Raw genomic sequence first — 143,188 nt, forward strand, 5'->3', positions numbered from 1 at the left:
CAACCTTTGATCTTAAGCTGCTCGAAAGCCTTCATGATCTGTATTTACTCATAAACACGGCCCCGATGGTTCGCAACAAGTAAGACACAAATGCATTTTGCGGTACTTTGAGAAACGGCGGGTGATCTCTCCCGCTCCTCAAAACCGCTCCTTCCAGGAATCATGGTTTAATTAGGACGGTTGTGAGCATAAAAAAAATAATTACCCCGTGGCTTATTTCCTGTATGCACAAAGACCTGCTGATGAGGTATAGCTAAGCGCAGGACAGGGGTGTATGCGTTCGCTTCTTTTGACTCCGTCCCTTTGCCACACCACACGTGTCCCAAAATTTGCAAATTTCACCCCCCCTCCCCCACCACGAGGCAACTGACACCCTGCTCAGAAAGGAGGCAGACCCTCAGTGTGACACCAGGTCGGCAGACGATCATTTCACATTTTGAGAACAGTTGGTTACAGGTGCCCTTTGATTCTAGAACGATGCCTTAAAGACTTTTGTGAAACATCTTTCCGCTCAGGCGCAGAGTTTCCTAGAAGAAAACCGTTTCTGACACAGCGAAATGATGGAGTAAAGTTTATCGGGTGAAGCAAATTAGAAGACGGTGGTTCAATGCATCGAACCACTTCAGAGCCATGGTAGGATTTTTAAATGGTGAAGTCTTGAAGCAGAAACATAAAAGACAAAAATGAATGTAAGTTTATTTTTAAAAACACTGCTGGTGCTTTATAAAAGGATTTCTGTTTACCTCCTACATACAGGACATGTTCATGGAGTTTTCTTGCTATGCAGAAAAGGCAGGAAATGCTAAAGAAAACGTATGCACCATTTTTATCAGATCCCTTTAGCGACTTTTCTTCCACAAGGCGCAGTCCATTGACAATTTTCCATATTGCACATGCAATTTAACTAACTTTATTAGCACTACTTGTAGCAAACACGAGCCTAGGGAAATACAGGTCTGGGTGGACCAGAGGGATTTCGCCTTGTAATCAAACCTGACAGGGGTAGCCAGTCGCCTTGGGCACCTAAATCATCCACATGTCATTCTCAGAAAATATCTGGCTATATATAATTTTTTGCATTTAATGCCTATTCAATATACTCTGAAGGTGCTATTCTCGGTATCAGGAGTTCACAGAGGTTAGGAGGAAGTAAAAGCACACGCATGCTCATTCACTCCCTTGGTCTTGGCTTGCTGATTTTTGTACCGAAAAAAAAAAAAAAGGCTTAAATTAAAACTTTTCATGAGGCTCATGAATGACTTTTAAAGACATGAGAGTTGTCGATTCCTGGGGCTTAAATCATCACATCGTGCCTCAAGAATCTAAGAGCGCTCTGAATTCTGGAGCCTCCTCCTCCGGGTGGGCCACCGCCTGGCGTATCTGACTGGATCGGGTTGGGCTTTCGTCTTTACGGCGGAGGCTCCCCCGGAGCGGAAGCTCCTTCAGTCCCCAGCGGGATTGCTGCTGCGCATCGGGGACGAGGCGAGGCGCGCGGGCCTGGTGGCGAGGCGAGGAAACCAAGTCCGCCCCCGGAGACCGGGCAGGTGGAGGTCGCGCGGGGGACGCGGGGGACGCTCAGCTCTGCCCCCTTCGGGACCGGGCTCTTGGAGAACAAAGGTCTGGCGGGCCTTTCTCCCCCGCCGCGGGCGCGCCGCAGTCCTCTGCACCGGCGTTTGCGGGATCTGCGTAAAAATCTAGAAGCCGGCCGCGGAGTTCTATTAAAATAGTCGTCTCTGTATAAATTAATTTAAACCGTGCATATACAGCCCGCCCCTCGTAACTCGGCTGCACTCTGGACAACAGGAGCCCGGGGCCCGGCCTATGGCTTCTCCCTGCGGGCAGCCCTGCGCGAGGTCACCTGCCGTTGGTGATGATGACCGAAGCGCCCAGGTAGTGCGGCAGCGGCGCGCCGGGCGGCGAGGCGGCGGCGGGGCCCGGGAGCCGGGGCCGCAGCGCGCCGGCCGCCGCCTCGGGGCCGCCGGGGCCGCAGGCGAGGGCGGGCGCGCCGGGCGCGGCGCCCCCCAGCGGCCCGCGCCGCGCCAGCACGCGGTGGTAGTTGAGCAGCACGAAGGGCAGCTGCGCAGGCGCGCCCGGGGGCTCCGGGGCGGGCGGCGCGCAGCACTCGGGCGCCGCGCGGGCCAGCGCCAGCCGCGCCCCGTCCCTGGCGGCCTGGCGGGCGGCCTTGGCCGGGCCCAGCGCGGGCTCCTCGCGGTAGTGGCCGCAGCTCGGGAAGCTCGGCGGCGGCGGCGGCGGCGGTGGCGGCGCGGTGTCCTCGCCGAACCTGCGCGCGGCGGCGGCGGCGGGCGCTGCGGGGACAGGCGACACGTTAGACGCCCGCGCGGGGGGAGGAAGGGGACACGCCCAAAGCGGCACCAACCCGCCGGGCCCCGGGCGCCGCCACCACCCTCTGGGCCACCCGCAGCGCGCTCCGCCCCCGCAGCCGCCCGGCCCCTGCCCCTCCGCGCCCAGGCCCGCCCGCGCTGTCCGGTCGCAGGCTGCGCTCTGCGGCGGCGTTCGGGTGGTCGCATTAAAGAGCGAAGAGGAACAGGTGGAATTCATGTGAACAGCGCGCTCAATTTAATGCCACATGTCCGAAAGGTTATTTCAGTGTGGGATCAATAGTTTTAAATGATTGCGGTATCTGATTCTTCGTTCCTGCCTTCCAAGTGCAGGCCTCCCCAGCAGCACCTCTCATTCTCCCAGTAGCCGCATTTCAGGGCCCAAGAGCCACACGTGGCTGCTGGCTACCTTCTTGGACAGCGTTGGTTTACAGGCTTGCTTGCCTTTTTTTTTTTTTTTTTTCCCCTTAGCCCTCGGTGGGGAGAGTGGGGTGGTAATCACCCTGCTCCCTTTAGAGGGGTCATGACTAAAGTAATAACCACCCTAACTAGATGCCTGCAATCAATTAGCTCCCTATTTTTTTTTTTTTTTTTACCTTAAGACAACCTTTGTCTTCCTTTAATATCAAAAAAGACTAGGAAGTGGATCGCAAATTGCCCCAAATTAGCACCTTTGGTCCTTTTTTTTTTTACCAAGTGTGTGATAAACGAGGTGGTTATTAACCTCTTTCGCTTTCAAAATAGCAACTTTTAAAAAATGTAATACTGTGTGTTAGTTATATCATTGGCCAACTTCCACAGACCAAGAAAAATAATTCTTTCAGGTCAATCTCAAGTGGATAGTATCTTCAGCTGTTATCAAGATGCCTAGCTTTCTCTTTCTTTCATTGGCTGTCAGGGGAAATCCCTTCCTTGGTTATTCGAGGGACCCAATGCACTGATGGCTGTCTCTCCAAATCTGAGACACTGGCGGCTCCGAGGACCGGCCCAGGCCGAAGGCGGGACCATGCCGCCCTAGTGGCTGGTGTGTTCTTTTCTAAGCTCCCCACTTTTGAAAAACGTGTCCTAGTAATCTCCAAGACAGTTGGCTTTCTCCCACGGTCTATCCCTCGTCTCACATTAGGGACAAGACGGGTCTCAGCCTTGTAAAGACTGGGTCTGAACAAGAGATTCCCAAAGCCGCTGGGGAGGAACAGAGCCCTACCTGCCTCCAAAGAGAGGAAGAGGGGAAAGGAGGGGGCCCTGAGAGAGCGCTCCTCTTTAAGCAGGTGATTCGTTGCTGGGGGCATATAACGTTTACCCCGCATTTAGTGGCCACCGCAGGAAATTTGTACTCTCTTGGTCTACACCCCGAGCAGTAGTTAGGTCTGCGTGCAACGGGAACATACCTGTCACAGCCACCCCTCAATCCCCACCTACCCTCTGCCTGGGTTTGGCTCAGTGAGCAAACAGGAGACTGGGCCTGGGGAAGCCGGTGGCACATCCACAGAGGACGTTTGCTTGTCTGCCACCAGGGAGGCTGCTGGAGGGGCCATTCCCGTTGTTGAACCAGCAGTGCGGGCAGGCACCTCGCGTGGGCCCAGCCCTGGGGTAGGCATATCACCTGGCCTCCGATCCCATTTTACAGATGAAGAAACTGAGTCCTCGGAGTGCTTACATCATTTGCCCCGGGTTGGTGAGTGACATTTCTGTCTCTGAGCTCATGAATTTCCACCACTGTTTTTCTCACTTTGAAAACTGGCGTGGGAAGAAAGCCAACAGGATCCCAGATTCATTTGGGGGCGGGCTGGAAAGTAATCTTTTAAAATAAAATGTGGCTGGAGCATTCTCCGCACATGGGAGCCGGTCCTGAAAACCACTCTGTCTCCCTCTTGGGGAAGTGAATGAGGCCGGAGCTTTGGGGGGGGGGGGGGGTGGCTGAACGCCGGTTTCCTCCACCCTTTATGCCGTCACCAGTGCCACGTGTGGCACACGGGCGCGGTCGCCCAGCTTTCCAGCCTGTCACGAAGCGACTCCCGTTGCCAGCAGGAGAGCGTGGAATCCCTACTTCCGAGCAGAAAAAGGAGAAGTTTGCCCAAAGCGTGAGGATCCTTTTTCCGCTTGCCACCCACCGCCACCGTTCGCAGTCCTGCCCCCTCCCCTCGTGCAAACATGACCCACCTTCGTAGTTTGGCACGAGGCCGTGCCGAGCAGCGTTCACCGGCGGCTCAGAAAGGTTTTTAGCTGGAGACTGGCCGCTAGGCACTAGGGGGTTGGCATAATGCCACTGGCATTCGCCACCGGCTGGCAGTGTGCTCAGGAAAAAGCGTGCCACCTCGCACGGGGATCCTCGGGGCTGCCCGAACTTGGCCGGCAACATTGGCTTTTTGCTGCTGAAGACGTGAGAGTCCAGAGGGAAGTGTCCGTAATGGTAGGAGAAAGGCAGGCTGTAGGACGGGGCGTACAAAAGGTCGCTGCTTTCTGAATGGAGCTGCTGTTCTGGGGGCGCCGGGGCGTTCGCTGGGGGGCTGGCTCTCCAGTTTCCCAGCTGGCCGCATTCCAGTTTGTCCATTTGGAACGAGCTGTATTGCTGCACGGCAAAGGAGACGGACGACAGGGCCGGTGAGGAAGTCCCCTCCGGCCTCGCCGGATCCCGCCCTGGAGTCAGCCTGACCGCATCCCTGGGCTGGGCCCACCCCCGGCCACCGCGGTGAGGTCCCACTGGGGACAGGTGTGCAGCAAGCAGTGCCACAGAGACGCCTCCCCCACCCCCGCCCCCGCCCGGGGTGGGAGGCGGTCTCAGCTCAAGTGGAAAACATACCAGATACATGTAGCCACTTTCTGAGAGGTTACAAAGTATTAAAACAAAAAAAGGTTTTCGTTTTTAAAAATGCTATGGAAACACGCTGCCCACGAAGGCGGATTCCAGCAAGCTGATGTGCCTTCCCAATTTAGCCTTCTTTTTCCAGCCCTGCTGAGCCTTCCCAGATGTTAGCTCCGTGTGCCTCAGGCCGTGTCTCTACTGTGTGGGCAGGACATCCCCCCAGGGCCTCTGCTGCACTCCATGGGGAAACTTCCAGAGACCCGCTGTGCACTGAGACTCATTGTTCCTTAACAGGCTGGGTGTCCTGAGCCCCCAGCAGGGGGTGTGTGTTACCTGTGGCGGGTACGGGTTTGTTCTCAGCTTCGTCTTCATCTTTGTATTTTTGGGTTTCGCTAATTTCCTAGTTTCTTGTGAGGTAGACAAGGCGGTCCTCCAGGAGTCCTGGGACTTGGATGTGGACACCTGGTCCAGGGACAGCTGCAGTTCCTTGTATTCGATATCCCTGAGAAGCAAGAGCAGGACAAGTCATGTCCAGCGGGCCGCCAGGGGGGCAGAGCGGCTTCCCTGCCCCTCCCCCAACACCCCCCCCCCCCCCCCGCAAGTTCGTTCCCCAAGCTCCAGCGAATCGGTTCACTGAGGTTGCAAATCGGTCCACTGAGGTTGCAGGGCCCAGGACTTGAGCAAAGGGCCGCCCACCTTCATCGTCAAAGGCCCCCTGCAGCCCTGGGCAGTGCCGAGAGAGGTCAGCATTATCCAGCCAGCAGATTTGGAGGTAGCTGTCTCCAGTCCTGTAGGTCCCAAAGGTCCCCCGGGGACACCATGGGCCACCAGGAAGCGTGTCGGGGCCAAAGCAAGGGCAGGAGCAGTACTCATCGCCTTGAGTGTCTGTGGCCCAGCTGTTTCTCCATTTAGCACCCAGGGAGGCGCGAGTGGGGGACTTTCAAGGGTCCAGGAGCCTGGCTGCCAGCCTTGCCCATCTCCACATCAGGCGCCCATTTCGGCCTAAAGAGCCGGCTTGGCACAGTTGTGCTCATGGGAGGGGAAGTCGCCTAAAGTACCAGCCCACGCTTGTCTGCTCAGGAAGAGTCATTAGGGGGCTAAAATGCTCTCTTCCCTGCAGTTTTGCCAAAATCACACTCCTAAAAAAAATAATAAAACAAAACCCAAGAAACCAGGGACCCGGCATTCTATGAAAGGAGTGAGAGCCTAAATCCAGGAGTGAGTTCAAATCCTTGAACACACAGGAGGACCTTGTTCAAGGTGGGGCTGGGGTACAGCAAAGGTGTCAAGTTCAGGGACAGAGCTGGGTGCAGGTGACTTAACATACAGTAGCCACCGTGGGTCCACAGTAATGTATGGTCCCAGGGAGACTTATGTCCTGTTGTGTGTCTAATGGTCCTAAAAGAATTTGCAACTGAACTTGGCCTCCTGAGATTTTAAAGAGACCAAACATTCGTCATCATTTGCAACAGGCTATATAGAAATACGGGGGAAATGTGAGAGATCCCCATCCCAGATGGTGGGAGCACGCAAGACGGCCCTGATGTTTGTGGGCACAAGGAGCGTAAGTTCATATTCCTGGTCTGGACGCGTCTCCTGTCCCTCCTGTGCAAGATGGGGGGCATCTCCCACCTTCCCCCCACCCCGGCGCCCCTCGGCTGGTCTCTCGGATCTGATCTTCAGCTGTGCCTGGGGCAGGGCTCCCTTCGTGGTATTCCCACCGCAGCCCAGCACCTGGCCCTCGGTGCCGAGTTCAGAAATAGTTTGGACTTTCCCGAACCACCAGATTGTTCAAATAAAAACAAAACAGGAGACAAATGAACAGTTTCAGAGAGAGAGAGAGAGAGAGAGAAAGAGAGAGACAGGGCTTGCGGCTTGTGAGAGCGGGCTGATGAGGGGCAGGGGAGAGGAGAGAGCAAGGAAACAAATACGTCGGACTTACGTGAGGACATAATTGACACTCACGATGCAGTGCGGCCGGGACGAGCGGCTGTTGTGCACGACGGTGGCGTAACTCTGCACCCACACCCAGCCGCCCAGCTTGGACAGCAGCCGATAGTACTTGGTGGTGACCTGGCCCTTCACCAGCACTGCAAGCACAAGGTGACATGAATCCCGAGGGACAATTAGCAGGCTCTGCTTGGGGGGCTCTGCCCCCACCGATGACCTCAGCCCCAGTTCTGGACCTTTCTGGGGTCAAGGACACCTTTGGGAACTTGACAAAGAGATGGGCTTTCTCTACAGGAAGGTGCATGCTTGTGTGCGCACACGCACAAACACACGCACACACGCAAGATTTTTTGCCTATAATTTCAAGAGGTCCAAGGCGCGTTCTCTCCCCTCCCCTGTTGAGAACTCAAATTTAATAGTCATTGATTTCACTGGGAGAAACAATTAGTCCCCATAAAACATTTGCATCTGGCAGAGTGATAAAATTGGTTTGGCTTTTCGGTTTCCAAAATGCCACGATGATGTGATAATCCCTCAAACCCTTAATCCCCACACCCTCAATAGGTGGCGGCAGCAGGAGCGGGGAGTGATGTAGTTGTTTAAACAAAATAATAAGTACATTCAACCAAGCTTCAAATTGTTGCTAGTATTTACTACTCTCCAGAACATGTGTGTATTCACCTTGAGACTGTTTGCTACTCTGTTGCCATCTATATTTTCTTCCCATCAGCCCCACTTTTCATCAGGCCTATTAATTTCCTACTGTTGCTCATGTAGGAAGGACCTCTGCTTGGCTATTTAGTTTCTGAAAACTGGGCCTCTGGGCCCGTCTTCTACGCATGGGTGCAAACTCCAGACTGCTGAGCCATACTCACTTCCAAAGCCTCTGTGCTAATTTCCCTCAGGGCCTGGAGGGCACAGGCTGGAGAGAAAGGAAAGTGCCAGAAGCACTGGGTGGGCAGGAGAGAAGAGAAAGGCCCAGATATCCTTCTCCAAGGAGAGGAAGGCCAGCAAAAATCTAAAAGGCATCCCTTGGTGCCCAGGTCATGGCTACAGGGCATTCCTGTTTCTCAAATCAGGGCTGGCCCCAGGGCCCTACTAACAGCCACCTGAGCAGGGGTTTGGGGAGGTGGCCAAATTCTGTGACTGCACTAGCTGGCACTGAAGGAACCCCCTGGAGGCTTACAGACACAGAAATTCAGCCCCCATCTTATGCCACTAGGCAGAGCCCCCACGCCGTCTGCCCAAACCCTCCCGAGGCTCTCCATGGCCTTCTGTGACTTCTTTCCACATTAAGAGCGCCTCTTTATCATCCACTTTAACACCTGCAGCAAAATATTCTGGTGCAGAAGAAAAATTACTGCAAAAATGATAGTCGAGGAGTTGTTAGCCTTAATATGTAAAGAGTTCATACACATCAATAAAAACATTAAGACCTAGAAGTAATATGAGGAAAGGACTGGAACAAACAATTCACCAAAGATTAAATATAAATGATGATCAAATGTTCAATGTATTTGCTTAACTCAGAGCTAGATACCATCCATTAAATCAGCAGACAGTAAACAAGAAACAAATATTGTTGCATGGTTCCACTTATGTGAAATGTCCAGAATAGGCACATCCATAAAAACCAAAAGCAGATTAGTGGTTGACAGGAGCTGGGGGATGAGGGGAGCCAGGAGTGACCGCTGATGGGTACCAGGGTTCTTCTGGGGATGAAGAAAATGTTCTGGGACTCGGTAAAGGTAATAGTTGCATGACATTATAAATATACTAAGAACCTCTGAAAACTGTTAAGATGGTCAGTTTTATATTATATGAATTGTATCTCAAGGGAAATAAAATGACAACAATGATGTCAGCTGATCTATGGGGAGAGGCATTGTCACGTGCTGATGGAAGCATGGACTCGTACCGTCCTGGAAAGCAGTTTGACAGTTCACATCCACGGACACAGTGGCTTCACTTCCAATCACTGATCCTATTACAAGCAGTCCTGCTTATAATTCAGGGGGAAAAGGAAGGGGACACTGAATTGTCCATGAATTAGGGAAGATGAAATAAACTTTGGAATACTATGCCGCTATTGAAATAATGATTAATGAGAATTTGAAATATGATGGAGAACGTGTATGATATAATGTTAAATGAGAAAAAAGACAGGATTCAATATCACGGAAATACAGAGATAATAACAGACTACTATGAACAATCATAGTCTGTTAACTAACTAGAATTTAAATAAAAATTTGGAAATAATTGTAGCACACTTTAAGAAAAACAATTATATGCCAACAAATTGAGCAACTTACAAGAAAACAGATACTTTGCTAGAAATATACAACCTATGAAGACTGAGTGATGGAGAAATAGAAAATCTGAACAGACCAGTAACTGGTAAGGAGTCATCAAAAACCTCACAATAAACAGAAGTCCGGGACCAGATGGCTTCCTTCACCGGTGAATTCCACCACACATTTAAATAAGAATTAATACCAATCCTTTTCAAACTCTTTGGAAAATTAGAGGAGGAAAGAACACTTCCAAACACATGTATGAGGTCAGCATGACCTTGATACCAAAACCAGACAAGGACACTGCAAGAAAAGGAAAATTACAGGTTAATATCTCTGATGAGCGTAGATGTAAAAATCCTTAACAAAATAGTAACAGATTGAATTTAACAATACATTAAAGGGATCGTACGGCGTGATCAAATGGGATCTATTCCTGGGATGCAACGATGGTTCAACATCTGCAAATCAGTCAATAGGATACACCACATGAACAAAGTGAACAATGAAAATAGATAAAGAAAAATCATTCGACAAAATTCAATAGCCATCTATGATAAAAACTCTCAACAAAGAGTTTAGAAGGGAGATGTACTTCAACATAATAAAGGCCATCCATGACAAGTCCACAGCTAACGTACTCAACAGGAGAAAGCTGAAAGCTTTTCCTCTAAGGTCAGGAACAAGTCAAGGATGCCCACGTTTGCCACTTTTATGTGACACAGAATCAGAAGTCCTAGCCAGAACACTTAAGCAAGAAAAAGAAATAAAAGACAACCACATTGGAAAGGAAGAGGTAAAACTGTCGTTATTTTCAGATGGCATATTATAGATAGAAAACCCTAAAGACTCCATCAGAAGACTCTTAGAATAAGAGAATTCTGTAAGGGTCAAGAATACAAGATAAGTACACAAGAATCTGTTGAGTTTCTACACATTCATAATGAACTATCAGAAAGAGAAATTAGGAAAACAATCCCATTTACAATTGCATCAAAATAATGAAATAGCTAGGAATAAATTTAACCAAGGAGGTGAAAGACAAGACACTAAAAACTATAAGACATCAATGAAAGAAACTGAAGGAGACACATATTAATGCAAAGACAGACACTCCATGTTCATGGAGAGGAAGAATTAATATAAAGTGTCCATACTACCTAGAGGCATTTACAGATTTAATGCAATACCCATCAACATTCCAGTATCATCCTTCACAGAAATAGACCAAATGATCCTAAAAATTTGTATGGAACCACAAAGTAATCCTTAAAAGGTCGAAAGCAAAAATAACAAGTGGCATTACATCAAACTAAAAAGCTTCTGCACAGAAAAGGAAACCACCAACAACATGAAAAGACAACCTACCGAATGGGAGACAATACTTGCAAATTACGTACCTGATAAGGGGTTAACATCCAACATATACGAAGAACACATACAACTCAGTAGCAATAAGCAAACAACAAACAAATAAATAAAATAGTCCAACTAAAAAATGGGCAGAAGGTCTGAATCGACATTTTCCCAAAGAAGACATAACATACAGACGGCCAACAGGTACATGAAAAAGTTCACAGCATCACTTATCATCAGGGAAATGCAGATCAAAATCACATGAGGTTTCACCTCACACCTGTCAGAATAACTATTATCAAGAAGACAAGAAATAACAAGTGTTGGCAAGGATGTGGGGAAAAGGGAACCCATGTGTACTATGACTAGGAAGGTACATTGGTGCAGCCACCATGGAAACAGTGAGGAGGTTCCTCAAAAACTTTAAAATAGAACTACCATATGCTCCAGAAATACCACTTCTGGGTATTTCTCTGAAGGAAACAAAAACACTAACTCGGAAAGACCCCTGCGCCCCCATGTTCACTGCAGCATTATTTACAATAGCCAAGAAATGGAACCACTCTAAGTGTCCACCCATGGATGAATGGATAAAGAAATCGTGGTATACGTACGTACACACACTCACAAAGGAATATTGTTTGGCCATAAAAAAGAAGGAAATCTTGCCATCTGCTACGACACAGGTGGACCTCGAGGGTATTATGCTAAGTAAAGTAAGTCAGACGAAGACAAATACCCTGGCACCTCACTTACATGTGCAATCTAATAAAAAAAAATCATAGGTACAGAGAACTGATTGGTGGTTGCCAAAGGTGACAGAGGGCAGGTGGGAGAAACGGGTGAAGGAGATGGTCAAGAGGTACAAACTTCCAGCATCGGAGACTTCAGTTAATAACACCGTGTTGTGTATTGAAAGTTGCTAAAGGAATTAGCTCCTCAAAGCTCTCAAGGCAAGAAAAAAATGTATAACTATATATTGTAACTAGATTTATTGTGCTGATCATGGAGGAACATGTACAAATATCAAATCACTACGCTGTACATCTGAAACTAATATAGTGTTATATGTCAGTTAACTCATTAAAAAAAGAGACAAGAGGGGCGCCTGGGTGGCTCAGTCGGTTAAGCGTCCGACTTCGGCTCAGGTCATGATCTCACGGTCCGTGAGTTCGAGCCCCGCGTCGGGCTCTGTGCTGACAGCTCAGAGCCTGGAGCCTGTTTCAGATTCTGTGTCTCCCTCTCTCTCTGACCCTCCCCCATTCATGCTCTGTCTCTCTCTGTCTCAAAAATAAATAAACATTTAAAAAAATTAAAAAAAAGACAAAATTCAGAAGAGCATAGAGTACAGGTAAGAAAAAGTACATGCACACTCACATATACACCCCAACTAACTGCGATCTCGGACACGTTACAAAGCCCCGGTGACTCGGTTTCCCTGTTTGGAACAAGAGCATAATCACATTCCCTACCTCGCATGGTCACAGTGAGGATTAGATCATCTATGGGAAGCTTTAGACTAGTGGTGGCAGTCACACAGCAAAGACTCAATACATATCAACTCTCATTATCTGGTCAAATTACAGGTAATTTTCATTTTCTCCCGTTCCACTTTTCTTGATTTTCTACATTTCCAACACTAAGGAGGTATCAGCTTTATAATAAAAGTGAAAAAATTATTGGGGCGCCTGGGTGGCTCAGACAGTTGACCGTCCAACTTCTCAGGTCATGATCTTGTGGTTTGTGGGTTCGAGTCCCGCATCAGGCTCTGCACAGAGCCTGGAGCCTGCTTCGGATTCTGTGTCTCCCTCTCTCTCTCTGCCCCTCCCCCTACTCATGCTCTGTCTCTCTCTCAAAAATAAATAAAAACATCTAAACAAAAATTTTTTTTAATGAAAAAATTATTTTTTCCACAGGCAGGTAGTTCGTGTGGGGTCAGGGAAGTGGAAATACAACACGGATCAGGCCCCCCACCCCTTCGGTGCGTGACCGCCATCCCCCCCTCCACCCCTGGGATGAGGGGCGGGGCTCCCGGGAACAGTGTAGACACAGGCTCTCTTCTTCCCGGGTTTAGCGTGTGCACCTCCGTGGACGCACGGGGCAGGGGCCAGAGTCCGTGCTGGAGAGCACAGAGATAATAGGCAAGAGCTATCTTTACAATGTTTCTCCTCTTGGGGTTTGCTTTTTTAACAGCAAAATGCATGGTTTCAGGTGCCCGCTCATGTCCGAACCCCTCACTTCACACCCCCTACGGCCGTGGGAAGTAGGCCCCACCAGGAAGTGGGGCCAGCAAATCTTGAGGGCATAGCAGGGGCCCCCAGCCCGGGGGTTCTGACTCCCTTGTCTCAGAGTGATCCCTCTGGGAGGAAGGGGCACGAGTCTCCAGAAGGTTCTCTGTAGCTCAATGAGCAAGGAGAGGTACAAGGAAGGTTAGCGGCGACTCGGCCAATTTGCTTTTGGCCCCAAAAGACATGCTATAGGACGCACCTGGGGCCCCATATGTGGACTTCCCCAGAGGTCATTCCTTCAACAGAAGTACTTGCTCAGCCCCTCCACTCTGAAATCCGTCCCTCGCGGTACCCGTCACGCCCCTGGCAGCAAGATGGTGTATTTTTCCTTTTCCCTCTCTTGGATTTCATACTTTCCTTATTTCTTACAACATTCCTAAAACCTACCCATAATCATCTAAACTGGATACAATAAAGCCAGTTTATCCCAAATATTTTATATTAGGATGCCAAGGGCAGCAGTAGAAGAGATTTTATTATTTCTGATGCTCCCTGACTCTGCTCTGAGGCGGCTTAGATACAGAGACCAAACAAACACGGGCATAGAATTGTTTTTTGCTTCTCTATGACCCATGGTGATAGTCCACATTATCAATCCAAGCTGAAATCCTAGACGCTTAGTCACAACATGCCTTGCTTCGGTCTAGCTCCCCCTCCAATCTGTTGGTCTTAATTAGCTGCCTGAAATGATCCCGTGGAGGGTGGGGGGAGGAGGAGAGCGGGGGGGGGGGGGGGGAGGCTATAAAGTAAGGCTCTGCTTGGCGGTGGGGGACCAGGCAGGCTGGAGATGGCCCGTAAGCTGTAAGCTCCGGGAACAGAGGCCCTGCTCCTAGCACTTGGGGCCACAGCACCTCCGGCATCGGGGCCTCAGATGGTTCTGAGATCAGGGTGTCCCATGCTGAGACGGAAGCCAGCGGTCACGGTTTGCCGAGGCCGCTTTGGGGTGGAAATTCTAGTTCCGTGAATCTGCTACGCAGAAAAGTAGGTGGCCTGCCTGGTTCCTCTGGGAGGCAAGGGAACCTTGGCCTGGAGCATAATTTCTATTTCCGTTTTGAATTGTAAGAGCTGATGATGTCAGATGCCAAAAATCCCTACGGTGATTGAATGGGGTTCCCCCCAAACGATGTGTTCCACGTCCTGGCCCCTGAAACCGGTGAATGTGACCGTATTTGGGAAAAGGGATCTCTGCAGGTGTAATTAAATCAAGGATCTCAAGATAGACGAGATCGTCCTGGAACAGGGTGGGCCCTGCCTCCAACGACCCCCCCCCCCCCCATAAAAGACCAAAGAGGAGACACACACGCACAGGAGGGCAAGTGGAGGCACAGACTGGTGAGCTGGGACTGCAAGCCAAGGACTCCAGCAGAAGCTGGCAGAGGCAGGAAGGATCCTCCTGCAGAGCTTTCTGAGGAAGCTCGGCCCTGCTGACCCCTTCACTTCGGACTTCCGGTCTCCAGAACCCTGGGAGAGTACATTTCCGCTGTTTTAAGCCCCCCAGTTTGTGGTATTTCGTTAGAGCAGCGCCAGGAGACAAAACCACCCTCCACAGAAACACTGGTGAGGTTGATCCCCTCCTCCTGCTATGTCCCCTCTGCCAGCTCGGACCTGCAGTGGGTGACCCCGATGGAAAGCCGTGCGCTCCTCTAGGGAGTCTGCACGTCTGGCTGGCAGAACAACACGGAACGCACCGGGAAGAGAGAAGCACTTTAAGGAAGAACGCCCACAAGGGCCACCTTGTGGGATGTGTCCAAAGTGACCTTGACCACGGATGATGGGCAGAGCTTGACCCGTCTGGCAACACTGAGAAGGTCCAGCCCACACCTCTATGTCCACAACTGCTTCCAGGGTCAGGACAACGTGGCGATCACGAGGTGCTTTCTCCCATGATTTACCACTCCCTTGCTCCTGGCTCCCCCTCAAGGTGTAGGCTTCCCCACACGTCCACCTGCAAGCCAACACCTCCTCTGCCTCCAGACCCTGCTTGCAAGAGAGCATCTAAAGGGATCTGAGCTGTGCTCGCTTCGGCAGCACATATACTAAAGGGATCTGAGCATGAATTAAAAGCGATCACCCATTTCCAGTCCAGAGGCAAGGCCAGCAGCAGAGGCTGGCGCCCCCCTGACATGTAATTGCCACAGTGGATTGGAGACTTGCAAGTTTGTCTTCCGTTTTGAGACCTTTGTGCCCTGTTCCACAGCGATGCCACAGAGTGGTTGCGCACCAGTGTCCCATGGACCGCGTAAGCTCATGGGTGGGTTCTGTTGGTGGCTCAGTGCTGTTTTACTGGGAATGCCTCTGGATGGTCACGTGTTAGCCATTCCCTACTGCCCTACAGATGCCCATTCACACATTCATGCTACATGCCTGGCCCCATAAGCATTTGAGTTTGTGACTCTCGTGTGCCACTTCATTTAAGTTTATTTATTTTGAGAGACAGAGGCAGAGGGAACGAACGGGGGAGTTGCAGAGAAAGAGAGAGAGAGAGAATCCCAAGCAGGCTCTGCACTGTCAGCACAGAGCCTGATGCGGGGCTCGAACTCACGAACCGTGAGATCATGACCTGAGCCGGACCCAAGAGTCGGACGCTTAACTGACTGAGCCACCTAGGTGACCTTAAATTTTTTTTAAGTTTATTTACTTATTTTGAAGGAGAAAGCCAGAGAGAACGAACGGGGGGAGGGGCAGAGAGAGAGGGAGAGACAGAATCCCAAGCAGGCTCTGCACCGTCAGTGTGGAGCCAGATGCAGGGCTCGAACCCACGAACCTCGAGATCGTGACCTGAGCTGAGATCAAAAACCGGATGCTTAACCAACTGAGCCACCCAGGTGCCCCCTGTGCGCCATTTAGGGTGTGTTCTCTATGGGTGTCTACCAGATGTCCCGGAATTCAGTTATTCCTTGAACTCTGTAGACCACATATTCAGGCTTAGAAGCCTTTGCATGAGATTGAAAGCGTTATGACAGTTGGACTTGGCCTGCACTCTCTGTGATCTGGACTTGGCCCACTCTGTCCAGGTGGGGAGCTGGGTGCAATTCTCCACCATCTTGGACATGATGGTTCTTCCAAACTGCTGTGTCTTCCAGAAATCTGCCTGGTGTCCCTCAACAGATCTTCAAGTTCGGCGATATCAATCCCTTCCCAACTGTGCATCACCCCCTCCCCACCCCCAGGACCTGCAGGTCAAGAGAATACAGACCTCTACTGGCTTCCCTCCATGCAAGAAAAAGTCACCCAAACACCTGACAAAGACAGGAGGGAGACAGCAAGGGCAGACCCTAGCTCAGGGCCCCCATTTCTCTGAGGCCACATGAGTGTCATGCCTGCACCAGGGCCCACACTTAGCTGAGCTGTGGGGGCCTTCCCTCGGCCACCACAGGACAGTGGGCAGGGCACAGGGTTGGAGGGGGGCTCAAATATGCTCCCTAGAGGATCCGTGTTCATTTTCTCTACAGAAGCTTCCGGGGAAAGCCCTGGCACGGTCTGACTCGCATGGCTCATCTGGGAAGGCCCAGGCCCACAGTGACACGAGGTGTCCGGGCCATGCCAGCCCCTGTCCTGCTGACCCCTTGGAAGCCCATGCTCCCCAAAGACTGCCCTGCGCAGCCCTGCTTCTCCTCATGCAGCTGACTTTCTGGAAGGTGTTGAATTCTCTTTCTTTAGGGGCTATGCTTTCTTTGGACCCTGTGGATCCCTGCACTGGGTTAAGATAATATTTTGAACAATGTGTGAAAACCATTTGGCTGACTGTGGTCATCCAGAGCCACCACCGCCTGATGTCCAACTCTGCTGCTGGCAGAGCCCTTCGCCCCATCTCCAGGGAGTCCTGGGGTTGGGACGCTGGTGTGGAGAAAATCTGGCCTTGGAGAATCGGACAGTGACCTCCCTGGGTATTGGTAGATGTTTCTTGCGCTCAGTGACCTCATCAACTGCGAAGGAAGATGCGTCTGTATGTCTCCCTGTAAGAGGGGGCCAGCCGCCCGCCCCCCGACCCGTGGTCTTGGAATCCTGAGGGTCACCGTGGCCCTTGGCCCCCTCCAGCCATGTGCAGCTGTGGGGGATGGGGAGGAAGTGGGAGAGGCCACCCTGCATGCCTGTGCTCCTGGGACAGCCACTAGGCCAGCTCCAGCGGTGACTGAATTGAAGGACTTGAGCCCCCAGCTTGGCAGGGGCCACCGTGCGGATCTGGGATCCAGGTTGGGATCCCAGGCGGGAGGACGGGAAGCCGGGAGGCTTGGGCTAGGTTCCTGAGCCCTGCGTTACTGAAGCACCAGGAGACAGGACCGAAAAGCCACATTTCCAAATGACGCATCCTGCCTTCACAGACCTCCCACCTGCCCTCCCCAAGCCAGCCTGCCCAGCTGGGCCTATTACCTGGGTAAGGACACAGAGCTATTAAAGAAAGTCCCTGTCATGGGCTGACCTGTGTTCCACCCAGATTTGTATGTTGAAGCCCCGACCCTCAGGACCTCAGAATGTCCCTGCATTTGGAGATGGGGTCTTTAAAGAGGTAATTAAAAGAAAATGGAGTAAGAGGGGGACCCTAATCCAATATGGCTGGTGTCCCTGTCATAGAAAGAGATGAGAAGGCAGACACACACAGAGGGCCTCACGCATGTGAGGACACAGGAAGGAGATGCCCACCTACAGAGGCAGAGGCCTCAGGAGAAAGCGGTCCTGCTGATAACTTGACTTCAGATTTCAGCCTCCAGAGCTGTTAGGAAACAAGTTTCTGTAGTTTAGGCCCCTCAGCCTGTGTTATTTTGTTACAGTGGCCTGAGCAGATCAATATAGACCCCATAAGAATGTGAACAGCATGAGGTGAAAGCATTGTCCAGAAATAAGAACCTAGGGCCCTTGGGTTGGGCTGGAAGGAGCTGGACACACCCTCCTGGAAGAGATGTGGCAGCAGCTGACATCATGGCGGTAGTGAAAACAGAACTGGAAAGGGGGGCGGTGCTTAGCTTCCCCCCTGCTGCCCATGGGGCAGGAGTTTGGGGATAGAGGACACTCCAATGGACCAACAGGGACCCTGAGCAGTGAGGGCAACAGGGTCCCCCCAGAGGGGCGCCTGCTGGCTCAGTTGGTGGAGAGTGCAACTCTTGATCTCAGGGTGGTGAGTTCAAGTCCTACATTGGGTGTGGAGAGGACTTAAAAATAAACTCTTAAAAAAAAAGCCCCCCACCCCACAAGAGAAAGGTGACTAAGGTGTGCAAAGCAAGGACAAGATGACCGACTAGGCTGGGCTGGGGGGTGAGGAGCACCTTACAGAGGGATGGCTGGATGGAGAACTCTTCACAAAGCCTGGAGACCAATGAGGGGAGGAGGCTGAGGAGACACGGTAAAGAGGCGGACCTTCGCTCTGGCTGATGTCTCCTCACGTCCCTCCCCTCACCATGGAGTGCACCCAGGAACTTCTGATGGCCCCATCTCCCTCCTGAGGCCTTTCTTTGGCAGAGCTCACTCTAACAGACGAGGGGGGACAGGGAGATTAACACCCCTAAGAGCAGCCTTCAGCTCACGACAGGCAGGAGCAGGAGTCTAAATACCTCAGCTCACTCCCCTTGACTGAGTCCCAGTCAGACAAGCCCATCTTGTGGCTCCTTCCCTTCCCTCTCTCTCTCTCCCCAACCTGTGTTTCAGTCACTGTCCCAACAAACTACTGTACTTGAACCCCAGGCTCGAGGTCGGCTTCTGGATTTGGCCCCTCTGGCCCCAGTTCTGTGCCTGGAAAGGAGATGAAGCCCCAGGGACCACACAACAGAGAGATTTCAAAACTTCCCCAGCTCCGCACCAGTAAAGACTCTGCTTCCAAAAATCATGCTCTGTTTTGTTGAATATCGCCCCTTTCTTCATCTGAAAGACCCAGCTTTGGAGGGGAAAGTCATGTCCAGGTTAATGTCATGGCTTCCCTGAGAGGGACACCCAAGTGAGGTTCTAATCCTGGAGCCAAGGTGTGAGCTCTAGAAGACTAATTCCCACCCCCATCTGTGGGCAAGGGCCTCCACTACTTCTCCCTGTCAGCTCTCCTCTAGTTTACATCTGGAAAAGTTGACAGAAGTGAGTCAGGGACACATGCAAGGCTCATGGTGGATCCCAAGGCCACCCTCCCCCCCCATCACCTCCAGCCTGGCTGGGATATGCTCTCTGCCTCCTGCCCCTGGGGTGGTTTCTCCACCATAGTTAAGGTCGCTATTTTTAATTTTCTTTGATTTACTAATTCGAGCCCATTTGAAAAAACAAAAACACGTGCTTCCTCTGGTTTCTAAATGCTTCTGCCTTTTCTGTGTGTCTCCGGGAAGCCTGTGTATGCCTTCCCTTTCAGGGTTCTCTTGGATAATTGAAATGTCTGGAAATGCTAAATTCCAGGTGAGCTGAGGCAAATTTATCATGCAAATTGCAGTGGACCTCTCAGATAAACTCCCTCTGTAGGCCGGGTGAGCTCGGGGAAGATCAGGGCTCCTGATGAAGCGAAGACTGGCCGTGCCTCCAAGGCTCAGAGCCATCACATGGTGGGAACCGCTCAAGGCCTGAGAGCCGAACAGACCCGGGCTCTGGTCCTGTCTGACTCAGCTGCTGCCCGCCCACAGGTCTCCACCCGTGAGGGTCACCGCTCATCTGGGAAATGGACACAGGGCCAGCCCCGCGCCCCGAACTGGATACGTGAGGGGCACCTGGGTGGCTCAGTCCATTAAGTATCCAACTCTTGACTGGCTCAGGTCACGAACTCTCGGTTTGTGGGTTCGAGCCACACATAGGGCTCTGCGCTGACAGTGTGGAGCCTGCTTGGGATTCTCTCTCTCTCCCCCTCTCTCTCTCTTTCTGCCCCACCCCTGCTTGCTATCTCTCAAAATAAATACAAAATAAAGTTAAAAAAAAAACACAAAAAACAATGTATACGTGAAAAGCTTCCGTTCTGTGTTGGGGACACAGGAGCCCTGTGCTGGTCATCGCTGTGGCCTTCGTTACACTTCCCAAACACAAACTGTATTTATTTCTCCCAGGTGGTGGCAGGGCGGAAATCCCTGCTCCCCTGTTAGCCAGGTAGTTCGAGAGAGAGAGGAAATGGGGTTTAAAACGAAGACTTTCAATTCCATAAGTTTTCATTCTCTGTGCTTAGAGGCCTAATTCCTCCCAATGGAGCCCCACTTGGAAGAGGATCCCTTCCTGCAGGTAATTTGGGGGCTTGCTTCCAGCTCCCTTGCTGGATATCGGGGCTCCTGCCATGCTCCTGCCTCCACGGAAAGGGGCGGGGGACCCCCGGGGCTGGGGTTTTCGGAGCAATCACCTGCCCTCTCCACCCAGAGGGCCCTGCAGAGCTGGCTGCTCCGGCCATCTGCACCCCATTAGCAAGCACCCCTGAGTCCAGGCATGGAGGGCTGGACGTGAGGTATCCCGCCCCGTGTCAGTTATTTGCTGCCTTGATTTGGATTCTAGAAGAAAAGTGTCACTTCTTTGAACATTTCAGTGACTAGAGCCCCACCCCCCTCCCCGTCCAGATGTTCACCAAACCTTCTGCACTGGCCAATCGAATACTGATTGTTCATTCTTTCCATGCTGACTTCTCCCATCCTGGGAACCTGTGGTCTCCCCTGAGCCTCCCAGCCAGGTGGTGGACAGTGGTCGGGGGCCGGGTCCTGGCTGCTTTGGCTCCAGACTCTCCAGCCTCTCACTGTGTGACCTCAGGCAAGTGGCTTAACCTCTTTGAACCTCAGCATCCTCAGTAGGAATAGGAGGATCATGAACAGGAGACTCTCCTTCACTGGGTTAGTAACATCTTTAATCACCTAAGCCGGTGCCCCACAGGAGCAAGGGCTCTGTACGTGTTGGTGCTTCTGCTGTTGCGCTTTGTGTAAACGTGTCCAGATGTCCTAGAGAAATCTAGGTTCCAAATACACCCACCATCTCGAATCAGCAACTTGTGCACCATCCCACACCTGCCAGAGTTTCACTGGAAGGTAAGCCTGGATGCTTGAGAACTGACCAGTAGCTGTGCTAAACGGTGGGGTGGATGGGGTCAGTCTGAGGTTTAGAATTCACGTGTGCACAACGGAGGACTATTGTACCAAACAAGGGTGGCCTTCCCGCCCCGCTTCTGGCCACCCCCTCCCTGGCCAGCCCCGGCCCCCAGCCCCGCGCGGTGAGCGAGGTACTCACGGAGGTGGTGCGCGTAGCGGAGGTGGAACACGTCACAGCCGTGCACGTGATGGTAGAGGGTCTTCTCGATCAGGTCCTGCGGCTCATACCCGGTCAGCTCGGTCACCCTGGGGGGGGACAGTGGCTCCGTGTGTTACCCTGTTCTGTAGGTTGCCTTTCATTTAAACTAATATTGGTTTTGCCAACTAATCAAGTGCTAAAAGGCTCAGGGTGGGGGGTGATGTTGGTTTTGGAAACCGAGAATGATCTTTTTTTACAAGGAGAAAGGCTTTGAACGCTAGCCCAGTGCAGGATGTAGCACTATTCATGGGCAGGAATGTTCTTCTGAAACTGCTGGCTAGAAGAACGTTGGGGGTGGCCTCAAATGTTTTCCTTTTTCAGGGTGAAGCTTGTCTGGGGGCACTTAAGAGTGAACTCTGATGGGAGAAAGAACTACCTTCCAGTGGCTTCTGGGTGACAGTCCAGTGGGAACCTTTTTTAAAATTATTATCGTGGGGGTGCCTGGGTGGCTCAGTCGGTGGAGCGTCCGACTTCGGCTCAGGTCACGATCTCAGGGTTCGTGAGTTCGAGCCCCACGTCGGGCTCTGTGCTGACCGCTCAGAGCCTGGAGCCTGCTTCCGATTCTGTGTCTCCCTCTCTCTCTGCCCCTCCCCCACTCACACTTTGTCTGTCTCTCTCAAAAATAAACATTTAAAATTTTTAAAAAAATTATTATTGTGGAAAAATATGCATTACACAACCTTTGCCACTTTGACCATTTTTATGTCTACACGTAGTGGCAATAACTACAACCACGATGTTCTTCAGAACTCCCCATTGCCCCCCGCCCCCCCGCCCCCCGCAACAGGTAACCTCCCTCTCCCTCTGTCTCTAGGAATCTGTCGATTCTAGATATCTCGGATGAGTGGAACCACCTGGTAGATGTCCCTTTGTGTCTGGCTTCTCTCACTTGGCATCCTGATTTCAAGGGTCACCCACGTTGTGGTGTGGGACAGAATGCCATTCGTTTCTATGGCTCGACTATGTTCTATTTTATGTAGATACCACGTTTTGTTTGTCTGTCCGTCCGCCGGTGGACGCTTGGGCTGCTCCCACGTCCTGGCTATTGTGTGTGTGAGCCTTTTTATCTCCCACTGGCCCCTGCTGCCTGGCACAACGGTCTCACGAGGTTTTGGTCGGGCAGGAGCATCTGCAGAAGAACTGGAGACATGAACGCGTCCGATCAACGGAGGCTCGTGCGGCGTCCAAAAACTAGTACGACAACACCCGAAAATACTGTGGCTGCGGGGTAAATCATAACGTTCGCTGGCAGAAGGGCAACACGTGCCCGGTGCCCTCATGCCATTACCGCCTCTCTGTTCTCATCAGGCCCCCGGAACACTGACTTCCCACATCAGCTCTTTGAGGAAAAGCGGCTCCCAGCGTCCGAGACCGCATCATCCGTGGCGTCTGGATCACTCGGCCCGCAGGTGGAAATGGCACGTGGCAGTGGTGTCACTTCCCGGGGCCCCGGGCAACCGACCCGGCGACTATGCCCTGGGAAGAGGTGGCCGAAAAGCCTCGGTGACAGATATTGAAGAACAGATGAAAGGGAAGGACACGAAGCTTTTCCAGAGGAAGGGAGGTCCCGGTGAGAAGTCGGTCCCGAGGGGGCAGAGGTGGGGCCTGAGGACGGCCCGGACCGGGGGTCCTGCTGGCTTGTCTCTGAAATGTCAGTTGCGAACTCAACGGGGAAACTCGACCTCACTTTCGTTCCGTAACGCGCTCCCCTTTCTGTCGAGTTCTGCGCGGGCTCCGGGTCGTAAATCTCGGAGAGCCTCATATTTCCCTGGAACCACTCACTATTTGGTGTACACATTTCCATGGTGTTCCTCCAGGGCGGGAAGGAGATGGGGCTGGAGGTCGGTGGAAAGGGAACCTGTGCAGGCCTTTCCGGGCTCGGGGACTTATCTAAGGGCCATCTAGAACTTCAGGCCCCATCGGAGTCTAACAGTGTGGCAGGAAAACTGAGACCTGGCTTCCCCACCCCACCCCACCCCCCAAGAAAAAGAAAACCAGGCGTCTCTACGGTGTGGGGACGAAAGAGGCTTCCCAGACCCTTTGGAAGTAAAGTCACAGAACAACAGCCCCGAACGTGTAAATGAATCAGAAACACATGTATTAAGTTTCTCATCAAAGCGCACACTGGCTTTAAAAATTAAAGGGAAAGAGAAGGGTCTGGCAGCATGCCCTCCTGGTTTTTTCCAAACCTCCAGTGTCTGAAGACCTGTCAGAGGGATTTGCCAAACCCCAAACATGGCTGGGTTCACCCATCCTTAGCAAAAGCACCAGCTACAGTTTCAAAGTGAAATACCACAAAACCCCTCTGAACCAAATTTCAGGTTATGCTGAGTTCAGTTGTGTCTGGGATTACACTGGGTGGGGGGCCAAGTGGCCACCCCACCCCTGCAGGCCCCCCACCCAGGGCCCTGTGACTTCAGGGCTGCTGGGCTTCAGGCCAACCCGTCGCCGTGGCTTCTGGGCTTTGGATGGAGGAGCTGACATCTCCCACCCTGCTGGGCCATTCTGCTGCCCTCTGTCCCTGACCCCCAGCGGCCCCTCAGAGACCAAACTGCAACAGACTGGAGACCAGAGTGAGTTCGAGGAATCCTAGCTCGTCTCTGAGCCCTTGAAACATCTACACGACAGGAGTTCAGGAGATCTGTTAGAAGCTTCCTGGTACGTAGCTGGGAGAACAGCAGGGGACTTCTGTAGAAACAGTTTCCTGTTTCCTTCAGGAGCAGTCTGGCCTCTGAGCTACCTTCGAACACCCTCTTCTGCAAAGCCCTCCATTTGTCCTTTGTGTTTCAAAGCTGTGTGCTTCAAACAATTTGAGAAGATCTGAAATCTCTCCTCTGGGGAGACCTCTCTCTTTCCTCTTCTAGAGAATTCACCAGGCCTCAGAGGCTTTTCCTAGAATCGTCAAGGAAAAACTAGGAGACAGAGGTAACAAGGGGGAACCTGGTCGTATCCTCCCAAGTTTCTAAAGTAATGAGCTCGGACGGCCAAAATTCCTTTCCGTTCACTTTTAGAAGTGGCCCCTGAATCCAGAAAGAACTCCTTCTCATGCTGCCACCATGGGCCCAGACAGTCCACCCGCCCAGGGCCCCTCTGGTGGCAGGTGCCTCTGTCTTCGATGCAGTAGGGCAGCATTTGTCAGTCCGGCCAGCCCCAAGGTGCTGGCCTCCCTCCCGCAAAGAGTTTTGGGTACTCTTTGCTTGGAGTTTCTGGGAGCACGATGGCAAGCCTGTCAGGCCAACCCTTGTCATTTCTCTACCTCTGAAGGGTTCTGAGGTTCACTAATGATAAACTAGGCTACTTTGTGTCTCTGTCTCCCGCCCCTAACCAGGTATGTTTGGTTTTCTCCCATAACTGGTTAAAATGGTCAATTTTACGTCATGTATATTTTACCAGAATAAAAAGGTGGGAAAAATCAATAAATACTAGCAAAATTTTATACTTACATTTACACATATGTGTGTATATACGTATATACATGTACACCCACACATATATACCTCCTTTCTCCCAGACAGCTTGGCCACACACACCCAAAGGCAAAAGTGGGGTCTCTGAACATTTGTCCCTTCCTGTACAGCTGAGGACTCTAAAGGACTAGGTGCATCAGCTTTTTACTTTTGCTTGCTTGTTTGTTTGTTTTTTTAGTGTTTATTTATTTTTGAGAGAGAGTCAGTGCAAGCAGGGGAGGGGCAGAGAGAGAGGCAGACACAGAGTCTAAAGCAGGCTCCAGTCTCCGACCCATCAGCACAAAGCCTGACACGGGGCTCAAATTCACAAACTGTGAGATCATGACTTGAGACAAAGTCGGATGCTTAACCAACTGAGCCACCCAAGTGCTTCCAGGCTTTACTTTCACGAATGCTTCACATCTATTATCAAATTTCATCTTTCCTAACAGCCTGTGGGTAGCCGAGTGGGCAGGGTGAGGCTGACCTTTTTACGGATAAGAAAATGGTAGGCGGAAGGGGCGCCTGGGTGGCTCAGTCAGTTAAGCGCCCGACTTCTGCTCAGGTCGTGGTCTCACGTCTCGTGTGTTCAAGCCCCGCACTGGGCTCTGTGCTGACAGGTCAGAGCCTGGAGCCTGCTTCAGATTCTGTCTCCCTCTCTCTCTGTTCCTCCCTCGCTCATGCTCTGTCTCTCTCTCTCTCTCAAAAATAAATAAACATTAAAAACAATAAAAAAGAAATAAAAAAAGAAAATGGTAGGTGGAGGAAGTCCCAAGGGCCTGGGGCCACGTGAAGCCGGCAAGCCCTCCTGGGGGACAGGCCACGGCTTCTCCAGCACACACCTCCCCTGTGTGGCCAGCTTCGGCAGGCCAAGCGAAACAACAAATTAGTGCTTTTGCCTCATTCACTCTCCCTTCTCTCTCTGACAAGAGATCCTCAGATAGGTGGACATTCTCAGGGAGGAGGGGAAGGGCGGTTGGGACAGACAGTTCAGGGGCCACTGTACCTTCGCCCTCACTGCCGGCCAGAGGTGTCCTCCCAGCCCAGACAGGGCACCCACTGAGCTTGTAGTCACAGCTTTTCCCGGCAAAGGCCACCTGTCTGCTCTCAGCCTCAGCTCTGTGGCCATCAGAGCTCCGATGGCTTCCCACCAGCTCATTGCAAAATCTTTTCTTTGCCTTAAGGTCCCACCTACTTGACGGACACACAAGGCAGAATCCTGACATCGCAGGCCTTCAACAAAGGCTAACTTGTGTCCACAGCACGTATTTCCAGCTCCAACTCCAGTGAGATGATGAAAATATAAATAAATAATATACAACAGGTACCCAGCACCTGGAGAAGCTGGCTACTCTTTAAGTGCTAAAGCTGATATCAATTCTTTCAATTCCTGACTTGGTTCCACTAAATACCCTTCTAACTCACATTCTTTTTTTTTTTTTTATTATTAATTAATTTATTTATTTATTTTGGAGGGGAGGGGCAGAGAGAGGGAGAGAGAGAATCCCAAACTGGCTCTGGGCTTACGGCCCAGAGCGCAGGGCTCAGACTCACAGAACTATGAGATCATGACCTGAGCCCAAGTCAAGAGTCCGACGTTTAACCAACTAAGCCACCCAGGCGTCCCCTAACTCCCTTTCTTAGTACGGCTTATTTCCTCGTTACATTTTGGCTTAACAACACAGCATTCAGGCCAGTTTCCACCGTCAGTATCTTCTGGAATTCTGCAGCAGCAGCAGGTGCCAAACTCACCTGGAATCCAGGAAGATCAGCTTCAGGTCAAGGCTGGCCCTGAACATGAACATGTTACTGTGCAGCTTGATCTCTGTGATGGCACTGGGTGGCAGCGACTGGCCCACGGCCACCAGCCCCACGATCTGGTAGCACGAGTCGTACAGGGACACGTCCAGCATATACTGCCTGATCTTCAGGTAGCCGCTGCAGTGGATGACCTGGCAAAGCAGAGGGCAGGGTCAGCCCAGGGGTTAGACCGGTACCCACTCCTCCCGGCTCTGAGCCTGCTGGCTCTCTTGGGCACGCAGGACTCTCCCCGGCCCAGCCTCCACGGAGCTGGTGTGACCCCACAAAGGTCACACCAACATGCTGACGACACCCAACTCATTGCTCAGAAGACACGAAGTGAAGCTTCTTCCTTAGGAAACAGTAGTGCAATCAAATGTAAGGTCGTCTTATCCAATTGACTCTGCCCCAGTAACTCCCCGAGTTGAGACTCTAATATGTAATGGATTGATACCTAATTAACTCATCACCAAACCCACTATTAGGTAGCAAACAAAGGCACCATGGGAAGCTAACCTCTGGTTCCAAGACACTCACTTTACGTTCTTCGTCCCCCAATGGGACTAGATTTGACATCTGTCAACTTGACATTTATATCACTTGACAAGCTATACATTCCAGTACGTTAAGAATTTATTCAGTAGAGGGGCACCTGGGTGGCTCAGTCGGTTAGGCGTCTGGCTTCACAGCTCAGGTCACGATCTCACAGTCCGTGGGTTCGAGCCCCGCGTCGGGCTCTGTGCTGATAGCTCAGAGCCTGGAGCCTGCTTCCGATTCTGTGTCTCCCTCTCTCTCTGTCCCTCCCCCGTTCATGCTCTGTCTCTCTCTGTCCCAAAAATAAATAAACGTTAAAAAAAAAATTTAAAGAATTCATTCAGTAGGATCAAAAAAGCCTTCCTCTTAATGTGTTTTTATTTACTTTATTTATAGGTCAAGATTCTATTCCCTTATGATAAGCAAAAAGCCAGAGAGGCTATATAGAAACCTCTGGTTGTTATAGCCAAAAAAACACAAAAAAACACAAAAAACAAACCATGCAGGAGAGAGGGTATAGTGTTCCAAATGTCAAACAGGAACATTTGTGCAACCTTCAGCCCCCATATTGGAAGCATTTATATAAGTTAGGATCAGTAAAATCTCGAAAGGATCATGACAGCAGTGATGAACAGCTAAAATCTTCAGCTCTCTTCCTCCAGGACTGCTGAACGCATTCAGTCTTTGGGGCTGCAACAGATCTTGAAATCCTTCTCGTCTATTGTCCCATTTTACTGAAGAGGATATTGAGGACAAGACAGGCGATGTGTTTTGCTTACGATTAGATGGTTAATAAGTGGCAGAAACAATTCAAGACCCAAATCTGTTGGGTACAGGACAGCGCGGGGTGGGGGGCTCCCCACAACCCTGGTCGAAATAGGCCTCGAGTTTGGGTCAGCAAACAAAAAATGTATCCCCCAAACTATAAAAGAGAGTGGGGTAAAGTCAAAGGGAAGAAGAGCTCAGTGTGGAGTTCAAAGGAGAGGGCTGAGGAGATGCTGAAGGGGAAGCAGCCCCTGGGGTGGGGAGGAGCTCAGGAGGGGTGTTCCAGAAAGAGAATAAGCTTCAGAGGCACTAAGCTGTCCCCTTTCTCTCCCCCACCCTTTTCCAACATGCAAATGCTCCTGCACAAAGGCCCCCATCCCCTCTATCTCCGGAGCCATGGACTTAGCACCTCTCTCCTCTGAGGAGGGAGAAACAGTAACTTCAGACGCCAGGGAGGAATCAGAAGCTTGGAAGGGGACGCTCAGTGCACGCTTCCCCCTACCGGCCCTTCCGTCTGGGGGTGCTGATTCTGGGGCTGCCCATGGGCTCTTCGGGGGACCTGCTCCTGGATTCCAGAACTTGCCAGAGCAGGAGGCCACATCTGCCGGAGAAATGCAGCCTGAAGGGGCTCTGACCCCCGGCCTGCGGGCCTCTGCCTGTCTTCTCCCTTCCTTGCTTGTGTCCCTGAGGATCATAAAATGGGGCCAACAGTACTCCCCCAGAGGGCTGCTATGACTGTTAATTAAATTAAGTAGACGCGGGGCACCTTGGGGGCTCTGTTGGTTAAGCATCTGACTTTGGCTCAGGTCATGAGCTCACAGTTTGTGGGTTCGAGCCTCTCATCAGGCTCTGTGCTGACAGCTTGGAGCCTGGAGCCTGATTCGGGTTCCGTGTCTCCCTCTCTCTCTGCCCCTCCCACACTTACACTCTCTCTATCAAAAAACTGTTTTTTTTAGTTAAGTAGATGAGATGCTGCTGCTGAAGCCTCGCTGCTCCTCAGAACAGGTCTATCATTAGTCGAGCACATCACAGCCGTCAGCACTGGACTTGGCGAAACATTCCGAGGGGAGAGGCGACATGTCCGGGCTCTGAACGCTCACTGTCGCCCCCAGGGTGTGGATCCTCAGCGGCCTCTGGGGGCCGCCGACCCGTGTGAAACACCAAGTGCACGTGCCAGGGTGACATTCTACCCTTCGCCACGCTTATTCGTGGTCTCAGATGACGAAACCCAGTCCTCCTGGAGTTTCCTTGTACGACACCAGCTCCCCTACCTGCTGCATGAGCAGCGTCACTAGAAAGTTGTCCCATGTTTGGGTCCCTGTGCCTTCTGTCTGCAGATGTTCTTGAGTAGCAAGCAAAATACAAACCGGTGAAGACCCTCTGCTCCCTCCTTCAGACCCTCCTCTGCCCCCTCCTTCAGACCCTCTGCCCCCTCCTTCAGACCCTCCTCTGCCCTCTCCTTCAGACCCTCTGCCCCCTCCTTCAGACCCTCTGCTCCCTCCTTCAGACCCTCCTCTGCCCCCTCCTTCAGACCCTCCTCTGCTCCCTCCTTCAGACCCTCTTCTGCCCCCTCCTTCAGACCCTCTGCTCCCTATTCAGACCCTCCTCTGCCCCCTCCTTCAGACCCTCCTCTGTTCCCTCCTTAAGACCCTCCTCTGCCCCCTCTTTAAGACCTTCTGCCCCCTCCTTCAGACCCTCTGCCCCCTCCTTCAGACCCTCTGCCCCCTCCTTCAGACCCTCCTCTGCCCCCTCCTTAATACCCTCTGCCCCCTCCTTCAGACCCTCCTCTGCCCCCTCCTTCAGAACCTCCTCTGCCCTCTCCTTCAGACCCTCTGCCCCCTCCTTCAGACCCTCTGCTCCCTCCTTCAGACCCTCCTCTGCCCCCTCCTTCAGACCCTCCTCTGCCCCCTCCTTCAGACCCTCCTCTGCTCCCTCCTTCAGACCCTCTTCTGCCCCCTCCTTTAGACCCTCTGCCTCCTCCTTCAGACCCTCCTCTGCCCCCTCCTTCAGACCCTCCTCTGCCCTCTCCTTCAGACCCTCTGCCCCCTCCTTCAGACCCTCCTCTGACCCTTCCTTCAGACCCTCTGCCCCCTCCTTCAGACCCTCTTCTGCCCCCTCCTTCAGACCCTCCTCTGCTCCCTCCTTCAGACCCTCCTCTGCCCCCTCTTTAAGACCCTCTGCCCCCTCCTTAAGACCCTCTGCCCCCTCCTTAATACCCTCTGCCCCCTCCTTCAGACCCTCCTCCCCCTCCTTCAGACCCTCCTCTGCCCCTTCCTTCAGACCCTCTGCCCCCTCCTTCAGACCGTCCTCTGCCCCCTCCTTCAGACCCTCCTCTGCCCCTTCCTTCAGACCCTCTGCCCCCTCCTTCAGACCGTCCTCTGCCCCCTCCTTCAGACCCTCCTCTGCCCCCTCCTTCAGACCCTCCTCTGCCCCCTCCTCCTTCCCTCCCCCGACACGAGGCTCCTCGCACCTTGTATCCGCTGCACGTCAGGCCCGCGTTTCTTTTCGCCAAAACACACTTCATTCGCAGAAAGAAGGACCTCTCTATCTCGTACTCTGAAAGCAGGAGTGAGGTTAGATGGGCCAACTGTTCCACGATGCTTCCCCCGATTTTGTCCCAATAATATCAGTCGATGCTCAGGATCAGATGGGGCAGCCAGAAGCCTCATCCCAGAATGCCCCGACCCTGACCCAGGGGGCTTCTGCCTGGGGCGGGGACTTGGGTGGGGTGGGGAGACTGGCCCCAGACCTGCTCCAGAAGCAGGCAGCTGGAAACGTAGCCACAGCAAGAACTCAGGAAACAGCCACCTGGGGCCAAGGTGAGGACTGTAAGCGCAGTGGGCCCAGCCCCCCTCGGCATGCCCATGGCCCCCTCCTGGCAGGCACAGAGAGGCCTGGCACCGAAAGAATCCCCTTGGCTAGTCCTGGGGTGGATGCCTGGGTTGGCCGGGAAGGCCCAGAAGCATCTGGCTTCCCTCAGGGTAAAGGACACTGAGTAAGGGCTCACAGGTACAGCTCTTTCCCCAGCAGAGGGAGACAGCCACAGGGCCCTGACACTGCCCGGGACTGCCTTGGAATGCAGAACCCCCTCAGCCAGATCAAAGCCTTTGCCCTCATACGTAGCCCCCTCCTTTCTCAGGGCTCTTACCCTCCCCATTCGGTCTTTCTCTGGCAGGGCCAAAGGCCTCACCCACCAGTCTCTGACCTCACTAGTGCAAATGCAAGTGAGTCCCCAAAGGAAACTAAATCTGCTTTAGTGAGCAGATGCCAGTTCTCTGGAATGATGTGTCCATGCCCCCGGGTAAGGGTGAGGTCACTCCACGCTAAATAGAGTTATTTGGTGGCAGTTAATAGATTAATTTTTAAAGAAAGGTTACCATTAGGAGTAGAGGCAAGGCTCCCAGCCATCGCCTATGAGGCTCCTCCCTTCCCCCTGCTTGGAGGGGTGGCCATATTTACCCACAATTCCTCTGCAAGCAGGCTATGGTCTGTGAGACATAAGGCTTCCCTGTAACGTGTCTGCCTGTCTGCACCATATCCAGCCAAGCACTGAGGTCTAAAAAAACTTCACCCGGTAATTAACCATGGAGCTTTGGAGAAAGCCAACAATACAGTGACCATGACATGATGGGGCAAGTTCAGACGCACAAAAACAACTCTGTGGATAAGAAGCCAGGGAGGGGTCTGAGCGCCTGTGAACCTCAGGCCTGGCACACTTGGGTGGAAATGAATCTGGGGGCAACCCCATCTCTCTTAGACCTCTGTGCTTCTCTTGTGTTGTTGCTGTGCCTGAGACATGAACCCCACAGAGACTGGGACCGAAAGGGTCTCATGATATTCCCAAGACTCATGCGCTGTCATTTAACAAACACCCTTTTAAGGCTGTGACACAGAAGGATGATGGGAAACCAGAGCTAGTGAGAAAGCGCCCGGGCCCATGTAATTAACATGCTGTGGAACTTTCTAGAACAATAACAACCCAATATTCTTAGGGAGTTCTCCAAGACTCCCACCGCCTCTTCCAGCTTTAAACAGCCCCACAGTGAAAGAATGAGATTCAGGTACATTCCCCCCCCAGCCCTCATTTTGTTAGAAATTACTTCTTCGGGGTCTTATTTGTGTGCATTTATGCAGCCAGACCATTTGCAAGGAGTTAAGAGTCACAGACCATGGCTAAAAGCAAGCTGCCAGCTCAGAAACCAGGACGGCAATCTCTCTCCCTCATAAGGAAAAGTGAGGCTTACAGCGACTAGTTCTGGGGCTAGGATGTGCCGGCGGGGGGTGGGGGGTGCACAGAGTTGAATCTGCAGGTGGTTTTACAATTGAGTGGGCTCTGGGGCATCAGCTAAGCTTCCGACTTCAGCTCAGGTCACGATCTCGCAGTTTGTGAGTTCGAGCCCCGCATTGGGCTCTGTGCTGACAGCTCAGAGCCTGGAGCCTGCTTCCAATTCTGTGTCTCCCTCTCTCTCTGCCCCTCCCCCGTTCATGCTCTGTCTCTCTGTCTCTCTCTCTTTCTCAAAAATAAATAACACATTTATAAAAATGTTTTAAATGAAATAAAACTGAGTGGGCTCTTCCAGGGTCTCTCTTTCTAGCCTAGAACAGCCTCCCCAGGAGGAAGCAGTAAGAGTGGAACTCGAGCTTTTCCCTGGCTGGCGACCCCATTCTCACCCTGCCTCACGTTTCTCCTTTCGCATTTTGTTCTACTGGGGAAGTCTGGCCAAGTTGGGATACTATAGTCCAGAGCAGACAAGAGACCTATCGATCAACATGCTGGTTGGTCTCATTGGACTGTCAGGCGGAGTTACAAGCCCAGGGCCCCCCGAAGAAGTTCTTCTCTGTCTTCCCAGCATGCACTGCAATTATAACCTAGGAAGTCATTTGTGTAACGATGTGCTCCTCACCCTTCACCGAATAGTCAAGCCACATCATGTCCTAACACGGTGCTTATGACCATAGAACCCAGTCAATATGTGTTAAATGATGGGACTGTCAGGTGGAGGGTCCTGCCCCCACACGGAGACAGGCTGGGGAGGTGCACCTGCCTCCGTCTAGACAAGGGCTTCTTAACTGATGCGTGCCATGGCATCTCTACCCAGAATAATGTTTTTAAGTGCCGAAGATAAAATATATGAGATCACAAATGGAACCAGCTGTGTTGAAAACAGTTACCAAAATATTAAAACAAGTGGTGATATGGTTATAAATGTGCTGGTTTATTAACGCGTGAGATAACAAGACCCAGTAGCAGGCTCATAACTCTTGACATTTTGAAGTAGCAATGAGCCCCAGTGATATGTTTAAGTACCTACAAGAACACTGCAAAGTGAAACGAACACATGTGATTCTCGTTGTGGGCAAAGCCGTGGGTTCTAGTGAGAGTAAGGGGACAGACAGCCTACAGTCGATATGCAAAGGAAAAGCGGAATTCAGCCAGACAGAATAAAGATGTAATTCTTCCCATGCAGTTTCACAGAGTCCCTGAGTTCCATCTGGGGGCCCTCTGGTGAAGAAGCCCAGGTCTAGATTGTGTCCCTGGAACTCTAAACCAAGAGCACTTTAGGGGAGAAGCCTCTGACCATGTTTCTTTACCTCCTGCAGCACCTCACGTGGTGTCTGGCATGAGAAATGAGATCCATAGTGTTGCTTCAAAGGACAGAGGCATAAAAGCAAATGCCCCGTGCTGTGTGTTTTCTGGAGAGGCCCTGCTGGGCGGCCCCAGTCATGCTTTCCCCACCCCTTGGCAACACAGGAAGCAAAACCCTCAGGTCACATTGAGAGAGAGAGCGAGAGAGAGAGAGAGAGAGAGCGAGAGAGAGAGAGAGAGAGCGCTTTGTCTGGTTTTCATTCTGGTTTCTTCTCATCTGGAGGAAATACCTTGTAGCAGGTGATGGTGGAGGGGCTGGTGGGCCGCGAGGACAGCTGTCATCTCGTCGTGGTCGGAAGGATGGATGTACTCGTAAATACTGTTGCCCGTGAGCTCCACCTGCCACAGAGGGAAGGGAAGGGTCAGAAATCCCCTCCGGGTTGCCTGGGTGGAGGAAGGGGAAGGTGCACCGTAGGTAGGCACCACCAGGGACAGGGGTCCCACCTCTCCTTGCAACCTTGTCCCCATGCAGAAACGTGTGGCTTTCATCAAGCAGCGCTCTGAACCGCCTCCCACATGGGGATTGGGGTCAAAGCCAAGACAGTTCTGAGCAGGAGGAACTGGGGTGTCCAGGACCAAAAGGTGTCATGGAGGTGGGTGACCCCCATGGCCCAGGCAGTGTCCTTTATACAGGAGACAGCTTAAAACAGACTGGAGCTAGGGCCTTGCCCTTCCCCCCGCACTCCCATGCTGCCTGAGGGGACTGGCCAGCTGGGACACCAGCTGCTAAGTCCAGACTATCGTCCCTGCGAGAGCCAAGTCTGCCCTCTCAGAGGCTGAGCAAGTGGGAGCCACAGGGGCTCCAGTTCATTTCTCCATCAGCTCTGAGCTGTGCCCCTCAGGCACCGCCGGGCCTCTTTCACGTGGCTGGAAACGCGTCCCTGGCCTTCCAAGTCTGGGATGACTGTGTTGCCCGATGGCTCCCGCCCACGGGCGTGGCGGGGAGGCTGCGGGACCTGCGGGAAGGTTTGGGCCCGCTCCAGACAGCCATGTGACAGGCTGGTTATGTCCCCCAGGGGTGCGACCCCAGCACTTGGGCCCCACCTACTTCCAGGCACACCCTGCAGAGGACAAGACGGCAGGCCTAGAGGCCATGTGGATGTTGGCCAGGACCCTGCCTTGCAGGGATGGGGGTCTCTAGGAAATAGCATCATTATGACCTATCCACAGAGGTCCCTGGTGATTCGATGCCTAAACGAGAACTTTTCCACTGTTCCCCCCAAGCATAAGTGCCATGATAGGGGATATTAGAGTCTCAAGGCCTGGACCCCCTTCCCCCATCCTAAGATGGGCAGTGGTACAGAATGTTCCAGAAACTCTGACCATCACAACGGCCTTCTGAGCAGTGCCGGCTGGATCCTATATTAGAGGTACACCAGTATAGACGAGGGCTGTGTCAGTGCATCCGGGATTAATCAGGGGCCCAGGGCACTGATGGCTGTTCCACCATGGCCAGGAAGAGCCCCCAGGCCCAGGGTGGAAGAAACTGAAAGCCTGCGAGAAAATGCCCTCGGGAGGCAGAGAACCTTGGGCAGGTCTGACGAACTCTCTTAGCTCTGCCCCACGGGGAGAGGAGGGCAAGCTAAAAGAGCAAAGGCAGGCTTGTGAGTGCTCTGTCCCTAACCACCCCCTTGTTATTTTTAAGTGTCTTGTGAACCACATGTCTTGTTGGGAGGCTCACTGGTCTCGAGCAGAGCAGAGACGACACGATCTTCTGTAAAGGGGCAGCTCTGACCGTGCCACCTCACGCAGCAGGACGGAGGCAGCCAGGCAATTTAATGGACAAGTTCTCCTGGGAGCCACAGTTTCAAATTAGCATCAAGGCCACGAGCTCTTTACTTGGGACCACGCGGCCATGGAGAGGTGAAGTAATTTACCCCGTCCTCTGAGCCAGCTCTTCCAATGTCTTAAGACGTATGAGTTGCCATTTTATGCAGAACAAATTATGTTTCTGGCCCGCTAAGGCATCTTGTCTCTAAAACGGCTTTCGCAGTTCTGTTTTCTGCATTATTCCTGGAATGTTTCTTTCCAATATTGTGCCAACAGAGCCACGGAGGGAGTCCCGTTACAGAGAGCCTCCCTGCCTCCCTCCTGGACACTCGCCTCCCAAACCCGCACTTTGCTAATGACCGAAAGGAGATTTTCCTGTGACAAAAGTTATTATGTAATTTCACTCCAAACTATAAGGAATAAAAGGAAAACATTCTTCTTTCAAGTCGTTTCTGTTCATCCTTAAAAAAATTTCGATAAACCAGCAGATGTTAAGTCAGCCACGTGGGACAGGACAATCTCCTCTTCCCTGAGGACAGCAGTGGGGGCTCCTTGTGAAGCTCTCTCAGGTGGAGAGGGACAGAGGCTAATAAGTAAGGGAGCTGTTTTTTTTTTTTAAATTGATTTACAATTTCAACAGCTTGTTTTTAAAATGAAAAAAATAACGCGAATTATTTTTGTGTTGGTCCATCATTTTTCCCTTAGGCATGTTTTTGAGGGAAAAAAGAAGTATTCTAGTTTGCTCTGAGTTCTTACTTAGGAAAAAGAAACACGTCTTTTTATTTTTATTTTATTTTAAAAATTTAACGATTTATTTTAAGTAATCTCTATACCCAGCGTGGGGCTCGAACTCACAACCCCAAGATCAAGAGTCACGTGCTCTTGTGACCGAGCCAGCCGGACGTCCCAGTAACTCATGTCTTTTGAAACGTATTTATAAACTTGCAGAAAGATTTGCATCTCTGCTTCTAGGGATTCGATTTGCGTTTTAATCCTAAAGTAGCTTCATCTGTTTTCAAAGATCCCATTCTCGCCATATGTGTTTGGAAAAAGAACAGAGAAGGTCCGTGAATGAAGAGGCTTGATTTGCTGAATACTTGGGTCGATTATAAACTCTAAGTCTGTCCAGGAAGTAAAATGGTCTTCAAATAACGGAAATGTTTTTAGAGAACAAATTTTGGAATGATAAAACAGTGCTGACCTTGACTCAAAATTATGGTTGACATGGTGTTTCCTGTATTTACATATCTACTCGTGCTTTTGAATGGTTGAAAGAAATGTGGCTACCTCACCAAAAAAAAAAAAAAAAAAAAAATTATAGTTGTCGCTATAAAACTCCCCAGGTCTCATACATCAACCTTATTAAAACAGACCCTCAATGTGATATTTTAGTATTTGTAAAACCCTGCTAACTACAAAATGAATTGCTTTCCTACTAAGAGCGTTTTTATGTTTTGCTGAATACCTTTCCTTCCTGCCAAGAAAACTACATATGATAAATACAGCACTAAATGGATATATTCTGGGTCAGAAGGGGAAAGTCACCCAGTGCTCTGGAAATGCACATTACTCTGCTTTGGGCGTTTTGCTGACTATGGTAAATTAAGCATTTTAAAATAAGATGGTTTGGGTTTCAGGGTTCAAGTTATGTCAACAAACATAAAACGCTGTCCTTTCTCTTTATTTCAAAAGTGAAAGGATTAGGTCTATGGCCCCAAACAATGCCGTGGCTATTTTTACGGTTGTGGTTCCGGCCACAATCTCCAATATTACATTTTCCTTTATATGTCTCATAAATGGCCATTTCACACACACCTATAGTTGCTTGAAAATTTACATTAGTGACCTAGATGTCATATAATACATGCAACTTTGGTGAGGAAATCTAAACCACAGGGACACTTAAAAGTGTCTGAGGAAACACACAGCAGGTTTTACAGGGCTTTTTTTCCTTTTTCAAATATAAATAAGTTAATTACACCAACCAAAAAACCATGGAACTAACCATCTAATAATAAACCTGTGTGGATAAAGAATGCTTCCCCAACTCTACCCCTCCAAATAGATATAAACGTGACTATATGAATTATTACGTATCCTTTGCGTGCACATAAACCGAATGGAATTTTCAAGCCTGAAGCCTGACTCTGTTTCCCAACACTTGGACGGTGAGCTGAGAAGACTTACTTGTACTTCGTGGTTGTCTCTGTCACTTTCTGGTAAGAAAGTATGACAGCAAGGGTCACTGTGTCTCCTAATTTAAAAACAAAAATAGTAAACTCTGCCAGATTTCTTACTCTAACACTCGTTTAAAGAAAGCTCAATAGGGGCACCTGGGTGGCGCAGTCGGTTGAGCGTCCGACTTCAGCCAGGTCACGGTCTCGCGGTCCGTGAGTTCGAGCCCCACGTCAGGCTCTGGGCTGATGGCTCAGAGCCTGGAGCCTGTTTCCGATTCTGTGTCTTCCTCTCTCTCTGCCCCTCCCCCGTTCATGCTCTGTCTCTCTCTGTCCCCAAAATAAATAAACGTTGAAAAAAAAAAATTAAAAAAAAAAAGAAAGCTCAATAAAACGCTTTCAATTAGGATGGGCTTATCACACATAAAGAATCATTTTTATACCCTCCAAAATAGATAATTGAGATAGTTATTTAGGTAGTGCAGATGTGAAAAAAAAACACCACCACCACTTTGCCGTGAATTATCACACAATTATGACAAACCTAGGAGCTTATGTTCCCCAGGAGCTGCTAACACAGAGTTTAACCCTGAATTAATGTGAAAGATGTTGTTACTTAATGAGATAATGTCATCGCGAGTAATTGAAAGTTCTTGGAACACAGAAGGACGCTATGTAAATATGAGCTATTACCACTATCGTTATTCATCAGAAAATCTGTCTGAAGGGTTACTCTGCTTACTGGATAGAATTTTAACATTTTCACCTCCGATGATTAAAAAAAAGATCCTTAAGCCTATTTTAATAAAGTTTTCACGTTTGACATCCTTGCCTGACTTTTTGCTACTAATAAAAATAATCTAAAAGGTGCAAAAAAATTTTTTTAAAGGAGAAGTTGGGCGTTTGACATCCTATTCAATACTTCATTTTACTATTTAAGTAAAGAAGACAGAAAAAAATACACATTGTGATTCTGCCTAGAGTTCCTTCTGCAGAGTTAATCGTGAGCAGGAGGCAGATTTGTGGGAACGGTTTGTTGTTGCTTATTTAAACAGTTCAGCATGGAACACTCCCCAGACACTAACGAGGGCTCACGTCTGCATTAAAGTATTTTTGTAGCTGGAGGCTGATGCTGAGGCAGTCCCACTAAGAGACCAAGAAAAAAAAAAAAAAATTCAGTTGCTCTACACAGTTTATCTTTTTTTTTAAACTGACACTTCTCCCGGCCAGCAACATAATAAACAAAAGGCATCTCTACAACATTCTTGAAAAGTGATCGTGTATAACTCCCTGCCCTTCCAAAATTATGGCACCAAGGTTTCTCTCTGCATTGTGACCAAAGGGAAATATAATTTTAATTGTGCCTAAATTATTCTGTTTGGATTTCCTTTTGTAGAATTCATCGTGAACAGGAGGCATACTGGTCACCTATCCGATATTTTGTTCATTCTTAATTATTGTGTTCATGGACAATTAATTTCATTTCCCACATAAAGAGAGAAAAATGACAGAGAGAGAGAATATCATATTAGACTGAGCAGCCTGCGTGAACCAGACCATCCTGGTGTGCGCACAGGGCCTTATCATGTGCCAGGCCTTGTCACATGACTAAGCAGTCCTAATATGTGCCCACCAAAGGACACTATTTGAAGCAACTTTTGTGCTATTTGAAGTACAGTTCCAATGAAACCGTGGGGACACCCAGCTCTTGTGTAGCTCCCTACGGTTTATAAGTCACATAAAATGGGCACTTTGATATATTTCTTACCACAGCCCTGAAAAAGAGGTAGAGCAGGCATTATTTTCTTATTAAAGTTATGGTTCAGGGAGGTTAAGTACCTGCTCTATCAAGACAATGAAACCATATAGCTATACATTTCCCTTTTTGCTTTGACTGCTAGGGAACTCAGATCTGACTTTAGTATTTGATACTAGTGACTTTACCTGTTTTATCTTTGTGCAGTCCTTTTTTTAAAATTTTTTTTAACGTTTTTGTTCATTTTTGAGACAGAGAGAGACAGAGCATGAGCAGGGGAGGGACAGAGAGAGAGGGAGACACAGCATCCGAAACAGGCTCTAAGCCGTCAGCACAGAGTCCGATGTGGGGCTTGAACTCACAGACTGTGAGATTATGACCTGAGCTGAAGTCGGACGCTTAACCGACTGAGCCACCCAGGTGCCCCAATGTGCAGTCCTTTTTTAAAGAATGTGAACTGTTTTGTCTTTTTTGTGACATTATGATAAGACTAACCAAAGATTTGATAACTTATGAGGAAAAAGTCAAGTAATCTACTCAAAATCATTCAGCCACATATCAAATTAGGACTAGAAACCAGGATGGTTATAACTAAAGGGCCTTAAATAATTCTAAATAAGGCAAGATAGAAACTCAGAGTATAATACCTTGGAAAATATATAAATAGTAAATATCATGTTCCCAACAGTATTTCCTCTTCCACAAGTATACTACTACCATCAGTCACATAAGGGTAAGAGCCAAGCCTTAGCAAATCTTATCTGGGAGACCTGGTTTCGTAAAGGAAGAGAAGAGGAAGAGAAAAGGAAACGCCAAATAATCTTAATATGAGATTCTCTTTAAAGGACTTTGCATAAGAAACATAGGCACAGACACCACCCCCTCCTTGGGCGTGGATAAAGATGTATACACGTTGGAAGAGAAGACTGTAAACAAATAGCAAATTTTAAAAAATGCATCGGCAGAAAAAAGAAAAGGAATACACCAGATGCAGGCTTCCAAATTGGTAATTTTGTTTTTCAATGAAAAAACTCCAGCCACGTTAATTGGCATGTTTTATTTTGGCGTAACTACAGAGGGGGTCGGTGCAATACAGATTATTCATCTGCCTCCTGGGAGCCCATTTCCTGTATCTAATTAATTCTAGCGTGTCTTCAGTTGCGATGGACACAAGCACTCTGATACTTCACAATGTAAAGAAACATTTAGTCTCTGTATGTATAAAAAGTGTGACTTTTGGAACCACTATCCACGCTTATTAAATCAGAAATGTGAACGGCAACAATCAGTTAGACTCCTCCCCTCCCCCCACTGGGAGGAGCTCAGACAGCAGCCGAATTCTCCCCCAAACCCTTGGCTTGACGCAAATAGATAAAAGCTGTGTGCACCTCTTTCCTTTATGGGATGCACCCCCTTTTAGAAGACAGTTGCAGAAAAATCGGTAATATTTAAATGTTCTAAAGAAAACAGGACCTTGCTGAGCAAAACAGTAGTAAACTGAGTTTTATGAGTTTCTATCACAAGCATATAAAATGCTTTACTGAAACGACCACTGAACTGGAAAAACTCAGGAAAAATTACCCTGAATTCCATGTGAACACTCATAAATCTACACCCCCCCCCTTCTCTCTCCCCAAAGCACAGTCTGCATAAAATCCATGTTCGACATCAGTTTCCCTCTTGCTTTCATGGCAACTCACAATACCACGTGCCGACCAGCAAGCGTGGACTGGAAAATCTCCCTTTGTAAAGCTCTTGTTAGTGGCAGAGTGTTACTGCAGAAGCAGAGTCCAGGCTATCAGACAGAATCTCAGAACAAAGCTGACTGTTGCAAAGATCTACTGGTCATTAATCCCAAAGGAAAAAGAAAGTAAAACCTTCAAAATGCAACACGAAGAGCCCTGCGGGATGGCCTACGAAGATGATTTTGCAATTTCGGATTATTGCACACACAAAAGCAGACGCCTGAACAGAATCATTTTCAAGTTGGACAAGACTGTCAAGGTCCGCCAACACTGAATTCTGTATTTTGGTTGTACATAAAGTTAGGGAATACCTACCTGTGACAAGCCTAAATGTACAGAAGCTGTTTCCGATATATACATGATTTTGCCATCAGATGCTACCACGAAAACAAATCCGTCCAAAGTCTGTAAAAGAAAGTGCCAGAGTGAGAGGTGACAGTTCTACATCAGAGTTAAATCAAGTAATTGTGCCATCGCTGGAGTGGAGGAACATATAAAATATTATCATCAATACATATTTGTTCAATGCAAAATGGAGTGCAGGGACTGTGGGTTACAACGCTCAACGTGCAGTTCCCGGGACCAGGCTCTCAAATGCTTTTAAAGCACTTTAAAAACAATCTTACAGCCACATCACAAAAATCATGCAAAACATTTGAGAATTCCTAACGTGCTCAGTTTAAATGCAGTAGCTTTATTGTTTAGGGTTATTTTAGCACTTAGCACAAATCCGGACTTCTATGGTACTTAGGGGGAAACCTACCACTATATAGACCATTTTATGTCATAATTGGCAGTCCTTTATACCGCTAGGACATATGCTTTATTTGCCACAATTTTCTAGTTACCCCTAAGTACCATTTGAATAATAAATTCCGAACACTACCACTCCCCTGAAAATAAAATACCCGGTTATTTTAACAGACTATGTCTACAGAATTAACTACTTAGAATTTGCAAGAGATCAAATAACCTTTGCAAAATTCAAGGAGAAAAAGTAGCAATTTCTGAAAAATTAAAACTACCTAAATGATATTGCCTAGGTTGGCCAGCCCTCAAAAAAATAAAGTAAAATTTTAAGAGCTAATTAAGACAAATAAAAAGGTAATGATTATATTTATATGTGGCAAGGATAAAAAGACTAAATTATTTTTGAAAAAGGAAACTGCATTTTATTTACCCATTCATATTTTAGATCCAGAACCAAAGAAAAGCAATAAAGTTGGTGAAAGGTCCATACAACCCACAATGCTGCCCCCATAAAAAATATTCCAAATTAATTTCTGGCCACAAATTCTATTTTTACAGCATGTAATTGAAACCAGATTACCTTCGGTTTTGCTAAATCTGCCCCCTCTTTGGAGGGGGCCTAAAAAGAATGTAGTAGAAGTGAAACTTGAAAGATATCCTTACATTCTGTCGTCTCAAGTACAGTTTTACTGTAAAAATTCTTTGCCAACTCAACTATCATCGTCCCAACCTATGCTCAGGTTGAAATCCACATCTTGATTATAAGCCTTCCTTTCTCGTTCTGAACTCAGCTACAACATATTCTCCCAACTAAATTCCGTTTCAAAAATATAAAACATACTGCAATTTCTAAAGTTATAAACGTTTTGGCACATCTGCGCCCTTGTGCTTAGCTCCAAAATCATTGAAGAGATACATTTATTGAAACGGTATCTGACAGCCAGCCATGTGAGTAAAAGAAAAAGAAAAATCATCGTAATTAAATTCTGAAAGTTGCCAGCAGTAGCTAAAAAAATAATATCCTTAATGGAAAACGTTGGATATAGCTTCCCAGCTTCAGATTACCGAATTCTCTTGAATGTATGTTAACTGCAAACATGCCCATGCATACAGCATTCCGGCATTAAAGAAACGCACATCAGAGGCACCGAGGCGAGTTGACTTTGCCCGCCAGGTTTCCACGGGAGTTGTTCCTGGTGTTAGTGTTCACTTATACCATGTAGGAGTATCAAACAAGCAAAATACCGCGCACGGTGCTGGAAGCGAGCGAGGGGGTAGGCACAGGGCGCGGGAAAGACTCCAAGAGCGCCATTTCCCAGCCCAGGCTGCCACAACGTTTGCTTTATGCTATAAAAGCTTCAGGTTTCAAATATTCTCGGGATCCTCTCTTCCTCAGAGCATGCAAGGGGGCGGGCGGAAATCCCACCAGGACATTCAGGGAAAGGGGTTTTTAAAAGATCCGCTTTTTTCGAAATGCGGTGCTCTTGGCTGACTCGATGACCCAAGTCACTGCCTACTGTCGCCAACTTTTTTTTTCTTTTAAAGAAAACACGAAATAGAAGGTGGAAATGCAAAACAGCTCTTGGTGAGCATTTTTCGATGGCAGAGACAAATGACGGGTGGGGGGGGAATGAATCGGGTCGTTGATGAGGCTCTGTAAAGGGCATTTGAAAGATTCTGGGACACTAGGCGTTGCTGTCCCCACTCAGTGCCAGCTGCTGATTTGGAAATGGCCAGTCGTGTGCACGCTTACCCGGCCAGAGCTGTGGAGACCGCGAGTGAAATCCGAGGTCAGGAGCATTTTAGCAACCATGGACTGGATGATTCCGAGCTGGGGGCGCTAAGAATGACTCAGAGGCGGGGGGGGGGGGGGGGGGGGGGGGGGCCCTAAGCGGCTGACCACAAACCAAATAAGGGCTCCCTCTGTGACACCTGAGGCTGCACCAGGTTGTGACCTGCAGCGCTCAAGAGCTGGACGACTTGGGATGAACCAGGCCCCAGCACTTGCTGTGTGATCTCAGGCATGTTGCTTAACCTCTCTGTGCCTCGATTTCCTCCTTTATAAAAATGGAGCCAAAAATAGAACCTACTCTAGGTGGTGGTGACCCAGGATCACACAGTAAGACTTAAAACAGAATCTGGTCCGTAGTAAACTGCCAATAAATGCCAACCGTTAATATTCTATTATAGATGCTGTCTTTTTTTTTTTTTTCACCCCCTCCAAACATACACGACTGTCAAAGGCTTTAAAACTGCCACACTGGCTCAGAGCCCCGATTCATTCCTTCTTTGGCTCAGGCACCTGGCACACGTCTGGCACAGAGCAAGCGCTCCACAAAAGTTCGCTAAGGGAAGTAAGGTTGGAAAGAACCCTGCCTGCGACCACGGGCATCCTTAGGCCTAGGTCTCAAGGTCTAGTGAGTACTGAGGCTGGGAGACGGGATCAGATCACAGTGGGGCTGGCCCTAGGTTACTCCGGTTGAGCTGAGTCCTCCCCCAGTCCCGGCCTCCGGGGGGAAGCAAGGGGCAAGGGGGATCCATGGGGCGAATGGGGTCGTCAACTGCCTGGAGGTTCAGGAGCTGTCCCTTGCCTCTGGCGACCTCTGCATTCTGATGGTGTCCTATTGACCCACCTAGGGCTCCTTGGGGAGGGTCACCTTGAGACTGGGAGTGGGGGTAAGAAGGGAGCCCCACCCAGCATGGGTCAGAGCCTTAGGCCAAGGCGGCACTCCCCTCCGCAAGGAGGCTTTACCTGAAGCAAGTGTGATCCCAGCTCCTTGGCGACGCTGTCTAGGGGCCCTGTGCGGCTCGGCTGTCCCCATGCATCTCCTAAACCTGGATCCAGGAATAAAGCAAACGGGTCAACAGCAGCGCCGATCGACCGACCCCCACGCCAGACAGAGCACGGGGAACTTCTGCATCCGTGTCGGGCGCCGGGCGCCGACTGGAGTCCCGAGCGTCCCCCCCCCACCTCCCGCCACCTCCCCGGCCCCGCAGGTCGCTGTCTGTGTCCCTGCCATCGTCCCTTTGCTCTGGATTAAAGAGAAAGAAGGCCAGAGGAGATATTCCCGCCGAGGCCTTGGGTCCAAGCACCCCCAGTGCACGCTGAGCTCGCCAGACCCATAGCTCCCGTGGGTCGCCAACGTGCTCACGGCTCTGAAATTGCCGTTTTATTTGAAATGCCACAAAGTAATCTAATCTGCTTTGAAATTGGCCATCCTTGAAGCCAAACGGGGATATCGATTTGACCTGTAAATATTCCCCCAAGGACCCTCCCTCCCTTTGCTGAGTTGCCAGCAAACAGGCATTTTCCCAAAGGCAGAGAGGCCCAGACGAAAAAGACCTCACCGTCCAGGACGCAGCTCTTCCAGCATAGTACGTATAATACATATGATATGATACATATATTAACCTCACATAATCCCTCGGACTCCCCAGCCCCTGCAGGCACCTTGGGAGCCCCGACCCTCTTCCAATCCAAGTGCTCCAGCTTGGGAAGGGTTTGGGGGAGGTGGGTTTCCCGAGGGCCAGCTCCAAACATGCCAGAGGTCTGCGGGGGTATGGGCAGAAGGCGGTGGGAGCCCTGTAAGTACTCGAGGATTTCTGGAAGGTACCTGTTACCACATAATTAGGATGCCCCAGTTTTTAACCGCTCCCCCAAGGCCTCCTGCTTCTCCCCACCACCTCCTTGAAGGTCACCAGGGTTTCAGAAACCACACCAGGGGACAGGGGCCCTGCCCAGGGAAGCCTCCTCTCCTGTGTCTCCCGGCTCAGCTGCTGCGACCCCAGAAATCCCAGACTTTCGTCTGCATATTCGGGAGTGAGGAGGAAAGCCGGGTGACCTTGTGGAGCTAAGTGTTGCTCCCTGGAGTCCTGGTGTTGGGAGCCTGGCCTGCATCCGTCCAGTTAGGTCCAGTTAGCTCCACGCCCCGGCGAGAGGTGGCGAGGCCGGGAGTGCTGTCTCAGCCTGCGCCCTGTTCCCCCCAGCGGAGATGGGGGCTCCAGGCCCATTCCCGCGGTCCACCTGCCCCTTCTCCCCGGCAGCGACCCCCTGAGGGGTAAACTGTGGGTCCCATTGGGGGGGGGGATATGCCTCCCCTCCGCGCAGAACCGCAGGCCAGGCCGGAAGGCGGGACCAATCCCTGCCCGCCCGGCTGTGCACCGGGAGTGCGGGACTTGAAGCCAGAGCAGGACGCGCGGGTTGGGGAACCCTGCCTAGTCACGGTGAATTCAGGGACCATTCCTGGGACCACACAACTCCTCCAAACCCGCGGCGAGTGGATTGCCTGGAAAGTCGCCAGGTAGGCACTCTGGTCTCCCCCACTGTTCCCTTGGGTGTGGGGGCATCTCAGATTCTGGAGGCCTCCACCCCAAGCCCGAGGGAGCCTCGGGGCCCAAGACACCTAGGGAATCAGAGCCCCCCAACCCCCACAAAAGCTTTGGAGGCCCTTCCCAACAAACTCCGTCCCGCAACTAAAAAAGGAATGACCTTTAATTTCTCCTCCTGGGCTCTAGGGATTTGGGGTTTATCCTGGTCTCCTTGTAAGAAAGTGGGTAGTTTCATCATATCCTGATCCCCCCCGAAACGGGATCCCAGCACCTCAGTCTCCACCACGTGAACGGAGGTGTCTTCTGAACCCCAGGAAATCACTGTGCACTCACTTTCCCTCCCAAGGATTACCACGGTGACCACAGTACTAGGGAGCCACTGACTTTCACTAGCAGGTCCTTCCCTGCCCCCCCCGCACCCCCATCTATACAGATGGCTTGGTGGGGCCAACGTTTATTCCATTTAAGGAACCAAAATTTAAAAGCCCTGGGGCCTAAATGAAAGAAGAATTTAATAAAGACCCAGGAATCGTGATTTCTGAAAATGGACAACTGTGCCCAGGTAACTCTCCTTTACCCAACTCCTGGTTCCTTTCCCTGGTTTGCACCACACTGGCCTTGCCTGGCTCAGGGGGAAAAGTGAACTCGACCTCCCAGACAAGGCTTCTTGCAGTGTCTGCAGCCAGGTCACCTGGGGAAATCTGCACCTTCAGGAAAGGTGCAGACCCAGACCAGACTTCCCTGCCCAGCTCTCCCGAAAGCTGCATGGGCAGCTCTGGCCTGATATGCAAAAGTGCACTGGGTACACAGGACAGTTTTTCATATAATTCAAATACCCAGATACTTCAATAGAGCTTGTTCTCTTCTATCATTAGAATTTTTCCTGTAATTTCCTGACACCTCTGCCTTGCTGCTAGAATTTGGTCTGAATGCCCCTTCTGGACCTAGCCTGAGGTGGCAGGGCTAATGGACAGGTTCCCCTCACGCTTCTGTGCCCCCATGCCATCACAGCCAGCTCTTGCATTAGAAGCCTCTGTGGGTAAGGCACCTCTGTGGCCTAGGTTGACCTAGGACTCCTGATTTCAGCTCAGGTCATGCCCTCACCAAGATGGAGCCCCTTGTTGGGCTCTGCACTGTGCGTGCAGCCTGCTTGGGATTCTCTCTCTCCCTCTGCCTCTTCCCCACCTGCATGTGTGTGCCCTCTCTCTCTCTCTTTCTCTCTCTCTCTCTCTCAGGAAGGAACCTCTGTGGGTGAGGCCTTTCCACTCCACCCATAAAAATCTATCTAAGGTGGGCTGAATGTAGAGACTAAATAAGGTAAGGTTTGTAACAGCAATGAACATCTTGGTGCTGTAAAGCCATATACCCTGAAAAAGTAGGCGCTGGGCTCGTGGCCCTCATCTGGACCTAACAAAGGGCTTTATTTGTTGGAGAAATGAGGAGAGAAGGGTAAGACTGAGCTAAACTCCTACAAGGTTATCATCGGTTGGTGGTCTATCTCACCTGATCCTGGGAGCGCTCCCCACCTCCACTGACTGTGGGGGGAGCTGCCGGATGGAGGGGGTGGATCCCAAGCCTGGCCTGTGGTTCCCCTGTCAGGGTTTGCTGTCCCAATTGACCTACATGTGTCTGCAGGGGACTCCCTGCTACTAGGAACCCAGATGGCCAGGTCATGGAAGAGGAGGTCAGCCACTGGGTCAGAGGAAAAAGGACCCAGGAAACCCCTTTCTGCCACCCCTGGCCTCCGAGGGTTCGGGTTCGTGCATACCTACACTTGGTATTCACACTTGGTGGTCTGGCTGGCTCCCTTGCTGTTTGCCTTAAAACTTACCAGGCTCTCTTGCCACTGAAGCTATCTAAATATGGCCCCTCCTCTCTGAGTGCTCAGTCAGTCAGTCAACAAACAGCTGTTGAGCTGTGCAACCTCAGATAAAGGATCCAGAGTTTGGTAAGAACTCCCAGGATGGCCAGTTCTTGAAGGCAGCCTTGGGTATCTATCTAGAAGGTGACACAAACATTCCTCACAGGGATCTTGTGAAAACCAGGCAGGGTTAATAAGGGAATGCCTGACCCTGCCACCACCCGCCCACGGAGAGTTGGATCTGAGATTGAGAAAAATCCAGGACAGATTTTCTGGAGTCCCCAGGGGACACGCTGGGGGCTCACCTCCTTCTGCTCCCACTCCTGCGTTTAAGATGGCAGCTGGGCGGGTCTGGATGGTCGGATCTCCAGCAAGAGCCCTGACCTCTAACCTCTATTTTTTAACTCCAAAGCGGGGGTGGGGGGGGGTGGGGGGTGGTTGTGGAATTCAATGAGCTAAACCAGAGGGTGCTGACAAAGCCCTGGGTCCAGTGGAAGGCCTCGGTGGTACCAACGCCTTGGTCCAGCCTTCTCCTGCCTTTCCATTCCTTCCCTGCCTCCAGCTCTCTCCTCCTCCTTAGTCCCCCAGTTACCAGCGCCTTGCCAGAGAAAGAGGCGTGTTATTGGGGAGCACGGCCTCTTGCGAATCCGTGGACCATGTGAGGACACAAGGTTATGCTGGCTGACTGCAGACTACTCCAGAGTCCAGAAGGGTGTGTGTGTGTGGGGGGGGGGGGGGTGCTGAGGTGCTGCTCAGCTCCTCCACCGAGAGCCACCCTCCACCTCCGAACGCCGGGAGCGAACCAGTGACGCCCGTCACCCTGCGGGGGCGTTTACAACCGGCATTCGGAGCATTACCACCGGCGGGGCCCGCAGGCCCAGGGGCTCCGTCCTTGGCTACCGGGCGTCGCGCGCCTGGGCGAGGGGGTAACGGGGGGAGTACGAGCCCGGGCTCCCGCCTCGACTCTCCAGGGTAGCCCAGAGCTGGCACTGCCGCCTCGCTCGACTCCAGGACCCAGGAAACTGTCACGGTTCTGGGGTCCTCCACGCGCTTCCTCTGGCCTCGGAATGCTTCGTTCTCCCCGGGGTCCCCGGGAAGCCCGGCTTTGGGGCCCTTTTCCAAACCAACCGTCGCACACCGAGTCCAGGCATAGGGTTTGAAGGCGGGGGGTGGGTGGGGGCGCCCCGAGAAGGCCTCGCTGGGCCCGCCGGACGGGGAAGGGAGGGGGCTTCCAGCCCGGCCCCACCTGGCCGCCGGCCAAGTACGTGCTCAGACGCCCGACGGAAGGCCCGGGGCGCCCAGAGCTTCGCGCCGAGACCTCGGAGGCTGGGGCGCAGGCCCGGCCGCCGTCCGCACTGCGGAGCGCGCGTGGCCCCGCGCCGTCCAGTCCGGCTGCCCGTCCGCGCGCGCCCCAGAGCGCGCCGCCGCGGCCCGGGTTGTGCCCCCGGGGGACCCGAATGGGCGGCTGGCGCGCGCTCCATGTCCTGCCTCGAGCCTCCAAGGCCCCGCAGCCCGGAGTTCCTCCCCACTGCCCGCAGCCTCCTGCTCGGCGACGGGGAGCTCGCCCTCCCGGACCCCATGCGGAGAGGGTTGTAAAGTTCCACCTTATTCTAAAAAAAAAAAAAAAAAAAAAAAAAAAAGTCAGCTTTTTTTTTTTTTTTTTAATCTACATTATTCCAGGCTTCGGTAGAAAATGGGCTCGGATCTGTTGAAGTTTAGTTCAGCAAACCCTCTAAATCAAAGCGTTTCCATTCCCGACAACAATTTCCAGGCGTCTGCCTGAGTCTCAACCCAGACGCATTCCACCACGGTAATGATTCCGGGCTCAAACTCCCATTATTTTTGTGTGAGAATGACAATGTCGCACTCCCTTCCCCTGCTTCCACCCGCACTTGTCTAGAGTCTTCAGGTCTGGGAAAGGAGGAGGAGGGGCTCTGTTCTCGTTGCTATAGTCAGCCTCACTTTCCAGCTCCATTCCTAAGCTGGGACCACAGCAGCCCTTCGGGTCAGCTGTCTGTGCACAAGGGCCCACAAGGGACACCACCCTCTACCCCACTGCTGAGAGCGAAATCGGAATCCTGGCTCCTAAGAAGGAGCTTAACCAGCCACCGGATTGGCCTCGGAGCTTCTGTGGTTTTGACTCAGGCTTCCTGAGGCCCAACATACATCACCTGAAGGAGGAACTTGCCCTTCGTCCTGCCTGGCATGGCTACCATGCAGCTACGGCCAGGGAACAGCAGAGTTCCCCCACCCTGTGCCTCTGTGCTTCCAAAGCGCCCCCTCTCCTGAAGGGAAGGCCACAGTGCAAAGAGGGCAGGCAGACCCTGGGCCCCAGCATTTCCCTGAGCCCTGCGTGTACCAGGCCTTCCTAGCCACCGGTGAACACATTAAGTTTTCAATTCTGAGTCCCACTTCCAAAGCCAGCCTTGCTCTCCTGCCCTCTTCCCTGTCTACCTGCCACTTCTTAGCTGTTAAAGGGAAGAAGACGTTGGGGGCCCAGAAAATAACGGGTCTTCCAACTGCAGTGAGGCCCAGAGGTCCACACAGTGGGGCATTCTGCCATCTAAGCCACATCTGGCCCAGGCAACACCGTGAGCTCCCAGGAAGCAGTGACTGGAGTAAGAACCAGTTAGATTTCCACCTGCACTGCCTGGTTCCTCACACTTGATCCCAGGAAGCTTGCACAGCTATGGAGTTGCTGAAGGCCCATTTTTCAGACAAGGAGACCGAGGTCTAGTGGGGCCGCTTAACAGAGCAGAGCCTTGGAAGGGTTGTGAAAATTGCAGGCACTCCTAAGCTTGCAGTCTGACCTCCCTGGGGAGTGTCCACCTTGGCTCGCGTGGCCTGTTTCTGCCCCTAAGTGGAACTCTTCCGAGCTCCTCTATCTCTCCCCTGCCCCAGGTGGTCCCTGGATGAAAGGAGCCAAGGCCAACGGCCTCGGGCCTAGGGAGAGAACAGGCGCTGGCCGCGGGCACAGCAGCCACCGCCCCACCGGCGCTCGCCCTTGCTGTGGGACCCTGGGAAAGGTCCGCCCCTCCCTGGCTGCAATTTTCCCAGGGACGAAGGGTTAATCGGCGATGCCAGTGGCTTCTTTGGATTTTCTTGTTCATTTTCTAGCTTGGCCTCTAGATCCTTCTTCACCGGGGATTCCGCTTGCTCCGGGGGTATGGAACAGTGGTTTCACTCGGCAACTTTCCGTCCGCAGTCGAGAGTCGGGGCAGATCCGGGAGTTGCCGCCGCAGCCCCGCAAGACTGCCTTGGCCCTAAACCTCCCTGATGCCGACGCCCGGATCCCCTCGGCTCCTCCAGGCCTGATTCCATTCCCCCCCCCCCCCGCCCCCGCCCCCAGCGCAGACCCAGGCTCGAGAACAGAGGCTAAATCAATTACGGCGCGGCTTCCGCAGGCCGCCCTTCGGAGCTACCGGAGTGGTGAGCAAGTTATTTTGCATAATTGAGGTCTCTCTAAACCCGTCTTTCTCGGCTCAGGCACCCAGCTTCACAACTCCGTGACCCAGACAGACTTGAGGGGAGCCGGGCCACCTCCCAGAGCTCCAGGCCCAGGGCCTCCACGTCCACCCTCCAGGCAGGCCCCCGGCTCCCTGCTTCGGCCCTGCAGGGGGGCCCGGGGCACATCACCCCCTCCTTCCTTCGCCTATCAATCTAGACCGTAGATTCAGGGCCATTTGCAAAACCGTAGGACCAAACAACTCCCTCCGACCGCTCTGGGAGTTCCAAGTGCGCTACCCAACAAAGCACAAGGGCCTGGTGCTCTGAGTCCTGGACCCCCAGCTAGCCCACCCCTGCAAAGGGCTCGGGGCCAAGTAATTCTGGGCCCAAATGGCTGGAGACTCACTTCCCAGAGTTAGAACACCCAGATCTAGTTTAAATATCTGCAGAAGCAGTACACCCACCACTTCCCAATTTTTAGCAAGCTTTCCTGGAAATGCTCCAAACAATAAATGGCTTACAATTAGTCCTCTTTCTCCAGGCCTCTCTTTCTAACTAATTTCTGGCTTACTCGAAATCGCTGGTAACAAACTACTTAATATTCCGATCCTGGCTTCTCATGTGTTTCCCTCCATTGGGGAAGTGATAGGAGCCAGGGTCCTGTCCTGTCTCCACACCTGCTGGTATTGTGCAGATTAAGAAAGGGCTCACTCGGAAAAAAATACATAAATTTTGAAAAGAAAGAAACGAAGAAAAACAACGGCTCACCACCACTCCTTCCCCGGGTGGGAAGGAGACCTGGCCCTCATAAAACGTATTTCTCTTTTAATTTTCAGTGAAATCTCAGCCATAGAGGAATCTATTTCTCCGGTGGAGAGGTCACCCTTGGGCAGACTGAGAGCGACCACCCGCTAGACAGCTCCCAGTAGGAGCTTGAGTGGGGGCCCCTCGGTATACCGGGGTTGGAAAAGGAAAGGTGTGTCGACCGGTGCGGAGGCACAGGTCACTGGCTCCCGCACCAGGGAGGAAAGCCCTGGAGGCTTGGAGCCCCAGCTGGGAGGCAAGGGCTAAGCCGGGCTACTGCTTCCGTGGCCCCTGGATCCCCCGCCCGCTGTCTGCAGGGTGCAGGGCTGCAGGTCACGATGGCCGACAGGCCCCCTGAGCTCCACTGGGGAGCTAGTGTGAAGTGTGGCTCCAGACCCAGAGCCAATTACATGTAACAGGCTTTGGGGCCACCAACACAGAGGTCAAGCTTACCGACTCCTGGTCGATCGCTTGGCCCGGCACTGCCTTAACGGAAGCACCCTGTGCCCACAGGACACCTGTCGCTGCACTGCAGCCACTCTCTGGTGTCCTGCCGCTGAAGTGGTCTCTACTCCCCCACCGGCTTCTGGGGCTCCACAGCCCTACCGGCTCCTCAGTCCTGCCCAACAGGTCCCCGTGCAGAGTGTCCCGGCCAAGTGTCAGGATCTCTCACGCCAGGCTGCAGGCAACCCTGGCTGGGGACAGAGCCACTGAAAGGCGATCGGTTCAGAAGCACCGGGACACCAGAAGGAATGCTGTGGTGACCAGGCCTCCATGGCCCTGCTTCTCAGAAGTGCCCAGCCTGGCAGCCATGGTCACCCGCAGGCCATGTGCTAGCAGGGAATGCTGGCCGTCACACCAGGAGTCTGCTGGACCCAAGGGTCCTGGTGACCCGTGTCCACCATGGCACCTGCCCCTCCGGGTTTATAATTCCAATCAGGAAAAGACTAAGCTCAGGCCTGCCTGCCATGTTCGTACTATTTGCCCCTCTCTCCTGTGGGAGGTGGGGTGGGGGTTCGGCTCACCTACTTTCGGTATCTCCTACCCTGCTCTGCCCAGCCCTCCCCCTACCCCCACACCCCCCCCCCCAGGGGAGGTGAGCAAAGTAGATGCAGCTCCAGAGTCCCAAATCTAAGGCCCCCGGCCTCAAACAAGTGCCCTGCTTACAGCCAGGGCCTTCCGGGCCTAGGCCTCTGGGTGCACTCTGCTCTCTCTCAGGCCAGGATCAGCAAGTACGTCTTATCCCCGGTCGGGGTGCACACACTTCCCCTCCGCGGAAAGAGAGCAAGTAATGAAAGAAGGACAAAATAAAAGGGAATTAAAGAAATGAAAGAAAAGACAAGAAGGGAGGCAGGAAAACCAGAATAGGCTAGCATGCTCACAGAACAATTCCTGGTTCACCTGGCCCACGCTTGGACCAGAAGATGGCCCGGTTCACCCGGCGACAAGTCCTGTCTCCTCTCTCCAGCAGGAGCCGAGGCTCCCCGCGCGGCCTCCCCCAAACGCGCTGGCACTGGCCCTCCAAGCCAGCTCCAGATCCCCGCTTGGGCCGAGGCTGCCGGGCTCGCCCAGCCCTCTCGGCCGCCCACCTGCGGCCTCACCTTCGGGGAAGACGGCCCGCATCTTCAGGTAGCTGGTGGTGAGTCGGATGATAGACGCCTTGTCCAGCTGCGAGGTGATGGCCGACGGCAGCGGGAGCAGCTTGGCCAGCTCATAAAACTCGCCATTTTCCTTCTCCCTCCTGGTCTTGGCCGCATTCTTGGACTTCTCCTTCATCGCGCCTCGGCTCCGGGCATATTAGACCCAGCCGTGCTCCAGGCCCGCGGAGCCTCGCTCCGGCTGCAGCGGCGGGGATGGGGAAGGGGCCTCCGAGGTCCAGGTGAGTCTGGGGCACCGCCCGGGGCAGGTGCGCGCGGCCGGCCTGGGGCACCGAGTAGCCTCTCCACAGCCGCTGGGCCCCGGAGCTCCGCGCGACCCAGCGGCGCCGCTCCGCGCTCCGCCGCCCCGGGCGCAGCCTCCCCCGGGCTGGACTGTCCCGCGGTGCCCTGAGCCCGACTTCCCGCTCGCTTCTGCTCGCTCTTCCTTTCTCTCTCCTAGTCTCCCGCGCCTCGGCTTTCCTTGGGGGGTGGAGAGCGGCCAGCGAGGAGGCAGCGGTGCCGCTCAGTCCTTGGCCGAGTGTTCGTACCCGCTGCCGCGAGGCCCCTCCGGACTGGAGGGCGGCATGGGCGGCGGCGGCCGCGGAGCCATGGAGCAGGAGGGGAGCGAAGGGGAGCTGGGGCGGAGGCGGCTGGGGCCCTGCCCGGGCGCGCTCTCCTGCCCTCCCTGGCCGTTCCCTTTGCCTGGAGACGCGGCGCCCGGAGCCCGCGATGTGTCGCGAGCCGCAGCAGCTCCGCGGTCCACGTGCGACCGAGCCGCGTTTGTTTATGGCGGACCCGCCTTCGGGCGGAGCACTCGGCAGCCGCGGCCCTGGGAGGGGGGCGGGAGGGGGGGAGGGACCGCGGCGGGGGCGGGGGCGGCGAATCTCGCCTCCCGACCCCGCCGCGGCCCCGGAGTCACAGGCGCGCCTCCGCGTCGCTGCCTCCAGGGACTCTCCCAGGAGAGGCCCGCGCGCTCCCGGCCTCGAGGAAGTTGCGGTGAGTGCACACGGCGCGCGGTGGGGACCGGCTCCTGCGAGCGGGTCGCGGGACCTGGGCGCTCGGAAGGGCGGCGGGGAGGGGCGAGGGAGGGAGGGAAGTGGGGGAGTGATGCCTAGACCACCCCCGTTGCTCCCCGACCGGTCCTGGGCGCGCGTGGCCGAGGGGAGGCGGATGGACCCGCTGGCCAGTGCCGTTCCGGGGTGGACCCAATCCTCCGAGCCCGCGCTGGTCCCGCGCCCTCACCTCCGCACTTTGCAGGGCCGAGGGCCAAAAGGGGGGGGAGCCCCGAAAGGAAGACCCCCCCCCCAATCTCAGGAAAGGGAGGGAGAGAGAGGCTCGGAAGTGACCTTTCTGCCCTTTCTCTCCCCGAAACACGAGAGCGAAAGAAGATCGGTGCTTTCCCCGGAGGGGCTGGAGGCCGCGGGGACGCGCGGGCCAGACGAAAGGAGGGGACCGGGAGCTGCGCCTAGCGGCCAGGCCTCGCCCAGGGTGGCGGCGGGAACAGGGCCCGACACTACCCATTCCCGCAGCCGGGCTCGGCGCAGCCGGAATTTCGGGGAATCGCGGCTGGGGCGGGTGCTTCAGGCCGGGGGGTCTGCGAGCGGGAGACCTCGAGCGAGCGTTGGCGGGGACCAGGGTGGTGGGCCGGGGGGCAGCTGGAGTAGGGAGGAGCAGTCGGAGAGGCGGCCGTGGGGCGTCCCGGTGCTTTCCCTCAGGACCGCACTGGACCGCAAGAGTCCTCTTGCCCACCCCCACGCCACCCCCGCAGCTCCGCTCCTGTGACCCCGAAGGGCCCTCCTCCAATCCGGGTCGCGACGGGCGCACAGACGCGCACCGTTCTAGCAGTTTGAACGCCCAGGCTACCGTGCGGACGCGCGCGCTGGGAGGTGCCAGCTTCCCCCGCACGTGGGGTCAGAGGGCAGCTGCAGTGGACGCAGGGCACCGGGTCTTGCGGGTCCCTCGGCCGCGTGCCGCAGACTACCCGGCTATGGGGCCCCTGATTTTGAGGTCGGGTCGGGGAGGAGACACGCCAGGGCCTCGGGGCTCCGCAGCTGGGATCTCCGTTTCTGGTGCCACCTCTCTCCCTCCAGGCCCTTGGAGGAGCCAGCTGCTCCACGCACCCACTGACCCGGGACCCGCCTCCTTCCCCCCGCGCCTGGGGGGGGGGGGGCGGCGGGCAAACCGCCACCAACTCTGCAGCGGGCGCCTCTGACCATCTCTAGGAGTCCCTTTGAAGGTCAGAGGTGCGACAACGTTGAATGCGCCTTAGCTCCCTTGGTGGGCAAGACAGCGTGCGCACACTCCAGCTGTGCCCGCACCTGCCCCGCGCCCTGCCGGAGCCACAGGTGGCCTTGCCAGCGGGGCCGGCGCTCGGAAGCCACTGAGAAGCGCGAATTTCGGAGTTGGTGCCCCCCACCCCCGCAACGCGGAGCTCAGCACTTTCCCTTGGGGTTTTGGATCTAGGAGCAAATTCCGGTTTCCAGCAGTGCGTGCGGAGGAGTCCGGGCGGCCGCGAGCGGTGAGGATACGCAGTACCCGAGCGCAGGGCGCCGGCCCGCTTCCCTGCCCTGGATCTCGCGCCTGACTGCGCAGTTGTCGTCTTGTGGCTTCCCGGAGAAGGGGCTCCGCGAGGTAGGGACTGCCGGTCGAACCCCGCCGCAGCCAGCGGCAGGCCGCCTGTGAGTGCGCTCCGGCACCTCCCTGGCTCCGGGAGGATTTAACGCTTTCCTCACCCCCACGATTTCCGATCCTCAGTTACGGACCCGGGAGAATTACTCCGGGACTTGAAAGGGATTACTCGGATCGCCGAAACACCGCTAAGTGGAAGTGGGAGAACCCAACAAGTAACAAGAACAGAAACTTTCCTTAAACCAGATTTCCCGGATTTTGCGGGAAAGTGTACTTGAGATCTAGTTATCTTATCTTCACGGCGGCAGCCGCTGTTCTCCGATCCGCAGAACAGGTTCGAATCTCGGGGCTTGAGCGGTAGCATTACGGGGCGTTTGAAGTGCGGGTGTAGGACACTTCAGTCCCTAAAGCCTAACTCAGCAGACTCCCAGGCGGGCATCGTAATTCCCCCCAACACACATCCAGTCAAGATACACACACACGCGCGCGCGCGCGTGTGTCCCTCGCGTATCCCCATCCCCGGAAGTGCCCAGGTGCTCGGAGGCAGACCTCGAAGTTTCCCAGGTGGGAAGAATAGTGGTGTCAGCGTGGAATAGTGAAGGAAGAACGTTCCCCACCACCCCGTGTGTGCCCTGTGGGATCTGTTCCAGAGTTCTTTTTACTGGACAAAGCCTGGGACCCCTGTTACACTTAGAAAGGGCACCCACAGGCTCTGTGTACAAGTGGGAAAAACACTGAAGACGTGCTAGTTAGACTGACCCACTGGTTGGGACACCTGCGGCATGCCCCTTGCTCCAGGGCTCCTGTGCCGGGAGTACCTCCTGGTCTATGCTTTGGGGCTGAATCCAGCTGCCTCGCCCAGAGTATGGAGTCCGGCCTGCAGGGGAGAAGTAATAGCTGCACGAAGGACCCTGAAGTCCAGGCATCATTCACAAACAGCAGTTCCCCTGCTGGCCTGGAAGGAGCCTGCAGAATGTACAATGAAGAGAAGCTGGGGGCAGGAAGAGGACAGGTGGGAAGCCGCCCCCCCCCCACATTGAGGTCAGCAGGCTTCGGGATCACCGCCAGTTCGCCAGGCGCCCCCACTCCCAGTCCTGGTTCTCAGGCTTTGGCTCACGGAGGTGCACCAACACGCCTTTACGCACCCCCCCACCTCTTAGAAAGTTTCCATTAGGAAACCGATCTGGAAGACATTGAGGCCCCAAGAGGAAAGGGGCGGGCCCAGGCCGCCCCACATCTGCTTGGATTTTCCGCTTCAGATGCTCCGCAACTGTTTTTCCCCAGGCCGCGCCCCGCGCCTACCTGAGGCCCATCCCCCGCGGAAACCGACTTTCGAGTGAGATCAAGGGGAAACTCGCAGATGTTCTACCGGGGATGGGGCTCCCGGAGAGGCTGCCGCAGTGGCAGAAGAGGATCAGAGACTTTGTCACTAAGGATGTGGGGGCCGGAGGAAAAGTCCTCCCGTCCCTAGCACTAGATTCGGGGGAGAGGGTAGCGGCCCTCTGAAGTGGTGTCTGAGGAGGACTTCAACCACTGAAGCAAAACGAGACAATAGAAAATCCAGGACTACGGCCATTCCAATCTATCCGATTTCCAAGCAAGATACAGTTACTGCAGAAGGTCCCACGAGCATCTAGCATCGCGTCTAGGACTATCACGGCTGGGAGGCGTTTTTGGTCTGAGCTGTCCGAAAGAGTACTTCGATTTTTCCGCTCCTTTCCTTGGGTAAGCCCCATGGAGACAGCATCAACTTTTCCTGGAGTCATTGCTACTCTCAGAAAGGATCAGCCGACAGTTACAATACCACTGCTGGTTGTTTAAAAGAAATTAGAGGTAGCCAGAGCAATTTCCTAGTGATTCCAGTCCTCCAGAGGTCTAGACAGTAACTGGTCCTGCTCACGTATTTCCAAGGAGAGGAAGAAAAGTTTATCTCTTTGGGTTTTTTTTTTTTTAAATAAATTTCTTTCACTGGAAGTTACTCCGTTGGAGAAAGCATTTGCTTTCAGCTGGGTGGGCAGTAACTTGGGCAGATCCGCCCTTGTGTATCGGGTCCAGGGACCCCCTTCCTGGCTGAGTATTTGGCCCTCCGTGTGGTGCCTCAGGCATAATTTTGGGGCCGGGGGCAAGAGAAGGAGGCACTCCAACGTGAGGCTGTGGGGGCTAATTTGCATCTTCTGGGCTCCTATCTGGGCCTGCTGTAAGTACTCTGTTCTCTGGGATTTTGAAAAGACCACAGTCCTTTTCTTCAGACTCAGTTATCTAGGACGACTTTGGGTTCTGAGACTGGAGTCTGGAGGCCTCAGGTGGAGGCAGTGCTTCCTGACCTAGGAAGCGAGTAGCTACTGTCTATTTATTCAGGGGAACCAAAACCAGTGCCACTGGTAATTAATTGTAGTGATTAGCAAAGTCCCTGAGCATGGGCCACAGGGAGCCAGGGAAGCTGCATCAGATTTGGATGGAAGAAGGCCACTCTTTTCTTCTACTTTTACCTGTGGGTGAGGGGGTAGCCCCTCCTTGGCACTTCCCTTCCCTGTCTCCCCAGCCGGGCCCCACTTTCTCTCCATTCTCTGAAAAGAGGTGGGGAGGACTTGGGCGTGCCCCTCCCAATGCACTCAGACTTCCAGTGTTCTCCAGGGAGGGGCTCAAGCAGGGCCCAGAGCTCTGGATCCGAGCTCAGGGACAGGAAGGGATCCTTGGCGGGAGAGAGAGAGAGAGAGAGAGGGAGGGAGGGAGGAGCTGAGCGACCTCCCCCAGGACCCAGCAGCCTGAAGCCTCCACTGTTCTCTTTTCACAGAAAAAGATCACAAGATCACAGTTCTGGGAAGAGATTGCACGTCGTCTCCCCTGCAAAGCCATCGCTTTTCGCCTCCAGCTAGTTGGGGGTCGTGCCTGGAAACCTTTGAGCTGGAGGAGTCTTACTAGTCCGGCGTGCGCCCAAATTCCTCAATGGTTATACCAATTATATACCGCCTTGAAATCTGAAAATCAGTTCGTTCATTAACAACTGCCCTGAAACCGCCTTTCAAAAACATCAACCAAAATTTTCCCCTAAAGAAAAAAAAAAAAAAACGAAAGAAATCTTATCCACCAGAGATAAATATTTCTGCACATCAAAGAGCACAAACCTGATGGGCTTAATTTTTTTTTTTTCTAGCAGGCCTTTGATATAAGGCTGACTACAGACCAGGGTTAATAAGTACTTTGAGGACATAAACTCGTTTCATTTAATTAATACAACGGGGTTGTTTGCAAAGCAAAGCAAATATTGGGGAACCTTCCCCCTAATCGAAACAAATCTGTAAAGAGAGGTATGCTAGTTTATTCGTGGTTCGGTAGAGAGAGTGAGAGAAAGGCCCGCGGGCCGGCGGGCGGGCTGGACTAGCCCCCTCCAGCCTGCCCTGGGCACGCGAGGCCGCCCCGGCCCGGGGTGTGAGTGTTTTACTGCTCTGCGAAGATTTTTTTTCTTTTCTTGCAGCGGCCGGCGTGGTAGGCGGGTTTCCCAAGAGGTGTGTGTCCAGGAAAACACTCTTCCCTCCACGGAGGAGAAAGAGGCGACGCCCACGGCAAAGAGCAGTCCGGCGTCGGGGTTCTGGACGCGCCAAAGCCGGACTTCGGATCTGAGCGGCCGCGGGCCCAAGCCGGCGTGGAGACGTCACCGCATCTGGCCAGGCAGGGAGGCGGTGGCAGGACCCCTCCTCTCCAACTGTCCCTACCCTGCACCGAAGCCCGGCTTTGGGAGCTGCGGGCCACACCCGGAGACACCGGCGGCCGGAGAGGGCCAAGAGTCAGGCTTCTCCGACGCTACAGGTCTTCTTAATTCTGCGGAAAGGACTTGGGACTCCTACTCACCGCGGTGGGTGCGGACTCAGGAAGAGTTAGTTGTAGACAGTTTGCGGCGGCGTCCCGCTTCTTTCGCGCGCAAAGTCTCCGGGCGGCCCCGCGTGGTTAGAAACGCGGCGTGCGCAGGTTGGCGGAAGGGGGCGCAAGGCGCACGGCCGCCAGAGGGGCTCGATCAGCGAGAAGAGTTGAAGGCTCAGCGAGCGCTGGCAGATCAGAGCGCACGGGGTGGTGGTGGGAGTCAGTACACTCAGGGATTGGGGGGGGGGTGCGGTGCGCACGGAGGGGGCGCACTGTACGCGGAGCGGGAGGTGCAAGAGCGCGCGGGGGCGCAGTGTACTGGCGGGTGGGCCTCGGTTCGCCCGGGGGCCGGGGGCGCGCGGCACGCTGGGGCGCGTGCGGTTGTGTGTGCTGGGAGGTGTGCGTGACGCTCCCGTGCCTGCTTGAGGCAGTCAAGGCATCATCCCCGCCCTGGCACCGGCAGCGGGTGCACACCTCCACCCTACCCACTCGGGTTGCTCGGCCTCCACTCTGTCCCTCCCTCCTCCCAGATTCTTTCCACGCGAGAAGTGAGGACCAGAGGGAGATGGGGCGCACGGGAGGCCTGCGGGAGAGGACAGACCCGGTGCCGTTGGGTGAGGGATATCTGGTGGGAAGTAAAGGCTGGTGCTTTCATCTGGGCCTCTCCAAAGCCCCGCAGACCGCTCCCAGCTCCCGCGCATTTCTTCCGGCTCCGCAGTCAAATTCTCTTGCCGGCGGCACAGCCTTGTTGGTGGGAGGCCCCCCGTGGTCCGGGACTGGTGACCCCCACTGTCGCTTGCCCTCGTTTAACTGCCCCAAGACAGAATTCCTTTTAGATGCTAGAGAAGAATCTTCTGGAGGAGAAGGCACGGGGTAAAACACGTTTTCATATAAAACTAATGACTAAAAATTAGCAATTTTTCTCAATCCAAGAATATTTTCCTTGGCAAAAGCATCGGTTAGCTGATAAACTAGTTACAAGGCAGATTCAAATTGTGTGGCTGATGAATATTTTTAACCGCCAACTCCAGCACTGGCTTCGTTTTTTGGAGGGCAGAAACAAGCTAATCCTGGTTATTGCGCTAATGCTCTTTCCGCCAGGCGGATGTGGACAAAGACATGATTTAATCTTACTATGGAATACTCTGTGCCTCTCTCTCTCTCTTTCTCTCTCTCTCTCTCTCACACACACACAGATGCGCACACACACACACACACACACACACACACAGAAGATTTTGAACCAGGCGGGTGAGCCCTTGGGCACCTTCCGTGCTGGCTGTGCAGATTTGCACATTCAGGGGTCACTTCTGGTTTCCTTCATTATGAGAGGGGTGGTCAGGGCGCCTGTGTGACTCAGTGGAATTGTGCAGGTGCTACTCTGCTCCCAAGGTCAAGGCCAATTAAACCGGTTAATCACGGTGGTGTGAGAGACCTAGTTTCAACTTCGCTTTAATTTTATCTTTTTTTTTTTTTTTTTTTTTTTAATGTAAGCTCTTTGCCCAAGGTGGGGCTTGAACTCAGGACACCAAGATCAAAAGTTCCGTGCTCTACCAACTCAGCCAGGCGGGTGTCCACGCAATCTTCCTGTTAATTTTGGAGAAGCGCTACCAATCACCCGCCCCTGCCCGGGGCGTGGGGGTGGGGACGAGAGAGGTGGATACTTGGAAGAGTTTATTGAGAAATCTAACTTTAGAATAAGTGCAAGCAAGTACGGGGTAAGGAAGGGCCCAGAGGCGAATGGCAACGGCAGGGTTGGATCATGGTAGTCGATGACTCGCTTAGCGAGGCCACAGGCACCGTTTTCCACTTGTTTGGGAAGTGTCAGCACTGTAGGGGCACAAGTGACGGCCCCAAACCCCCTTTAAGCACTTTAAATAAGGGAGTGGACACTGCAAAGCTCATATGCGACTGGGTTTTACTTCCTGGGTAGTTGGGAGGCCAGGGAGGGAAAAGATTCACGCCGTTATTAACCATGCACAAATAATCTTCGTGTTTATTGAAGCCTACTTAAGATAACTGACCAGAAAACACCTCCCTGTTTCAGCAACATCAAGGGTGCTCCACTGAAAGCTAATGAGTTTGTATTTCTGTTTAGCCTGATGTCTACACCACGGTTTTGGAGAAGCTGTCAACTCCGACAAACGAAAGAGCTGAAGGAAGCCAGGGGAGCCGCACCTGCCAACACCGCTGAAGCCCCGGGGCCGACCCCTCCCTGTCTGTTCTTTAAGGGTGCTTGGACTTTACTTGATCCTTTGAGGTCCAGCAGTTGGACTATCTGAGCGTAAGTTCCCGAAATGGAAATTCGCACTCACTATCTTGCACAAATATTTTAATTTCTGAATGGCCTGGACTGAGCCAGGAGGCAAGGCTCCTTTGTGCCATAGCCATTGCGAATCCTGAAAAAGCTGCAACCCTTCAGCTGAGAGTGGAAAGACAATGCTTTAGACACCCAGAGAAAATTCCCAGCTAGAAAGAAAGAGAGGAAAAAGCTCCAAGTGTAGTTAGAAAACTCATATTTGTACAAAAATCCTTTGAGCCTTATTTGACAGTGAATGTCTTTTTCCAGTTTTGTTTGTTCTTGAATCTCTCAGCAACCTTTTGCCTGCATGACTCTTGAGATTCGTTCCCAGCAAAGGTGACTGATGGATCTTTTAGGAATTCATGCTTTCAAGTTGATTTTCCGTGTTGGTCATCGAAGCTGCTTCACTTTAGATACTTTATGGGATGTTCATGAAGGGAACTGGGGGGTGAGATTTCTCAGAGTGTCTCTAAAGACATTATTCATAATTAAAACAAATGATGCATGGAAATCACCAGAAAAATTATGGCAAGTAATGTTCAAACATGTTTTCAGGCCATGTGGAATAAATAAAATCATTAAGGGCTGGCTGGGTAATGTGACCTCCCAGCTTTATTCTGTGCCCGGATGACCTGATAGAGATTCGTAGATGTGACGGAAGCATCTGGGATGGGAGCCAAAGAACATCAGTGCTTTCTCCAGGTATTTTGTGTATTGATAATGAAAGTTAGAATTCCATTTCTTCCAAGACCCCGTGCACAGTACAATCCTAGAGGTGGGTAAGATAGCACGAAAAGGAAAATCTTAAATCTTAAGATTATCTTCAATCTTAAAATAATCTTAAATAATCTTAGATTGTTTTTTAGGGGAAATAAAGACTGGAAAGCCCATGTGATAGAGTCTGAAAGATAGAATGAACCTATTAGAACTTAGACCCACCTGGTGATAGATCAGTTGGTGTTCAACAGGTTTTTCGGCCCCTCAGCGGTGAATTTCCCAAAACAGACCATCTTGTTCTGAAACTTAGCTGTGCCGGGAAAAGCAGTAGACGGAGGTCCCAAGGTTTTGGAGTTACAAACCTCTTAAGGTGGTAGTTATGTGGGTACAGCCACTTCCTGATAGCAAAGTAGAGCAGGGCCTGTGAAGGCTGTTGAGTGGCCTGCACTGGGTTTAAAAAAATTTTTTTTAAACCTTTTGATTTATTTTTGAGAGACAGAGACAGAGCGTGAGCAGGGGAGGGGCAGAGAGAGGGGGACACAGAATAAGAAGCAGGCTTCAGGGTCAGAGCTGTCAGGGCAGAGCCTGACATGGGGCTCGAAGCGTGAGATCACGACCTGAGCTGAAGTCGGATAGTCAACTGACTGAGCTGCCCAGGCGCCCCTGGCCTGCACCAGTTTAATGCAGCTTCCAAAAGTATTGGGTTTATAGTCTAACTTACTTGGAGCATTGGTGGACCGGGCCGGTATATGTCCATTTCTAATGTTCCTATGGAGAATCAGCATTTAATAGGACAGTTAACTTAAATTGCATTAAATAATGCAAACCAAAGAAGCAGTTGCCCTTCCTAAGAAATGGTCCCATTTACATACCTGAAAGAATAGATACAATTTCCAGAGCCATTGTGGTTGCCCGGATGCACTGTAGTGTGACTTACTCAGATCATTATATATATACATATATACATACATATATATACACATATATATCTTACTTACATATGCATATATATACATACATATGTGTGTGTGTGTGTGTGTGTATATATATATATATATATATACATACATATATGTGTATGTATATATATACATATATATATATATATATATTTTTTTTTTTTAAGCTCTACACCCAACCTGGGGCTTGAACTAACAACCCCGAGATCAAGAGTTGCATGCTCTACTGACTGAGCCGTCCAGGCACCGTCTTAGGTCATTTTAGACTCTTCACAGTCAACTAAGTCATGGGCCCATGTGGTGACTCAGTGTGAGGGTGGCTGGAACACAGGGATCAAGGGCAGTGTGTTCCCAGGCACTCATTATTCATTGCAGTCTAGAGCTGGACTGACTTAGAAGCAGCTTGTACTTTACCCGACAAAAGGAATGCAGTTCTTTGAGTTGGGGAGCCCTCACGCACTCCTGCCTGCACACAAGCTGTTACTCATTCAGGAAACATCCATCCGGTGGCCCAGAGTGCCAGGCACCTAGCCAGACATTTGCATGATAAAAGTGAGTTCCTGCCTTTGAGGCCATTCTCAGTCCTGATAATGCTTTGATTGGGAATCTGACCTGCTAATGTGTGCCTTAGAAATGTCCCTGGGTTTCGAGCCATTGATTCCATCTCTGATTATTTGTGTAATGGTTAAGGGTGCAGGCGTGGTGTCACGTGTGGATTTGACTCCTCTTTACCCCCCCTCAGTTTTGTTATCTGTACAATGGGGATAATAGCTACCTCATAAGGAGATTATGAGTTTTGACTAAAAAATGAATGACGTGTATAGTGAGTGTAAAGGGCCTAGCGCATTACCTGGGCGAGGTGCCCCAGTGAATATGTTTTTGGTGTGTGTGTGTGTGTGTGTGTGTGTGTGTCAGTGTTAGCATGGGACCCAAGAGCGTTGTGCTGAGGCCAACACTTCCAGTGATGGTATTTTCATCCTAGGCTGGAAGCTAATGCTGGATTCAGCCAGCCCGTCCTGCAGTCTTTCCTGAAGTTACTTCCCGTAGTTTGGAAGCACCAGAGTTCCTTCATTAAATCTCTTTCTGCCCCCTGTCCCCCCAAAAAGACAATTTGTTATCGGCCACTAAATCAATTTGTTATCGACAACTGAATCCTGACCGGCATGTGTTGGAAAGTGTGCCAATACTATGAAATGTTGTATGATCACCAGCAAAACAACAGAACTACAGAGAGAGAGACCAGATATCCCTTCAAGTGTTGATGGTGAGTCTATTTGGGTAGGAAGACCATGAATGATCTTTCGGTGTACTTTTTGTTGCCTTTCTTTTTTAAACAGCAGCTTTACTGAGATCTATTCACATCTCATTTAAATTCACTCATTTAAAATGTGCAATTCAGGGACACCTGGGTGGCTCAGTCGGTTGAGTGTCCCACTCGGAATTTCAGCTCGGGTGGTGGTCTCCAGGTTGTCTGACTGAGCCCCGAGCTGGGCTCTGTGCTGGGTGTGGAGCCTGCTTGGGATTCTCTCTCTCCCTCTCCATCTACCCCTCCCCCTGTTCACGCTCTGTCTCTCCATAAACAACAAACAAAAACAAAGAAAATGTGCAATTCAGTGGCTTCCGGTATATTTACAGATGGGTGCAGCCATCAACACACACAATTTTAGGACATTTTCATCGCCTCCCCCCCCCAAAAAAAACCCATTAGCTATTAATTCCCTATCTTCCTGCCCCTACCACCAGCCCTAAGCCACCGCTAACTTACTTTCTGTCTATGGATTTCCCTACTCTGGACTTTCATATGAAATAGGGTCGTACAGCATGTGGTCTTATGTATCTGGCTCGTTTCACTTAACATAATGTTATCAGACTTGTAGCATACACGTTGTAGTGTATATCAGTACTTCATGCCTTTTCATAGCCAAATATTCCACTGTACGGAGAGCCCATCCACTGTATGGATAGTCCATGGGTCTGTTGATGGGCATTTGAGTTGTTTACACCTTCCGGCTGCTGTGAATAATGCTGGTATTTCCCTCCAACCTTGATTTTGACCATGTAGCAATTTTATGATGAATATTTAGTAAATTTTATAACGAAGAAAATCTGGCCTGGGTAACTAGGACATTTCAATTTCGTATTCAGAAGAGGGCAAGATCGTAGATTGCATCCTTTTGGATTGACCAATTAGCTTAGTACACATTAAAACTCTATTCCGAGCCAGATTTACAGCCTCTATCAGCACCTATGTCCAGCAGTCCAGTCTATACGTGGTCCTTTGGGTCAGCAGAAGGATGGGAAGAGAGACTACAAACTCATTTCCACCTCTCAGCGGCTCTGAAGTGAACAGGGCAGATGTGCTAAACTCACACAAGTCCCAAGATTTGACTTTTGGTATTTTCACTGTAAAAACTGTATTTACTGGGGGTGCCTGGGTGGCTCAGTCGGTTGAGCGTCCGACTTCGGCTCAGGTCACGATCTCATAGGTTCATGAGTTCCAGCCTTACATCGGGCTCTTAGCTCTCCGCGAAGAACCCACTTTGAATCCTCTGTCCCTCTCTCTCTCTCTGCCCCTCCCTGCTCACACACACACTCTCTCTCTGCCTCAAAAATAAATAAACATAAAAAAAATTGTATCTACTGGGGTGCTGGAAATGTTCTATATCTTGATCTAGGTGGTGGTAACATGAGATTCGTGTGAAATTTGCATCAAGCAGCAGACTTTAGGCTCATGTGTCCTGTTATATTTAACTACGTGAAAGTGACACCCTGATTAAAGAAAAGAAGAAATTATAACCTGTGCTTTCCCTTATATTTCCCTCCCATTCTCCCACTTCAGCTGTTGCTGCTTCTTTTCTGACTATTTCTAAGTGGCCACGGGTTCATGCCACACAGTTGGTAAGGGACAGAGCTGGGATTTAATCCAGCTCTTACTAACTTAGTGTAAAGGGCTGCTTTCACTAGGAACCCTTCCAGTGCCTGGAATCGACATGATTTTTGAGATTTGGTTCCAAACCATATGGCCAGTAAGTACTGAGACTGGTCTGGGGGCCAGATCTCACTGCCCTGGGGCACATGCTCTGTCTATCCCATGTACCTCTTTGCCCCCAACACCCACATTGTACCAGGCACATAGCGGATGGCCAGTAAATATTTGTTGAATCAATGTGACCGGAGTGGGGTTATCATCGGAGGCCAAGCAGGCTGTCCATGTGGAAATTGCTATAAAAACCAAGGCAAGAAACCCAATTCTTTTTTTTTTTTTTCCTATGGCAACACCAGTGGATGCTGGGCTGTCACAAGAGCACGGAAAGTTCCCACTGGAGATATCAGAACTCTCTGGCAAGACCTGTGAAGTGTTAATTTTAGCTTTCAATGACTGATGCCCTTGTGCAATTTAATGGGTCAGGAGGAGCACGAGCCAAGATTACTCACTCAGAGAGGTGCCTTTTCCTGTAGAGTCCTTGGTGAGTTAATTCAGTTTGTAGAAACTTGCTACTTACACATTTACTTGAGAGAATTTTTGCTGTTGTGAGTCTAAGTCTGAGGATTACGAGCTCTACCTTAGAAGAATTCGTAATTTCTCCTATCAGTCAAATTTTCCCCGAGTTCATTCATTAAACATGAGTTCGACTCACAATGTCAGATGCTAAAAGGCTGTTAGTAATAACCGTAAGATAAACAAAATACTTGCATGTCCCTGGATATTCTGAGTTGAAAGATACATAGGTTGAATATCAATTACTCGGATTAAGGAAGTGCATATCCACAGAGCTTTCCATGTCTATCCACTTTTTGTCCTGGTATCCTGGTAGAAAATGAGGAAGTTCTGTGCTGTCCCCCGGTGTCACCGGTTTGTCACTGGTGTCACTGTGTGCTCCAGCAAAGCAGAGCACACATTGAGGAGGCATAAGAGGATCTGTGCACCTTCTCAGAGAGTCTGTGCTCTTTACGTGACCAGGTCACAGGTGCCCTTGACTCCCACGCATTTGACATTTTCTCTTCTGCTCATATGTTGGGCATCACCCATCACACCTGGTCTCAGATACCTCAGGCGATGAAGGACGACTTTGAACTGCTACCTGGTGGTGACCCCTGCTAGCCTGCAGAGCACCTTCAGCAGCTTGTATTCTTTGCTCGTTCTGTGAGGTTTGCTCAATTCGTTGGATATTTTACTGCATCCTTCCCCAATTAATTAAGAAAAGTTAGCGGAGGGAACCTGGCTGGCTCAGTCAGAAGGGCATTCAACTCTTGATCTTGGGATCATGAGTTTGAGTCCCACATTGGGTGTAGAGGTTACTAAAAAAAAAAAAAGAAAAAGAAAAAAGAAAAGTTAGTGGCAAATGAAGAAAAGAAATTATAGCCCTCGTGAATGCGATCGGTAGAATCCGAAAGGAATCATTAGGTGTGGTGATACTGTGGGTCTTTAGACTCAATCAGGCACCCCAAGAAATTGAACTGCCCAACTGTGGATTCAGTTGTGAAGGAAAAGAACAATAATAAAGAACACGCATGCTGAAACCAACATTAGAATTGTACAACATCGTACATATACATTACAACGTATACAACAGTAGAATTGCCTCTAAGGGTAAGCACATTAGTTAACGAGGGAAATTTTATCTCCCTAGGAATGTTCGGACAAATGTAAAAGATGGGAGGATAGGGGGCACCTGGGTGGCTCAGTCGGTTGGGCGTCTGACTTTGGCTCAGGTCATGACCTCGCGTTCGTTGAGTTCGAGCCCCGCGTCTGGCTCTGTGCTGACGGCTCAGAGCCTGGAGCCTGCTTCGGATTCTGTGTCTCCCTCTCTCTCTGCCCCTCCCCTGCTCATGCTCTGCCTCTCTCTGTCTTAAAAATAAACAAAAACATTAAAAAAAACAAATTTAAAAGATGGGAGGATAGAATTAGGATATCTGATGCTGTCAAAACATTGCTGTCAATTTTGTAGGTATGATAATGATATTATACTTTACGTATTTTCTTTTTTTTTTTTTAATTTTTTTTTTCAACGTTTATTTATTTTTGGGACAGAGAGAGACAGAGCATGAACGGGGGAGGGGCAGAGAGAGAGAGGGAGACACAGAATGGGAAACAGGCTCCAGGCTCTGAGCCATCAGCCCAGAGCCCGACGCGGGGCTCGAACTCACAGACCGCGAGATCGTGACCTGGCTGAAGTCGGACGCTTAACCGACTGCGCCACCCAGGCGCCCCATACTTTACGTATTTTCAAAAGAGTTCTTATCTTTTAGAAATACTTACCAAACTATTTACAAATTTAGAAAAATATCCACAGGAGAACCTGTATTGTTCAGGCTGCTTACGTTTGGCCCCTGTGCATAATTTCACGAGTGCGTTACAGGCAAAAGCCGGGGGCTGCAAAGTAGACTTGTCCAGATCCGTCATTTTCTTCTTTTTTTCTTTTTTAAAAAGTGCATTTATTTGTTTTGAGAGAAAGAGGGTGCGAGCGGGATAGAGACCGAGAGAGAGGAGAGAGAGAATCCCAAGCAGGCTCTGCACTGTCGGCACGGAGCCCGAAGCGTGGCTTGAACTCACCAACCGTGAGATCACGACCTGAGCTGAAATCAAGTCAGAGGCTCAATTGACTGAGCCACCCAGGCGCCCCAGCTCTGCTATTTTCTGACCTCCTCCAGAGGACAGTCCCAGGTGTGTGTTTCCTTTTGAGTGGACTCCGCCCCCTTCCCTTTCTGTTATATCTGAGACATCAGCTGGTCTGGGCTGTGCCTTGAGGTATAAACAGAAGCAGGCCATCAAGATTTGCAGGACCCAGCGCAAAATAAAAACGTGAAGCCTCTTATTATTCAAAAAGCAGGAAAAAATTGACATTGACATTGAAGGTACTAAGCCATCAAACTTTTTCTTGTTTTCCTGTGGTCTCTCTCTCAACCTGTCAGTGTGTGTGTGTGTGTGTGTGTGCGTTTGATCAGTTTTACTGATTTGCCCACAAATAATTTTCTTTGTGTTTAGCCCGCTTTGATGTCTTTAGTCAGTCTGGGGGACTTCTCAGCTAGTATACCTTCCAATCGGACCAAACCTGACTTCCCTTTCTCTCTTAGTACAGTCTTCCTGGGGTCTCAGTGGAAGTGTGGGGTATTTGCTAGGACGCCTCCTCTCTGGCAGGCCTTGGATTCTAATATTTGCATGTCCAGCCCTGTGTAACTTGTGTCATGTCCCTGGGGCCGCCATAACAAATGGCCACAAACGTGGTGGCTTAAGCAACAGAAATGTCTTCTCTCACGGTTCTGGAGGCCAGAAATCGAGGGCCATCAGGCCATGCTCCCTGTGAAGTCTCTGGGGAAGAATCCTGTCTTGCCTCTGCTGTGACACAGCCTTCCCCTGCATGTGTCTGTGTCCTTGTCTCTTCTTATAAGTTCATCAGTCATTGGACTTAGGCCTCACTCCAAATCAGGATACTTTCTTTTTTTATGATTATCTTTATTTAAAAAAAATAGGTTTAAAAAAAATTTTTTTTTAATGTTTATTTATTTTTGACACAGAGAGAGACAGAGCATGAACAGGGGAGGGGCAGAGAGAGAGAGAGACACAGAATCCGAAACAGGCTCCAGGCTCTGAGCTGTCAGCACAGAGCCCATCGCGGGGCTCGAACTCACGGACCATGAGATCATGACCTGAGCCGAAGTCGGATGCTTAATCGACCAAGCCACCCAGGCGCCCCTAAAAAAAATTGTTTTTAAATGTTTACCTATTTTGAGAGAGAGAGAACAGGGGAGGGGCGGGGGGGGGGGGGGGGGAGGAGAACAGGGGAGGGGCAGAGAGAGAGAGAGAGAGAGGGAGAGAGAGAGAATCCCAAGCAGCCTCCTCACTGTCAGCATGGAGCCCAACACGGGGCTCGATCCCAGGGACCGTAAGATCATGACCTGAGCTGATATCAAGAGTCAGACACTTAACCGACTGAACCACCCAGGCGCCCCAAATCAGGAGACTTTCATCCCAAGATACTTCACTAGTTACATGTCCAAATGAGGTCACTTGCTGAGGTTCTAGGAAGACATGATTTTGGGGGGTACACTATTTAATCCACAAAGCTATTGAAAGTTCTGCTTAGATTGTTAACCTGTCTACAAGCCACCTTCTGATTTGTTTATGAGGTCTGGGCAGCAAATACATCAAGCAAAAGCCACACAGAATGTCAAGTTCATATCTCTCCAGTTCTTCTAATTTCTTCTTTTCCCTGGGGCTTTTGCCCCCCAGGTACTGGCTATCTTGGCCGTCCTAAACCAAATTAATTTTTTCTTCGCAGCTTAATGAGACCAATGTAGGGGCGCCTGGGTGGCTCAATCGGTTAAGCCTCTGACTTCGGCTCAGGTCACGATCTCGCAGTCTGTGAGTTCGAGCCCCACGTCGGGCTCTGTGCTGACCGCTCAGAGCCTGGAGCCTGTTTCAGATTCTGTGTCTCCCTCTCTCTGACCCTCCCCCGTTCATGCTCTGTCTCTCTCTGTCTCAAAAATAAATAAACGTTAAAAAAAAAAAATTAAAAAAAGAGACCGATGTAGACTTCAGGCCGCTGCTTTTCACTCATCACGTGTGGCCTGTGCTTCAGACGGGAAGAGGTTCCGAGGGACAGAGCTGGGGCTAGTGTTTCTTCCGCCATTTCTCTCCACTCCAGGGTCTGTGCAGTTGGCATCTTCGTCGCTCTCTGGTGCACTCAGACAGCGGCTTTTGTCTGTCATCCGGCTTTTGTAGTTCTTAGCAACAAGTGTGCTCTGATACGTCTTCATAAATGGAAATAGAAGTCAAATATGGCATTTCTTTTATTGTAGGCTCATGCCTGCGGACCGCCAGGTGAATGTCTCAGGTGCGTTGTTTTCAGAAGCCCCGTTCCTGCGGGCTGTGCCTCTTAGTCTCCCCCACACCCCACCTGCTCCTTTGTCCTGGGCGTAGACAGAGACATGCCCATAAGCTTGCCTTTGTTCTCTGTATACACGGATGCTTGGGGACGCTTCTGAAATGCAAAGAAAAATAATTGGGGGGAAAGGACTTAGGAACTAGTGGAACATCTCAGAGCCATATGGGGCTCTTGTCACCTTCCTGCTTAGGAATCTTAGTAGCAGGCCTAGAAAAGGAAAACCTCCATGAATGAGCCACACAGTATCACTTTGTGTGCCGAGATACCAGAGCAAGGGAGAAGTTATGTCTGTAAGGTATGTTTCTCAGAGTGAGCTTTTCCATAAGGTAGTATGACTGCTACACATTCGACTTACATAATCCTCAAAAACTATAGCATAAGCTAGTAAATACTGTTATTAGTCCATTTTACAGATGGGAAAAGTGAGGCATAGGGAAGTTGGTTGCTTGCAGCCTACATTGGGGTAGATGCTATATAACCTCTCAGTTTCTTTGCATTTCATTTATTTATTAAGTTTTTGATTGTATTTCTACCGTAGTTAACACATTTTATTTAATTTTTTTATAGTTAACACAGTTTAGTCTGTTTATTCTGTTGGTAAAGCTACATGAAAAAAAAATCTTTTTAATGTTTATTATTTATTTTTGAGAGAGAGAGAGAGAGAGACAGAGCGTGAGCAGGAGAGGGGCAGAGAGGGAGGGAGACACAGAATCCAGAGCAGCTCCAGACTCCAAGCTCTCAGCACAGAGCCCAGCACAGGGCTCATATTCACGGATGGTGAGATCATGACCTGAGCCAAAGCCAGACGCTCAACGGAGTGAGCCGCCCAGGTGCCCCGGTAAAGCTACATTTTTAACCATAAAATGCAAACTTTGATGAGAGTGAACTCTGAATGAAGTGAATGAGACTTTTTGTACCTTTTAATTTGTGCATAGTTGCAAACTCACAGAAGTGTTACAAGAAGCTCTCCTACCCCTTTACCTAGATTTACCAATTGTTTACATTTCGTCTTATTTGGTTATCACTTTGCCCCCCCCCCATCATTTGAAAATAAGCCATAGACATTATGCCCTTTTACCCCCAAATACTGAAGTGTGAATTTTCTAAGATCAAGAATAGTCCCTCCTGTAACCTCCATACAATTATTAAAATTATGAAATTTACTGTTGTAACACTAGTACTATGATTTAATCCAGAAGTTTATATTCATATTTCATCAATTTCCCCAATAATGTGCTTTATAACCTTTCCGCCCCCAGGATCCAGGTCCCAATCCAGGATCACATGTTGCATTTAGCTGTCACCTTGCATTAGTGTCCTTTAAACTGAAACAGTTCCTCAGCCTTTGTGTCTGTTGTTTTTCATGACTAGATCCAGGACGTGTGTCTTTCACTGCCCATTGGTTTGAAATCTGATCATCTGACTAACGTGACATAATCATTTGTTTATAATGGTTTGATTATAATCATTTGATTAAGGCTTCTCCACTATAAATAAATCCTATTCCCCTTGTAATAAGTACTTTGTGAAGGCGCTGCTTTGAGACTCTATAGAACCTTGTTTCTCTTGGGGTGCCTCTGTGGCTCAATCGGTTGAATGTCCCAACTCTTGATTTTAGCTCAGGTCCTAATCCCCAGGATCATGGGATCCAGCCCCATGTCAAGCTCTGAGCTGAGTGTGGAGACTGCTTAAAATTATCTCTCGTTCTCGCTCTGCCCCTCTCCTCTGCTCCTGCTCTCTCTCTAAAATTAAATTGAAAAAAAAATTAGAAACTTATTTCTCATGAAACCCTATTGGGCTCTGACATCCTGTGTCTCCCATGTGTTAGTTCTCTCTCTCTCTCCCTCTCGCTCTCTCTCCCCCTCCCTCCCTCCCCACCTTGTTCCCCTCTTTCCTCTCATCCCTGTGGCTTATTTGGCTTGTTTTTCATTTGGTGATGCACAACCTCAATTAGCTTCATGAGAAAGGATGCCTGGAAGGACACATTTTTGAAAATTTTCATATCTGTGTCTTCATTCTTCCCTCCTTCTTTTTAAAAAAAGCTTTATTTAAATTTGTTTGTTAACATACAATGCAGGATTGGTTTCGGGAGTAGAGCCCAGTGTTTCATCACTTACATATAACACCCAGTGCTCATCCCAACAAGTGCCCTTCTTAATGCTCATCCCCCGTTTAGCCCATCCCCCCACCCACCTCCCCTCCACCAGCCCTCAGTTTGTTCTCTATATTTAAAAGTCTTATGATTTGCCACCTTCTCTGTTTTTATCTTATTTTTCCTTTCCTTCCCCGTGTTCATCTGTTGTGTTCCTTAAATCCCACATATGAGTGAAATCATAGGTATTTGTCTTTCTCTGCCTGACATATTTCGCTTAGCATAATACACTCTAGTTCCATCCATGTTGTTGCAAAGACAGGAAACCATCAAAATCCTACGGGAGAAAACAGGAGCAACCTCTTTGACCTCAGTCACAGCAACTTCTTACTAGACATATCTCTGGAGACAAGGGAAACCAAAGCAAAAATGAACCATTGGGACTTCATCTTGTTAAAGTTTCAAACTTGTTAAAGTTTCAAACTTGTTAAAGTTTCTGCACCTAGAAGGAAATAATTAACAAAACTAAAAGGCAACTGACAGAATGGGAGAAGATATTTGCAAATGACATATCAGATAAAGGGTTAGTATCCAAAATCTATAAAGAACTTATCAAACTCAATATCCAAAAAATAAATAATTCAATGATGAAATGGGCAAAAGACATGAACAGACACTTTTCCAAAGAAGACATTCAGATGGCTAACAGACACAAGAAAAGATGCTCAACATCACTCATCATCAGGGAAACAAAAATCAGAACCACAATGGGATACCACCTGACACCTGTCAGAATGGCTAAAATTAACAACTCAGGGAACAAGAGATATTAGCAAGGATGCAGAGAAAGGGGAACCCTTTTGTGCTGTTGGTAGGAATGCAAACTGGTGCAGCCACTCTGGAAAACAGTATGGAGGTTCCTCAAAAAATTAAAAATAGAACTACCCTATGACCCAGCAATTGCACTATTAGGTATTTATCCAAAGAATACAAAAATGCTGATTCGAAGGGGCACATGCACCCAATGTTTATAGCAGTGCTATCAACAATAGTCAAAGAATGGAAAGAGCCCAAATGTCCACCAACTGGTGAATGGATAAACAAGATGTGGTATATATATACACAATGGAACACTACTTGGCCATCAAAAGGAGTGAAATCTTCCCTTGAATTCCCTTGAAATCTTCCCTTGAATTGTTAGTTTGACTAGTTATAGAATTCTAGATTGGAAGTTTTTCTTTAGAATTATAAGTGTATTGCTTTACTATCTTCCATCTTCTAATGTTGCTGTTGAGAAGTTGATGTCATTCTAATTCCTAAAAATTATACCATTTTTCCTCCTCTGAAAATAAGAAAGAAAATAAAAATTTAAAAAGTCTTTGGTGGAGGCATTCCTTCCCCCTGCACCCCCCCCCCCACTCATTATGCTGGATATGTTTTGAGCTATTCCATATGGAAAATTATGCTCTTTGGTGATGACAGTTGTTATGGGTATTCTTTCTCTGTTGATTTCTCACTCTCTGCATTGTCTGTCTTCTTTTTTTTTTTTAACTTTTTTTAATGTTTGTTTATTTTTGTGTGTGTGTGAGAGAGAGAGAGACAGAGTGCGAGTGAGGGAGGGACAGAGAGAGAGAGGGAGACACAGACTCTGAAGCAGGCTCCAGGCTCTGAGCTGTCGGCACAGAGCCTGACACGGGGCTCAAACTCACAAACTGTGAGATCATGACCTGAGCCGAAGTCAGACACTCAACCGACTGAGCCACCCAGATGCCCCTGTATTTGTCTGTCTTCTATAGAACTCCTGTTTTTGGGTGTTGACTTCTGCATTGATTTTCAGGTTTTCTTTTATAACTTTCTTCTCTTGTTTGTCGCTTTGACATTTTGTTCTACTTTCTGGGATATTTTTTCAACTCCCTCATCCAGCTATTGAATTTTTCATTTCAGTTAGTACATCATTACTTTCTAGGACCTCATTTTTGTTCTCTGGTGGTGCCCTATTTTCTGTCACTGTATTCTTGTTTTGTAGATGCATTGTATTCTCTTGGAGAATTTTGCTATATAAATTTTTGATGTTTTCTTCTGCTGCCTACATTTATCTTTTTTCCCCCTGTTTTCTGCCATCTTGTTAGAATGCTAGAAAAAAAGTCTCTAACATGATATTAGAGGATGGTGTCTTATATGGTAAAACAAAACAAAAAAGCAGAACAGAGGAAAACACAGAGAACAAAAACAAGCAAAAGGGAAAGGTCCTGATCTGTCTGCATGTCAGAGAAGGAGTCTGACTCGAAGCCCTATGGATTCAGGCGGGCCATGTGGCAGTGGGGCTTCACTGTAGGGTGACTGAGAGGTTATCTGGTTTTCTCATTGGGGGCCCCAATTATCAATATCTATGTCTTTTCACTGGGGCTATTTAGTTTCTTCAGGGACAAATCCTCCAATTTCCTGCCTAGGGAAAATTGCCTTATATCCAGTGTTCTGGGAGGTGAGTGGGGGAACATTACTGTTCAGCATATAGATGCTCATTTAATTCTCCTATTTCCCCACCTTCCAGTCTACTTGCTCTCCCTGAGTTCAGGGCTTCTGTAAATGGAAGATTTTGAGACAAAGGCATTTAGAAATGAAGCTTACTTGAAAAAGATCTGCAAGATTGTCCAGGGGTTAGAAGGTCGAGATCATACAAAATACAACAGGAATTTAAAGGAAACAAATTCCACAAAACTACCAAGCTACTGCAATTGTGGTTAGTCTGTGTATGGTAGAAAAACACCCAATTTGTCTCATGATTGTCACATCCACAAAGGTTCTGACAGATGTCCAAATGGCAGCACCACAGAAGTCTGGGATCAAGTTGTTTTTGCTTGGGAGTTAGAAACATAGAGGAAAGTCACGAGATTCCCTTTATTTTGCTGACCCTGGTTTAGGTTGTCTCAGATATGATGCGCTTTTTTCTCTGTGGTGTGAGATGCCCATGATTGCCCATAAATGAGATGCTGTTTTGTTTCTACAGTTCCACCTAGTGGCCAAGTTTCTGGCCCTGGGGCACATAGCTAACGGCATGGGTTTGTTTTTATGATTTTTTCGTTGCAATATTCATTCATTTGATATCTTGTTGTATTCGATTAGTATTTTTTTCAAATGTTTATTTGTTTATTTTGAGAGAGAGAGAGAGAGAGAGAGAGAGAGTGGGGAAGGAACAGAAAGAGGGAGAGACAGAGAATCCCAAGCAGTCTTCACGAAACTCACCAACTGTGAGCTCATGACCCGTGCCCAAACCAAGAGTTGGATGCTTAACTAACTGAGCCATCCAGGTGCCCCTACCCCTCTTTTTAATTTTCTCTATTTTCTTCTGGGTTCCCAGTCTCTCTCTCTCTCTCTCTCTCTCTCTCTCTCTCTCACACACACACACACACACACACACACATTTTAGACCAGGGCAATTTTTTTTTTTTTTTTTTTTTTTTTTTTTTTTTGGTAAGAGGCCGGAGAGTAAATATTCTAGGCTTTGGAGGCCATACGGTGTCTGTCACAACTACTTAACTCCATGGCAGTGTGAAAGATGCCATGGGCAATACGAACAATAATGAGGGTGGTGGTGCTCCAGTAAAAGTTTACTGTGAGAACAGGTGGCCAGCAGGCGGCACCTGGGCCAGAGCATGCCAACCCCTGTGCTCGACCGTCTCATTCTGTCCTCTATATCTGTTGCACTTTGTCATATTTTCTTCTCTTCTCTCTGCTGTATTCCGGATAACTTCCTCAGATATATCTTCTAGCTTATTCGTTCTTTCTTTAAGAGTGTAATCTATGGTTTAGTTAACCGTTGCGTTTTTTTCTGCAGCAGCTATCTTGTTAATTTTTAGAAGTTCTGTTTGTTCTCCCCCCCTTGATTCTACCAATTCATGGTCCTGTTGTTTATTCACACATTGTGTCTTTTCTTCTTTTAGATGTTTTTTATGCATAACTCTGCACAATGTTGCCACCACATCTATAGTCCTTGGGATTCTAAAGTGGTTTCTTGTTTCCATTAGCTTTCATTCACAGTGACTTGCCTTCCCAAATATTTGTTGATTTTTGTTTGTGAGGCGGTGTTTAGTCTTAATTTGTGGGATGCCTGCAAACAAACTTGGGTAACCTTTCCTCCAAAGAGAGTCCACATGTCCTTTTGTCAATAGATGGGGAGGCCTCCTTTCTCCCATGCCAGATCATTCCACAGGACTTCGAGATCTTTTTCTACAAAAAGAATCCCAGATGTCGGTCCCCCTATGGGACTCTACCGCAGTGCAGCCTCACCGCTCCCTGTCACTTTAGGTTCAGTTCCTGCCTCTCAGATTTCCAGATACCCCAGTCTGATCTCTCTGCCTTTCAACCAACCCCAGGGCATCCCTGCCCTAGCCCTTGGTGATTCCTGCTTAGCCTCTGCTCACAGAAACCTGGTGACACCCATCTATCCTCCTTCCCTCCCTGCCCCCACCCCCCGACTCAGTTTTTCCTCATCTGTCTGTGTCTGTTTTATCGTATCCCTGCAAATCTCTTCAACCTTCAGAAATATGTCACATCTGAGATCTTGCTGGGGAGGAATTCCGCCCTAAAGTACCTAATTTCTCATGATCTGGAGACAGTTCTTTTGTGCAACTTAACTTATGTGGACAGACACACTCTGGTAACTTGTTTCATGCCATTTTGGACCTGAACAAATGGGCTTATGTGCAGCCTCTTAGATCCCACTGCTCATAAATGGAGGAACTTTGGTGCCTACCAGGTGGTGATCTAGGTGCAGGAACATATCCCTGGACACAAGGTTGCATTTTATTCTATTTTTAAGTATCAGCACAGAGCCCAATGTGGGGCCTGAACTCATGAACCGTGAGATCATAACCTGAGCTAAAGTCAGATGCCCAACCGACTGAGCCACCCAGGCGCCCTCGCAAGGTTACACTTTAGTTCACCTTTAAAGTTAAAGCCACAAGGGACCCTCTCCAGGCATAGCCCGGGACCCAGCCTGGCCCTTGATTACTCATTTCCAGCCTCAGCACTGTCTCCCTGTCCTGTCCGGTGGACTATCCTGTATGCCCATCACAACACTTGCTCTGAGAAAATACTAGGGTAAATGTATAAATAAAACCATGCTTAAAGAGTGACCCATTCCAGCAATATTAGTGTTTTGATCAGGAGCACATCCAAAGGAAGGAAGCTCTAATTGCAGAATTTGGGACATTGATCTGGTTGTTTTGCAGGGTCAGAGGGAAGGCGTATTGCGCTTCTGAGCCTTTCTGGCTCCCTTGAAATCACACTAAGTGTTCAGTGGCCACTTGCTTGGTCTGATGTTCGAGACTGCTGCATTTGGAGAGACAGCCTGCGATTATTCCTGGCTTTAACAACGCGAACAGCTGAAAGAGCCTGATGCAGAATCCTCTTACATGTGACGCCCTGCTGAAAAAAACAATCCACTACACCCTCACATTTATTTAAATCTCCGAACGGAGTCGCGTTCTCTGCTGAGTTATGATGAGGAGTGAGTTTTCCGAGGGTGTGATTTATGAGCCTTTCACAAATGGGTTTTAAATGGGGGCACCGACACTTCCACTCTGGCTGTGGCTGGGGTGGGGGCCCTTCGGCCCGAAGAGGCTGAAATGGGCGGCGGGAGGCCCGGCGGGTGGATCCGGGTCATCACGAGTGAGCGAGCGGCTCGCAGCCAGCCAGGCTGTTCCATCAGTGAGCCGCTTCACTCAGCGACCCTGGATTATTCGTTTGTGTTTCCCTCAAGGAAGAAATAACACACATTGACGTGGAGACGGAAGGTTGGGTCTCTCCCGTGCCGCACACACTAAGCACCAGCGATGGAAACATTAGCCCTTTCTCCTGCCCGTGCTTCTCTCTCTCGGCACAACTGTCTGGTGGTGAAGTTAGCATTTCCCAGCATCTTTTCTCTTTTCTGTTTCTGCTGTGCGTTCCAGCCAGGAGAGTGAGGACGGCATGGCTGGTTGAGAAGTGGTCCCCTAAGAAATGGTCCACACCCTAATCCCTAGAAGCCATGAATATGAACTCGTTTGGAAAGAGGACTTTTGCAGGTGTGATGCAGGCCCTTGAGACAGGAGATGATCCTGGATTATCCGGGTGGGCCCTCGGGGTTACCGCAGGAGCTCCTGGGGAGGCAAAGAGAGATTAGATGTGGGGAGGAGGGGGGCCGGGCAGAGATGGGAGCAATGTATCCACAAGCCAAGGGCGGCCAAGGATAGCTGGGACTAGCAGAGGCTGGCAGAGGAAGGGAAGGATCCTCCTCAGAGTCCGGGAGGGGAACGCAGCCCTGCTGACACCCTGACCTCACACTTCAGGCCTCCAGAACTGTGAGAGAAGCCTTGCGTTGTTTTACGCCACGAGGTTTGTGGTCATTTGTTACACCCTCCCTAGGAGACGGATACCGATGCCTCTGACCCCCATTCCAGGAAATTGATGAGGTTAGAGCTTATATTCTGGTAGATCTCACTGCTCTGTGAGGGTGCCCTTGTGCCCACCCCCCTGCTCTAGATGATAGAACATGCAGCAAAGCTGTGTGCTAATAGGGTTTTGGGGGGTGGGGGAGTGCGCTCCCAGGGAAGCCAGAGTGAGGGAGAAAGGGAGACAGTGCATTACCCAGCTGGCCACAGCTTGTCAGGAGAGCCCGGCTGCATGGCCACGGGAGACCCTGTTGAGCCACCGCTGCTTGGAACAGGCTGGGGAGGGGGAGGGGGTGGGAGAGGAGGGGCCAGGGAGGGCAAGTAATTTATCTGCTGGCTCCTTCCTCTGTCTCTCCCGGGCAACGATTACTCCATCCTTCTAGACTGTAGTTCCCACCAATGGCTAGAACCTTTGTGGGTTGGGCGAGACCAGCCCCAGGTGCCAGAGCGGCTGCGGCTTTGCTGTGGGGGTGGCATGCTGGAGGCTGTGCTCAGGCCTCACCCCTGGGGGAGGCTGAGAGGTTTGTGATGACGACGGCACGAGCGTCCCTGGGGGTCATTCCAGCTGGGACTGAGGCCAGGAGGCCGCAGGGCTGGGCAGACTGGGGGGCCTTGTACACTGAGTCAGGCACCCACCCGGGTGGGTGGCCAAGGTCAACTTCCTCTTGCTTTATGGACCTCCGCAAATGGGGGACACCCGAAGGCTCCTTTGGCCCCAGCATACACACCCTGCCTGGGGCCCCCGGGCTACAAATCAGGCACATGATTCTGCTTAGGGGTCTGTCACCAGCTCCAGCTCCTTTCGTCCTCCCTGTAGCTCCTCTGCTCCTCGCCGCAGCCGCTGAGCCTTTCCTGTTTCCCTTTGTCCCTTTGCCTTTGCACACAGAACCTCTTGTATCTTATTGAACTGCATATCCAACTTTGCTGTCCTTTGAGTTCAAGAGAGCGGTCCTATTTCTGCACTCGGTTCGACATCGCAAGAGAAATTCCCTTTAGCACATGGATAGGGCATGGGGAAGGGGAAAAGATTCTTTAACAGACGAAAGAGGCGTCAGGGACACTGTTTTCTTTTGACGTTTCAAGCGGAAGAAAAGACTTGGAGGGAAGAGAACCTAAGTGGTTTTTAGACTGAGTTTTGTTGGCTGAAGGATGGAGCGAGGTCATGCATATGCAACCCATGTGTATGTGGCGCCCCTCCTGGGGTCTCCTGCTTGATCCACAAAGCCAAAGAGGGAATGGCCTCTTCATTAAGATGAAACACTGAAGCCCCCACGATGGAGGGGGAGGGCAAGAGAGAAGGTGGGCCATGCTCTCAGCCCTGAATGGGGCCCTAGAGGTTCCCTCTCCCGCCCAATGGTTCTGGCTGCAGAACAAGTATTTCTGGGTGCCTGGCAGGGGGGTTTTGAGGATGTGAGCCACCGGGTCCCTGAGGTGAGGGGGTCCTGAGGGCACAGGCTGTGGGGTGGATTGGAAGCCAGACCAGAACATGGGTGGGATAGCAGTCACCGTTTGCTGCGGTATGCTCGGGTAACAAACAGTCCCCCAAACGGAAGATGCTTACAACAGTAAAGGTTTACTTCTTGTGCACGCTATGTTCATTCTGCCTCGTGTTGTCCTTATCCTGGGACCCCAGCTGAAGATCCAGGCCCCCGCTTCCCTCCAGGACTCACTGGTTCTGTGGCAGAGACGGAGCAAATGGCTTTACAAAGCAGTAGCTCCTAACGCTTCGGCTCAGAAGCATCACACATCACTTCCACTCGGATTTCATTGGCCAAGTCCAGTGCGAGGTGAGGACGTATAATCCTCCCACGGCGAGGGTACGAATTCTTTGAATAATAGCACAAGGAAGCCCTGAAGGCACACTGCCCATGCACGGAATCCCACCTGCCTCAGTGTCACCTGCCTCTCTGCTGGGATCCAAACCAGCCCAGAAAAGGCTCTCCTTCATGTTGACACATGGAGATTGACAGTGAGAAGTGCAGCCAGCTCACTGGTTTTGAAAGGGGCCAAACTGAATTCCAAACAGCAAATTTAGAAACGCCTCTCCCTCCAAGACTGCACCAGACTTTGCAATGCCATTTGATGGTCGAGTTTATCTCCTTGTTCAGAGAGCATGCTTGCCCTCAGCTGGGTCGGGCGCCCTGAGTCTGTCTGGTTTGACTGGTCGGACGAAACTGCCAGTATTCTGAAGGGCGGGCAGGGAGCAGACATTCAGAAAGAGGGTGAGTGGCTCACCATTCAGGGCGCAGAATGACAAATGGGCCCTGGAGGAAGGGGCCTGAGTGTGTCACAACTCCTGGACAATCTTTCAACCAGTCCTGTTTTCAGTATGACACTGTATTGTGGCCTTCAGATACACCTGTTGCCCCCCAGTTCCTAAGACTTCCCGCAGCTCTATGGTAGGGACAATATTGTTTATGATTCTCCCCCCTTTACCTCCCTCCAGCAGGTAGGGTTCAACTTACTCCCTCCTATTATGTCAGATACCATTCATCTATTATTTTTACCTTTCAAAATACTATTCATTTCTCCTCTCTTCTCTTGTCCAAACCTTCTGTTGTTGGTTTTTCTGTTGCTTTAGTGGGTTTTGAGGAGACCACAGAGGTGAACATGTATATGTTGCAGCTGCTAGGCTTACCCAGAACCCTGCCTACAACACCTCCATGTCTAGGGTAGCCTAAACTGCTTCCCATGTGGAGGCCTTCCTCCTCAGGGGGCTTAAGGGCCAGGAGTGGTCAGGGAGGGAGCAGTGGGGGTCCTGTAGGGTTTCTGTTCTCCCTGGAGACCTGCCAAAATGCTAAAGTGCATGCTTACCTAAGCCACGACCCCCTTCTTTTATAGGGGAGCCTGAAGCCAGGAGAACCCAAGCAATCCCCTGCGCTCCACAGTCAATGACATGGGGCAAAAACGACTTGGTTATGGGTGTGGCCAAGGAAGAACGGAAGGACTGGGCGTGGCCAGGTTACAACGAGGTCTGGGCGTGGCCAGGGAGAAAAACGACTGGGCGTGGCCAGAGAAGAACTAGGTCTGGGCGGGGCCAGGGAAAACGGACTGGGCGTGGCCAGGTTAGAAAGAGGTCTGGACGTGGTCGGGGAGAACAAGTCAAATTTTGTGGAACTGTATTGCCTTTCAACTTTGACTTATTTCCATTCATTCAGGCATCTCCGCAAGGTTTTGTTGATTAAATGGAATTTACCAAATACGAAATGCAGTGTAATTTTCCTTTATTTCCTCCAAGAATATGCCCAAACTGTGTAGCCTTACCCTTTTTTGAATTCTAATACGCAAATGTTTCCAGCCTTCCCCGTGTGTGTGTGTGTGTGTGTGTGTGTAAGGAAAAGAGAGATATCGGGTCTGGAAAAAGTGTGTCTAGACTGGAACAAGTCCGAGCTCCCGTCCTCCAGAAGACTGGGCGATGGTTCTCTGCTGGGTCCTCCCCGTGATGCTCTTCCTCCAGAAGTTTCCAGACCCCACCACCCGCACCCCCTGCTTGGCTCCCTTCTTTCTCACCCCCACCCCTAAAGTTCTCCGACTTTATCTCCCCGCCTTTTCCAACACGGGTCTCTCCACCTCCCCTCCCCCTCCCCTGGCGACTCTGGCCCCTCCTGGAGCTTTGGAGCCGCTTCCTCCCCATCTGCAGATCCGGAGGTAGGTCCCTCAAGGGCTCCTGTGCCCCTACCTCTGTCTCCTGGAGCGGGTCCCACCAACTGTACCGACTCGCCCGGAGCCCTGAGCTCTGGGAAAGCAGGGACCAGTTTGCACCAAGCCCTGCAGTGTCCCTGGACCATCGCAAGCACTGCACGCACTCCCGGGCAGACTGAAAAGGTGGAATTCATCATACTAATTCTGCATTTCCTCAGTTGGAGTCCCGCCTTTCAGATCATATTCAATTTCGCATCTGTTTTCTTTTTAATTATCATTAAAAGCGTTATCATAAAAATTTACTTAGGCCAATTGTCATTTCCTCTCAGTTGACTGTTTTGGTATTTTAGCACAAAAATAACCCTGAGAGATGTGCAAAGCCATTAGGTAAAAATTAATTGGCATAATTAAAAGCAAATCGTTTTCCTGGAAAGCCCAGATTTTAAGAGCTGGTGCAGGGCAGTCTGCTGGGGAGCCGCGGGTCCTGGGGTTTACTCCGCTCTGCTCTCTGCTTTGTTCCACGGCTGCTGGTGGTTCTCACTGGTAGCCGCTATTAGTGGCGGTGACACATTAATTGAACCTCACTACTTCCAGGTGTGTGGCACACTCCGAGGTCACCAGTGCAAGGGGGGCTTCATGTGCATTCAATTACTGCCACGATATGAAGGAATGCAACATGTCATACGTTAAAGTGTCAATTACCACCCCTCGGGGGGCTGCCCGCAAACTAAACCAATCAGCCCTTCCCTGGGGAGCACGTTCTGTTTGCGCTGCAAACTCTGTAAACCGGGTGCGTGCGTGTTGGGGAGAAGTAGGGAGGAGTAGAGAACCGGCTAATGGGTTGGTAAATGCATCTTGAAAATTCAGGCGACGTGTTCTCATTGGCTTCAAGAGCGCACTATGGAGTGTTGTAGCAGGTAGGATTGCAGTCATGAAGCCACCGAGAGCTGAAGGAATTCATTCAAGGATACGACCATCTGCTAGGGGTTCTGGGATGCCGACAAAATATCTGTCCTTATATATGTAAGAGTTACTATATGGGGCTAGTTTCTGACGTTTACGTTTTAAATGCTTACAGTTAGCATTTACATACATAAAATGAAGAAGTGTATACTTACCTGCGAGTTTTGGCCCTAAGTGTAGTAATATAAAACTGTGATAATTTGACAATTGAAACATGAAATTAATTTATATAAGAAGAATTTTTTAAAACAGGGTTTTCTGTGTGCCTTTTTCTTTTTGAGTTCATTCAGATGTGCAGGAGGCCATGACACCCCATGACGGCCTCATGAGGCCCTCTTTGGAAGGAATTTTCTTTCCTTTCCTTCCCTTCCCTTCCCTTCCTTTCTTTTTCCTTCCCTTCCCTCCCCTTTCCTTCCCTTTCTCTTTCCCTTTCCTTTCCCTTTCTTTTTCTTTTTTAAACCTTCCTTCCTTTCCTTAAAAGGCATTTTTCTTAGAAGCCAGGAATAGTTATTATAATTAGTATTTATTATACCGTCTTCCTTTTCCAAACTTGCAGTGATCAATCATGTTTACCCTCCTTTAGAACTGCCCCGCATGGAATACATATTATCCCCCCTTTCTCCTAGCAGCAAAAAGAGGGTTAACAGTCTCATTCAAGGTCACCTGGCAAATTATTCTGCATCAGAAGCCACAGTTGCTTAAGCTCCACTATTGCTTAGACAAACACGCCATGTTTTTGCTCTTCATTACTGTTCCTTCATTTTGGGGTGCTGGTAGCCCTCTTGCCTGTGTTGACCTGTGAGTCCATTCATCAGTCAGCAGACACTTAAATGCGTACTTTAAAATGTGTTAATTGTAGGAAAAAGATTCCCTGGCTGAAAGAATACAGATCGAATTCCAAACCTCAAAACCACACCGAATTCCCATTACTCGGAAAAGTGGTCCTTGTTGGTACAACTTAACTCAATGGCCATGTCTCTGCCTTCCCCGTCTTTCTGCATGTCGTCTTCTAACCTTCACTTCTCCAGGCCTCTTGCTGACTCGCGTTGCTTTCTCCTCCAGATTTGGACATTGGCTGCCAAATACACTCAACAGTGTGAAACTACGGATAACCAACCACTTGTGACTTTCAGCGCTGGCAATTTTCAGGTGTGTCAACCTAATACGAGTCTGCTACAGAGCTCACTGGATTTTGCAGTTGTTATAATCACACTGCTCAATGCCCAGAAAAGAATTTTGACAACAGCGGAATGCTACACATCTGAGGTGCACGTTACTGTTTTTATTCTTGAAGTAAAGACCTATTTGCTTCTGGAATGAACTGATAATTTATGTAGGAAAACCCTCACTTAGGATCTTTTAACAGAAGCCACCTTCTTCTCTCTTTTTTGTGGGGTGGTGGTGAGTGGGGCCTGATCAAGGAGGAACACAGCTGGGCGCGTGCCCTCACACACTCTGCCATGGACAAAAATAAGATGAGGTCTATGTTGAGGATGAGACTACCCCAGGGAGAGAGCGAGTGAGAGCCTGTGTGTCCAGAGGCAGCCCTTCTTCCTGTCTCACTCGCTCGTCTAACATTAGCCGACCATAGTTTCATCATTACACGAGAGCAAACTCTTTACTATGTGACCATATCTGCTTTTCCTTTTTAAAGTTAATTTATTTATTTTGAGAGAGACAGAGACAGCATGAGTGGGAGAGGGGCAGAGAGAGAGGGAGAGAGGAAATCCCAAGCAGGCTCCACACTGCCAGCTGCTGAGCCCGATGCGGGGCTCAAACCCACAAACTGTGAGACCATGACCTGAGCCGAAACCAAGAGTTGGGCCCGTAACTGACCGAGCCGCCCAGTGCCCTATCCACATCTGTATTAATTATTCAAAAATAACAAAAGGCAAAGAAGAGAAAATGTTCTGATGCTCTATTCTTGACTGGGTTTTCTTGACAGAATTTAAGCAGCTAAAGACTCAGTCCCAGACCCAGAGGAGCTGGAAGCAGGGCTTTCTAGACTTTTCCTCCTGGGGCTGCACCAGAACCCAGTGGGGTGAGCTGGCACATGGGGCTCACAGCCTGGTGCCCTTGCTTTTCTGATGACTTGGGCTCCAAGGCGGGGCAGGGATCAGATCAACTGGCCTGGCCACGGACCTTAGGTTGGGCCATTGTAACAAAATGCCAGAAACTGGGGAGCTTAAACAATAGACATTTATTTCTCACAGTTCCGGAGCCGGAAGTCTAGGTTCAAGGTGCTGGCTAGTTCAGTTCCCAGTGAGAGCTTGCCTATTGGTTTGCACATGGCTGCCATCTTGCTGTGTCTTCACATCCTGGAGAGAGGAATATGGGGAGAAGGAGGGAGGCAGGGAAAGCTGTTTTGTGAGTCTTCCCATAAGGACACTAATCCTGTTTATGAGAGCTCCGCCCTCATGACCTAATTACCTCCCAACGACCTCACCTTCAAATACCACCACTTTGAGGAATAGGGCTTCAACGTACAGATTATGGGAGGACACAAACATTCACTCCATTGCATCGTGTTCACCAGGCAGTTTAATGAAATCCACTGAGTGGACTTATTTATAATCTCAGAGCCTCTGTCTCTTCCAAGTCAATTCAGGAGACTTTCCCCTTTTTCTTCAACTTGTGCATCTTTTAAAACATCTGTCTTCATTCCCTAGAAAAGAGAGCCTGAGGCAAGGATTAAGTACAAATGCCTTATTTGGGACATGCAATCTCAACACAATGAGAGTAAGGGAAAGGGGAACTGAGAAGCAAGGCTGCAGCAAGCCAAGAAGTCAGAACAGTTGCTTGGCAGATGTACTCATCGGCTTCACGGATGTCACTGTGCCCAACAGTAGTCTGTTGGAGAAAGGGACAAGGCATTTCTCTCCCTGGCTTCCTCCAGTTTCCTGCTTCCCTCTGTCCACATCCACCCTTTGGGGAGTTAACTGCCCTGTACAATCAGTTGTCTCTCTCAGCTCCTTCCCAGCCAGGCAGAAGTCAGACCCTACGCCCTATAGTGTGGATTTCATTCTACTTCAGAGAGTCCACAAGGGTCAGGAGAGCCAGAAACGCTGGGCATGAAGCTGCCGGGCATCACGCAGTGGAACCTCCCGGGCCCGATGGAGTTCGTCTGCCTCTGACGAAAGCCCAGGAGGAAGGGGACGCTGAGAGAATGTGAAGGGTGCATCAGGCGAGCCCATTGATGTGTTGATTAATAAATAATTATTAATGTCTCCTTGGCTTAGGGTCTACGAGGACAAATCATACCATAGGCATTAATTACACATGTAATCAGGGAGATTCTAGCCTGGCATAAAATACACACCCAATAGCACAAAGCGATGGGATCCAGGTGAGGGGAAACATTTGTTTAAAAAAAAATGTCAGCATCCACAAGTTTACAAATGCTTATTTAGCTTTATGAGTTTGAAGATTTAGCTACTGGAACCATCAAGATATTATTTAAGTAACAGAAATAAAAGCATTTCTAGTTTTCACTTCCTTGGTCGCTGCTTCAACAGAGATTTGCTGAGAATTAATGCGGTCGTGCAAGGCGCTTTCTCCAGTTCTCTTATTCGGCACCCACCACGGCTCCCTGGAGCAGGTTCATGACCCCTACTTCATACAGGTTAGGTAACTGGCCCAAGATCATGCAGCTTTCAGGCAGTCAAGGATGCTTTTCCAGGTCTGATTCCAAGTTCATTGCTGTTTTGTGGGCAGTACGATATGAGGAAGCGAACATGGGTGCAGTGAATGCCCACTTGGTAATCAATTTTCGAGGGTGTGCTGAGGAAGGGGTCTGTGACTCAAACATCTTCAGCGGTGGACTGCAGGTGCCGACGAGCTCTGTGGCACACGGATGGTTTAAAAGCTAAAGTGACTCTGGCCCGCACCTGACTTTTTTTTTGTTTTTGTTTTTAAGTAGATCCCCTTCCCTCTTTATTTTGTTTGAATCAGGGTTAAATGGAACTGGCATGTTGGGATTTGGCAGCCTAATTTCCACTCCGTGGAGGTAACAGAAGGCTGAGGGTGGATGTGGGGTGCGGGGTCGTATGGGATGGAAACCTTGCTGGCCCCACAGAGCTGGGAGGGACAAGCCTGGAGGTGACGAGGCAGGATGAGCTTGGAGCAGCCGTCTGTGAGGTCCGTTCTGTGACCTGGGGACCTACATGGAGATGGGAACAGAGGCTGGCTGACAGGACTCCTAAGACACCGAGAGCCGTCGCGGGGAAGAGAGAGGTGTCCACAACACCGAGGCAGAGCTGAGTCTCGAACCGGAGCTGGGTGGCGACAAGCAGGCATACGGGGAATTTGGATGTGGTTGAAAGACCTCTTTTCGAAATATTCTCCTGACCTAGATGCCTCCTGGCTTCGAGAGTTAGAAGACAAGTGTAAATATGGGTCAAAGTGCACAGAACAGGATGCCCTGGTTGGGGTACAGGTTTGCAAAGGAGTCCTCAGTGCACTGTGGTTTGTAAAACCAACCCGATGCGAGAAGCCAAAGGGTTTGCATCATGGCCTTAATCAGATTTGTAAAGTCCAGATGTTTCTTTCTTTTTTTTTTTTTTTTAATGTTTTATTTATTTTTGAGAGAGAGAGAACAGAGCACGAGCAGGGAACAGGCAGAGAGAGAGAGAGAGGGAGACACAGAATCCGAAGCAGGCTCCAGGCTCAGAGCTGTCAGCACAGAGCCCGACGCAGGGCTCGAACTCATGAACTGTGAGGTCATGACCTGAGCTGAAGTGGGACGCTTCACCGACTGAGCCACCCAGGCGGCCCCGAACTCCAGATTTCTGTTGGCCAATTCTTATCAGATCCAGGACTTGTTCTGCCCTTGCCACGGGGGCAACCATTCTCGTACCAACCACGGCACGAGGGGCAAGGCATACCAGCCAAGGCCACCGGAGTGCATTTGGAATGCCATTTCCGAATCACTGGAGTCTCCTAGCAGCTTGGGCAGGAGACAGGAGGTGGAATCGGGAGAGGAGCTGGTTACGTCACTCTATCCCCTGGTCCAGAACCCTGGATTTCATCTGTGACTTGCTTCTTCTCTTTCTTACTTCCCCAGAAGGTGCTGTGGGCACGTCTCCATCACCCCAGGCTGGCTCGAGATCAAGTCTGGAGTCAGGAAACTCCTCCTTTCTGAGTCACAGAGGCCTTCCCTTGGAGCCCCCTCCCCCTTGACAAATAAAACCAGGGCATGGAGATCATTACGCCGCACATTATTAGGCAAAATTGGATTAATTAACCTCGTCTGGCCTCTCAGCTTGGGAGACAGAAAAAAAACGAGGCCTAGTTCAAATGCAGCATTTTGCAAATGTCAGCCATGACTTGGTGATAAATATTTATAAATATATATGCTACATATCAACAGGGTGGCCAGTGTATTTTTACATTTAGGTACACAAAGGCACTCTGTTGTTAACACGCATTCAAAGCAGCAACCTTGAAAGGGCCATTATGGCTTGTACTACGAATGTTTATTAAGAATAATATGCGAAACGGGGCTCCATCTGAATGGGCCCATTGATGGGGTATCAGAGCAGCCAGGGCTGGGATGGCGGATGGTCAGGAATGATAATAATGTTCCTGACAGGGCTCACCCCGGCCTGAGAGAGTCGTGTGATGTGTCAGTGGCCCCAGTCACTTCTGCTTGTGGGTGTTTGTTCTAGAAACATTGACTTAGGGCTTGAGCTTGCCCTTAAACCACGGTGCTTAGGGCTTGAGTCATGGAGCCATGGAAAGGATTTTCCCCTCGAATTGAGCTCCAAGTAGTAATTGGAGTTTTAGATGTGCATCCCAACTAAATCCTTTCCTCCTCCCCACCCTCTGAGTAGGAAACATTTCCTGGGGATTTTCCTACATCTGTCCCTTCCCAGGCTTTCCTTTGCCTTTCTTAGTAGAGACTCTCTCGGCTTAATTTCTTCTGGGCATCCCAGGATCCCTCCCTCGTTTTAGGGGATGCTCATTCATTTATTCAACCAATATTTACTGAGTGCCTACGATGTGCCCGACACAGACCTGATCCTGAGGCCACAGTGATGGGTAATATGGACACGGTTCCTACTCACCCTCCTGGGAGGAGGCATAAAAAACAAGTCGACAAGGAACAGCGATGACTTCAGACAGGGACGTGTCATCAAAAGTCAAGCGGGTCCCATTGGGGAGGGTTTTGGCTGGGAGTGGAGGGTGGTGTTTTAGGACAGAAAGTCCAGGAAGCATCTTTAGGAATGAGAGTGACTGGCATGAAGGAGCCAGCCTCCCACAGCCATGTGAGCATCTGAGGCTGGAAGAGTTTCTAAGTAGAAGGAACAGCAAGGGCAGAAGGCCAGTGACGTATGTATTTGTCATGTTCAAGGATCAGAAACGTAGAAGGGTGAGTGTGGCAGAAGCCAGAGAGCAAGGGACAGGTGGCCAAAGCACCAGAAGATGTCCACCCTGGATGTTAGTCTTGGGAAACTGCAAATGGCCCCTGGCCTGGCTGGCTCCTCTCAATCTGGAATTATCCATGCTAAGAACACTCGGGGAAGCCAGGAGATATTTCCCAGGCTGTTGATTCAAAGTCACCCTATTCCTCGGCTTACTTAGAAACATCCTGGGAAAAACAGCCATAGTTCATGGATTTGGGGAATCTCCCCCCACCGTGGATTTGAGTTTAACTTTGTCTGCCATAACATTTTTCATCACAGAGCTTGATAGAACCTTCTTTTTTGATCCCAGTTCACCTGGAGGCCTCCAAGGTGACTTATTTGCCTTCAGACACTCCTTGGCTCACCTATCACTCAGCATGGTTAAATGATAAAATTTAAAGAATCAACTTTATTTATTGTTCCAAGAATAGTTGACATCACGATCAATATATCTGGACAGAAGCTATTAACATTTTAATGAGTTACTCAGTAATATTCCAAAGATGTGTCAACGAGTCATGGCCCCTTTGATTAAGGATGTACTTTGGAAACTACTGTAAATATATATAAGAAAGGCCCAGAATGAGGAACTGTCACCCATCAATCCTGGGAAGAAGAGTGAGGATTCATGAATAAAGAAACTCACAGGGTGACTGTCCCTGGGCTGTACAGTTTACTCTAAGAGAAATAACCTTTTAAAATGCCATTGGTCTCCACTAAATGACAAACAAAGAGGCCTACCTTTGTCAGCTATCAGGTGTGTGTGTTGGGGGCCTGGGGAGAGGTGCTGTTGCAGATAAGTGGTGGGGGGGAGTGTCTACACATCTTTCTTTTAGATTCCGATCTGGGACATGAATGAGAGGAGGCATAAAGCTTTGGAGGGGAAATCAAATACAGAAAAAGGGAAAGTTATTGGAAAAGAGGACTAGGCAGCTCTGAGAATGAGGGGCAGGGATGACAGAGACCAACAGAAGTTGGTACCAACACGTACCCATATGCTTCTCGTCTAGTGTGTTGAAATGCTTTGGCATCAAGACCCTTTTGGGTCTCCTCTCTTCCCTCCTTTATCCAAGTCCCTAAAATTTCCTGGACAGGTACTCTTGAGGTCTCCCTGGATCTCATTGGGCTCTAGATTGCTGTGATATAAAGCTCACCCCTTCCCCAGGGAAGGTGGCTGTTGGAATCCGGTTCTGACATTGGCCTATTCCTAATAGTGTTGTCTCTGGAAGGTGCAGTTAATTCTGTGTTTGTGTGAAGGAGTGAGGGCATGCCATAAGACGTAGATTACCTTTTGGTGCAGACATAGCACCCATGGTTTGCTCTTGGGCTAGACTTGCGTTTGGGGGAAGGGGTGGGAGACTGGGGAGAGGTAGCACATGACTGATATTCATTACCCTGTGAAGATTCTAGTGATGAGCCATTGACTCATGAACCAGAGCATGGAAGATTGTGGGCTTCAGCAGCTTGAATCTATGGCAGAGAAAAGAAGTTGGTAAGTGGGAGTGAAGTAGGGTTGAGGACAAGCCAAGGAAACCGGCCAAGGATGTTAATGCAGTTCTGGGCTAGAAGGAGGATACAGGGGTGGAATGGGGAAGGACTGAAGCAAATTAACCAGTGTGCTGTGTTTTCACAACATGGAGACTGTGAACCCCAAAGAAATTTAAGTCAGAATAATAGATCCAGCATTTTCCATTCACTCTGCCGTTTTGCTTTTATTTTTCTTTAATGAAAATAGGCAGACTTTGAAGTCTGAATGCCCTGAGTTTCAATCCAGCATACCTATTTACTCTCTGTGGATTTACTTCTCTGGATCACACAGGTTCGACATTCCTAAAGTGTGACCCATAATACTGTTGCTACCCTACAGAATTATAATCAAAATCAAATGAGATACTGCATATAAAGCACTTCCTTCAGTGTAGTGCATGGTGAATAAACCATGTCTAGGGGGCATGGTTTATTCAGTTGATTCATAAACTATCTAGATGGCAATCTGTATTGTTGCTAACAACAGTGACATTAGGCTGCTCTTCCCTCTTAGCTGATGAGAAAAGAAAGACAGATGGGAAAGGGAAAGATGAGTGGCATCTATAATAGTCTCTATACTGTCTTTCAAATAGTTAGAGAACAATAGGGCTGACAGGTCACCTAAACATTGCTCTTATTTTCCCTGATGACAAGTCATTGGTCCATTTCTCCATTATCCTGAAATTTGACAATTTCAGTGTCTGCAATAGACTTCTGGCTTTGGCAACATAGTGGACCAAGCAGGTATGGGATAGCTCTAGGTGCAAATTCCCATAAAATATGGTCAGCCGAAGCAATTAAAAATTCATAGCTTTAAAAAAAAAGAGAGAGAGAGAGAAGATCCCAGGGCTAGAGACACAGATGGAACTGGAAGTCAGAGGGAGAGGGAGTGATCTGTCACCAAAGTAGGAGCTACCAGGGTGGAGTGTCACTTGAATTAGGTCTTAGCACTCAGTTTTAACACCCACTTAAGGACAGCACACCTGGAACTTAGACCACCTTCATAAAGTGAAGACTCTCCAAAGGCAACACCTTCTGTGAATGGGAGACTCAGAGACCAAAAAAAAAAAATTTTTTTTTCTATCCAAGACTCTGAGTGGGGAAAAAATTTCCATTTATAAATATCAATTTACCTCATTTGTGTGATGAGTAATTCCTAATCTGAGAATAACATAAAATTGGTCCCACAACCAGGCAACAAAGAATCTCTTCAAAAGAAACAATCCCAGATGAAGATAAGCTCATAACAACTCTAGGACAGGACATCATAATCATGTATTGACAGCAGAGTCAGTAAGGAGGACCCATTGTATGTCAGCCATTGTGCCAGGGACTGGAGAGATTGCAAGCCATGCAGGGTACAGAAGCCCCTGGAACCTGTAGAATGGGTCTAAAATAATGACCCATCACAGCCCACCCTGTAGCTATTTATGGAAGAGGTAAGAGGTCTCCTCAAAAAGTTCATTAGTGTAAGGGACACCTGTGGCTTTGGTTTACTCGGTATTCTTTTCCCTGCCTCCTGGTAACAGCCATCTCCTTGTTGTGGTTCTCACAAGACTGCCAGTCACAACCCCCACTCTTAGGCACAGTTATGGACACATGATCCTGCTTTGTCAATCCTAGTATCCCATCCCCTGGCTACAGTGAGTGACCAGAACCCAGACATGGGCATGAAACCAAGGCCAGTGCCCGAGAGTCCTTTCCTAAGGTTTTATGTATAGATGCTGGATGACTGAAGCTTTCTCTGTCCTTGAGGTTTGCTGAGATGGAATAGCATAGGCCTTGAGCTATCTGTGGCTATTCCTCACACTTCTGCAATGCCTACCCACCCAAACCACATGCAAAGAGCCCAGCTGTAGTAATGACAGTGAGAGCTGATGTTTATGGAGCAGACAGGAGGTGCCAGTCACTCTTCTGAAAGTACCAGAGCAACTCAATTAATCCTCACATCAGTCTTATGAGATGGGTTTATCCCCATTTTGCAGATGAAGAAGCTGAGGTACAGAGAGTAAATACATTGTCGCAAGGCCACACAGCTACAAATTATGGAACCTGGACTTAAACCCGATAGTTTGGCTTCAGAGCCTAGTGTCTTGACAATACACATAGAGAAGCAGGATCATGAGAGAGATGGATAGATGGATGGATGGATGGATGGACAGATGGATGTGTAGTTAGATAGGTAGGAGAGCTGGTGATAACACATGGGTCCATGGAATCCCTGAAGCTAGCTCTACTCTAGGAATTCCAATTTTTCATGCAATTAAGTTTCCTTTTTGGTATAACTTGGCTTCAGTTGTTATAGCTGGCTTTGATGACTTTATTTTTTGTGTGTCCAACACACTTTTCCATTGTCTTTCTAGTAGAAGCACCAGCTTTGTCATTGGGGACCATCCCCAATAGCCCGTGGTTTCTTTCTTTTTTTTTTTTTTAATGGTTATTTATTTTTGAGACAGAGAGAGACACAGCATGAGCAGGGAAGGGGCAGAGAGAGAGGGAGACACAGAATGGGAAGCAGGCTCCAGGCTCTGAGCTGTCAGCACAGAGCCCGATGTGGGGCTTGAACTCACGAACTGTGACATCATGACCTGAGCCGAAGTCGGATGCTTAACCGACTGAGCCACCCAGGCGCCCCTAGCCCGTGGTTTCTGATAGAGCTGTCAGTCAAGATGCCCCACCCTCTGGCCATGTGGACACAGCACAAGACCCAGGCCTGGCCAATCAGGATGCCCTGTCTCCTGGCCAGTGATGGGTTCAGGGAAGTGACCGCAGCTGGCTCTGTCAACGATCCTTGGGAATTTGGGGAATTTTATTCTGCCAAGGATGGGGGAGGCTGTCTCTTTCTTCTGGACTTACTGCGCCAGGAGAGTGGGCCCTGGGGCTGCTGGAGGACCGCATGGGCTCTTCTGTTTCCTACAGCCGACTTCTCCACTGGGATGTCCCACAGTTGCCTCGTGCCCAGCTTATTCTGGCCTCAGCTCAGCAGCTCCTCTCCAAATCTACCGCCTCTCACCATTTGGGAGTGAAGTCCAGGCTTAGAACACAGATAGATGAATCTGTCCAATTTTTAGGTACTGTTCCTAGAACTTGGGACCCCTTCACTCAGGATGGGGCTTAAGTTACTGAAGTCTGTTGTGTCTCAACCTTCCTGCCACCTCCCCTCTCCCCACTGCTTGGCCGGCATGGCGGGCCCAGAGAGCCCAGCCCTTAGAAGGCCCCTTGCTTGGTTTGAAGCTTTCTGTCACCTTCTTGAAATTCTTGATCGTTTTTGAATAGGGTCTCAGCATTTTCATTGAGCACTAGGCCCCGCAGACTATGTAACCTCCTTCTGCCTTCAAATTTTCTCCTGTTCATAGAGGGAAATGCAGCAAAAAGGGTTCCTCTTGGTTTCCTTCTCCTTTCTTTGACTTGCCTGAGCCCTTTTGCAGAGGTGCTATTAAGCCAAAAGGGAGTAGAGGGGCGGGAAAGGAAGCAAGAAGCCGGAGTGTTTCCCAAACTGGTAAGTCTGCTTCGGAATAGTCAAGGGTGGACAGTCCGTGGCGGTTCTTCCTCTGACACCACCTGGGGGTTGAGTGATGAGCTTCTTTGGGGTGAGTTGGGGCAGGAGCCTCTGGGGCAGCAGTGAGGCAAAGCGGGGCCCCCCCTGAACCTGTGATTTAGCTCCTCACCAAATCCCCTCATCCCCGAGCCTGACTGGGAAATCACGTCACCACAGAGGACAGGACTTGGGACTCGAGGCTCACCCTGGAAATGGCAGAAACCAAAAACCTGACTGGGAAAAATAACTCTCAGCCAATAGCTTGTTTCTACAAATTGCAATTACGCAGCCACTGGCACTTCCAAATAAACATGGTACCGGTTTCCATCTCTGTGCAGCTTTACGTAATGCCTTGTGACGTCTGACATCCCACATCACTCCTCGAGCACTGAAACAAGAAACCGTGTGTCATTCAACCCCTAACGCAGATGTGGAAGCCAGAGCATGGCTTCCCAAAGAGGCTGTTGTCATGGCCACAGTTTTCTTCTTTAATGTTTTTATTTTTGACACAGAGCACGAGTGGGGTGGCGGGGGGCGAGGGGAGCAGAGAGAGAGGGAGATACAGAATGTGAAGCAGACTCCAGGCTCGGAGTTGTCAGCACAGTCCCGACGCAGGTCTTGAACTTGTGAACTGCGAGATCATGACCTGAGCCGAACTGGACGCCCAATCGACTGAGCCGCCCAGGTGCCCCTGGTCACATTTTCCTAAGGGGACATCAGGGACACAAGCTGGGCAGGAACACCCCCCCAAAAATATGTTCTTCCCTAAACACCCCATTTCTGAGTTGTTGATGTTTCTCCTGGAGGGGAGAGACCCAAATATTCAGGAAGTGTGGTTTATCCCCCCCCCCCACCATGCAAATTACTCTTACAAGTCTTCTCAGTGTATGACTCCACTGAAGACGAAGAATTAGCAGCTGGGCCCCCAACTCCAGATGCCGCTTACCTTAAAAAAAAAAATTAGGGGCTCCTTGGTGGCTCAGTCAGTTGAGCGTCTGACTTTGGCTCAGGTCATGATCTCACTGTCTATGAATTCGAGCCCCGCGTCGGGCTCTGTGCTGACAGCTCAGAGTCTGGAGCCTGCTTTGGATTCTGTGTCTCCCTCTCTCTCTGCCCCTCCCTCGCTCATGTTCTGTCTCTCTCTGTCTCTGTCAAAAATAAACATTAAAAAAATTAAAAAAAAATTATTATCAGAATCCAGGAATGCGTCTTGTGCATTTGGAAAGGGATTTTCTTGAGACATAAGCACAACTTACAAGAAATATCCACGGGAAATTGAAGGTTTGAAATCATGGCTTCCTTTTGGGTTGCAAGTCACGAGTGTGGGTGTTCGCTGAGGTGAGATTCATGTAACACGAAAGTAACCACTTGAGAGTGAAAATTTCCGTGGCATTCACGGCACTCACGGTGTCGAGCGGCTTCTGCCTGGTTCCCAAACACTTCCATCGGCCTGTAAGGAAACCCGTTAGTCTTCATTCCTCCCTCTCCTCAGCCCCTGGCAACCGCCAGTCTGCTTTCTGTCTCTGTGGATTTTCCCCTTTTGGACATCTCACATAAGCACAGTCACCAACACGTAGTCTTGTGCGACTGGGTTCTTTGACTCAGCGTCATATCTTCAAGGTTCATCCGCATTGCAGCAGGTTCCAGAATTTCATTCCTTTTCGTGGCTGAACGATACTCCAGCATATGCATAGGGAGTATGTGTGGTTTCTTTTTTAAAAACGTGACTTTCAGGGGAACCCGGGTGGCTCAGTCTGTGGAACATCCGACTCTTGATTTCAGCTCAGGTCATGACCCCAGGGTCGTGGGTTCAAGCCCCACGTCAGGCTCCGCGGTGAGCGTGGAGCCTGCTTGAGATTCTTTCCCTTTCTCTCTTGGCCCCTCCCTCCCCACCACACTTGCGTGCTTTCTCTCTAAAATTAAAAAAATAACAGAAGTGGCTTTGACTTTGAAGCGGCTTTGAGCCTGTTACCTCGGTCTTCTGTGACCAGGAAGTCTGGTTGCCACGACGTCTCCCACCTGGTTTTGCACACACGGCGGATGGTGGCCCCCTGATGGGGAAGTGATTAAGCGACACCGTGGCACTGCCTTCCACCTCCACTCTGGGACGCAGTGGGACAGAGTACCAGCGCCGAGAAGCGCCTGCAGCCGCCCGTGAGGAGCGTTAGAAGCAGAGTGAGATTCTGCGGCTGGTGAGGCCTGTGAGGCAGGCCCCTTGGGCTTGTGGGTCATCGTTACTAAGAATGGAGTTTTGAGCCCACAGAGTTAGGCAGACACTAAGTAGAGAAATACATTTGGGGCTGGGGTCCTGGCAGGACATTGGAAAGGTAATTCAGTTAGCGTTCTTGGGGTGCGCTCCTCAAATAAACCATCTGGGGAAATCTCTTGCTGGTGTGGAATTCTGGCAATAAACAGAGTCTCTCATTGGGAAGGAGGGTCCCTCACCTCGGACTACTTGTAAGGCCGTTATTATTTTATTTCATTTTGACAATGAAGGACTTTACTCCACTTTTCAATGCGCTGCGCACAATTTCTTTACGCCCCTTCTCCTTCCCGTGACCGTCGCTCCCCTTGTCCCCAGCTGACGGCGTTTCCTGTGCTCTGTAAATGCTATCAGATAACACCCGAGCGTGGAACCGCTTGTCATTGATAAAGTCTGAAAGCTGAGCCCCCCTGTATCCTCTCAGGTTGGATGAAATGGTCACTAAGGCCTGTTTAGTGTTTTTCTTTTTCCGACCAAGAAGCATAAATGTGCGTTTGAGATGAAGACATACGATTCTTGAGTGAAATGGGGTTTTATAAATGGGGGTGTTTGTTTATGGGTTTGAAACATTGAAAATCAATACGGTACCGACTCTCAAGAGGAAAACGAGTCGTTTTTTTCTCCCTAATGAAGTGTTTGAGACGGTCGTTGGAGAAACTAACGATGGGGGTTTGCTTTTAATGGTTCCTACTGGGCATGTCAGGAGCTGACTCCCTCATCCGCTCTCCCGTTTTCTCTTGTTCTCTCTCACACGCACACACAATTTAAAATCTTTATTGAATCTTCGCTCTGTGACCAGGAGTCTGAGACTACTAAAAATAAATAAAGATGGTTTGTGCCTGCCTTCTGCCCAGAGGGCAGGGCCCGCGTTTGCTCGGCATCTAGCCCGGGTCCCGGCACATAGTAGGTGCTTCGTGAACGCTGACAGATGGAATAAATGCGCTTCCCCTTGGGCTATATCAGTGTTTCCTGGTTCTGGCAGCTCTGTGAGCCTTTCACATCTGCAGGCATGCGGGGATGGTGAGAGGTGGACATTCTCAACCCGGCCAGCTGGAGGGCCTGCCAGCTAGGGAAGTAGAGGGATGCGCTGATGGAGTTCCGTCTGGCCAAGCCCAGCAGCCCAGTCGGGGTGCAAGGAGACAACATGCTCCCTCTGGAACTCTTTAGGGGTCCTCCGCCATAAAGGCAAGCCAGGGTGGCCCTGTAACAAGGCCCATTCTTTGCAATGTCAAAGCCAAAATGAGGAAGGAAATGCAGCTACTCCCAGAGTGACAAATGGTGTCCCTGTTGGGGGGGGGGGGGGGCGCCTGGGTGGCTCAGTCAGTTAAGCGTCCAACTCTTGGTTTCAGCTGAGGTCATGATGTCACAGTTGGTGAGTTCGAGCCCCGAGTTGGGCTCAGTGCTGGTAGCACAGAGCCTGCTTGGGATTCCCTCTCTCTCTTTCTCTCTCTCTCAGAATGGATAAATGAACATTAACAAAAAAAGATGTTCCTGTTGGGAATGTCTTCCCAGTGGACGGCTTCCCAGGAGCTGGAAAAGAGCTGATTCTCGAATTCATAGGAAGAAGGAGCCCTCATCCACTCTCTTACCCATTTTGCCCCTGATCGGAGCCTAGGCCCAGCTTCTGGAACTTTCTGAAAATTTTTAAAAAATTAAAAAAATTTTAAAACGTACAGGACAAGAGAAGATTTGTCAATGAGTAGTGATACTTTATCATTATAACTCCTTGACAGTTGTTTCTTTAATTTGGAGGAAAGTTTTGAAATAGAAATGACACCTGCACTAGGGTGCTCCAGAGAAACAGAACCAGCAGGATATACACACAGAGATGGGATAGATCCAGAATATGTACAGCACCGATAGGACAATAGGTTTACAAAGAGAAAGAGGGAGAGAGAAGGAGAGATTTAAGGAGTTGGGAGCTGATTGAAATGTGTCATGGTGAAATAATGGTTCAGAGTCATTATTTTTCATTTCTTATTTATTAAACAAGTATTCACTTATTTGTAGTTTCGTGTTCATCATGAGTACTTCCCGGCCAGAGAATCCCTAGATCAGGGTGCTGGTCACACAGCCGCCGTGTCCCAAGCAGGCCTGTGCTTCCTCCCGGGTCCCTGGTGGCCCAGCTGCCTCTCAGGGACACAGCACGCAGCCACACAGCACCGTCCCTCCTTCCCCGCGGTCTGGGTCAGCACTCGGGACGTGAGCGGGAAGTGAAGCGGGAGGCACCAAAAGTGGGCAGCACCTTCTGCCCGTACCTCCTGTCCTTCCGGCAGGGACGTGTGGCCATGACACTGCACTTCTGCTACCGGAGTGTGAGCAGGGACATCAGTGTTTCTTCTGGGTCTGGAACTGGCATCTCACGTTGTCCGTACTCTTTCCCCTTCCCACAGGCCGGAGCCCGGATTGGTGCAAACTCAGCTGCAGGCGTGTAGACAACGGGGGGAGCCGCTGGGGAGGGGGGAACGACCCAAGGGTGGAAACTGGGTTTCTGTGTGACCGCGTGGACCGGAGCTGCTCTAACCCCCTGGAGTTCTTTGTAAGAGAGAACTAAGCTGCTGTAGTCTAAATCCACAAGAACTGAACTGCGTCCCAACTGATAGAGAAGACACACACGATGACACTGGGCCACGTGGGTCTGAGGAAGAACACGCCTGCAGGACCTATGGATGTACAAGACTGCAGACCAGCTTTCTTCCACCGAGATGCTTATAAAAGGACAGAGAGTGCCTGGCGCAGGCAAGGCGGGCGACCATGGGCGTCCCAGGGTGGCAGAAGGATCTCCACGGCACCAGGGCCCAGAGTGCCGGCCAACGGTTGTGCGGGCTGAGCTCACGAGGCAGGCAGCCGAAGGGTTGGGCTGGCAGGTTGGGTCTGTTGCCCTGCACCCGGGCCTCAGGCCAGGACAGGAAGAGGCCGCCGAGATCAAGTCGTCAGGCCATCTGCAGAGCAGGGTCTGGCCCGGCCTCAAGGAGTCTGTACAGCAGAGAGCCCCATCAGGGGAGGTGCTGTCGATGTTCTGAGAGAAAGCAGGGCAGGGAAAGAGCGTTCGTTGCACACGCATCGGATGTCCCACACCGTGTGCCTATCATCTCATTTCACCTCTAGTAACACTTGAAGTGGGTGTTATTATGCCCACTTTGTAGACGAGTAAACTGAGACCCCCTGGCCTGAGGTCAACCAGTGTGTGATCATCAGTTTTATGTGTCAACTTGACTGGGCTATGGGGTGCCCAAATATTTGGTCCAGCATTATTCTGGGTATTTCTGCGAGGGTGTTTTAGGATGAGATCAACACTTTATTTATTTATTTATTTATTTATTTATTTTTAAGTTTATTTATTTTGAGAGAGAGTGCAGAGCCTGATGCAGGGCTCAAACTCACAAACCATGGGATCATGACCTGAGCTGAAACCGAGTCAGACACTTAACTGACTGAGCCAGCCAGATACCCCTGAGATTAACATTTAAAAAAAAAATTTTTTTTAACATCTATTTATTTTTGAGACAGAGAGAGACAGAGCATGAACGGGGGAGGGTCAGAGAGAGGGAGACACAGAATCTGAAACAGGCTCCGGGCTCTGAGCCGTCAGCACAGAGCCCGACGCGGGGCTCGAACTCATGGACCATGAGATTATGACCTGAGCGGAAGTCGGCCGCTTAACCGACTGAGCCACCCAGGCACCCCGAGATTAACATTTTAATAGGTAGATTGGGTTAAGCAGATTGCCCTTCTTAGTGTGGGTGGGTCTCACCCCATCAGTTGAAGGCCTGAGTAGAACAAAAAGGTTGACTCTCTCAGGAATAGGAGGCAACTCCTCCTGCATGACTGCCTTGAGCTGGGTCTTTCCCTGCCTTTGGACTTGAACTGAAACACAGGTTCTTCTTGGATCTTGAGCCTACCAACTATATCATCGGCTCTCCTGGATCTCCAGTTTGCCAAATGTAGATCATGGAACTTCTCAGTCTCTATAATTGCATGAGCCAATTTCTTATAATAAATCTCTCTCTCTCTCTCTCCACACACACACACACACACACCCTATTTGTTCTGTTTCTCTAGACAACCCTGGCTAATACACACAGGTATTCCTAACGGAAGCTGTAACTCTGTGGGCTTGGGTCCCATCTGGAAACCCTTTCCACTACACCACATGGCCTTAGCATATGCCAGAAGACTGGAGATGGTTTTTCAGCTGGAGCAATGCAGGCCTGCTTGCTCTGGGTTGTTGACCAGACCCTCACGGGTCCCCAGCCAAGGCTCTGTCACTGTCCACTTCCCCTGGCAGGAGTGTCTTCTCCAGATGATCTGGGGTGCCGAGGGAGGGGGATGGATAGCCCCCAGGAAAAGGACCCAGGTTGTCAGCCTCCTTGGGGACACTCTGCCCATATATAAGGAGTGGAAAGGGCTTTGGTGGTAGGAATCTGCATTATCCCCAGGTTTCAGATCCTGTCCCCTCCCAGCCACAGGATCAGAGGGTTCCAGCAAGGTATGCCACATCCTGGCAACAGCAGGAAAAAATAACATCTCATGGCCTAGGATGCCCTACACTAGAGAAGCCTCGATTCCAGAAGAGGGAGTGGGTCCATTCACTCAGCAAATACACGGAGTACCTCCATGGAACAGGCATTAGATGTACTGTGGGAACAAGGCAGTGATGGGACCCAGGCGAGGCCTCAGAGAACTTGGCCACAGACAGCGGGGATTCTGTATTGACTCAGTGAAGTGATAGAGGAGGCTGGGCCTCCAAGGGACACCTAGAGGTTTCTTTTGTCCTGACCGGTTGTATCTACTAATCCGATGTTTGGTCATTAGAGATTGCTTCCTTTGGACACGAAAGACTTAAGATATCGAGACTCCCAGGAAAGTCCTGAAGACGTCAGGGAAAGGTAACACTATGAGCCATTGCTACTTGAGAGTCAGGGTGGAGGAAGCCTGTGCAGGAGGACACAGGACGTGTAAACAAAAATGAAAGGGCATCAGGAGGGACAGCGTTGCTCAGAACAACACTGTGGGGGCTGTGACTTGCACAGCCCCAACCCTCCCTGTCCCTTCATTTCTGGAAGTAGCCCAATCTCACTTGGTGACCCCTACCTTTTCTTCCTTGTAGCCACATCTGTGCTTTTTTTTTTTTTTTTAATTTTTTTTCAACATTTATTTATTTTTGGGACAGAGAGAGACAGAGCATGAACGGGGGAGGGGCAGAGAGAGAGGGAGACAGAATCGGAAACAGGCTCCAGGCTCTGAGCCATCAGCCCAGAGCCTGACGCGGGGCTTGAACTCACGGGCCGCGAGATCATGACCTGGCTGAAGTCGGACGCTTAACCGACTGCGCCACCCAGGCACCCCAGCCACATCTGTGCTTTTGTCAGGGTTTCCAGTCTTGGGGGAGAACATCCCAAGGGCAGCTGAAGAGTAAACCTGATTGGCTTGTGCCAGTTAAGGTTGGTCCATTTTCCTTGCAAAGGATTGAGTTAGGGCTGAGCTTGGGATTCAGATATCGGAGGGTGGGGTGGGGAGGGGCATTTCCCAGGGACTATGGGAAAGTTTCCTCGTTTTTTGAAAAGAAATGGGGAGAAGACCACACCTCCTTTCTCACTGGGTATCGATGTGGCTGGGTGAGAAGCAGAGCAGGAAGGGAAGACCCCGGAGCCTGTGACTGTGGCCTTGCTGGGTCAGAGAAGCCTGGAGCCCCCTCACCCAGCACCCTGGCCGCGTGGAGAGTGCGTCTCTTCATTGCTTACACCTATGCAGAACTTGGTGATCATCCACTTGTGTATTGAACAGTTGTTTTTTTGAGCACCCACTGTGTGCCCAGAATTGCATATATTTTAGTGGTGGAATTAAGAATATTAATAAACATGATAAATAAGAAGTGGGAATAGTAGGTGACTGTGAATAAATAGGGTGGTCAGGGAGGCTTTATGGAGGAGGTGGCATTCAAGTCCAAAGTGGCATAATGGATTCCCCCTGTGAAGGCTAATGAAATAACACCATTAAAAATGAATGATTTGAGGGACGCCTGGGTGGCGCAGTCGGTTGAGCGTCCGACTTCAGCCAGGTCACGATCTCGCGGTCCGTGAGTTCAAGCCCCGCGTTGGGCTCTGGGTTGATGGCTCGGAGCCTGGAGCCTGTTTCTGATTCTGTGTCTCCCTCTCTCTCTGCCCCTCCCCCGTTCATGCTCTGTCTCTCTGTCCCAAAAATAAATAAACGTTGAAAAAAAAAATGAATGATTTGAGGGGCACCTGGGTGGCTCAGTCGGTTGAGCATTTGACTCTTGATCTGGGCTCAGGTCACGATCCCAGGGTTGTGGGATCGAGCCCCATGTTGGGCTCCACGCTGACTGTGGAGCCTGCTTGAGATTCTCTCTTTCCCTCTGCTCCTCCTCCCCCTCTCATGCTCTTGCTCTCTCAGAAAGAAAGAAAGAAAGATAGAAAGGAAGAAAGAAAGAATCAAAGAAAGAAAGAAAATGATTTGAGAGACACCTGGGTGTGTCAGTGGGTTAAGTCTCCAACTCCTGATCTCAGCTCAGGTCTTGATCACCAGGGTCGTGAGTTCAGGCCTCGCATTGGGCTCCATGCGGGGCGTGAAGCCTACTTAAAAAACAAACAAACAAACAAACAAACAATAAAAGGAATGGTTTGAGCTCTTTCCAGCAAAGTTCCTTCTAAACAACTGGTTCTCAGCTGTGGCTGATTTGCCTCCCCCTCCTGGGGCCATCTGGCAACGTCTGCAGACGTTTTTGGTCATCGCGACTGTAGGAGACACTGCTGGCATCTAGAGGGCGGAGGCCAGGGACGAGGCCAAACGTCCTACGGGGCCCGGGGCCAAAACCATCGGCGCCCAAGGGTGAACAGTGTCGACATCGGGAGCCCTGGTCGGGACCGGCTTTTGCAGCAGGCGCTGGGAAACCAATGTGTGTCCGTCTGTCCCTGCCTGGCAGCGTGGGCTGAAGGGCGGACCACACAGAGCTCGCGGGAGCAGATGTAAACGCCTGGTGCCCTCGGGTCCTGCGGGCACATGCGCTGATGGGGGGTAAGAGGGAGGAAGATGATAATTTGCACTAACTGGCGCAACCTGTTGCCAAATCAGGGGGGAGGGAAAAGGAAACACATCCCGAGACACTGTTTATGGAGCAGGAAGGGTTTAGTGACTTTACTGCTCAGATTACCATTCGGATATCAGTTTCATCATCACCGACCTCCAATTTCCTGTTTCGCTTATCTTAGAGTTACTTTTTTTTTTTTTTTTTTCTGTTTGCACAGCCCATATGGCTTTGGCTTCAAGTTGATTAGATATGGAACTGCTTTATAATGGATTAGAATGCAGGATTTGTTTGCTTTGTAATATTTTAAGAAAGAAATGAAAGAAGCTGCAGTGATGGAGAGAGATATTATACATTTACAGTCTTATTCTTTTATCATTACCGGAAAAGACAACTATTTAGGAATGTGGATTATGGCTCTTGGTCACTTTTTGATTTGTGTTTCACTTTAGGGTTTTCCTGAGTTACAAATCCCCGTAGATTTGTGGGACTTAAGAGGTACACTTGCACATTTATGTTCTTTTAGCCTTTCCCCTTTTTTTTTCTCCCCTCCGGAGTTGGTTTTCTTTCCCCCCCTCCTTTCTGTTTCCCTATAAACCAATCTGTGGGTTACTTTTTCCCGCGTCGCCCGTATACTTGGAAATATTGTTCAAGATAGTCCTGTAACGCCGATGGGCTGCCGTCCGTTAAACTCTGACCTCCTGTACAGTGACACTCAGCATCTGACATCCTATTTCAGCTCATTTTTGGTAAATGTATTTTTTCTTGATCATTTCAAGCTATGTCACAAAGCCACATCCTGCCTTTTGTTAGATGCTCAGAACAGCACCATATGCCATGAGTGGCTTTGCAGGTAAACAGAGGAAGGCTGCACGTGCTGTTCCTGTGGCAAGGGGACCACCAAGGCAGGTCTACACTCACCCTAGTGACTGAGAAGATGGCCTGCTTTGGGGACCAGGACTGAGAGTTCAGATTTCTGGGGCTTGCTGGGTCTCAAGGTTAGAGGCATTTGACATATTACAACATAAGTAGCATTTATGAACTTTTTTAGAGTTTATTTATTTATTTTGAGAGAGAGGGAGAAGGAGGGGCAGAGAAAGAGAGAGGGAGAGAGAGAATCCCAAGCAGACTCCACGTGGTCAACACAGAGCCTGACAGGGGGCTCAAACCCAAGAACCATGAGATCATGACTTGAGCCGAAATCAAGAGTCAGATGTTCAACCGACTGAGCCACCCAGGCGCCCCAGCCTTTAGGAACATGTTGATGTCATCATTAGAAACAGTATGCGTCGCCATGGGTTGAGAACTTGGGATCTAGGATTTTTTTTTTTGTCAAATCACTCTAGATCCCCACTTCCAGCAGTATAACCACACCAACGTTTATGGGACTTGGTAGGCAGTTGTTGTGGGTTGTGTCCCCCAAAAAGCTATGTTCAAGTCCTAACCCTTGGTACCCATGAATGTGACCTTATTTGGAAATAGCGTCTTTTCAGATGTAATGAAGATTAAGCTAGAAGAAGAGGAGACTGGACACAGAGACCATCATGCGAGGCACAGACACATGGAGGGAAGACGGTCATGTCACGACAGAGGTAGACTGGAATTATCCAGCTGAAGCCGAGGCACCCCAAGGGTTGCCAGCATCTGCCAGAAATTAGGAGAGAGGCATGGGGCAGACTCTGAGTCTCCAAGAGGAGCCAATCCCACCAACACCTGAAGTTTGGACTTCCGGTTTCCAGAAATGTGAGAGAATCCGTTTCTAAGCTCCCCAGTTTGTTGTACTTGGTTACGGCAGCTCTAGGAAATGAATACAGGCGCTCATTAAGAGCAACAGAAGGATTCTTCAACTTCCAGTTTCTAGGAAAAGTGAGAGCCAGATGTATGTACCTGAGAATAATTAAATTGAACCTATTTTTAAAAACTGGGAGGGAGACCTGGGTGGCTCAGTCGGCTGAGCGTCTGACTTCGGCTCAGGTCATGATCTCACGGTTCGTGAGTTCGAACCTCACATCAGGCTCGCTGCTGTCAGCCTGTCCGCACAGAGCCCGCTTCAGATCCTCTGTCCGCCCCCCTCTGCCCTTCCCTGTTGTGCTTTGCCAAAATAGGTATTTTTTAAAAGAGAGACTTTGGGGATAGAATACGGGTATTTGTATTAAAAATTTTTTTTAATGTTTATTTTTGAGAGAGAGACAGAGACACAGAGAGTGAACAAGGGAGGGGCAGAGAGAGAGAGGGAGACACAGAATCCCAAGCAGGGCCCAGGCTCTGAGCCATCAGCACAGAGCCTGACGCGGGGCCTGAACCCACAAGCTGTGCGATCGTGACCTGAGCCGAAGCTGGACGCTTAACCAACTGAGCCGCCCAGGCGCCTCCAGGTATTTGTCTTTTTAATCAAAACGAAGAACTAAGGAGGGCAAAGATAGAGCTCTTACTCTCATTTTGATCCCTGGTGTTTACTAGTTCAGCTGGATAACTGGTCAACCCGGAAGGCTGCGGAGATCAGCTTTGAATACCTCAGGGGCACAGAGTTCAAAATACTCTTGTTTTACCAGTTGCCATGGAAACCAATTTTTTTTTAACTCTTTCACTGGAAAACCCCCCTTGGGCAGCTTCCCTTCTCTTGTTTCTCACAGTTCAGCTTTCACGCAGAAGCTGATGGTAAATTGGTTACTTGATAGTAAATAACCTGTACTCAGTTCCCACTGTAGCTCCATCAGAGTGGAAAACACATCCAACTGTCTTTCATGTTAATCGCTGGACTGTGTTGGCTACTGGACGTAGCTATTCCCAGAAACAGTCCTACCTCCAGCCCTCAGTTTGTTGAGATCCTCTTATATATAAAAGGCAAAATGAAACAAAAATAGCCCTTCTGCGGTAAGCATGAGTCTCAGACTGCGGAGAGTTGTTAAATTCCACGCCAGGGCCTTAAATCTCAACACCCAGGTCCACTTTGATGGCGGTGGGCGACCCCATAGCAATCTGAGAGCACCATAATGGTTCACCAAGAGCCACCATATCAAACGGACTCTGAAGCCTGGTCAGTTCGGTTGTAGCACATCTGGATAGATTATACGTATGGACGCCAGCAGACTGTATGGATTGCTTGGGGGCATTAATTTCAGGGCTTCTAACACCCTGTCGACAAAATGCTCCGTACTTTGGGCAGACGAGTATCTACTGGGCACCTGAAAAATGTGCTAACCCCGGCATCCTTAGGGATTTGCTCCAGTGCTGCAGAAGCCCTTACAGAAATAGTCTAGGTGGGTTCACACTGTAGGTGTGCGCTTCTTGGAGTTGTTGGATGGGAAAGAATCCGGTCGAGGGGAGGACTGAGTGGTCTATGCGGGGCTCAGGGGGGAGCCAGAGGTGATAGATATGATGTGATAAAGAACAAATGCTTCACCCAGGCAGCGAGTCAGACCTTCACAATAACAGGAAAGAGCCACCTGTATGAATCAGTCCTGTAGTTCGGTGAATAAATCTGAATGGCAGCCAAGGAGCACCACACGTCAAGAGGAAGCATGGCCCTGAATGGAGGGCCGCGATGGTTACCAGAATAACTGAAGCCAGAGGACACACAAACGGGGCACCAGATAAGAACTCAAGAGAAAATTCTTACCCAAACCTCTAATAAGAACCTTGGAAAATTTTTAGAAGTTATTATAGCTATGAAATGAGAGTGGTTGCTCTGAAAAAGGAGCAATTAGAGGATAGGGAAGAGGTTTTTAAATATTAAAAATATTATTATTGAAGTGAAACCTCTAATAAAAGGCTTGGGAGAAAGAGTAAAGGCGGTCTTCCAGAATACAAAGGTGGAAAATAAGGAAGAAAATGTAAGTGACAGGGAGATCAACTCAGTAAGTCCAGTGTTTTATCAGAGGGCCATTCCAGAAATACAGAAAAAGAAAAGTTAAAGGAGAAAATATTCATAAAGAAACAGTAGGCTGAAATTACCAGAGATTAAAAAAAAAAAAAAAATCTGAGCGGAAGAGAAACATGGGCTCAGCTAGAAAGTGCTCAAACGTTGGGTACGTTGAATGGGTCATCTCACATGTAGACACATCCTTGTGAAATTTCCAAACACCTAACGTAAAGAGAAGACCCTAAAAACTCACAAAGAGTAGATATGTACAAAGAGACTAGAATCTGATTTGCACGGGGTTTCTCAGCAGCAGCACTCGGTGTCAGAAAACAGTGGGACAACGCCTTCAAAGTTCTGAAGGAAAGCGGTTTCAAACATTTTAACCTGTCGGTCAAATGAGAAGACAAAACAAAGACACTTCATCCATAAAAAGACTCAGGAAGTTTTACCTTCCATGTAATCTGTCTGGAGAAGTTACTTAAGGATACGCTCCAGTAAAACAATGACAGTAATTGCTAGCACTTATTGAGGGCTAACTAAATGCCAGGCACTGTTTTCAATACTTTACGTGCATAATTTCACCCTTACAACCACCCCGAGTTCGGTTACTGTGTGTATCATCTACACACAAAGAAGCAGGCATAGGCAGCTTCTATGTGGAGGCCCTGGGAGTTGGCTCCAGTCTGGCACTTACCCACCGTGATGCACTCTCAGAGCTAGAACGAATCCAAGGAAGGGAAGACAAGTCTGCAGGTACAAGTGACCCTAACCCAGGAGGAAATGGAAAAGACATGTCGGGATGAGAGTTACTCATCCTGGATCGGGGAAGCAAGCATTCCAACCTAGAACAAGAAGAACGGACTCTGGAAGTATGACTTTAGGGTGAAACTCGATTCTCTTAACAAGTGTGTGAGTGAGAAAGCTGGATGATCTTATGATGGGGTGAAGGGCTATGCTTCAACATTTAAAAAGACAGAAGTCCATCAAAATCAAGAACCGCACAAGGATGTCAGGATTCAAATGTGGAGCAAACTGGAGTGGGGGCATGATTGGAGCTATTGATGAGGGGCAAGAAGAGAGAATGTGGCGGACCCTGACACCTGGCTCCGTCTCCCCAAGTGGGTGGCAGAGGGTCACATTTCCTTCTCCGTGGTCGAGTCACTTCACATGGTTCAGAGATCAATATTTACATAATCATGGCGTTGTAAACGCTCTGCAGTGAGTTTGGGATTTGAGAACCAACATTTAGACCAAACTCTCAGCTGCTGATCTAAATAGAACGCAGATGATCAAAGCTTGACTTGGCGGAAAGAGAGGGAAGTGATCGAAGGCAGTGGAGAGACTTTCCTTTATCCCGATGATGCAAAGTCCAGTATTGTCTAAGCTGATGGATCAGGAGATTTTAATGTATTGCTGAAAACAGGGTTTCTCAACCTTGGCCCCGTTGGGATGCAGGCTGGATCATTCTCTGTTGTGGGGCTGTCCTGGGCACCAGGGGGTGTTTGGAGGTGTTACCTCTACTCACTAGATGTCAACAGCACCTCCAAGTTGTAACAGCCAGAAACTGTCTCCGGGCACCGGGGTTGAAAACTGCCGGTTTAGAGTTACAAATCTAATCAGAAGAACTACCAGTGAGATAAAACTCACAAAGGTTGGGGGAAGGTGGAGGTGTTGAGGGTTATAGATAAGCTAAATCACTCGTCTTTCACAGCTATAAAGTTGTGAGATTTTGCTCTCGTGTTGATACCTCCAGAAAAGGCGCTGTAATTTTCATGCGACATTTTGACAATTCTGTGTGATAAAGTGAAACGTGAGCCTCCTGGCAGCCGGGCTGTGAGAGGAGACAGAAAGGAAACAGAAGCCCACAACTTGCAAAACCGTGCTAAGACTGGAAAAAATAGACAGTCCTAAACCGTGACATGCAGGACATGCCAGCCTTGTTCGGGTCTGGGTTTTTGTTTTTTTAACGTTTATTTATTTTTGAGAGACGGAGAGAGACAGAGTGCAAGCGGGGGAGGAGCAGAGAGGGAGACGCAGAATCCGGAGCAGGCTCCAGGCTCCGAGCCGTCAGCACAGAGCCCGACGCGGGGCTCGAACTCACGAACCACGAGTTCATGACCTGCGCTGAAGTCAGGCACTCAGTCAACTGAGCCACCCAGGCGCCCCATGCATTTGATTTTTATGATAACGAATGTGGCTGTGGTGTTCCTCATGGCGCCAGAGGAGAAGGTGAAGCTGAGAGAGATTCAGTGACTTGCCCCAGGCCTCCTGCCCAGGAGGTAGCGGTGGGTATTGATGCGTCCGATGCGGGTTCCTCTGTTCTCGCCAAGCCAGGCTGGGCCGGGGGGGGGGGGGGGGGCAGGCTGGGTGTAAGGCGTGGGGGTGAGGAAGCCTGGGGTGGGAGTAGATGTGCCGAGGGCCCGTGGGGGCCACGTTCTCAGGGTGGGATATTTGTACCCGGGCCTGCACCCTTGTCACTGGGAGCCTCACGGTTACCATCGTCATCCCTCCCTGGAACGGCCTCACTAAGTTACCACCGGGAAGGACCTGCTTCCCCAACCTTCCTTCCCACGCCCACTTCCGCTCATGGTCTTAGTTCCACAGATGCCTTTTCTGCGTGGCCGGGTCACACGGCGCTCAAGGCCATCCACGCGCCCGGGCTGAGACCTGCGGCCATGCGTGCCCAGAAGCCTGGCCCGCTCCCACCTGGAACTTTCTACCGGGGCTTGGGGCCCACGAAGAGAGTCAGGAGGTCAGCCCTTCCCTGCCACCTCTGGGACAAAAACTGATGTTTACAACCTCACGAATCTGCATTGTGTTTCAGCCGAGGCACACGGCAGTACAGGGGAGCCTCCTATCCGCACGGGGCGCCCCGAGGAAGGAGAGCGTGGAAGGCCTGGTCTCACTGCTCCTGTCTGCAGTGGGGAAGCCTGGCGAGGTGCGGGCCTCTGCGCAGAGTGGGTGGGGCAGGAAAGCGTGTTCTCTCTACTCCAGAGCGCTTGTCTACACAGGCTGTGGTTCCAGGCCCGCCCCCCACCCCCCTCCACGAACAGCCTGAGATTATGATGCAGTTCTCCCGAGGCTGATGTTATCTTCTGGGACCACGATGCCGGGTCCCTGGATCTTCTTCCTTTCCCCTTCGCTTCTGCCCTTCTTGGGGAAAAAGAAAAATTAAAACAACCCAGAGTCGCAACATGGCTGTCGTTCAGATGATTCCCACCAGAACACTCTCGTGGCTTGTGTCTCAGCCGCCAGCAGCACTCAGCCTGCATTTGCCCAGGTGACCGAAGCGAACCCGGCTCCCTGGCTTGAGGGATCCGACGGAGGAGGGGAGCGTCTGGTGTGCGAGATCCCTGGCGTGTTTGTCATCACGGAGGCCAGCCCCTGTGTCCCAGGGAAGGTGTGACTGCTGTCAGCCGGGCTGCCCGATGCCATCAGTTCCAGAAACAGAAGGGCCCATTCTTCTTAGAAGTTTCTGGTGCTCAGACTTCATAAGAACTAGTCACTCATCCACTTGGGTCTATGGGCGCTGAGGCCATGGGGCTATGAGGCTCTGGAATTCATCATGCAGGAGTCACCCCCGCGGGCACATGTCCTCCATGAAGAGTGGGCAGAGAGCAGGTGGAGGGGAAGGGACACACTGCGAAAACACAGATGATTCCTGCCACTGCCTGACCTTCTCCCTTTCAGCGTGAGGACCGGCTGCCTTTGTTGTTGCTGTTTTAGACTTACTGGGAAAGATGAACTATTGGTAGTTTGATCAGACTCACTACAGGTTACAACCCCAAATTCGTCTAAAGATTTTTTTAAATGTGTTTTTATTTTTTGAGGGAGAGAGAGAGCATGAGCAGGGGAGGGGCAGAGAGAGAGGGAGACACAGAACCCCAAGCAGGCTCCAGGCTCTGGACTGTCAGCACGGAGCCCGATGCAGGGCTCGAACTCACGAACCGCAAGATCATGACCTGAGCCGAAGCAGACACTTAACCGACTGAGCCGCCCAGGCTCCCCCATATTTGTGTGTCTAAAGATGGAGACAAAGAAGCTATTTTTACTCCAGGTCAGTAAAGGGTGAAAGGCTCCCCGCCCTTATCGATGGCAGCAGAAAGCTAAACATTAGCCTTCTTGTTAATGGGTTTTTGCAACTCAAACAGCCATGTGGGTCCGGTTTGAATGTCAGCTGCTCAACCACAGTGCTTTCCATCTTTCCCAAGAACTGCGATGGAGACCAGATAAGACTCCTCCTTCCTTATCTGGGCTGCCTTATCCTCCTGAGGGGCCGCCCTGTGTCAGCTGGGGGCTGACTGCCGACTGGGTCCAGCCTGAGTCCGTAGGCAGTAAGAGTGTGTTTTCAGAAGCTTGGGGCTCTCAAAGGATAGCTGTCTGGTGGAAAAAGTCAACTGAGTGATGGTGTTAAGACACTGGAATGTCTGGGGACGCCTGGGGGGCTCAGTCAGTTAAGCGTCCGACTTTGGCTCTAGTCATGATCTCGTGGTTGGTGGGTTCAGGCCCCACGTTGGGCTCTGTGCTGACAGCTCGGAGCCTGGAGCCTGCTTCGGATTCTGTGTCTCCCTCTCTCTCTAGCCCTCCCCTGCTCATGCTCTGCCTCTATCTCTCTCAGAAATAAATAAACATTAAAAAATTACCAAAAAAAGACACTGGAGTATCTGGGGCATTTCAATAGCTTTGGGGACAATTTGAAAACCTGTTGGAACATTTGGATCCCAAGAGCATAGCTCTTGGACTGGCCTCCGTCCTCCACAGCTTGTTAGACCCGCTCTGTGCCCCTCCTCTTCCCCCTCACTCCCCACTCCTCCTCCCCACTTGGGTGCTGACCTCAGGCTTGCCCTACGTTCAGGAGCTTGGCTTCTCGCTCCTGCCAGTCCATTTGTGAGAACTTGGGCCTTTCTCTCTGTCTCTCTCTTTTCCCAGAGACACAACTGTTCCCTGCCACCAGGCCAGGATGCTGGCTTGAGGTCGTGCTCTCAGTCAGGGCAGCCACTCCTTATGCGGGTGAGCTTCTAAGCCGCCCTCGGAGAAGGGAGACTTGGCCTTGCCTAGCATCACCTCCACTCTCTCGAGGTCTGATGTTTTCTTCGGGAACCGTGGCCTGTTGGCCGCAGCCTGTTGTGGCCTTCTCCCAGCCCAGCTGCCAGCCCCGTCGGATCTGGGGTCTTTTCTCCTCTCAGGTCCCATGCCAGGAACCCTCAGCGCCGCACGGCGGTGGGCCAGGCCTCTGGACGCCGGCCTGGACTCCTGTCCCCCCTGGCCCTGTGCACAATGTGTTCTGTTTCCGGGCCGGCCCTCCCTCCAGCCCTGGAGCCTGTGTGCCCCTCATCTCCTGCCCTGCCTGGGATGCAGGGCTCAGCCCTCCTGGCCTGCCCTGGCCCAGCCACATTCTGTGTCTGTCTCAAGACCCACAGCGAGAACCCAATGGCTGCCGTGGCCCCAGAGCTCTCCTGGGAAGGACCACTAGCCCACCCTGTGGGGAAAATGATTCAGGCTCCTTGGCTCAGTAGGTTGGAGTTTCCTAAGAAGAGGGGTCTCCTCTTTGCCTCTGATTTTTTTTTTAATGTTTATTTATTTTTGAGAGAGAGAGAGAGAGGGAAGGAGGGAGGGGCAGAGAGAGGGAGACACAGAATCTGAAGCCGGCTCCAGGCTCTGAGCTGTCAGCATAGAGCCCGACGCAGAGCTTGAACCCAAGAACTGCAAGATCATGACCTGACCTGAAGCTGGACATTTAACCAACTGAGCCAGCCAGGCGCCCCTCCGCTTTGCCTTTGAAGAGCAGCACAAAATTAGTATATTTGTATAGAATGCTGTGCACTGAAGAAGGTCAGAGCCAACTGCTACTCCAGGGCTGACCGTAGGGTCCCGAGGATGCTCCCCCGTTGACCAGCCTGCCGTGCAGATGCCACGCTGAGGTTCAGAAGGCACTTTGATGTCCTTTCCACGTCAGGGTGGGACACGAGGGCCAGCTGCCGGCTGCCGGCACTGTGTCTGTGGGTGGCAGGCCCTCCCAAAGCGTTGGCTGAATGGAGAAATACCCAAGAAGCAAAAGGGCTGGAGAGAAGGAGGAGAGGGACAGGGCTTTCCAAACCTGCTTCCCCAAACCCTCCCATGAAAAGCGGAGTAATTAGCCACCAAAGGAGCTGCGCAATGCCCTGTAGGAAGTAAGCTTGTCTCTCACTGACGGTAGTGGGGCGAATGCAGTCCTGCAGGGCAGAGGATGGGAGATGATGGAGTGCACTGGTGGGTGCCCCCACACCTCCTTCCCAGCCTGTCCTCCTGTCTCCTTTCAGGAATCCTTTGCTCCTTCCAAATGGTCCTCTTAATCCCTCGATCCAACCTGTGCTCGCTCTCCCTTCCCCTCCCACCTCCCAGCCTCTCCCCTGACTCCCAGGAGCAGGAGCTGGTGGAGAGGGCCCTCCCGCCACTGTGCTTCTTTGCTGGGGCTGCCGTAACACGGCACCGTCAACTGGGAGGCGTCAACAACAGAAGTGTAATGTCTTGTGGTCCCAGAGGCTGGAGGTCTGTGATCAAGGTGTCTGCACAGTTGGTTTCTTCCAAGACCTCTGTCCTGGGCTTGCAGACGCCATCTTCTCCCCATGTCCTCACCTGGTCTTCCTTCCATGCGTGTCTGTGTCCAGGTTTCACATTTTTATAAGGACACCAATCGGTTTGCACGAGGGGCCCTCCCTGCTCCAGAACTAACTGCATCTACAATGACTCTGTTCCCAAATAAGGTCACATTCTGAGGTCCTGGAGGTTGGGGGAGGGACACACTTCAACCCATAGCAGGGGCCTTGGTGGTCTTTGCGGAGATCACGAGGGGAGGAGCGTGCATGTTCAGGGGACAAGCTGCTCGTCATCGCCCTGAGCCTGTCACCTTAGTTCCCTCTATTTCTTAGAGATTCATGTTTAACTTGAAGGAGGATGAAATCTGCCCCAAGAGCTGAAATCTCCTACCTGGTTTCCATGTTCTCAGTCTAACTCTGGCCCGTCTTGAGGTTGGTCATTGGGTTCACTCCCGTAACGGCGGTTAGGACGGGGTGATGTGTGTCATGTTGCCCCAGGGTGGCTCCTACAATATCCAGGTTCCAGGAATAGGGAGGCAGGAGGCAGCCTGCTGCACAGGAAACAGGTGAAAGCCTGCTTCAGGAGCCCATAAGCATCCCAGAGAAGGCGAGAACATGTTTCCCAGGGAGGCAAGACGGACGCTGGGCCAATGGCTGGAAGGGTTGGCTTAAGGAAGTTTGAGGGCGTTGGGAAGGGAGGCAGTGAGGAGGACGGGGCTGGGGTGTGTTTCAGTATGGCTGGTGGCCCGGGTTGGCAGGAGCGGGCTGCCATTTATGAGGGTCATGGCTGCCTTGCTACGGAGGCGGACTTATCCTGGAGTGGTCCAGTGGCCCTCAGGGGTTTTCAATGTGAGGTGTGCATGTGGCAGTGAGATGATGACTGACTGGCACCAGGGTGGCACATACAGATAGAATGATGCAGGACAGGCCAGGGAACAGCCAGAAACCCTCAGGGTCCAGGGGCAAAGCCAGGAGGGGAGGAGGCTGAGTCTGGGCGTGGCCAAGTCAGAGGGAGCCGTCAAGGTGACCGTGCGGGGGTCACTCTGCCAGGAGAACAGCCCTTGTATGATGGGGATAAGGATGCTGGGACAGAGGAAGGCATTTGGTGGCAGGAGGCCTCAGGCGGGATCGTGGAGCAGCAGGTCTGGAAGCTCAGAAACCCAAGAACGGGCAGGGTTGTAGATTTGGGGTCTGTTCCTATGACAAAGCTTCAGAGAGCAGGGGGACAGAAGGGGCCGTGGCAGAACCTGGAATCCCCCTATTTAGTCGGTAAGAAGAGGAAGGAAGGAGCAGAGACAAATTGGAAGATTTTAAGCTCCCTGGGGCAGGGGCCATTTCTGTCACTGCAGCCATGCCATCGCCCCGGGCTGAGCACTGTGCTTGGCACATAGTAGGTGCTTCTTAAATATTTGGTCAGCGAAGGAAGGAAAACTGGGACAAAGCAGCAGCAGCCAAGTTTGGGGAGTATTTTATTTTATTTTTTTAATTTTTTTTTTCAACGTTTATTTATTTTTGGGACAGAGAGAGACAGAGCATGAACGGGGGAGGGGCAGAGAGAGAGGGAGACACAGAATCGGAAACAGGCTCCAGGCTCCGAGCCATCAGCCCAGAGCCCGACGCGGGGCTCGAACTCACAGACCGCGAGATCGTGACCTGGCCGAAGTCGGACGCTTAACCGACTGCGCCACCCAGGCGCCCTGGGGAGTATTTTAGAAAGGGACAGTGATCAACCTTGGAGCAGAACACGTAGACCGTTGTCCCAGTTCCCCCCAGTGCTGCGCAAAGTACCACAAACTGGGGGCTTAATGCAACAGAAATGGACTCTCTCACAGACCTGGAGGCCGGAAGTCCAAAATCAAGGTGTCAGCAGCTGACACCTGCAGGGGAGAAAGCTTCCTTGCCTGTCTTGGCATCCGGTGTTGCTGGCCCTGCCTGGCGTTCCTAGGCTCGTAGAGCATCACCCCGATCTCCGCCTGTCATCATACAGCCTTCTCTCTGTGTGTCCGTGTCTGTGTCCTAATCCCCTCTTCTATAAGGACACTAATCATGTCGGATTAAGGGCCCACCCCAGTGATCTCTTCTTAACTAGTTACATCTGCAACAATCCTGTTTCCAAACAAGGTCACATTCACAGGTGCCAATGGTTAAAATTTCAACATATGTTTCTGAGGGACACATGACCCGTAACAAACAGGTTCTACAGAGCTTGGGAGTTTCTTCAAAAGCCTTAGATATAGCACCCTGAAGAATTCCAGAAGCCTTAGTGGGGGCACAGAAGAATCTGGTGTCTGGATGTAATTGTACCCAGAGAACTCTCGTTTGGCATGAGACTCCAACAAGGGCAGCGGTTGAAACAGCTTATTTCATCCATCATTGACTGAAGCTTCCTTTAGAGGAGACGCATTCAGAACATCCAGGGAGAATAGCACAGCATACCCTCCACCTTTATGTCCCCTTCCCCTCTTCCCACCATCAGGGACCCTCCTTGACCAGCCCCTGCTAAATCACAGTGGTTGTGCTGGCCGCTAGCTCAGTTCCCATTGTCCAGGGATTGAGGACAAGAGATGGAGACTTTTTTTTTTTTCAATTTCAACTAGCTCCCGGTTTCTCAGCTACTGCTGGAAGTACAAATGGATGAACTGGAAAGATGTTCCCCCATAGGCAGATGGCCTCAAACTACCAAATGCTAGAAATTTCAGAAGTAGAGTTGTCCAGGCCAGCTGCTCAGAGGTGGGGATAAATTGCAAAACAGGCTATTAGAAAAGATGGAACGATTCCAGCCTAACCCCCAGGAAGACCCAATCTTCTTGGAAGTCTGGAATCCTTCTAGGACTGGAGGGAAAAATTGGAGTCCGTCACCCTCCCTGCCCAGAGGTTGTGCTGACCCCAGGCCACTGTTTGCGGTGAATCAGGCGCCCCCTGCTGGACATTTTTTAACACTCCCCTTAGGAAGGTTGTGAGCTGGCAGTTCTAGGAATGGCTGGTTCCACCCAGATGCAGTAGGCTCAGAATAAGAGGATACATTAAGATCAAGACACATCCCTGATTTCAAAGGTAGAAAAACGGAGGCCAGGAAGCAAAGTGACGTTTCCATGATTACAGAGCTACCAAGGGTAGAGCCCGGATGAGAATCCTTGGCTAGCGGAACACCAAGGATCATCCATCATGTGGAATGGGTCCTCTCATCTTTTCATGTCTTTCACTGGAAAAACCTGCAGTCAGAGTGGAGTAGTTTTAAGCTCCTCCCCAGCTCCTGTTTGTGATTGATAATAGGTTAGTTATTAGGTGGGGTCATGGAAAATAGCGGAAACGACAATATTTTTTTAATTAAAAAAATGTTTTTTTGCGTAGGCTCCATGCCCAGTGTGGAGCCCAACGCGGAGTCTGAACTTGTGACCCTGAGATCAAGACCTGGGCTGAGATGGAGAGTCGGACGTGGACATTCAACTGACTGAGCCACTCAGGCACCCCTACAATATTTTAGTCACCTTTCTGAGAGGCTAGTGCTGTATGTAGGGTGCTACTTCTAGAATGGTTTTTCTTTTTAATCAGCGACAATGTAGAGTTTCTAAAAAGGACATTTTAAGAAATGAATATTCTCGGGGCGCCTGGGTGGCTCAGTCGGTTGAGCGTCCGACTTCGGCTCAGGTCATGATCTCACGGTCTGTGGGTTCGAGCCCCGCGTCGGGCCCTGTGCTGACAGCTCAGAGCCTGGAGCCTGCTTCGGATTCTGTGTCTCCTTCTCTCTCTCTGCCCCTTCTCTGCTCATGCTCTTTCTTTCTCTCTCAAAAATAAATAAACATTGGGGCGCCTGGGTGGCGCAGTCGGTTAAGCGTCCGACTTCAGCCAGGTCACGATCTCGCGGTCCGGGAGTTCGAGCCCCGCGTCGGGCTCTGGGCTGATGGCTCAGAGCCTGGAGCCTGTTTCCGATTCTGTGTCTCCCTCTCTCTCTGCCCCTCCCCCATTCGTGCTCTGTCTCTCTCTGTCCCAAAAATAAATAAACGTTGAAAAAAAAATTAAAAAAAAAATAAACATGAAAACAATTAAAAAAATGAATATTCTAGGAAGGGGTGGGGTGAAGGTGTGCTCTTATATTAAATACTTCTCATAGGAAGTACTGCATGTGTCCTATCATTTCCCAGGATTGGGTAGAAAATTGCTATTCTCACAAGCACCTGTTGGTGTTTGGCCTCCAGTCATAAAATCAGATCTGACGGGGATTTCTCTTCCCCATATTTATAGGGTTTGCAAATTTCTTAGAGACTTTTATTAGTGGGCACCACCACTTGGTGCCATGGGGGTATTTCCAGACCTGAAGATACAAGTGACTCTCGCAGGCACCCAGAACAAAGCTTGTTTATGGACATCAACAAACTGGACAACCTAAAAGAAATGGATAAATTTCTAGAAACATACAGTCTTCCAAAACTGAGTCAAAAAGAAATAGAAATCTGAACAGACTGATTACTAGTAAGGAAATGAATCCGTAATTTAAAAATTCCCAATAAACAGAAGTCCAGGACCAGATGGATTCACAGGTGAATTCTACCAAACATTTCAAGAAGAGTTAATACCTGTTATCTTCAAACTATTCCAAAAAATAGAAGAGGAAGGACAGCTTCCAAATTCACTCTACGAGGCCAGCATTACCCTGAAACCAAAACCAGACAAATACACTACGAAAAACTAAACAAAACAAAAAAATCCTACAGGCCAATATTCCTGATAAATATAGACTCAAAAGTCCTTAACAAAATATTAGCAAACCACATTCAACAATACATTAAAAAGATCATTCACCACAGTCAAGTGGGATTTATTCTGGGGATACAGGATAGTTCAACATCACAGGTCAATCAACCTGATACACCATATTAACAAAACAAAGGATAAAAACCATGTGATCATCTCAATAGATGCAGAAAAAGCGTTTGACAAAATTAAATATCCATTCATGATAAACACTCAACAAAATGGATTTAGGGGGAACATACCTCAACATAATAGGAGCCATACATGACAACCCCCATCATACTTAATGGGAAAAGGCTGACACCTTTCCTCTAAGATCAGGAACAAGACAAAGATAGGCACTCTCACCAATTTTATTCAATATAATACTGGAAGTCCCAGCCACAGCAATCAGACAATAAAAAGAAATAAAAGGCATTCAGATTGGTAAGGGAGAAGTAAAACTCACTATTTGCAGGTGATATGATACTATATACCGAAATCCCTAAAGACTCCTTCAAAAAACTATTGGAAGTAATAAGGGAATTCAGTAAAGGTGCAGGAAACAAAATTAATATACAGAAATGTGTTGCATTTCTACACACTAATGACAAAGTAGCAGAAAGAGAAATTATGAAAACAACGGACATATGAAAAGGTGCTCAGCATCACTAATCATCAGGGACATGCAAGTTGAAATCACAATGAGATATCACCATATGCCTATCAGAATAGTTAATATAAAAAAGATAAGAAGTAATAAGTGTTGGCAAGGATGTTGAGAAAAGGGATCTCTTGAGCACTGTTGGTATGAATGTAAATTGGTGTAGCCACTGTGGAAAATAGTACGGAGATTCCTGAAAAAGTTAAAAAAAGAAATATACAACCCAATAATTCCACTAGTGGGTATTTACCAAAGAAAACAAAAACATTCACAAATATATATGCATGTTTATATTTATTGCAGCATTATTTACTTAATAGCCAAGATACAGAAGTCACCTAAGTTTCCATCAATAGATAAATGGATAAAGAAGGTGTGGTATATTAATCGTGGCATATTAGTTATAAAAAAGAATGAGCTCTTCCATTTGTGACAACGTGGATGGACCTATAGGATATTTCAGTAAGGGAAAGAAGTCAGAGAAAGACAAATACCATATGATTTCACTTACATTGGAATCTAAAAAACAAAACAAATGAGCAAACAAACAAAAACAGAAACAGCATCATAAACACAAAGAATAAATTGGTGGTTGTCAGAGGTGAGGGGTTGGGGGTATCGGTAAAATAGGTGAAGGGGATTAAAAGGTATAAACTTTCAGTTCTAAAATAAATAAGTCACAGGGATGAAAAGTACAGCATGGGGAATACAGTCAATAGTATTGTAATAATTCTGTGTAGTGTCGGATGGGAAATACACCTGTTACGGTGAGCATAGCTGAATGCATAGAATTGTCAGATCACCATGTGGTTCACCTGAAACTAACATAACATTATAGGTCAATTACGCTGCAATAAAAAAAGAGAGAAAATAAATTACTGTCTATATTTTCTATACCACGCAAAGGAGTTCAATAAAGAAAAAATACCGGTATATTTCAAAGTTTCAAGAACTCAAAGCAAGAAAACACTGTGAGCCCTGCAAAGAGATAGTGATAAACTGTCATGCTCCAAAAAAACCTTGTTTATGGAGGTAGCAATATCTAGCAGTATTTATTTATATTCCCTCTAGCAGGTTATTTATATTCCCTCTCTTTCCCAGAAGGCTTGGAAGCAAACCATAGATATGGCAACGTTAATGTGACAGAAAAACCAAGACTGTGCAAAGGAGGAGGAAACATACAGGGAGCAGAGCCCAAGTCACTACTGTGACTTCTTGAGTTTGGCTCTAAACTTCCTAGCAGCCACTGGCTTGCATAACATTCATTATTAGGAAGAGGGGAGCCAGTCATCTTGAAAGGGTTCCCTCTCACCCGTGCACATGGCATTATATCCTTAAAAAAAATCTTTCTTGGGCCTTCCCCTGGACTCACCGGGTGACAAAATGAACCCTGCCCTTGACAAGCATTTTAGCCCAAACGCAGAAGCAATCTTCATCTAGCTGCTTCTTGTAATGACCTCAATTAAATCTAAGGGCATAACCATAAACACGAACACATTGAAACATCTCTTCCTGGGCCAAACTAATGGGGTCCAGATAGGTGGTTTCCTCATACATGAGTGCTATGGAGGGACGGGACATAAATCCATTTGGGACCCAAGACCGTGGCACGGCCCGGGAGATGGTGGGGGCGTCCTGAGTTGCAGGAAGCATTCCTCAGGAAAGAAGCTTCGGAACCTCCCCACACACTGGGTGTTGCTACCTCTGAAGCTTCACCCCAGGCTGGTCCAGGCGGATGATGGCAGGGTGATCATCTTTTGGGGCAACCCTCCTTTCGGGATGTTGGCGCGCGGCAATTAGCCTATCCTGACGCACTTGAGATGTTGTATCTTTACTGCCTCTAAGCATTAGGGAAAGTTGCAGCTTTTATTAAACCCACCCCCCTGCAGACGCCTGTTTAGTGTGTGTTAGAAAGCCAGGCTCAACTCTGAGGATAATGCAACCCACATGTGGAACTGCTTGCTTCACTGACTTGCAGAAATATCTCAGGTAGCAAGTATTTTCTTACTGCCCTGTTAGAAAAATACACGCGGCACGCACACACTGTTTGCTTTTCGCCCCCTTTGCTGTTACCAAAACGCAGTGGATGTGCTGGGTGGGAGGCGTGTTCGTGGCACCCTGGGCATCACCTTCGAGTGGGTGGGGGGCGGTTCAGGGTTCTCCTGACAAAGCCGCACCCGTGACGATGATCCGCACGGTATTTCAGCATTTTGTGATTTCCAGCAGGTCAGTTAAGGGGCTGGCTGACGGCGGCTGCTTCCCCTCCAGCAGTAAGGAAAAGCAGGTGGCTTATGCTCCCTGCCTTCGACACACCGTGCTGTCCTGCCCAGCGGAGGCCGATTTAGGAGGATGGTGCACCGAGGGATCTGCGGGCGGTGCCTCCAGCGGTGGGGGCGCTGGCAAGGGGGAAGGGAACTGTGGCCCGAGGCGTGCGGGCTCCGCGGGGCCCCCAGCACGACTGCATATCGCTCTCTGGATGTGTCTTTGAGGATGAAACCGTGGGCACAGGAGGCTGAGGGTGTGTGCGCACTCATTAAAATGTTCTTTCCTCCTTCCCCGGAACAATGGCTCACTGTTTCCCTACGAGACCAGGATGGACCCCAGCGGTGAGCAGAGGCCTCCAGCTCGCTCAGGTGTGGATGTGGGAAAGGCAGGCCTCCGGGCTCACGGAATGAAAACCCTCCAGGTTCCCCAGGACAGACCCAGGCGGAGCCCAGGGAGGACTGATGGACTCTCTTCTCCAACCTCTTTGCGTTCTTTCGCTCAGCCTGTCACAGAAGCAGCATTGGATGGGACATGAAGGCGACACCGCGGAGAAAAGACCCCCCTGTGGTATCTGCAGGGGTCTGTGATCTGGTGAAACAGGAGTCTGGCTAAGCTTTTCTTTTGCCACCATATCTAAACGTTTTAAATTTTTAGTACATTTTCAAGGCTATCCAGAAAACAACCTGAAGTCTTGGATTTCGTATAGACAACTAATAAAAATGACAAACCACTTCATCCTAGAACGGTAATAGGATTATGCAAATCTATGAATATGACTTAAATGATATGTGTATATAATACATAATATATAACATATAACACACAACACACACACACACACACACTCATACACTCCAGTGGCCTATTAATCAGGGTAACTGCAGCAACAAATAGGCCCAAATTCTCAGTGTGTGGCCCTGGGTAGAGAGGCCACATCATGGGGGCACCTGGGTGGCTCATTCGGATAAGCATCCGACTCTTGATTTCGACTCAGGTCATGATCTCACAGTTTGTGAGATCGAGCCTTGCATCGGGCTCTACACTCACAGCCCTGGGCTTGCTTGGGATCCTCCGTGTCTCTCTCTCTGCCCCTCCCCCACTCATGTGCGCACACGCGCTCTCTCTCTCTCTCTCTCTCTCAAAAATAAATAAATGTTAAAAAGATTTTTTAAAAAAGGTCACATCATGATAATGTGGGGACACAGTTGTGATGACACATGATGCAGTGAAGGAGACAAGACCCTCCAGCCAGCCACATGTGACCCTGACACCACCTGCCCTCCACTTGTCCCCACCCCCCGGGGTTGCAGCTGCTGGTGTTGGCATCATGGACGCATGGGGCTCCTTTAGGCCGATATCCGTCTCCAGCAGCTGAAGGAGCTCAGAAACACTGAGCCAGGAGCAGCCCAGAACAGTGAGTGTTTGAGAGAAAGATTGGGAGAAAGGGGACGGTCTTGAAATATTTGAAGGGATGGTCACGGAACAGAGGGATTAGGCTAATTTTTCCCTTCCCCAAAGATGGGAATTGTAGGAAAGTATAAAGGACAGTTTTGTACCATTCGAGGTAACCCAAGGAAGGAGTCTTTCCCCAGGGTCTGTGCAGTGACCTGGAGGGACATTCCCGAGAGGACCCAGGCTCTAGGTGAGCTGTTCCAACCCAGGAGCTCCTGATCTGTGGGGCTGCCTGCCTGAGAGCCCTGGAGAAGGCACTATCCCTCCTTGCCTGCTTATGATCTATTCCAGCGTGTCAGAAAATTCTGGTAAAGGGTGACTGGAGTGTGTCCACAGTTTCATTTTTGAGCCATTTGAATCGAATTTTACTTCTTGAAGGGTTTGGGGGGAAAAACTTTATAAAGTGTATTTTAATTTCACATATGTTACAGATCAAAAGAATGGTCGTGGAAAAAAATACCCTAATGATCTGAAATGATCTAATCTTCGTAGCCTTTTTCCGATAGTTCCATGGTCCCAAGCAGAGGCCACGTGTGACCCTTTGAGACGTCTTGAGGATGACGTGCTGTGTTGCCGTGATCACACCAGAGCACAGGTTTTGGTTGAGACATGATATGTAACATTTGTTGTCTTTGTCAAAGAAAAAAAGAAGAGAAGGCTCACAGCAGAGAGGCAAGCACACTTTCCAGATCCCCATGATTCATCCACCAAAGACTTTATGAATATGTTTCATTGCATTGATAGCATTTTCAGCTGCAACTGAAAAAGAAATGGAAGTGGAAAAAATAATCAAAAGTGATGATGGCCTCCCAAAATAACGTGAACTTGCTAAAAATGAGAGCTGTGTCTATTTCTAAGCTGGGAAGAATTTGTATGAAGGTTGCGTTATTTTAAAACATTCCTTATAGCAACATAAAACTTCAAGTTCCACGTTCCCGATGGTGAGTTAGGGTCTATGTGGTTCGCTGATGTGGTGCCGCTGCATTTCCCAAAGTGTGTTCCCGGGAGGGCCAGCACCACAGGCTGCTCCTCAGCTGGCTCTGTGGGTTTTGTGGTCAAAGAGGTTGGGAAAGGCCGTAGACCACTTTCCCGATGTGCAAAGCCATAAATCTCAATGGCATCGTCAGAGGCTCTGAGGTATCTTATAACACAGATCCTCGACAATATCTCTTGGGACACATTTTGGGAAGCTCTGGGGTAGGATTAAGAGCCCTGGGTTGGTTGCCAGGAGGTCTGGTGCTAGTCCCGGTTCTGGTGGGTGGGCCTTGGTCAAGCTTTCCCTCACTGGGCCTCAGTTTCTCCGGGTGTATCATAGATTAGGGATGCGCTGCGTGTGGTAGCTAGAGTTGGTGTTCACGGTCATTCACTCTCTTCTCCCCTGTGAAGGTATTAGACGCCTCTGCTCCATTGCTTTGGGCTTCTCCATGGAGTATGCTTTGGCCAACGGAACATGAGTGCATGGACTTAAGCCATGTGTGAGGAAAAGGTCTGTCTAGGAAGCTGTGGGGAAGCCCCCGGCAGCTTTCCTGCTCTTTTCCCTACCTTCCGAGGTAGGACAGTGCTGCTTCTTGAGCCGGTATCCTGGAATGAAAAGATGGTTGGAGCAGGGCCACCGTAGCACAGTGGACCCCATTACGTAGTGAGGAAGATGTTTTTGCTGTTGTAGCCCCTGAGAATTCAGAACTGCTTGTTACTGCAGCAGCACTGACTAATACACCCACTCCAGTCCCTTCCAGCTCTGATACTCCAACATTCTTAAATGCACGTGAACCTCACCCCAAGTTGTCTCCTCCAGTCTCTCCAACCTCACCAGCCTCCTGCATGGGGTGGGGGTGGGGGGACACCCATAATAGTCCTCCCACAAAATCTTCAAGTGGCCCTGTAGCCTCCCTAGATACTGAAGATCAACAGCCTAGAGTGGAGACACAGTAAGAACTTAAGCCTACTCACTTTAGGATTCTGATGGGTTTGGGCATTTCCTATGAGCATCTGAGCCATGAGTCTAGTGGTCTGGAGGCCTGAGAAGCCCCCTAGGAGAGAACCCATCCAAAGAGAAGAGCCAGAAGACTTTTCAGTCCAGCCTAGAATAATAGTGCCCTAGAGTGAGGGTTCTGGAATCTTCCAGCCTTGCCTATGTTCTGCTATAAGAACAGGGACCACAGGATCCAGAGAAGTGCTAAGCTTGGGCTGTATGTGACTGTGTGACAGACCTGGGGATGACTTTGCCATTCCCCATTCCTCCATCAGCTCGGAGACTTGCAGTACCAGAGATGGGAGTTCGGTCCTCAGCATGGGACACTGGGCTGTTGACATCTCATAAGATAGGCATAGGGAAGGTGAGAAGAAGGTGGAAGAAGCTTCAGCGTGGCCTGAAAGTCCACGTCATGCTCCCCAGGTGTAGCGTCTAGGGGGGCACCATGACGAGGCTTGGGGGTGGTCACAGACAAAAGCCAAGAATGCAGAGTGTATCATTACTGTGATGTGGATGTTTTACCCTCAGTATGTGTGGCCCAGCATAACATGCATGGTGACGCTGGCGTTTTAAAACCTGCCATATAAATATGTCCTGATGAAATACTTTGAGAGACATGGAGATGTGTGGATATTTGGGAAATGCTCATTGCAGGGTTGTTTATATATCACGACCCTGAAAACAACCTGCATGCCCGTCAAAGGGGGATCGTTCAGTTGGGGTCCATTCATTGATGGAACACTCTACAAACTTAAAAAAAAAAAAAGGATAAACTGCTTGGGAAGGGTGTTGCCATGGAAACATAAATCTGAGAGGTGACGCATCGTGACAAAGGCAGGTACACAATGTTATGTGTCACGTGGATTCTTTTTATTCTAATTATGCACCATCATCTATAGTGATTCTTACAGAGTGGGGAGAAGAATTACTGAGGCTCTTCTTTTTATGTTTTTGGACATTGTATAATGAATGCACACGTCCTTAAAACAAAACAATATAGATATTTCCATTCTGAAAAAAAAGGGGGGCCTTTTATCCAATGAGATGCCTACAGTTGCCTGTGAGCGATGCCTTGCTAGCCTCGTGTTATGATGAGGAGGTCATCCTGCCTGATTTCTCCTGTTGATATTGGGGTGAAAACCATGCAGAGCAAAGTTGCTTTCGGATTCATGTTAACTTATGCATAAATCTTTCCAGCAGAAAACTTCCCACCTTGACCCAAACATAATCGATGTCCGTGGCATGTTACTGAAACGTTAGGGGCTGTACTGCAGTCACATAAGAGTGGGTTTGAATCCTATAATCATGAGCTCCTAGCTGTGAGCTGGACCTGTGCCATGGGCCCCAGTGTCCTTGGATGACAAAGATTGGGTTCCAAGAACTCCATGAGATGATGTGTCTTAAGAGCTTGGCACTGTGGGGGTGCCTGGCTGGCTCAGTGGAGAGAGCATGTGACTCTTGATCTCAGGGTTGTGAGTTCAAGCCCCATGGTGGGCCTGGAGCTTACTTAAAAAAAAAACAACAAACCAAAAAGCCCTGCTTACACAGCAGACAAATGCAAGGAATGGAGTGTTTCCACATCTTATTTCCTTTTCTATGCTTCTCCTGCCTGCTCTTTGTTCCCCTTTAGTATATGTTGCCCTCCTGTCTCATTTCTGTTCCGATGCTATCAGCCCACTGTCTTCCATAAGTACTTTATGTCCAGATGGGCTATGATCCTTCCCTTTCCTGCCATGGAAGCCAAGAGAACAAATGGCCTGGGTTTTACTGATCTATGTCTGTGCCATCCAGGATGGTAGGCACCAGCTACATGAAATGTGAAATCTGAGCACTTACAATGTGGCTACGTGCAAGCTGAGATATGCTGTAGCTATAAAATCCATACAGATTTCAAGGACCTCGTAGGAAAAAGGGTTACGAAAATGTCTCATAAATAATTTTTATGATGATTATGTGTTGAAATGAAATGTGTGTTGGATGCTATATAGAATAGGTTACCAAAATCAATTTCACCTGTTTCTTTTTATCTCTCTAATGTGGCTTTTTAAAATGACATCTGTGGTGTATATTCAGTTCCTACTGAGCTGGGCTAATCTAGATCTATCAAACTCATTTGTTTCTCCCAACACACCTCTCCCCTGCTTTCTTTCTGTACAAACTTCCACACACCCAGTGCCGGTCGTGGGGGACACTGGGTCTGCACATGGAGGATGGCACAGAGGACACAGAGGCCGATGGTTCTCCCTGCCTCTTGGGGCCTCGAGCTCTGACAGCCGCAGAAATCTCACAGGTGTGCACATAAGCATTGCCTAAACAGATGTGTTCTTCTTAGCACACTTGATTCTCCCCAGCCCAAAGATGCAAGGTGGGTCTGAGGCAGGAAAGCAGAAGTGAATCGTTAACTTATGGAAAAGATGAATCATGCAGCCATAGTGGAAAACAGTATTGAGGTTCCTCAAAAAATCCAAAACAGACCTACCATATGATCCAGCAATTCGACCTCTGGGTATTCATCCCAAGAAAATAAAAACACTGGCTCAAAACGATACGGCACCCCCATATTAATTGCAGCCTTATTTACAATAGCCAAGATACAGAAGCAACCTAAGTGTCCATGGATGGATGAATGGATAAAGAAGGTGTGGTATATACATACAATGGAATATTACTCAGCCATCAAAAAGAAATGAAATGTTGCCATTTCCAACAACGTGGATGGAGCTAGAGTGTACTATGCTAAGTGAAATAAGTCAGGCAGGGAAGGACAGATACCTTATGGTCTTGCTTATATGTGGAATCTAAAGAACAAAACAAAACAAAACACCCTACCAAGCTCATAGATACAGAGAACAAACTGGTAGTTGCCAGAGGTGGGGGTGGAGAGTGGGAAAAATGAATGTCGAAAGACACAAATTTGCAGTTATAAAATAAACAAGCCATAGGATGTAATGTACAGCATAGTGACCAGAGCTAATAATCCTGTATGGCGTATTTGAAAGTTGCTAAGAGAGTAAATCTCAAAAGTTCTTATCATAAGAAAAAATTTCGTTAATTATGTATGGTGATGGGTGTTGGCTAGACTTGCCGTGATCATTTAGCATTATATGCAAATAGCGAAAATCATGTTGCACATCTGGAACTAATACAATGGTATATGTCAATTACACCTCAATAAAATGTTTTTTAAAGAAAAGATGAATCACAAGCTTCCTTGCAAATGCAAATGTCCCTGAGACATTGACAATACCATCCGACCAGTCCCCCTGGTGACTTCCAGGGGGAAGGTTATCCTAACCTTGTATGTGAGCCTTCTGTCTGTCTTTTGCTAACAAAAATAAGCTCCCAAGAGTAGGATGTGCACCTTAATCAGTTCCTGTGCTCCCGTGAGCCAGCTGTGGGTAATGGGGGAAAGAAACATTTCACAGGGTTGAACCCTATGTTGGACTGGGGCTGGGAGGCCTGGTCTGAACCCCGGCTTTGCCCCTGATGACCTGCACGAACCTGTGTAGTGACTACTCTTTCTTATTTTCTGTATTCCGATGGTCTGGCATTTGGGGCCTTGAACCTGGAGAAACAGCCCCTTCCGGGGTAGCTAGTTCCTAGAGGCAGCAAACGACTCCCCTGCAAGCGTGCCTTTGATCACAAACCAACCAATCGAGAGCCCACACCTCAACCGCATCCTAAGTTGGAGTCTCAGATGCTACGCCAATCCTCCCCCTGCCCTATGTCACCACGCGGCCAGGTACCAGACTCCAAGGGACAGTTCTATAGCTCAGAGCCTGCCATAATTATTGAAACTCGTTAATCCTAAACCATTTATTCGGCCTTGCCTTCCCTTCCCACGAAAACCCCAGTAAAGGCTGTCAGCCATGCTTTCCCCTTTCCTGCCCTCTGCCTCCCGACAGACCCTGTGCTTCCCCGTGTGGCCCTGCCTGGCCTTCTGTGCCTCCTCCCCTCACGACAACTACTTCTGTGTTTGTGTGCCTTTACCACACATGATTAAAACAAATCCCAGGCTCATCCTTAGATGATCCTGTCTTCTCTGAGTCTTGGCTTCCTCATCTGGAAAATGGGGGTGATGGTGTCCCCTCCACAGGGAGATCCTGTGTGTGAAAGTCACTTAGCACAGTGCCCTGCCCCACAAAGCTCAAAACATGGGGAGTGACTTTTGCTTTTCAAAGTTTTAAAATTTATTTTGAGAGAGAGAGAGAGAGAGAGTGAGGAAGAGAGAGAGGGAGACAGAATCCCAAGCACGCTCCAGGCTCTGCACTGACAGATGTGGGATCGAACTCACGAACCACAAGATCATAATCTGAACCAAAATCTAGAGTCGGATGCGTAACCAACTGAGTCACCGAGAGTGACTTTAAAAGAAGGTACCCACCACCACCACCCCCGCAGTGATTTTATTCTCTTTCTCTACTTTGTTGCATAATTTACTATGAAGTCTCTCTCCAGGCAAACAAAAATAAATAAAAATAAAAGTAAAAGCCCCCAACCTCAGAGTTTGTACACACACACAGCGGTGAGCAGTGTATCCTGTCCAACACGTAACAGCTGACTGGGAGCACGTAACCCAGATGACTTGGTGGGTTAACTCCCCCCACTTGTACCCGCACACAAGGAAGACAGTGGAAGCAAGTGTCTACACTGGAGTCTCCACACAGATGGAAGCATTTCTCCTCTCCTTCCTCCAGAATCTGCCCATTGATGAGGGCTGTTTGGGAGGGGACACGGGAAGGGACATGGCAGGCACTTCAGGAAATGGCAATGATCAGTCAAGGGGAGCTGACCTCATGGCCACAAACGGCCACGGGATCCCACCAAAGCCTGACCTGGCCAGGGAATATGAAAAATCAGTTCTGCTCTACAGAGACAGCCAAAAGCTCATCTATAAACTAGAAATAAAAGAGTGACATTTGAATATTTTAATTAATCACAGAAATGTGGGATTTCAAGTGGCCAACGGAAGGGAAAAAAAACCTAGAAAGCGCTGTGCCTCCATGATGAGGAAAATAAAACGAAATAATAAATGGAAGGTGTCCTGGGGGTGACCAGAGCAGAAGGCCCTCCATGCCACAGGCAGGGGCGTTCCATCAGAGTGGATTCGAATCTTGTGACTGTCCAGCTTTGCCCACACAAGACATTTCTTCTGCATAATTTATATGATGACATCAAAGTTCCTGGTTAGGAAGGAACGAAAACACTATATATTAGCCATAAGTTACAAGGTCAAAGGAAATTTTTGGACAGATACTCAACTGTATTCACTTACGAGAAACGTCTGTTTGTTGTAAAATACGGTAATCACCTTGTAATGAAAAAGAGGATTTCAAAACTTTTTTTTCCCCCATTTACAGCAGAATGTCTTTAACCAAATAAGAAGTTGAATCAGATTTTCACGATCATATATTTCAGTCAGCTGCCTTAAGCCCTTTCTGGATCAAGGCAGGGTACAATAAATAATATACATTTTAAAGTTAGATCTGGAAAATGTCACAGTGAGCCTGCTAGTTAGAGCCTGGACCACATAGATGTTCAAGAGAGGCGCCTGAGTGGCTCCATTGGCTAAGTGTCCGATTTCGGCTCAGGTCATGATCTCGTGGTTCATGAGTTCGAGCCCCAAGTCGGGCTGTGTGCTGACAGCTCAGAGCCTGGAGCTTGCTTCGGATTCTGTGTCTCTGTCTCTCTCTGCCCCTCCCCCGCTTGCACTCTGTCTCTCTCTCTCTCTCTTTCTCAAAAATAAACATTAAAAAAAAATTAAAAACAAAAAGAGAGAACCTAACAATAGTTGTGTCCATGAGGCAGGCAAAGAGTGGTTGGCAAATTTTTCAAAAAGGAAAAAACAGGGAGGCTCCTGGGGAGCTCAGTTGGTTAAGGGTTCGACTCTTGCTTTCGGCTCAGGTCGTGATCTCACGGTTCATGAGTTCAAGTCCTGCATCAGGCTCTGTGCTGATGAAGCAGAGCCTGCTTCAGATCCTGTCTCCCTCCCTCTCTGCCCCTCCCTCCCTCACGCTCTAAATAAGTAAGTAAGTAAGTAAGTAAACAAACAGACATTTGAAAAAAAGAAAAGGAAAAAGCAGGGTTAAGACTTCCGCCAATCCGTTTGCTCTGTCTTTCCAGAGCTCAGTTTCTAACTCCCTGGCTTCTGCTTAAACTAGACGGGCCCCCAAATAGAATGTTACAAGTGGGGCAGCCCTCAGGGCTTATGAGGTCAGATTGGTCAAACCCATTCTGTGGCCCTCTGTGCAATGTTGTCTCAGGCGAGTAAGGAAAATCTCTGACCTGCGGCGCTGTAGGGGTCGAATTCCGTTGGGAAGTCACAAAACTACCTAATTTCATTCACGTCACTCCAATGATAGGGTTGGAATACGACAGGGAGGGCCATCCATAGAGGAAAGAGCTGGAGAACTGGGTTAGACACAGGGCAGAATGTAGAAGGAAATCATAATATGTGTGTTTTCAGCCATGGCCTAAATCGGGAAGACCCATCCATGGATAAGGGATTATAAACCAAGATCAATGGCGCAAAGGGACCGTTTCATCCTGATCAATTTATGGCACCCATAAGGAAACAATGGGAGTAGCGCCTGGAATTTTGCGCTGATAGAATCCAGTGAATTTTCATCTGCTTAACCCATGCTTTCCTGCCAAAGTGCTATACCCTATGCCGATCCAACAAAAACACATTTGAGAACACACCGGCACCTCTTAAACCAATGAAGGAGACAAGAAAGTTGGAACATTAAGGCTTAAAATAAATGTTGGTCTGTGGAACCATTAATAAAAAATGGACTGCATTTGGCGTGGGTTTGTCCCACTGTCTTATTCCGAGTTGAAAACACTAATAAAAAAAAAATAATGTAGTCCTGAATGTGAAAACCATATTACCCCAGTCCTAAAGATTTCTCCTGTCAGGCAACCCCAGGGAGTTGTCAAAAATAAATAAAAGCTAAGCTAAAGAGAAAGTTATTGAGAAGGTGGGATATGGTAAGAGCTTTATATGTGGCATTCAGGAATGCTGGGTTGACAGACATAGCTAATTCTGGAAGAATAACTTCCTATTTGAATAACAAGTAAAAGGTGTTTAAAGAGAGAAAGGTTATATTTTACTTCAGCAAGTCCAGCTTTGGGTGAGTGTTACATAAATATTGATTAAAAGCGCTGTGTTTGTTTCCTTCACTTTGACGGATAGAAGGAATGGAAGGTCGTCAGCGTCTTTCCTCCTTGGCTGATGTCTTACAGAGATCAGATCTGCCAAGGCTCTGCTGCTATATTCAGGGGAAACCAAGAGTGTAGATTTTATATAATCTTAATTCAAAAAGTGTGTGTGGGGGGGTGGGGAGAGTGCTTGTTAGCTTGGTATTTGGTCTGGCTTGCAGTTTGCAGTGTTGTTTTTCTTTTTTCAAACCTTTCTACACTGTAGAGTTTTTCGAAACTGTTAATGACATCAAACACTAAGCACTCGAGGCACCATTTTTTTTTTTCTGCTACCGCTTGAGGCACGTCCACGGACAGTCCATTTCTGCTTGCAGCATCCATCCATTTCTCGTGTGAAATTAAGTAATTTTCTACTTGTACGAGAAAGTTTATCCACACAGTTCTCTTGGTTTTGACCCATCGCAGCGAAGGCACCGTACATCAGCAGATCCACAGACTTAAAAGATTTTTAAAGCATTCAAACAAAAAATAACAGTACTAAAAAGGAGTCACATATCATAGTTGGACAGCAACAACAGCAGCCACATGAAAGGTAGGCAACACAATGTTTCTGGCACGATGGCCCAGCCTGTGTCCGTTTCGGGGACATCCCACTAAGACAGGGATAAGAGCCGGAGGTGAAGAAAGCAAGTCCTCCTCCCAGGTGAGAGTCTATTCTTTCTGGTTTTCAGAGGGAGGTCCTTGCAAATCTCCTCTCCTGTCCTTGTTTTGTAAAAGACTTGACTCGGTTTGCAACGTTTTTAATGGTGACCATCAGCATGGTGGCGTTTACTAGACCCAGAGCGGGATGCCTTTCTTTGGGCCAGATCGTATAAGATGAGTCATCTCCCCGGAGGTTGAGCCCTGAAGAAACGGTTGACAGGACTATTCCTGCGGTTTCCCAAAGGGCGGTTTACCAGCCAGAGATGGTTTGCGCAAAACCCAACAGAGAGGTCAGGCCGGACGGTCGGAAGGACGCCCAACCCAGAAAATTAGTTATGCTCAGAGATCACGTGCTCGAACATTCTAACTACCCTTTTGGTTCCTGCTCGGTTGGGAAGGCACACTAGTGCCCGCCTGTCAGTCTTTTAATTCTGATACTGGTGATAGTAGCAATAATACTGCAATGGAAGTAATTGTACTTTAGTGTACCAGTTATCCATCGCTGTGTAACAAAGTACCTCAACACTATGCAGCCTAAAACGATCATCATTTTATTACAGTGCCCAGTTTGGTGAGTCACAGGTTCAGATAGGGCTTGGCTGGGCAACTTCTGTTGTACATGGTGTTCTTGGATGGAGGTCCTGGGTGGCACTCACCTAGCCAGTGGGCTAGTCTGGAGGGACTATGATGTCTAGCACCCTGGCAGGGATAGCTAGACTATAGACTGGAGCACCCCAACATGGCGTGTCTCTGGGTGGTCGGCCTTGCAGATAACTCAGGGCTCCAAGAGCAAGTGCTCCCTGTGAGCGAGGAAGAAGGTCATGACCTTTTATGACTCAGCCTCAGAAGTCACACTCACTCCGGATCCTGGTGGTCGAGGCAGTCAGAGAGCTCACCCAGAGTCAAGCAGAGGAAGCTCCTTTCCCCCTTAGCCCACCCCAACAAAGGGAGGAGTGGAAAAAAGTACAGCCCTGTTTTAAAATGGCCACAAATATACATGCACCCTATGTTTATTGCAGCATTATTCCAAGTTCTGGAAGCAGCCCAAGAGTCTATCGACAGATAGATGGATGAAGAAGATGTGAGATCTATCTGTCTATCTATCTATTTATCTATCTATACACACACACACACACCGGAAGATGTGGTAAGATTTCGAATGGCAAGATTTCATTCTTTTTCATGGTTGAACAATATTCCATTATATATATGTGTGTGTGTGTGTGTGTGTGTGTGTGTGTGTATGATGCGGTATATATATATACACACACACACACAAAGAAGATGTGGTACATATATGTGTGTGTGTGTGTATATGGAAGGTGTGATATATATATGATGTGGTATATATAGAGAGAAGATGTGTTTTATATACATATATATATTTATATACATATATATAACGTATATATGTATATATATTTATATATACATATATATATAAATATATATATATATAAAGACGATGTGTGTGTGTGTGTGTATGATGTGGCATACACACACACACACACACACACACACACAAAGAAGATGTGGTACATATATGTGTGTGTGTATGTGTATATATATGGAAGGTGTGATATATATATATATATATATGATGTGGTATATATATAGAGAGAAGATGTGATATACATATATATATATAAAGAAGATGTGTGTGTGTATATGATGTGGTATATATATATGTATGATGTGATATATATAAAGAAAATGTGAGATAGATATATATATATATACACACACACACACACACAATGGAATATTGTTCAGCCATAAAAAAAGAATGAAATCTTGCCATTTACAATGACATGGGCAGAGCTAGTGAGTATAATGCTAAGTGAAATAAGCCAGTCAGAGAAAGACAAATACCATACGATCTCACTCTCATGCAAAATTTAAGAAACAAGACAAATGAGCAAAGGAAACAAAAAGAGAGAGACAAACCAAGAAACAGACTCTTAACTCTAGAGAACAGACTGATGGTTAGCAGGGGAGGGGGGCGGGTGGTGAGGAAAAGGGGATGGGGGTTAAAAAAAAAAAACAGGCTCTGAATCACTGGCTGGTGCACAATAAAAATAATAGTAGTTTACATTTTTAGAGCATTGACTTCGGGCAACAAAATGGTCTGAAGGCTTTCTTCCTAATTCTCGCAGTTGTAGGAGGCAGGCGTTCTCACTGACCCTGCTGGCGCAGAGAAGGGACTTGTCATTTTCTCTCACCTCCACACACAGCTTCCATGTGCCGAAGCCAAGATAAGAACTGGGGGTCGGGACCAGCCTCTGGCCCTGGGCCGCAGGGCAGTGCTGGGTCGGCGTGGAGAGTTAAGTACGTCTGTTTTTCTCATTTGAAAAAGAAGATGGGGCACCTGGGCGGCTTAGGCGGGTGAGTGCCTGATTTTAGCTCAGGTCATGATGTCACACAGTTCATGGGTTCAAGCCTCAAGTCGGGCTTTGCGCTGACAGCACGGAGCCTGCTTCGGATTCTCTGTCTCCCTCCCTCGCTCTCTCTGTCCCTCCCGAACAGCCCCCCCCCACTCTCTCTCTCCTAAAGATAAATAAATAAAACATTTTTAAAAAATGAAAAAAGAGATAAAATGAGATGCTGAGAATGGTTAGTGGGGTGGTCACCGAATGTTGCAAAGGTTTGGAATGATTACTGAAGTGATAAACAAATAAAGTTACTACAAGCAGCAAAAGCTCACAATTACTGAGTACGTCTATGTGCCAGGAAAGCTCTTTGTATTCATCTCTGTTTGCAAGGCTTCCATGCAAACTTTATTTGTATTAAGTTATTTAACTTCCACAACCACCTTATGAACTAAGTATGATAACTCCATCTCACTGATGAAAACACTGAGGACTGAGAAGTTAATGCATACGCCAAGGTCAGACATCTAGGAAGCCATAGTGGGAGGGTGTGTACTCTTAGAAGATTGTTTTGAAGTTCATGTAAGAGTGTGTGAAAGCCCTTCTTACAAGTACAACTTCGGGGGGTGCCTGGGTGGCTCAGTCGGTTAAGCGTCTGACTTTGGCTCAGGTCATGATCTCATGGTCTGTGAGTTCGAGCCCGTGTTGGGCTCTGTGCCGACAGCTCGGAGCCTGGAGCCTGCTTCGGATTCTGCGTCTCTCTGCCCCTCCCCGGCTTGCACCCTGTCTCTCAAAAAATGAATAAATGTTAAAAAAAAAAATTTTTTTTTTTTTAATGGAGACCACTGTCTTCCTTGGGGTTCCAGGGAAACGTTGCAGGGCTGACCTCCCTGTGGGACCATCCCTCCGGGGCAGGCAGATGGCCCAGCTGTACTGCCCTGGGGAAGAGGCCTGACAGGGAGAGACATGGGGGTTTCACAGGCCCACAAAGTGTGTTTGCGCTGTGACCCGTGTGACAAATCCCCCCGCTACTACACGAGTTGACAGTAAAGTCTACGTTATTTGCTGAGCCTTTCCTGGCTGCCACACACATAATTTCAACTTCCCAGCCTTATATTTTTCCCTTAGCACATACCGTTCTTTCTCTTTTGAGACTGTCTCCTTCAGCAGAATGTAAGCTCCATGAGAACAGATATTTTGATCTTTTGCTTTATCCCCGGCTCCCGGAAGAACACCCAGAATGTAGAAAGGCTTCGGTAATTAGATGGACTGTTTCAACGTTCCCTGAATTGCTCCCAACCACAGAGGCCCCGTTCAGGTGGCCCATAGTCCCAATGACTCAATGGCCATAGGAAGGACTCAGTAGTTCGACGAATGAGAACTTTAATATAAGGGGATTTCTTATGGTGGTTGGGGTTCAGGGAGAGTCCCATCTCAAATTTTAAAGCAATCGAGGACACAGGAGGTAAGACAGGAGAGAGAGGAGAGCAGAGGACTTGGCGATGGCTGTAATGGTCAGGGTTGGGCAGGATGTGAGCAGCACTGAGCTTCCAGAATCAGACCAAGGCCTTGCTACAAAATTGCAGCCTCTGGACCCGAGGCGTCAGTGTCCCTGGGAGCTAGTGAGTAGTGCCCCAGCCTCAGGGGATGTATGTGCGTGAAAGTCCCACAAGCTCTCTGTGAAGGTGTCCGGATGCAGGTTCTCCAGAGGAAGAGAGGGTGGGAGCCATCTGCTCCGGGAAGTCTCTCCCCTGAGGCGGGGAGTGCGGGCTGGGCCGGAGCTCAGGCCCGTCAGAAATACCTAAGCAGAGAAAGAGTCCTCTGTGACCTCACTGAGCCACACCAGAACAACAGGAACTTTCAACTTCTCATTTCTTATCACGTGCCCTCATCGATTATCTTGACATCGTAAGCCCGTCTTCGATGGGTTTGCCCATTACTTGCAGCTGAAAGCAATCCTCACTGATTCAATCAATAAGCCATAGGGGGAAAACGCTGGCAAAGATGAGACCAGGTGGGTATAGGTCATACAGGAGGCGAGAGCTTGGGGTGCTCCGATGTCTACAAGCACATCGGACGACAATGGGAGACATTTGGATCCGGGTCTCAGGCTGGAAGCCGCTCAGGCATCTTGCTGTCACAGGTGCCTGCCACACACCCCATCTGTTCAAATATTGTCAAACAGAGAAATCCTGTGTTGAAAAACTCTGGCACAATGAAACTACACGTCCTACCTGCTGCAACAGGCAGAACCATTCTTTGAGAATTTCCACTAAACAAATAAGCCTTCACATTTCATTGGGAAAACCGAGTATTCAGCGCACATGAAAACTGAGTCACCTGCATTATTTTGTCCCGTTGATGGGCACATTTTTCAGGCGTTGAGAAAAATCCTCTGCCCTTCCCCGTCAGTTTAGAAACAAAAGTGCTCTCTTTATGTGTCTCTCATCACCCTTTCCTCCGGAGCCCTCAGGAGAGCTGCTTGATGGAGTGCTCTGAATTTCAGGGCCCGAGGGGGGGCTCCCAGAAACACGGGGATCTCCGGCATTCCCCCTCGCGTTCATCTACTGGGGGTGCCACACGCCCTTTGCCTCGTCTCCCGGTTAAAAGCCTCCTCTAGTCCTTCATTCCTCGGTTTCTCTGGGAGGGTGCCGGTGGCTTCTTTCCCTCGGAAGTTTAAACGGCAGATGTCAACTCACGGTTGGAATCAGAAGAGACAGATCATCTAGAAGATGCACTTTGTGATACGTTTCCTAAATGGAGCACAGCAGCCTAGCGGGGTGGTCACCCTCGGTGCTACGGATGCTCGGGGCTGGATGGTTCTCTGTTGCGGGGGTGGTGGCGGGGGGGGGGGGCGGTCAAGCCTGTGCACTGTAGGATGTTATCAGCAACCCTGGCTTCTACCCACTCGGTGCCAGCAACACCCCTCTCCCCAGTCGTGACAATCAAAAGTGTTTCCAGATTGCCAAACGTCCCCTGGTGGAGGCAGGGGCTTTGCTAAATCACCCCTGGTTGAGAACTACAGATTTAGGGGAACAGAGGTGTTATCACACAGAAGTTATGAGGTTCCACGAGGCTCAGCAACTCATACTAGGGGTGGGGAATGGACATTTGGGAGACCTCGACAGCAGCGACGGTCATGGCCAGGATGCCCAATCAGCTCCATTTCCGGTGACTTCCGGGGGAAAGTGGGAAAAAGGAGAGGTCACTTTGGAAGTCCTTCTTTGTGTTCAATGAAGACGTCACCGTAAGTCCTGGGCCATAGAGTGTATACCTGACTTTCAGTTCCCATCTGTGTGATTGTTGGCACAAGGGAACTGGACACCAGGGAGGCTCCTGTTGGCTGAAGCCTGAAGCCTCTGTTAGTCTCCACGATATCGGAGTCACAAGGTGGGGGGGGGGGGCGTCCCTGCAGTGAGGGAGGAAGACCTGGGAGGGACAACATGGCAGACCTGCCTCTGCTCTTTAAAGGGAGGGGATTCCAGTGGCTAAACGCCATCGGAACGTTCCTGTGGCCCCGTTATTTTATCGACCAACAGGCGTGTGTGTTGACTTCTGTGTGTCACTGATGTCACTCTAGTGTTGGGGCCTAGACCACACCGGGGAGCCCCCGGGAGTTCACAGGCCAGCTGGGGAGCCAGGATACACAGAGGAGGGGCCACCATGAACTACAGACCCATGAGGGACAGAGGGCCAGCGCTGGGAGTTTGCAGGGGAGGGTTTGGCGAAGCTGGAGGGGGCTGGGCAAGGATCCCCAGAAGAGGTGAGAGCGGAGGTGAGCCCCACAGGCTGCACAGAGCTGGCAAGAGCATGAGCAGACTGAGGGTAGGGGGAAGGCTGGGGCAGGTGAGACACACGGGCCTCTGCAAAGGGGCCAACGTAGCGATTCACGATATCCTTCCCGGATAGAGTGGCTGAGCTTGGACAGAGCAAGTTGTTGGTCTGTCTGGGGGGCCGGAAGGAGATGAGGTAGACAAGCAGGGCAGGAGCAGCGTTGGGGAGCCTTGAGTGCCAAGCCAAGGAGGCTGAGGTCCTGATGTGCAGTCAGGGAGGAAACCTAGACCAGGGATTTGCACAAGATCAGGGTTTGCAAACACCGAGTGAGTGACCGAGTGAGTGGGGTCTGGGCCAGATGGCGGCGGTCCCGCTGGGGACCAGGCCCCAGATCAGCTTACACCAGCCCCTTCTCTCCCTAAGGAGCCACCCCTGCCCCTCCATGGCCCCCACACGCTCCCTGGTTGTGTTCCTTTCATTTTAATGGCAGTAAACAAAACACTCCTCCACAAAGGCCCAGTGTGTGGAAAGCAAGGGCCTGCACGTTTCTCAGCGTCACACCCCATTTATCCCACGCGAGAAGCGCACCCCCACCTGGAAGTGAGGAGCTGGGCAATTATCAAGAGAATGTGATCGATGGAGACAACCAATTGGGAATAATTAGGTCAAAAGCCCTTCTGTTTCCTAAGCACCACTTGGCTGTGGTTGAGTTTCTGCCGGAATCATCTGGAGATCGGCCTGGGCTCTGCAGGCCCCTGGGCATGGAGGTGTGGGCAGGCCTGGGAGCCCACACAGCGCCCGGGCCCCTCCTGGCTCTGGGGAGGTGAGGGTGGGGCCTCTGAGGTCTGGGAGGCAGCCGAGAAGTCAGCTCCCGCGTCCAAGAGTCAAGTCCTGGGGGCAAGTTCGGAAGCTGCCTCCCCTGGGCCCCTGGGCTCTTCGAGGTGCTAGCTGGCTTCTCTGGCCCTTGGTGCCCCCGACAGCTCCCTGGGTTTCCTTATACCTGCCCCCCCGGCCCCGTAAGACCCGTGTGAAGGACGGGTTGGAGGGCATGTCCAGGGGATGGGTGCCCAGGATCCCTGCTTCATTTATCATCTGGCTCCGTAGGAGTGAGGGGTGCCCAGCTTCCCCGCAGGAGATGCTTCTTTCCAGGGGGGTTTCTGGCCCCCAGCACTCACCCTATTCACTCTCCAATGTATACCAGCTGGAACCACCAACGTTGCACAGCTCAGTCTCTGTTCCCTGGGACCGGCTGTCTTTGTCACAACCACACAGAGATTTCCTGCCTGGGTCTGGAAGCCACGCTGGCCAGGCTGTGGGGTCTTGGTGGTGTTTGCTCTGCAATGCCCTCCTGTGAGTGAATGGGCCACCTCATTCAAAACATGGTTTTCGGGGCCCACACGCCAATGTCCTAGAGGCTGGGGTACGAACATAAGTGAAACAGAGTCCCAGCCCTCCCGGAGCAGGGAGTGAGGTTGGGGACAGATGTGCACGCTCACAAGAAGAAATGCAAGGTGGCGAGTGTTTCACAGTGCGGTGGGGGCATCCTCCCACCTGGGGAGTCAGAATCAGCACCCCAAGAAGGCAGCCTGCGGGCTTCATGAGGACAGAGGGCGGGAGCCTTCCTCACAAAGAAGGGGGCTTTCTCGGAGAAAGGGTCTGGAGTTGCATCTGGGGGTGAAAAGCTTTTGCGAGTG

General features: G+C 49.9%; 1 protein-coding gene and 1 long non-coding RNA gene across 2 annotated transcripts; one reads left to right on the forward strand and one right to left on the reverse strand.

Annotated features, from left to right (window-relative positions):
* Nucleotides 1-671: 671 nt before the first annotated feature.
* On the reverse strand, nt 672-53,861 carry SIM2 (SIM bHLH transcription factor 2). The gene is made up of 11 exons (XM_043593629.1): nt 53,677-53,861; nt 44,387-44,469; nt 41,200-41,289; nt 33,670-33,778; nt 30,263-30,348; nt 26,446-26,645; nt 21,188-21,294; nt 7,085-7,232; nt 5,476-5,644; nt 4,500-4,908; nt 672-2,306 (listed from the first exon to the last, which is right to left on the reverse strand). The coding sequence occupies exons 1-11, from the start codon at nt 53,849-53,851 to the stop codon at nt 1,855-1,857; spliced, it is 2,028 nt and encodes a 675-aa protein (XP_043449564.1). The 5' UTR covers nt 53,852-53,861; the 3' UTR covers nt 672-1,854.
* A 1,896-nt stretch (nt 53,862-55,757) lies between these two features.
* LOC122491182 lies at nt 55,758-63,011 on the forward strand. The gene is made up of 2 exons (XR_006299298.1): nt 55,758-60,193; nt 62,297-63,011. It is a non-coding gene; the product is annotated as an uncharacterized LOC122491182 (long non-coding RNA).
* Nucleotides 63,012-143,188: the final 80,177 nt, after the last annotated feature.

Source organism: Prionailurus bengalensis, chromosome C2 (assembly GCF_016509475.1).
Source record: "Prionailurus bengalensis isolate Pbe53 chromosome C2, Fcat_Pben_1.1_paternal_pri, whole genome shotgun sequence".
In the NCBI taxonomy this organism is placed as follows: Eukaryota; Metazoa; Chordata; class Mammalia; order Carnivora; family Felidae; genus Prionailurus; species Prionailurus bengalensis.

What these genes read in the sequence shown, in the direction of transcription:
- SIM2 (XM_043593629.1), bottom strand. Translation starts at nt 53,851, where the DNA reads ATGAAGGAGAAGTCCAAGAATGCGGCCAAGACCAGGAGGGAGAAGGAA. An exon ending in CCACCATCACCTGCTACAAG is followed by an intron (nt 30,349 to 33,669) that starts GTATTTCCTCCA and finishes TCCTGCTTTCAG; the next exon opens with AGTACGAGATAGAGAGGTCC. An exon ending in CCGCTACGCGCACCACCTCC is followed by an intron (nt 7,233 to 21,187) that starts GTGAGTACCTCG and finishes TTGTGCTTGCAG; the next exon opens with TGCTGGTGAAGGGCCAGGTC.